The following is a 134,832-nucleotide window of genomic DNA, read 5'->3' as shown; positions in this document are numbered from 1 at the left end:
GAAAACTCCAACCTGTAAGAAAGACTCCTCTGCATGACTGTTTACATGCCGCCATAGAAACACACAGATTGCTCCCCCTTGGGCAGGGTGCCCCAGCCTGGGGGAATTATGCTATGCCCCCCCCCCCCAGTGTCTTTCACAGGGAGCAACTTTGTAGCCCATGAGGTGCTTCTGCTGTGTCTGCCGGACTGCTACCTCACAGCAGGGCTCTGCTGTCCCGGCAAGCATCCCTGACTCGACACTTGAACTCCACCGGAGCCTCTCTGAGCCGTGTCCCCGGGGCTTCGGGTCTCTGCTCATCTCTTCAGGGAGGTCCAAGGTACAGAGTTGGGGCAGGCCTCCCTCATCACCTCATTGCACAAGCATCCTCCGTGTTGGAAGCACAAATTGGATGTGATTTGAGCACAATGGTAGGTGAGCTGTGCCCACCAGGCCCAGGAGGGCCCTCCCAGGGCAGCTTTGTGTAAGGTTAGGCTGAGGAAGCCCCCAGCTCAGACCGGGGCATGGCCTTGGCTCATCCTGATTCTGGGTCATCATCATTCTTTGCCTGCTGCACCCCACCCCTCCAAGGATGTGAGGCTGGGCCGTGGCGGGCCAGGCCACATGGGAATGCCAAGGCCCAGGAATAAGCACCTTGTCTGGATCCCACACCCCACATCTCAGTGTCTGAGCCCACACCAGGTCCTTATGAGCCCAGACCCCCAGCCCCCATCTCCTGGACGGACCTCTGTGAACACTTTTGAAGCTGCTTGGCAAGCCCCCTGGCTGGACGGTATCCCCACCCCACTGCCCGTGAGCCTTCCAAGCACTGTCCAGTGCCCAACCCTGTTCTCAGTATTCACCTCTCAGTGTTTGCTTCCACGGGACTTGCCGACTCCATCGCAGCAGCACTGGAGTGCCAGTGGAGATTGCGCCGTGGCAGAGGCCGCCACTTTAAGGGCACTTGTGCATCTGGGAGTGGTCTCCCCACCCACCATCCTTACGGCATCTGCAACCTAGGAAGACCTTCTTCCTCCCCCTGGGCCGGGCGGCCTGGACTAAGGAGCAGTCAAAAGCACAAAATGCTTGCAGGAAAGACGGGGCTGGCACTTGCCCACGCGGACAAATGTGGTGGGGACGCAGGCAGCGGTTGCTGGGAAAGTCAGACTGTCCCCGCCCCCTCTGGTTCAGGCTCCGCCCCTCCAGCCTGCGCTGCCGGTACCAGTGCCTTCCTCCTGTTTGCGCTGGAACCCCCGAGATCCTTGCCATCCCAAACAGGAAGCTACCTGCAATTTGTTCTCTTAGCTTGGCACATCCTCCTGGTCCAGGTTCAGAAGCTGGGCCCGGCCCTCGCCTCCTGGCTCCCACGTTCTTCTCTGCCCTCTTCTGTACAAGGAAAGTCCTGTTTCTTCCATGGCGTCTTAGTCCGAGTCCCTACCCGCTGGCCCTCCCCAGTACTCAGAGGAGTCATAACCCCTGTCCCGAGAGCCTTGCACATTAGTGAAAACTCCTCCGTGAAGAAGAACCGAGGGTCAGAGATCTCCAGTGAATTCGGGCCTTGCCCCGCCCACCAGCTCTTTTCTAGCCACTGGGCTGCAAGATTTCACGGGCTCACGCTCCTCCTCCCCCCAGCCCTGTGGCCAGCCCAAGGTGTCCCTGTGTCTAAGCCTCTGCCCACGACTGTACATAGTGTACGGAACTTATTTAAGCCTCATACTGTACATTTCTGTCCCTAGACTGGGTGTGTGTGTGTGTGTGTGTGTGTGTGTACATGTGCGCGCGTGTGTGCCCTCAGAAGTTGTCATAAATAAAACCAAATGATGGTTGTCTACGGTGGTGTGGTCCATGAGGGCCGCCGACCTGACCAAGGGCCCTTCTTGAGTAAGGGGTTGGTGGTAAGTGGGCAAGGCAGGCAGTAGGGAGAGGGCCTGGTGAGGACTTCCTGGGCTGGGAGTGTGGGGCTGGCTTGGTTCTGGAGCAGTGTTGAGTATTGCATTTCTTCCAGACACATGTGTCGCCTCCTAGGGTGGGCATCACACCTGGAAGGGCGGGGCAAGTGTTTGTTGGGTACCTGCTCTGTGCTGGGTGCAGTGTCTCACTTGCATTGGGCTGCCCTGCCCTGTGATGGGGTGTGTGTGTGTGCTATTTTCTGAAATGAGATAACTCAGAGAGGATGTGGGTTGTCTTGGATCACAGTGGGGGAGGACAGAGGCAGGCTGGGAACCCAGACCTGCCAGGCCATGGCACCCTGTCCTTTCTTCAATGGCCAGTGCCTTCTGAGGGCCTGGAAGGCACCGTCTTTCCCTCCCTCAACACTTAGGAGGAAACGACAACCGTGAAAAGTTTGTGCGAGGAAACAGCTCCGCACTGGCCTCATTCCGTTTGTAGGTCGGGGCTATTCAGTATTTGAAAACTCATATTCTCTTCTCCCCTAAAACTCTATGCTCTGACATTCAGCCCCATTATCTTTAACATAAAATATGCTTACATCTGTGGGATGCCAAACAACCGACCGTGTCCTCTTCACCCCAAAGACACAGACTCGTGACTCCAGCACCAAGCAGCTGTCACATGGGGACTGGCTTCTGTCACCACCGTGTCTCAGGATCCCACGACCCTCAGAGAAGTTGAGGCTGGGTTTCAGAATTCACTGTGTTGCTGGTGCCTCATGGTCCCGATGGCCACGTTCACTCTGCATCACAACCTCTAGCTTGTCAGACTTACTCTCAGGAAACCGTTTTTCTAGTGGTACTTTACTTTCATTAATTTATTTGTTTGTTTTGTAGAGAGACAGGAACATTGATCTGTCCCTGTATGCATACTGACCAGGGATCGAACCAGCAACCTCTGCACTTCGGGATGACGCTCTAACCCACCAAGCCATCCAGCCAGGACTATAGCAGTTATTGGGCTTTATGGTTTCACTTGGCTTATTTCCTTATCCCCCGTCAGCGTCTTGCAGCAAGAGGAGATGTTGAACGTGTGCAAGGAAGTGAGGAAAACACAGGTGGTGGTGTGGGGTTGAGTTAGGACATGCTGCTAAGTTTCTAAGCCCGGGAGTTCCTGTCTCCCTCGATAACCACCATCCCTCCAACAGCTCCCGTGCTGCTGGCCCATCCCCTGGGCAGACTGATCCACGCATCCTCATCACCAGCCATCTCATTTTTGTGTTGTGAACACAATCCGGTCTCTCTCTCTCTCTGCTTTGTTGCCCAAATATATTGATAAAACCAAGTTGCTATGTCAGATACACAGTCGCTGCTCCCGATCTAGACCCATGGGGGGCAGGAAACAATCCGGCTAAGGGTCCAGGAGTGTGGAGGGGTGGACGGTGTGGGGCGGGAAGGACATCTGTCCCCAGACGGAAGGGCATTGGCCAATGGGAAAGAGCCTGGAGCCGCTGAGAGAACACCGTGGGTGGAGTTGCTTAACTCCCCACCCCAGTCCGGAGGGCAGGAGTGCCTCTCTGCCCCGGGAGCGGGTGGCTGCAAGGGTGCTCGTTTTGGCTGGCAGGCCGAGCCCCACCTTCACTCCCCCACAGGGCCCTGCCCTTTGGGACAGTGCCCACTGTTGATGGTGGGAGGGGACAATGGGGCGTGGCCAGCAGCAGGCAGGCCAGGTGGCTGTGTGAGTGAAACCAGTAGACAGAGGCCCAGGAGCGGCTGAACATGTCGGGAGCAGCCAGGAGCTGACTCCAGCCCACTGGTTCCCCGTGGGGCTGTGCCCTCCCCACTCTGCCGCCTCCTCCCCACTGGGGCATTCATCACAAAAGCTGGTTTTTCCAAACTCCAGTTGCCCTGTGTGTTGAAGATGCTGAGGCACTGAGGTGTGGGGGAGCAGAAATGCGGGGTTTAAGCAGGTTTTTGGTTTTTCCTTTAATGTAGAATGCTTGCCCACCCCCACCCCTCTACCCCCGGACCATAAGAGTAACATCCTCTTATTATAGAAAATCTTGCTGGGAGAGAAGCACACATGGGTGGGGAGGACGAGCATGTCGCCAGGGACTTGGGTGCAGGGACAGAGGCCAGGCACCACAAGGCACACCCAGCCCAGGCGGGTATCAGCCTCGCTGTGGCTGGAGCTCCATCCAATCCCAGAAGGTCTGGTCACAGGGGAGCCTACTCTTTTAGAACGTTGGGTCGCTGTCCCTACATCAGTGTCTCTACCTGGGACCCGGCCGACAGGAGGTCAGAGGTAACAGGTGACGCCCCAGTGAGGGGGGGGGGTTGGTGGCAGTGAGAGCAGCAAATGACCCCGTGTGGACCCTGAGAATGGTTCCAGGGACTGTCAGATGGATCTTGGTCAGACGATGCCAGCAGGGTGGCAGTGGGCACCCCCTGCTGCCCTCGGTGTGGGAGGAACAAAGTTCCGGTGCCCCAGAGGAGCAGCGGACAGGCTTCCCTTGTCGAGGGCTGGTGCTCTCACTTGGACTGTGCCAAGGGACAGCCACGCGGCTGGGGTGCTGTAGAGCAGCCCTGCCTCCGGAGAGCAGCACCCAAACTCTATGATCACACACACACACCCCCCACACCTGGCTTGTTAACGAGCTCACTAATGCCCTCTGATAAACCCTCTGGCAGCTTTGACCACCAAAGGGATTCGCCACCAGCGGGAGCTGTGCCCAGAACCGCTGGTGCTAGCCACCTCACCTCCCAGGACTCCGTTCTCCGAGCTCTGGCCTCGGACCACCCACTGAGTGGGAGAGGGCGAGGGGCAGCTGGGAGAGGCCTGGACCCACGGATGCCGCAGACCAAGTCCACCCCACATAGCAGGGAACGGACTCAGCATGAAAAGACCAGGAAACCGGCTCCACAGAAGTCCCTGCTTTTATTACGAAGGTTCTGCAGGGCGTGCCTACACCTCCTCTACAGGGCTCGAAGCCACAGCCCTCCGTCACCCGAGGCTGTGGCCTCAGAAGCAGCTCCTTCAAGACCTCCTGCTGCAGAAGCAGGAAGTCGAGGTTCTGACCAGCAGCTTCCCCTTGGCTTCAATGACGTACAGGATCTGCGCAGCAAGGCAGCTGATCATGGGGTCGGGGTCTTCCCTCATGGACCTCAGGGCTGTAACACAGCAATGGGCTTTGCAGAGATGCTGGGCAGGAGTCCAGGCCCTAGGGGGCAGGGGGGCTCACCAGGGAAGTTTTTAGGGGGGTGGCTGGCAGTAATGACATAGGAGCTTCTATTCCTTCTAGGGGGCCATGTTGCTCGGCCACAAACCAGACAACAGCCCTCCACAGGTTTAGGGGGGTTAGGCCAGCTGCTTCTGGTCCCATGCCCACGATTAACCCTTTTAGTCCTCACCCCTGGCCCCTCCCTGTGGCCCTTCTCTTTCCCAGATGACAACTGTTTGTAAAGCCCTCTGACTTAGGTGAGAGCTGTGGCCCAGAGGCAACCAGCACCCCAGGACCCGCGGTGGCAGAGCCGTGTGCATGAGGAAGGCACAACCCAAGCCATGTGGGGGCTCCAGGGAGGGGGCTGGGAGTCTCTGTGCCCCTCATGTGAGACAAGGTTGGAGGTCCCTCCTATAAAGCATTCCTGCCCTGGCTGACGAGGTCTGCAGCTCAGTGGGAACGGGGTCAGTGGGTAGACGTGGGGGCACTGATCAGCACTCCGAACCTAAGTGCCTTGCAGACGAGCCTACCTTGTCACTCCTCCCGGGTGTGACTCCCATTTGCCCATCTACCCGCCAGGCTGCCACCCACCTGTGTCTGCCTCCTCGATTTCACCGGCCTCATCCACGTCCAGGGTTTGGATAATCTGGCCTACAGGGCACGAAGCACCTCAGTGGCCCCACAGAGGATGGGGGACCCTAGCTGCACCTGCTCTGGGCCTCTTCCCAACCCAACACTCCCTCCCTTTGTCTGTCTTTCCCTCCCTACGCTGGCTGGCCGTGGACACCAGCCTCAGGTCTAGACTTTTCCCATGAGGCTGAAATTTCCCCTGCTGCTCCGAAGGGTCCTCAGCAAACTGGGCTGGGGGAGTGGGTGGGGGATCATGTGCTACAAAGATGCTTTTCCTTGGGGCGATGTGTGGCAGTCCCAACAGGCTCTGAGCTTCCCACAGAGCAGCACCCAACCCCCTGGCACCCGCCTTCTGGGCACTTTGCTGGCCCGGCCTCCCAGGATGTGCTCTGTTTTGCTGCAGGAAGGTTGCTCACCCAGCCAGGGGCTTCCTGCAGGGGAGGGAGCAGATGGAGACAGCCTCCCCCTCCCCCAAGCCCTGTGCCCTGGGTCCTCAGGCTGCCTGGTGGACCCAGGGCAAGGATACAGCAGCTCCCAGAAGAGGGAGAGCCCAACCTGCAAACCACACAGCTGCCTGGCGGATGGGGGCCTGGGGGCTCTTGAAGAGGGTCACACTCTGCTTTAGGAACCACAGGGCTTTGTCAGCCTTCCGCTCCAGCTATGAGACAAGGTGCCAGGTTAGGTCAGACGCCAGAGGGCAGGAAGACACCCCAGACTGCAGGGCACCCGGCCTCCAGGCCCGGGTGAGGAAGCCACTGCTCACCAGGGCTCCAAGGATCGTCCACATGTTCCTCTCGGCAAACACGCGTCTGAGCCTTGACCAGCGCAGGATGGTGGCCGTGTGGCAGAGGGCCAGCCGGCAGGTCTGGACAGATGGAAGATAGCGTGAACAGCAATGGCAGCAGAGAGGACAGAAGGGGACGGAACACCAGCATGTGCAGCCTGGGGGACCCAGGGATTAGGAGGAGGACAGTGTCTCTGGGCAGTGTCTTTCCCACTAGTGGGGCCTTCAAAAGTCACTCATAATGGTTTTCCCAGTTGCCGTGGGGCTGCCCGAGACCCAGAGCACGGACGCTGTCCCCTCACTTGGTCTGTCCACCCCCAAACACAGTGTCTCTGAGAACACACTCCCCCTAAAGTCTCAGTCCCTCAGTTGGGGTTGGCTCTACCAGAAATGTCACCGCTGAGGTCACTGGGAGGGACCCCGGACCCCACTCCACAAAGACAGTGTCCCAAGACAGTCCCTTGCTCAGCACGCTCCTCGGTGGGCCTGTTGGAGGTCTCCTGATGGCACAGGGTCCTGGTCTGGGGAAACCTGGGGATCCGTCCAGCCTGAGCCAGCAGGTCAGTACTGAGCCCGGGGACCATCCACTCCAGGGCACAGCCAGTCCCGTGCCTGCTCCAAACCCCAGCACACTGCCCTGGGAGCCTGCCTCCATCCAATGGCCAAGGGGGGGGGGGGTGCAGGGAGCAGCTCAGGGACAAGGCCACTGATGCTGAGGGTAGGGAACCAGGGAGAAGAAGTGGTGCCTGGTGTGGCAAGGGGTGTCCCCACGGTGCCCCAGTGACCAGCAGGAGTCAGCCAAGAGCTGGAGAAACATGGTGTGAGCCCATTTGAGCACCTCTCCAGGGTCGGGGGTGGGCGACCCCTTCCGTGTGCCCCAGCCTTGTGAAGCTCCTTCCTAAGTTCTTCCCCTCCTGGTAGCATCCACTTCCCATGAGAGCAGGACTGGAGACCAGCTGGGGCCGGGTCTCTCACCTGGACCACGCTGCCGTTCCTGTCTGCCAGGTGCAGCACCAAGAGGACCAGCAAGTTGAGGACCTGGTGCTTCAGGGGGAAGAAAAGGGACGTCCCCCGGGCCTTGGCTACGATGGTCCCGTAGATCTCAAAGGCCAGCAAGCGCAGATGCTCCGACTCCTGGACAAGAAGACACACCTCCCCCTCTGTCCATCCAGCCACCCAGGGACGAGGGGCCCCTGAGCTCGCCCCAACGGCCGCATGCTGCCCAGGCACACTCCCTTCCCGCCTCTGCAATCCTCATTCAAGAGGATGTAAGCCATCCGCCCCAGAGCCAGCAGGGCCTTCGAGATAATTGGGCCCTACAGCCTTGCCTGACAGCCGCCCGGAGATGGGAAGCGTGCTATCAGGGCCTGCACCTGTTCGAAGAAGGGCTGGAGCGTGAAGGTGAGCTGCAGCAGGAAGGGGGAGGCCTGCTGCCAGGACAGCTGCCCCACCAGGCTCTTAAGCACCAGGAATGTCTCCGTGGTGACGGTGCTGTCCAGGGAGTAGCAGCAGCTGAGCAGGTAGGGCTGGAGGAGGCGGAGCTGTCTGCCCTGGGGAGGGAAGAGCAAGCCCCAGGGACACTGTGCCCATTCAAGCCCCGCCCACCGACCAGAGCCTGTGGTCACCCATGAGACCACGCCCTTGTCCTGGAAGCAGACGGGTGACAGCCAGAGAGAGCTGCCCCGGAAGCCATCTGGGGCAGGTGTCACTGGTGAGAAATCACAGGAGGCCCCTCCTTCCCCGTCCCCATGAGCTGTTTCTCCATGGCCTTTTCACCCTGGGGATGAGGCCAAGCTCAGGAGCCCCAGTGGTCTGGACCCTGGAATCAGCTTGACCTTGTCTCTGAAATGACCCTCCTCTTTCCCGTCCCAGGAGGGAGACAGCACGGGCACTGAAGTCCCCAGCTCCCATCCTCAGCGTGAGGATTTGCTCTGTCTGATCCTGACAGCACCCGGTCTATAACCAGACAATCTGTCCCTACACAGCTCTACTCTGTCCCGAGTGAGTAACCGAGCAACCCCTGCTGAGGGCGTGCCTGGGCCCTCCCCCACCTCACCATGTTCCCATGCAGCCCGATGGTCTCCACCGCCCGCAGCAGAAGCTTTACTATGGCTGGCTCCTTGCACTGGAACCAGCTGGCCAGGACGTGGGCTGTGGCGGTGTCCACCATGGTGGCCACATCTGCGCACTGGAACAGCTGGCAAAGGAGATCCAGAGAGATGGGAGCCATGGGCATTGAGGAATGGCACGGAATCTAGGTTCCTATGCGTCAGGAGAGGGAGGCGCTTAAGGATTGGGAGGAGGGGGGAAGAGGCCAAGCTCAGTGAGGGGCAGCTTCACACTCTGTCATTGCAGAAGTCATCCATGCATTCTGCAAGTTCACCTCAGGCATCTGTGACACCCATGGGGAGTTGTGGGTGATGAAAGTAAGAAGTGGACCCAGAGATGACAGATATAGATGATAGATCGATGATAGATAGATAGGTAGATAGATATAGATAGATGATAGATAGACGGATGGATAGATAGATAGATGATAGAGATATATCAATACACATTTGTCCGTGTATGATTATTTGAACCTAGAGAAAACTACAGCAGGACACAGACTGGGTCGTGTGCCCATGAGATACCTGGGCAACGGAGAGATGGGGTCTAAGACCTATGTACTCAGAAGGAGAAGGCAAAAATGGGAAATTTTTAAAAAGGCTACCATAAGGAAGAACGCAACCTGTGTGACTTCTCGGAAGGCCTGTGTAGCACACTGTACGTGCAGATATGACTTGAAATGAAATGTACTAAGACAAGAGCCAAGCAGACTCATTCAGACCAACTGCACTTGCTCCCGGGATGCACACGTGCGTGAGTGTGTCTGGGCATGTGTACGTGTGGGTCTAGTGGCCGAGACATGTTCACGGGAAGCCCTGGCGGTTTTCTCCTGTCTTTGATTGGCAGCTGGGAGGACCCACCTCTGTCAGGAATGTGAAGGCAGTCAGGCAGTTCCTGTGACCCAGGTCCTGGAGGATCTTGATGATGAGGCTGAAGATGGGGCGGTTGTGCCAACAGTTCTTGACAACCATGGACCTGCCGTTGGGAACATGGCATTGCGATCAGGTCTGGGTCCAGGGAGAAAGGGTTCCCACCTGCAGGAGGGCCTGTGGCCGGGGGACACAGCACTGGCTTACCTGGCCAGCAGAGTGACCCCCTCATAGTGTTTGTCAGGGCTGGAGAGCAGTTCCCAGCCCCTGAGTCTTTGAACATAAGACACCTGGTCCCCATACCCAGCGCTCTGCACCAGGGTCTTCAGTGTCTTGATGGTGGAACTGAGGAAGGACAGAGAGCAGACAAGGGGTCATCCCCATACCTGTGCTCCCCTCCCTCATCTATGACCTGCCTGGCTATCCAAACTTCCCTGGGGTCTGCTGGTGGTGGGACTCTGCCCTTAGAGACACAGGCTGATTGTTGGGAAAACAGCTGTGGTAGCTTGCTTGCTTGTACTTTGCATGATCAATGTGTGAGATGTGGCAGTGTCATGTGTGTATGGTCTGTGTAAGGCTACGGATGCTTGTGCTCAGGGCAGATGGCGGATGGCCTGCCTGTCACTGTGAGGGGCCATTTTGCTGTTTGCTTGCCTGAGAAGCAGTTTCCCTGTCTGTGTGCTCGTCCGCCATTGGGAGACTCTATTAAACAGGAATGGCCCAATGCTTTCTGGGTACACAGTTCCTCTACCTTCTGCCTGAGTCCAGTGTGGACCTGCCTGGCCTTGGCCGCCAGCATTACACTAACATTTTACAATGAGGAGGGAAGCCGAGAGAGCTGTGGCGTCCCTGCAGCGACGCTGGGCCTAGGCTGGGACTCAGGGGCACTACCACTGCGCTGGCCTCACTGGGGGTCAAAGCTCTGCCCCAGCCTTGTGGGCCAGGACTAAAGAGTCATCTAGAAAGTTCACAGAGACTTGTTAACATGAGGAGTGGGGAGTTCAGTGCCCTGGCTGGGATGGTGACCATACGGGCAGATGGCAAGCAATACCTGGACGTTGGTGCTCAGGGGCCACTCTGGCCCAGAGACCAAAGGTACCTGACAGGGTCCATCCACTCAGTGACATGCTGCTGATCTTGGACAGCCTCCGCATCCCCCTCGACCACGAGGAAGGAGGTCTGGAACAGCAGGGCCATGAACAGCGGTGGGAAGAGCATCTGCACCTCCATCCGCCGACTGGGCTCCAGCAGGAGCTCGTGGATGGCCCTGGTGGCCTGGGGGGGGGACCCAGTCACCCAGGTAGAAGGTGAAATTAGTGTGAGCCAGGAAAATCAAGGGATGTTTCTAAAATGTTGTTTTAAAGTGCTCTTATCTCCATGGTTATGGCTTATGTTGTGCCACTCTCGAGAATTAAGCAGGAGCTGGGGGTGTTGGTCCTACCTAAGCCTACACAGTGAGAAACAGAAGGCACGGGTCAACGGGAAAACCCTGCCGCTGACCCCACCCCAGACTCTAGAATATTCAACCACACATGTATATGAGAAGGCAGAGGCTCAAAAACCTCAGGGCAATCTGTGACAGAGCACCAAGGAACCCCACCCAGCCCCAGCCCCAGCCCCTCAGCGGCCACCCGCCGTACGATCAATGGTGAGATCTTTGTCCTGTCACCGGGCTCTGGGACCCTGGATCTCAGGTGCAGCGTCAGCCTCTGCTGCAGATGTTCCATGATCACTTCGTAGCTTTGGGGAGACGAGGCCAGGATTTCCCAGGGTTTGCAGATCCCGCTGTGGAAGCAGAAGCCCACCAGCTCAGTGCCGTCCAAGGGCTCCACCATGCTTCCCAGGAGGGGCTCCCTGGCTCAGTGCCCGTCAAACGCAAAGCAAGCAGAACAGAGCCAGCCACCCGGAGAAGAGCAGAAATAAGAGGAATGGAGACAGAACACCTATAGAGGAACCAACCACTCAGAACTTCCCCCAATTTGTGAATCAGTAAGACTAACAGACGGCAAGCCGGACTGACTGACCGAGAGACAGAGAATATATGCATTATCGATCAATATCAGTAGCAAGAAAGGGGGAAGTCACTACAGGCTTTCAAAGGTAGATGAAGGAATCTTGGGACCTATTTCTTCAACACAAATGTGACAACGTGCAGGAAACAGACCGATTCCTTGAAGTACACAAACTATCAACACTTGCTAGAGAAGAAATAGACACAAATATGGCCCATTGACTTTATTTTAATCTCTTAAATTGATTTTTAGAGAGAGAGAAGTGGAGAGAGAAAGAAACATCAGTCTATTCTTCTCCCCATTCATGCATTCATTAGTTGATTCTCAGATGTGCCCTGACTGGGGATCGAACCCACAACCTTGGTGTATAGGGAAGATGCTCTAATTGACTGAGCTAACTAGCAGGGTGGTCAGTTGATTTTTGATGCAATGTTAAGGCCATCCAGCAGAGGAGGAGGGCTAGTCTGCTTGACAGATGATACCAGAACAATCAGATATGTCTACCTGCAACCTAAAGGAGCTGGACCTGTTCCTCAGACTTTATAAAAAACTAACTGAACACGAATCGTTCTCCTACGTGGGAAACGTGAATGTGTAAACCGTCCTAGAGGAGAACTGGGGAGAGAAGCCTGTGTCTGATGATCCGAACAGCAAGGGGACTGGCTTGTGTTAGAAACCGGGTGCCTCTCAGAACAAGCACATCAGAAGCCCCGCCCACCTCTGAGACTGGTCCTGCATCTTCAACAAGGTCAGGATAACGTCATCGGCGTAGGCCTGGGCCACCATCTGCAGGACCTTCCTCATAGTCTCCTGGGCCGTGGCCTCTGTGATGCTCTTTATGTGGTGGTAGATGAATTGCACTATTTCCGGGACCTGAGGTCGGGCCGGGAGAGAGAAGTAGAGAAGGTTCTTCCTGGATGCTCAGCCCCATGCATCAGGAGACCCGTAACCAGGCACCCATGGATACATATCTGAAATTAACATCACACTGCACGTTCAATGGGAATTGAGAAATAAATATTTTTAGAAAGCTAATCTATGCTGTCTTGATTTTCTGGGGAACCAGCCCAGCCCACTTATGATAAGGGTTCTGGGTATTCCATCTCCCATACGTGTCTGTCTCATCAGTTCAAGTACATATGAGATACGTAGACACGTATCTCAATGGTGTGTTCTCCCACGAGAGGGGGAAGGCACCCCCAGCCCGGAACATGGAGTGAAGGGTGACTGTGGTCATCCTGGTCCTGGATGACTTGTACGGCTTTGACTGAGTCTTCTTCCCTTCTTGGTGAGATGGATGCCAGGTGTCATGCCCACCAGGGAAGGGTCTTCCTCACAAAGACCAAAAAACCCTTGAACCTTTTTCTCCTCTGGGTTAAAGGATGTATGATTCCTTAAACCTCAAGCAACAGGAAATAGGACGAGCTCCAAAACAGAACAGAAAGGAAGAGCCCTAACATTGACCTTGAACCATCCAGTCCCTCATGGCTGCTACCTTCCCAATTTCTGGCATCGAGGACTTCAGTATCATCCGTAATATTTTGGACGCTGCATAGACGTCATTCTCATTGGCGTTGGCTATGGCCTCCATTAACACCATGATCACATCTGCCCTCTCCCTGGGGGTCAGGTATTTCCGGAAGAACTGAAGAAAGAAAATGAAACACCATGTCAGCCAGCCATGGCGGCCTCCTGCTCTGAAACTGCCCCACGCCTCTCTGGACTCCCAGTGACCAGTCGCTGGGGCAGGGGGCAGTGGAAACAGTCCCTGGCCAGTATCTGGGGAGTCCATGGTGTGAGGTTAAGCAGCAGAGCACCCCCAGCTCTGCAGTCCCCAGGTAGGAACAGTGGTCCAGACAACATGACACAGGGGACAAGACCAAAGGCATTTCTCTGTTGAACTTGGAAGTCAGTTCATCAGGTGATGCCCCTGGAGGTGAGTTCTGATGCTGAGTGAGTGTGCCACATTCAAAGGCAAGGATGCTCAAGGTCCACAGCCCTGTGCTTGTGTCTGAGTCTGCACACCCCTGGGACACCCCTCCACTCCAACTGCACGGAGCCCCGACTCCGCCTGGTGCTGGAGCTGGGCCTGGGGCTCAGGACCACCAACGAGATGCCCACTGCCTCTGCCTTTGAGGAACTGACCACAAGGGAAACGTGACCACAATAACTGTGAGAAATACTGGTAAAGGACAGAGAGGGCCCTGAAGCCAGACTTGAACAATCAGGGAAGACCTTCCGGGGGGAGTCCTCCACCCCAAGGCCCTTGCCTGGTGAAGATGGGGAAGGAGCTCCAGGTAGAGGAGGGAACAGACTGTGCAAAGGCACAAAGCACAAAGGAGTTCAGTCTGGCTACCATGTCCGGCAAGGGAGACCTGGCCTCGTGGGAGAGGGGACGGAGACCAGATAGGGCAGGAGAGTGGAGTGCGTTAAGCCCTTGGGGGACTACATGACATTTGGATTTTTGTTTAAGGAAAACGGGGAGCCAGCACACATCTGAAGGGGAGTAACAGGACAGCGTTTGTGTTCTGCAGAGAATCCTCCACCTGCCGTGCAGAAAATGGTGTGACCGCCAAAGTCCATCAACCATGCACAGCTCAGGGAATGAGGCCTTGACTTTGGGGGACATTCCTACGGTGGGAGTTACTCCCCTGCGTCCCCCGCCAGGCCCTCTTTCTCCCTGGCAAATGCTCCCCATTCCGGCATCCCTTATGCAGTGGACAGTAGGGGGTTACCCTTGTGAGGTCCTGTATGTAGACGAGCCACTCCCCACGGAAATGCTTTTGCAGCTCCCTCAGGATCATCTCTGTGTTCTGTTTCCTACCTTGATCCAAAAACAGTAGTTAGGGGCAGGGACCCAACGGGGGGGATGCCCTCCCCCATGGCCCCTCTAAAGAGAGACGATTTGCAGGGTTCAATGGATGGTCTAAAGTCTGACCAACCGTATGACAGTGCAGGGACACTGAATTGCTCCCACTGCCCGCCCCCACTGCTTGGCAAACCGCCTTATGGGGGTAGGGGGACGCACCCGCGTGAATCACAGAAAGCCAGGGTTTGCAGGTGGCTTAGCCAGCCCTATAAGTAGCTGTTGTGCTTTTGGTGTTCCTGGGGCAGCGGAAGCCCACACCAGGATTTCCCAGTTTGCTCCCTGGGAAGGTCACTCCCTAAGCCTCACACCCAGCAGTCATGCTGGGACAGCGGGTAAGCACCTAGGCTCCAAGGTGACTTTACAGGTGGCTGCAAGTCTAGCCCCTCCCTTTTTCTCCCCAAGAATCATCTAGAATCTCTTAAAAAAGAGCATTGTGTCAGCCATAGGTTTGGAGTTCATCTAGACACAGCACACCCGTGCCCCGCCACTGGGAGCCGACCCTTGCCGCCCGACCCAGGGGTTGCTGTTAGTTGGTTGGGCTGATCAGTGGGTCCCCGTAGCTGCAGCCACATGGCCTCCCCAGGCCCCATCACGTACTTCTATGAAGCACGAGGACTTTGAACAAGTAATGCAGCCCCTCTGAGGCCCCCATGCTGACTTCATGTTTGTGGTTCATGCAGAAGATGCCCAAGGTGCCCATCAGTCTCCCGTTGATGGAGAATTCATTCAAGTGCTGCTGGGAAGGAGACACTGTCACCTGCGCACCTTTCTTCTGGAGGGAGCTTCCTGCGCAGGGACCACCAGCCCCCCGCCCCTCACTCAGTCATCTGCCTATGGGTGGTCCCCACCTCACTGGCTTCCCCATCAGACCCCCCGGGGAATGGGCAGCCAGGCCCCTGAAACCTGCTTGCCAGTGTGAAGCTGCAGACCCAGCCCAGCTGTTGAGGCCAAGGTCCCCCACCAAGGCTGAGGTGTGTCCAACCAACTGGAGCTCCCAGGCTAGGGACAATACCCCAGAGGAGCAGAGACGTTGTGACACAGGAGGAAGAAAACGGTGCTCTAACCACCCTCTGGTGCCGCCCCGCAGAGCCACAGGCTCGGTCAGGTGCCCCTGGGCAGAGACCAAACCCCTGCACTCACCAACAGCTCAGGGAAATTGCAGATAAACCTCAGCATGTGGGAAATGGTATACGCGGCCCGGGCCTGTTCATGCTCCTTCTCTGACATCGTTAACCAAGGCAAGATGATCTGGATGGAAGGAGGGTCATCAGCCCCCTCTGTGGCCCCTTCCTGCCTCCTCAGGCGCCCATGTGTCCAACAGCCAGAAAGACAGACAGGCTGCTTGGCGCCTGTGAACTTGGCAAAGCAAGGGTGGGTTTGAGAGCCTTCGGCCCTTTACTTATGACCTTCTGAGCTCTTTCTGCAGAAATGTTTCAGGACAGTACCACATGAATTGCAAAGCAGCAGGTGAGGGGGGTGAGGGAAGGTGGAGAGAAGGGGTTCTCTGCATGGGTCTTAGCCACACACTTCTTGCCTGCTGGCTAGGCCCAGGGAGGAACTGCCCTCTGAGCAGTGAGATGCACGGCCATTACCTTCTGGAGGTTAAGATGTCTGATAGGCAGTATTCTGTGTGTGATAACTCACATCCCAACAACCCTATGAGGTCAGTATTGTTATTACTCTACAGGCTGGGATATCTTTGGGATTCGGGGGGGGGGCAGCCTGTGTCCTATGTGGGGGAAACTTTTGGGAAAGTGTGTCCACCTTCCCAACGACTGGACAGGGCCCTTGAGGGCAGCCTTCCTGCCAGAGCGTCCAAGCCTCCCCAGGCACTGAGGAATTGGTCTCCGGGCACTGGTGATGAGGTTGCAGACTTGGTCTGGAATGACACCATGACTCCCCCGGTGTCCTCCCCATTCTCCCGAGATACTGGACAAGGTCCTGGCTTCTCTAGTTTCTCACCTCTATTATTTTCTCCAGCATGATCATGTTGGGGTGCAGACCATCCATCACAAGAGCCTGTAACATCTCGTCTAAGGCCTGGACCGTCTGACAAGTCAGGACACTTGGGGTTGGAGGACGAACAGCCACGGTGTCCGTGTCAGCTCCCGGGCACTCCCCCATCCCTTCAGACCCTTCTCAGGGGTAAGGACAGTGGGGGCCACCACACTCTGATCTCCCCAAGTACTGGCTGTCCTGGACCTCACTGTAGGCTGGACCAGGGCCTGCCCAGAGGTGGGCCAAATAGTGAAAGGCAGGCTGTGTGTGTGTGTGTGTGTGTGTGTGTGTGTGTGTGTGTGTGTGTGTGTGTATGTGTGTTTGTGTGTGTGTGTGTGTTTGGAGGTTTCTCCTGGACAAACGCAGCCCCCGGAGACCGTCCCTATTGGAGTCATTCTGTTAAATCAAGGGAACTGCTATTTAAACACCTAGGAGGGATTTGGCGTTCTATTGATCTGTTATGCCTTAGCATCTGGGTTTTCTCATTGGATGATCTGCTCTTAAGGCAGAGGCTGTTAGGTATGGGGGGGGGACAGAAACCGGAGCCTGGTAGGTGGGGGAAGGAGCTGCTCCCCAGGGTCCTGGGTGGGAGGCAGGTGACCCAGGGAGGGGGCTGGTGGTCACCTGGAGGTAGAGGCTGGCACTGTCTTTCTGGTCCAGGCTGGGCGTGAGGGGAGGCAGTGAGAACACATGTGACACGCCCGCGTTCACCAGGTCCAGCTTCTGGGCTAAGTAGAAGGGTGGGTCCACCTGGCTGGAGGGAGGGGCAGGCAGGAAGGGTGAGAGGGACTTGGGAGGATGTTTCATCTTTCAGTTCGGTAAGCTGGGTCATGTGTCTAGGACCCTGCGGAATACCCTTCTCTGCCACCATCTCTTGGGCACAGGGAACAATGGGGACAGAGTGGCCTCCTGGCCAGGGAAGGTCGCCCCTGGCTCCTTGTGGGGCCTCCCTACATTTATGTCCTGACAGACTCCCCACAGTGAAACTGGAGAGTCCCCCACCACCCCGGAGGCTGGTAGCTAAGGTGGCAGTCACGGGGCCTTCCCACCCACAACCCAAGAATCAAGTCCCCAGCCCTTGTCCTTCCTCCCAACCCGAATGTTCTCAGCATCAAGACCCTGGGGGTCCAGAGAAGGGGACAGCAGGGAGGAACCTCAGGGCCACCACACAGAGCATGGCTTGCTGAAGCATGCTGCTGGTCAGGAGCTCACTGGTCTCTTCGAGGATCAAGGTCTGGAAGAAACAAGAGTCCCCATCAGAGGATGACTCAGTCACCTTCACCACAGCAGGAACCCCTTCCCAGAAGAGCCTGGGTCTTCCTCACCTGGATTTTCTCAGCCAGAATGGTTTTGGATAAGTAGTCATTCATCGTGATGCCAACCTGGGTGTGGACAGCACCACTCAGGATGTCCACGGCCCTCAAGAACTTCAGCTTGTCAAACTCAGACTAGGGCAGAGCACACAAGTGTCTGCCCCATCTCTCCTACAGGCCACACAGACGCTCACGCCCAGCCCAGACCTCAGACCAGCCAGCATGGACGCTTGCTTGACTTCCCTGGGAGTGGTGCTCACAAGGGCCCTGGTCCCTCTGGAGTCCTCTGGGGACACCCTCTCACACAGATCTGTCTGGTGGCCTGGCCTCCCAAGAGTGCCCAGGTCAGGGGACACCAACAGGCTGAATTCAGCCAGAGCTGGTATTCAAACCCCAAGGAAGCGGGAGCCGTCATTTTTATATTCGTTCTTCCTATTTTTTTCCGTTCAGAGCTCAAAATGTTCCTGAGAATTTCCTTACCATTTCTTCTTGTTCTAGAAATTCCAGGATGAACTGATAGGCATCCCGCTCTGATTGGCGCAATCCTGCAAAGAGATGCCGTTGGGGAGAGCATGGCTGCTTCCCTGAGATGGGGAGGCAGACCCCCTCTACCCCTGGCCACCGGCCAAGGAGGCTCAGCAGCCAGTGGGGACCTGGGGGTGGGGCCCCCACTCCGAGAACCAGTTTCTCCAGACCTGTGGCCCAGTGCGGACCGCAGAATCCTCGGCGGAGAGGCAATGGGCAGACACCTGGCTAAGCTGCGTTCGGCATGGGGCACGGCCGGGGATGGAAGGTTGGAAAAGAGAGACCTTGAAGTGATCCCCGTGGCCACAAGTTATTGGAGCTGTCCTGCACTGGCTTTGAAATTCTTGAATGTGAAGGGGCTTTAAACTCCGAATCGGCCTTGGGACCCTCCTTGGCAACAGGGCTGGTATAGCCCTCTGGGCTAGCCTCCCTGAGCAGGGACCCGGGTGTCCACACGAGGCTGGGGGCCGGAGAGGCTAAGAACAGAGCCGTCCATGCCAAGGAGCATTGGGAGGGATGGAGATGATGTCGGCGCTGGGACCCGAAACAACTTGGGAAACCAGGCTGTTGCCCGGCGGAGGAGCGCCCTATGTGGGTGGGTGCGGGGCTTGAAGCCCCAGCTTGGCGGTTAAATGTCAAACCGCCAAGTTCAAAGCTCAGGTCTTCCACTTTGTTAGCTCTGTGGTCTTCAGCAAAGCAAAGCCTCAACATCTCTGTCTGGGCAACGGGGCATGTGACAGACAACACCTATTGTCACAAGGATTAGTTGAAGGCACAAGGAGCAGTCCTGTGTTACACCCTCCCCCCCTGCCGTTTCCACTCCGCTGTCTTATCATGGAGATGACCCAAGTGAGTGGAGGCCAGGCGCTGCGCCACCCTGAGCCGCTACTGTGAGCTGAGACACGGCCCGGCCACCTGCTCACCCGTCCAGTTAGGCTTCCAAGACAAATGCTCTGTGGATGGAGTGAAGGTCACTTTCTGTGACTCCTGCCTTTGGAAGTATGGGTTCATTGCCGCACACAGGGCAGTGGTCTGCAGCTTCCGATGACAATGGCAGCCTCCCTAGGGACACAGCTTGTCCACTTCGGGGGCGAAGATGGAGGAAGCAGGCCCCAGTCTTGTGTGAGAAAAGGAGTCGGCTGAGCAGTGCCCGGCTGGGTCATGCCACCAGCCTCCCTGCCCCTCCCTGTGGGAAGGTAGGGACCCTCTGATGGGCCCTGATTCACCCCAACTTCCTAAGAGTCTTCCATTTAGGGCCCTCCCCGTGTGAGGACATTTCAGACTCAGAAGTGACCTCCCAAGTCATGGTGTCCATCCCTCTGTCCTGTGACTTTGTTGCTGAGGTCCTAAAACTCCCCTGGTACAGGGGCTTCTGCCCCCCCAACCCCCCCCAATTTGTAATCCCAGCCTGCCCTGTGATAGGGGGCCCCCAAAGGTCTGCCCCCAGACACTGCCAGAGAAACTGCTGCGGACCAGAAACCACTGCCCGACTGGCTGTCCTTGTCCTGCACACGGACAAGGATCCCTGGGAAGTAACTCGTGTTCCCCCTCCTGTGTCTGGGGAGCTACCCCCTCAGCGGGTTTTCCTTGGGAATCCCCAACTCTTTGGGCCTCACTCATCACAGTCATCTGAAACCCTTAACCAAGTGCCCGCTATCCCCAATTCAACAGGACTGAGACCAGCAGGCTCCAGAGAGCCCTGGTGCTGGGTCCTCTCCCATCCCCCTCCACCCAGGACAGGAACTGGGGCCTCAGTGGGCCAGGCCTCAAAGCCACAGGGGCCCATTGTCTCCCAGGGCTGAGCATGAGGGGGTGAAACTGGACCTGCCCAGCCTCCCCCCCCCATCTCCTGCACCCCACCCTGCCACTGTGCCCTGGGTGGGGACAGGCAGGGCCCTCTACCTGGAACGCTGCACCTCAGACCCAGGCACCTGCTCCTCGGGGATGGGCTCCAGGGGGCGCTGTGCTGGGTGCTGGAGCGACCCCTGCAGGGCAGCCAGGGAGGTGGTCCTGGTAGGCTCTCCCCTCCCCCTTTGTGGTTCTGGCGATGTGGGGGAGGACTTGTGGAGGGCCCCCCCCACTTCCTCAAGGAAACGTCCACTTGTCCAGCTTTGGAGATGGCCACTACTCCCCTCTGAGGAGCTGGACCACACTGGACCAATCACTGACCACAGCCTGGCCTGGCCTGGCCTGACAGGACCCAGGCCCCCACCAAGTGCCCTGTCCTTGGGAAAGGGACTCCCAGAGCCCAGTTCTCTGTTCCTACCCTGCTTGGGAAGCAGATGGCCCGAGAGGTCCCCTCCCACTCTGTCCTGCTCACCCAGTCCCCAGGACCTGGCCAGACCAGTCAGGAGGCCACAACTTGGCCACCCTTGGCGGGCATCCTGAAGGCTGGATGACACTTCTGGGCACCAAAAAATACCCTTCCCCTAGTTGGCTTGGCTGATCACAAAAAAACAGACTTTATTGAAGTATTTGGCACTAAAATCCACACAGTTGCAGCCCCACAGCCGAGGACACGGCCGGGCATCATATGGGACCAATAAGTTAACATAAAGGATGCTCAGGTGTGCAGGGCAGGGTGGGTGCTCGGCTGTCTCCTGGCTCCGCGCCTCCGAGGATGGGAGGGGAGGTGGTTGGACCCGGGTGAAGGGCTTACAGACAAACTGAACATACAGAGCATCCAAAGTGGAAGATTAGAACATGCAGGTGCTGCCCTCCCTCCCAGGACTCCTTCCTCCGACGGGTCAGCTGGGCTCTTCCCTCCACACCCTGTGCCGTCGGCAACCGCGCTCTCTGTCCAGTTTGGAGAACGGGGATTCTTGTGGGTCAGGCATCAACATCTCGGCGCCTCCAGCTGTATTTGAAGTCATTGAGCAAGTCCAGGGAACTCAAAGGAGAAGGGTCTGCTTGGGTAAAGTTGGCACCTGGTACTGCCCAGCCACTCCAAGCCCGGGCTCAGCACCGGGCTCCTGGAGGAAGGGTCCCCACCCGGGCACCACACTCAGCTGCAGAGGCCCTGGGATCAGAGCTAGAGGCCACCTGAGGGTCTTGGCCCAGCAGCTCCCGCCCGCTCAGGTCTCAGCAGGTAGGACAGGGCATTAACATCCTTCAGGGCGAGGACTCCCATCTGGGAAAATAAGGGCTTGCCCACTGTGGAGAAGCCCATTCTCAGAGCTGACGCAGAGCCGGTGGGTGGCGGAAGGAGCCATGACCCTACCCTCGACTGAGAACGTGACCAAAGGTAGCACCTCTCTAAAACATTTGTACGGTATTGGTTTTTAGGATGATAACACCCAGAGAAAGTGGCCACAGGTTGAGCTATTCTCTAGCCAGTACCATGGGTTGGCCCCCAGCCGGGCCTCTTGATGCTGTAATTGGGTGAAGCCTCCACTCAAGACCCAGAGGTCAGGAGAGGCTGGGAGCCCACGGCGCCCTGTGAGCGGATAGCGGCTGGGACTCCCTACACAGGATTTAGGGGTCAGGAAGACAGTGTTCCACCAGGACCTCCAACCGTCACTTGGTGAGTGCATCACAGAGCACATTGTAAGGGGGGAGGAGCTCTCCCCGGCCTGGCACCCCTTAAGTAACCAGAGAACTGGGAAACGGGATGGGGCTGTCCACAAGCTGCCGGGGGACAAGAGGGCCAGGCTGTTCTCCAGGGACATTCTCAGAACCAGAGGGTGGAGCATTTGGGGACCCGACGTGGCCCTTCTGCCTCTGCATGCCACCACTTGTCTGGCATAAGGAGATAGACCGTCAGTCACAGGCAAGGCTTCAGGTCCAGCGGGCCAGTCTCTGGGACTAAAGCATCCCCACGTGACAGGGATCGCTAGGACACATGACCACAGAAATCCTCAGACCAAGACTTCTGAACAAAAATTGGTTAAAAAAAAAAAAAGAAGTCTCAGCTCCAGGTCATCGACCTGCGATGTAGGGGACAGGGAGCTGGCGGAAGGCACAGGAGGTGGGGGTCTTGGCCCCAGCGGGAAACAGCATGGCAGCACAGGGCACTCCCGGCCGCAGCTACACCTGGCTGATGATCTCTCCGTTCTCAGGTACAAAGACTTGCACAGGGACTCCGTCGGGGGATCTGCGCAGCACACACACCGTGGGCACCTGCCAGGGACAGAACAAAGGTGAGGGGGTTGAGCAGACCAGGCAGAGACGAGGTACCCAAGCACACCCAGGTATGCCACTCAGCCCCTGCCTCCCAGGTGGCCATCTGTCCCCCCTCCCCCACCCTCCACTCCAGCTCTCTTTGGGGTGTGAGCAGCACCTAACCTCCTCTCTGCTCCCCCCACTCCTGGGCTCCCTGCTTCCCACCCTCCCTGTCTGACAGGTTGGAATGGGCTGCGCCTGGGCCAAGGGCAGGTCCAAGCTCGCAGGAATAAAAAGCAGGAGGGTGAGGCCCAGGACTGGGGCCAGGTTCGGCCAGAGAAGTGGCGGAAAGGGGAGGGACGTCCGGATGGGCCTGCAGGGAGCCGGGGTCTCAAAGAAGCAGCCTGTTGGTCACTTCTAAAGCACAGGCAGGGCAGAGTCCTTGGTTCCGGGGGAAACAAGAGGACGCACGTGTGCGCTATCCCCACTTCTGGAATGAAAACACCGGGTCCCTGAATCCAGGTGGCTACCCCTGCCGCATAGGTCAGGGTGTTCTAGCCTGTGAGCTGCCCAACCTGGACCGACACCAGCTGTCTAGTACCCACTCCGCATTCCTCTTCTCTTTGTACATGTAGGACCTCAGCGGAAGCCCTTCACAGCCCATGATAGAAGCACGCCCTATCAGAGGCAGTGAGAGGCTCGGAGGAGCTAACCCGCCCTCGCCCATCGTACCACCTGTAGGTAGCAGGACTGAGCTTTCAATCAGGACCGCCTAACGTAGGGTCTATTTGCTTCACCCATGTGCCATTCTGCTTTTCAGCCTCATGGGGTGCTGAGGTGCCAGGGAGGCCACTGACCAATGGGCAGTCACAGGCTCTGGCTTCTTCAAACACTTCTCCAGATACTCCCTTTGCCCTGGCCTCTTAAGTTGGGAAGTTCAGGGGTGGACGTGGATGGGACTTTTGGTGAGGTCTCGGCTCTGGGGAAGGACCCGTGCTTTTGAGCTGGGCTGGGGACCTGAGCAAAGCTAGGAGGCGCCCCTGGGAGTCATGGGTACTTTCCAAAGCCAACAGGGAATGACTTTTGCCCTGTTCTTCCCATCTGGGGATTGCCTGGCCACCAGGCTGCTGGTCTATGTGACTCGAGTCTTGCACCTGCTGGATTGACAGCCCTTCTCCAGCTGCAAGGTCCAGCGACCCTCACCTGTGCCCGGGGCCCCTGAGCCCGCCCAGGGGGCAGGCTGCGCATGTGGAAGGCCCCCTGGCGGTCCAGCGAGTGGGGGCGTGCGTTCCGTAGGCGGGCGCGCTCATGCCAGGACTGCAGCTCCTGGTTCACGGCTGCCCTGCAGAGCGAGCGCCCGACCGGGCTGTCCTTGAGGGAGGGTGCGCGTGCCGGGCGGCCCTGGGGACGCACGTACTGCTGGAGCTGCTGCAGCTGCTGCAGACGCAGGGTCATCCCCTCCTCCTCACGCACCACCAGGTCCAGCTCGCCGGATGGCAGACAACCCTCGGCCACCAGGACATAGCGCCCAGCCGAGAAGGGCCCGGGGGGCGGTGGCAGCAGCAGCGAGGGGCGGGGGACGGCCGGGCCCCAGGCCCTGTGGTGGCCGGGTGCCCTGGGTGGGGACAGAGGCTGCAGAGCACAGATATCGGGGCTGCTGCTGCCTGGGGAGGTGGCGTGGGACACGCTGGAACCGTCAGAGCCACTGTCCTCAGAGCAGGAGTGAGGGGCTTGGGGCGGCCATGGAGGTCCACTCGGGGGCCAGCAGGAGCTGGGCACAGTCACTGTGTAGTGTGTGGGACGGCGGCGGGGCCCTGCCCGGAAGGAGTCCATCCTGGGGGGGAGGAAGAAGACAGACATTCTGAGTCTGAGGGACTGGGACAGAGGCCAGGCCAACCGGGTCCTGGCTCAGACTCTCCAAGTAGGACAGACAGCATCTGGCCTGACATGGAACTCACACCCTCCTGGTCCACACACACCCTTCTGCTTTGTGTCCCCTGTGCTACACCCCTGTCACATGTTCTCAGCCTTCTGAGACATTGTGTTCAGTGGCATTTCACCCGCAGAACCTGCCCAGGTAGCCACTATCACATATGTAATATAACGTATAACAGGAATAGCCACAATCATGAAGATCCCCCCAAATCCCTGCCCTGTTGCTGTGGGAACAGGGTGAGGGGAGGAAACTTGTGCAGAAAGATGGAACTGGAGTCTCTGAAAGAAAAAGGCCTTTTGAACGACCTGGGTCTTATGCAGCCTCTACTGAGAGGGGCCCCGGAAGACAATGCCCACGCGTCACCCACAGACGCCTGACCTAGGAGCTGCCACCCTGCGATGCACGCTCTGGACGGTGGGCCCCTGCCCCTTGTGTCTCTGGCCTGTCCCTCACCTCAGAGACTGCGACTGGCCTCTCCTCCCCTGCATGTCAGGGGTGGCAGGGGCACTGGTCCGGCCCTGCCGCTGGCCAGGGACACTACGGATGGGGACCACATGGTAGGAGGCGGGTTCCAGCAGCCAAGGGCTGGAGGTGCTGGTGTCGTCCTGCGGCGTGGTGGCCGGGCTGCTGCAGGAGGGTTGGAGACGGGTCAGGGTGAGCATGCTGCCGCTCAGGCTCAGGCTGTGCAGAGGAACTGGGCACTGATTCCTGCCAGCACAAAGCTGGGGGACAGACGCGGCCCCGCCACAGGCCCTTGCTCCCCTCCCTGCAGCCCCTCCCATCCGCCCTGACCTAGACTCGCTACTGGGGTCAGAAGTTTTCCCAGGCTTCTCGTAGGGTTGGTCCAGGCTGGTCTCCTTCCAGGGGCCATTCTGTATGGGGGCCCGATCCAGGCCCCCCGGCTCGGGTCCCGCAGTCCGCAGCCCCTCTAGGCTCTGGGGCGGGGACGCCGGGGCAGGTTTTGGCACTTGGGCTTCCTCTGCAGGAGTAAAAAAACCTGTGAAGGCAGCGGCTGGGGAACCAGCCCAACAGGAACCTCTGTGCCCGTGCCCAGCCCTCCCACGGCTGCCTGTGGGGCTGTGCCAGGCCATGGCTCTGGGCCCAGATAGTCAACAATGATTTCTCCTCTGGGACTTCATCCCTCCCTCATAGCCCTATGTTATACCTGCCTCCTTTGAAAAGCCTCCCCAGATTGACTCTGCGTGGCTCACAGGACTCCACCTTCTAACCTTTGCTCCTGATGCAGTGAACTGTCGGTTTACCTGTTTCTTTCTCAGTCATGCCATGCCCACGTGCACTGTTTCCTTACTGGCCTGGGCACTGCCCTGGACAGGACCACACACCATGGTCACCATCACCCCCGGAATTCTTAGGGTTTGTAACTAGCGTCCCATATCTATGGACCTCTGGTCCCTGATGCCATCTTCTCACAGAGGGCCGTGACTGTGGCCCAATGGCTCTTTGGCTCTGACAAGTGCAGATGGGGAAGGTCTGGGGCTCGGCTGGAACTGACCCTTCCCTTTCCTGTCAAAATGATGCAGCCCCTCTCACCTTCCTCCAGGAGGAGCCCGTCAGACAGGGAACTGTCGTCGGAGGCGCTGAGCTCTAGGAAGGCAAAGAGAGAGAGGAAACAGAGGTGAGGAGACCAACAGGCACCGGGAGCAGCCCATGCCTGGCTTCATGGTGGGTCTGTTTTCATGCTCATTTTTCACAAATGTCAAGGTGAAGAAACTGTGGGACCACAACTGTCATGGCCCAGAGGGGCAGCTGGGGTTGGAGCCATGTGTTTTGCTCTGGAGAGGAAGACACCAACCCCTACTACCCAAACCAGCAGTTCCCAAAGCGGGCTCCACAGAGAGCCAGCCCCCAACCTGATGGCCCACAGTCAGAGCCTGGGGGTGTGGGAGCAGCAGACAATGAATTATCCCAACCCCAACCAGGCCTGGAATCCAGTTCTGCCCCAGGGCCCCCTTCAACAGCCCCTCCAGGCCCCTGAGCGCACTAGCAGGGAGGTCTGGGACCCAGGAGAGTCCTGGAGGAGGGGGCTGCCTGCCCTTGTAAAGGAGGCTGCGAAGCTGACCTGTCAAGCTGGGTTGGGTCAAGGGATTGGTCAGTCACACCTGAGGGTGCAGACCCACATACTGGAAGGTGACCCAGCTGGACACAGTGATACCACTGGCGGCTGGTCCTGGGCCCACACCTCCCCAGATGCCGCACACTCACTAGTCCCTGGGCCATGGGAAAGGAATGCACTGCTGGCCAGGTGGTTCTAGAAACTTAAGGGATTGCAGGCAGAGCATGGGTGGGGCTGGATTTCTACTTAAACAGCCCAAAGTAGCCCTGGGCCCTGAAATCAGCCCTGAGCAGCTATGCAGGGCCATGGCTGGCACCTGGCCAGTCTTCCTCAGTCCAAGGCCATGAGCTCAGGCTCACAGGGCCTGGAGGACATGAGGGTAGACCGGACATCCAAGGTGAGGTATCCTTGTAATTCGCGTGGGGTCAGCCTGGGGAACACCTTCTGTCCAGGAAGTCTGAGGGGCAAAGGTTTTGAGAAGGACACAAAAGGAAGGAGGGGAATGTTTTCTAAGGAGCTGGGGACAGGGTCTCGCTGAGGCTGCAGGGTGGGGTGGCAGCTCTGGGACATAAAACCACGTGGGGGGGACACACGGTCTTCACTGAGCACAAGGCCAGGAGGTGGCTACCACCCACTCTCCAGCAGGAGCTCATGGAAACACAACGCACCTCGGCCCAGGGGCAGGGCAGTGGCCGGCGGGGACCCGCGGCTGCGTCTCTGCTCGCCCAGGCTGCGCTCCAGCTCACGCAGCTTCTCCTCCTCCCGCAGCGCCGCGTGCTTGCGCTGTCGGCGAGCCTGGCGGCTCAGCTTCTCCTCTCGGCTCAGGCGCCGTGCTGCCTCAGCGATCTGCAGCTGCAGGGCCAGCTCCTGCTCCAGACCACTCAGGGGGTCCTGCAGGGTGGGTGGGCATAAGCTGGGGAGGGAGGCTCCGGGCAGGGGACGGAGCAGGGGCGGGGAGACACAGAAACCAGCCCCAAGCCGGAGCCAGACCGGACCCTGGCCATGAGTCGCCCTGGTTGTGGGGCAGAGGGTGATGTGCCCGGAGGTGCCCCGAGCAAAGCTGCGGGCCTGGAAAGCTTGCCCGGGATCCACCCACCAGCTGCTGAGTCCGGCAAGGGGAACAGCAAAGTGGGAACTTTCCCTGCTGACCCTCAAGGCTGGCAGGAGAGCCCAGGGGAAACTGTCACCACTCACGCCTCAGGGAAGGGCTCCTAGGAGGACCTGGGCCACGCCTCACCCCCACCACCCTCCATGCTGAGAAGGAGGTCAGCCCTAGGAGCCAAAGCAACCTGTTTGAACAGGCCACCGCCTCCTGCCTGGTCTTCTGCCCACTGGCGACCAAGCCCAAGTCCTCCCTGGAGTTCCCAGCTGTCCTCCTTCCTGAGGCCCCATGGGCATCTGGGCTGCACCTCAGTGGTGCCCTGTCCACGCAGAGCCAAGCACCCTTTGTGGGTCTGATCGGAGGGTTAGGGGGAGGGGCCTCCGCTTCCTTTTTCAAATGTGAGGTCCTGGCTCGGGGACCCACCTTTGAGGACCAAGGGGCAGCTGCCCGAACTTCCTCACCTCTCTGTGCAAGGCCTCCTCATCCAGTTTGTACGCTGCTCCGATCCTGCGGCGGACCTTGGGGGCTGTTTCCCCTGGTTTGAGGGGGTACTCAGCTGGCAAGACGCCAGTCAGCTCCTGAAGGGGGAGGCAAGGTCAAAGCAGGCCCCTCTCCACTTGCCCAGCCTGGGGCCGACCACACGGAGCCTGTCCCTGGCCAGCACTAGCCACCCTCCACCCCATCCTGTCTCTAGGGAGGTCTCTCTCTATGCCCCCTCTTTCCTTCAGAGCTGTCCCCAACCCTGGCCCTTGGTCTCTCTGCAGCCCTGGGCCTGGCTCCCTCCCCAAGCACAAGCACCAGCTCCAGCACCCACACGCGATGGGGCACCATGCCCCTGTATGATTTCCAGAACGCCCACTTCTCTGAGCCCCCAAAGCCCCGAGACATGGCCGCAGGGCTCTCACCGCCTCCCTCAGGCACAGCCTCCTCAGCTCCTCCAGGCAGGCCTCCAGGCGCTCCTCCAGGGCCCGCTGCTGCTTGCGCACCGCATAGGTCAGCTCTTTTACCTCCTTCAGCTCCTTCAGCGGGGACACTGGGCTGTCGGGTCCTGGGGACGGAAGGCACGCACTCAGGGAAGCCTCGGTCAGCCCCTCCTGACCACCCGTGAGGAAGCAGGGGCATGCACACACACACACGCACACATGTGTACACGTGTGCATGCACAACCACACGTGCGGGCCTCTTCTCTCTCTCTCTTTCTCTCTCTCTCTCTCTCTCTCTCTCTCTCTCTCTCTCTCTCTCAGCCTCGGAGCCCACACACTCCGGCCAGCCAGAGACACAAGCAGGAGGACCTCCACCCCAGCCCGGGACAATTTTTCAACTGAGTGGTCACTGGGACCAAAGTTGAAATACCGGTTTCCTGATAGGATCAGACAGCAGGCCATGCTCCTGTGGTGAGCAAGTCCAGCAGAGGCCTCCCTCTCCTAGCCCGGCCCTCACTCTCTCTCACACACTCACACTCACACACAGCCCCTGAGCATCTCGGCCCAGCCCTCTCCAGAGCCTGGGGACTCAGACTTCCTGAACCACTCACCCGACTGCAGGACAACACCGCTGTCAGTGTCGCTGACCTCATCCTTAGTCTCCATGGTGGATCTTGGGGAGGGGGCGCCCAGCGGGGAGGCGTGACACCGTTGCCAGCCTGGGCCAAGATGTGCAGGTGGCCTGGAGTTTCCCCAGCTTGGAAGACAGTCACAGGGAAAGCAAAGTATGAACCCTCTCCTCTTGGTTCCAAATGGAGCTTGGGAATCAGAATGGAGGGCGGAGTGTGGAGGTGAAGAGTGTTTCTGGGACAGGTTGGGGGTGCTCAGCATGGGGGGGTGCATGGAGAGAAGACTCTGGGGGTCCCATCAGTACACTCAGCTCCCCCTGCTGCCCACTTCCTTCCCAGAGAGTCCTCTCCATCCATGGGGGTGGACAGCCGCGGTGGCCACAGGAGCCACTGACCCTGGGGAAAAGCTCAGTAAGGAATGAGCAAAAGGATGGGACAAGACGAATGGGTGGGGGACAGCACAGGGAAGAGAGGGGGTGGGAAGGGGAAGATGTTGCATGGCAGTATGGCTGTTAGAAGGATAACTTCCCTCTGCCAGAGAGTACAGGAGGCATGAGGCCCATCCTGTTGGCCCTGCGGGTGAAGGCCCACTTCTTGGCTGGACATGGGGCACTCAGCCAAGGCCAAGGTCCTGGCCCCAGTGCCCAGGCTGCCCTGCTCTCTGACTCGGATATTCATCAAGGCAGGTACCAGAGACCTGTCCCAAAGCCTGAACCAACTCCTGGGCTACCAACCACACCTAAGAGACCCCTCGAGAGGGAGTCAGCCTGGGTTCCCTGTTCCCCACAGCCAGGGGAGCCCCAGGAGTGTGTTGGAACTGCGGAGAGTGGGGGGCGTGACTATAGCAGAAGTCACCCGGGACAGATAGATCTCCACCACTCGGGAGCACAGGGGTGGACCAGGTACCGTCCCAGCTGCGTTCTGGCCCAGCTGGCCCCAGTCACCAAAGCAACACCTGCTGCCTGCCCCCTGGCCTCCCCAAAGCCACACCCCCATTGGAGCCCTCTGTGTGGCCAGAGGGGAGCAGGAGTGGAGAGGGGGGGTGGGCGGGGCCGGGCGGGCAGTCTGGAAGGAGCGGCCAGCTACCTCCTCACTGAGTCAGCCCGTTGAGCAACAATAGTCCAGTTCTTCCAAGTTTCTGTCTGCAGCTTATCCTGCCTCCCCAGGGCACGGGACAGAGCGAGGGGGCGTGGGGGGCCACCCATCCATCAGCCCCCAGGGGAGAAAGCAAGACAGAGAGAGGGAACGGGGACCCTGATCCCAGAAGCACCTCTCCACCTGTGGAGACAGAAGAGTGTTCCCAGACCTGCCTGTCTGGCTGTGTCCCCGTGCACGGGGTCGAGCAACAGACAACAGTGTGGACCTGCGCCTGGACCTTCAGCTCTTCCAGATATCCAGAGGCAGGACTCAAGAAAAGCTACGTGGGGCCTCTGCAAACCTGCCCCAGACACAGACCGTCTGAATGTTCTGGGCACGCTGCAGGGGCGGCACGTCTGCCCTGTCCGTTCCTTCCAACCCCTCGTCCTCCTAGACAGGAGAGCAGGACAGAGGGCAGTCTCTGACCTGCCCAAGACCAGGGCCCAGCCAGAGCTGGGTGGTCTCCACAAGCTCGGGATAGGGAAGGGTCATGTGGAGGCAGCCATTGATTAGTCACACTTATTCATTAATTATTAACCCGGAAGGAGCTGCCTTGGGAAGTTGTGCTGCCTGGTGCAGGATGGGCAGCTCCTGGGGTGTGGCAGGGGGGCTTAGTGGGCCCCACCCCCCACGTCGGCCAGGTCCAGGGGAGACCTTGGCATTTGGTGGTCCCTTGCATCGCTGAGCCCACTTGGGGCTCCCTGTTGGGTCAGAACACAGAGTCTTCTGTCAGGGGCCCTAATTGGAGGCTGTGTTATCCGGGGAAGTCACCCAGCCTCTCTGGGCCTCCTTGCCTCACAGGCACAGCACAGAAAGACGGGGACTTGGCCCCTCCCAGCCCCGGTCTGAACCCGCACTCCTTGGACAGTGTCAGACCCAGTTCTGCCTGAGCTGCTCTGCGCTCAGATGGACCCTGCCCTGGAGCCCACCTCCACCTAGGTAAAGGCAGCTCAGGGAATACCCTGCCCCGTCCCCAACACAGGAATCTCCCTGCCCTCTGGACCTTAGGCCCCAGTCCCAGGCCCGAAGAAGCAGTCCAGCTGCCCCACTGGACAATGTCCCTAGAGAAAAGCAGAAGACAGAAGGGCGTGAAGGGCAGGAGAGAGACCTAAAGCATTCCCCAGGCCCGGCCACAAACTTGCCCATGAGCCAGCTTCCCCCTTCTCCTGTGGAAATCAAAGCCTCAGAACTACAGGGACAGGCTGCTCATCAGGGCCACCAGTGCCCCCACCACCCCTGGGCTCCCGATTACAGGAGGAAGGTACAGAAGGGGGCTGTGGTGCCCACCACTGCCAGGGCTGCTTCCTGGCCCTGAGGACCTGCTCCACCCACTCAGTCCGCCCTCACCTGCTTCTGCACGCTAGTCCAGGAGTCCGGAAACAGCCCCTGTTCCCAGGTCAAGGTGTCACATGTCGCCTGGGGTATCCCCAGCCACAGGGCGGACTCCTGCTGCTGCTCTCTCTGGGACCTGGCTTCCACTGTCCTCACACCTGTCCTGCCACAGCCTGGCCTCGGCCCCTCCCTCTCCTGAGCCCCTCCCTCCCAGGCTGCTGGGCTAGGGGAGCCAGGTTACTTGTTGTGACTTGAGTCAGAGGGCGGAGCAGGTGAGCTAGTCCCTCCCTGCAGAATCCCTCTGGTGACTGCGCCTGGGCCTCCGCACTTCCTCCGCACTTCCGGGGATTGCAAGGGAGCTGGGAGCAGGGGGCTCCCCATGGAAGAGCCCCACAGGGCGGCAACAGAGATCCCGTCTTCATCTTCTTGCCCTTGAAGTCCTAGGTGCATTGTAAGGAGCTGTGATGGGCTCAGGTGCCCTCCTGCCCCAACTCCTAAGTTGGCCACAGCTCTCCCATACTTCAGTTTCCCTTTTCAGAAATCGGGGTACACAAGGCCCCCAGAAGCAGGTTGAAGGGCCACTGTCCACAAAGAGTATCAGCAAGAAACTCACCCAGGAGCAAGGCCTGGTCACCACTCTTCCGTACCCCCAGGCTCTCTCTCTCTCTCTCTCAAAACCTCAGGAAGGCTCTGGGGTCCTGAGAAACCCAGGCTGTCCCTATGTTTTATCCCAGACAGCGCCCCCACGATCAAGGCTGTCACCTCCTCATTTATTAGTTATGCCTGTCCCTCAGGAGGAGTGCCCGGAGCACTGACCTAAACCCCCACCTTGTCCCCTCTTCCATAGGAGGGCCACTGTGACCCCAGGCTCTAAGTCCAGACCCAAATGGAACTTGTTTCCTACAGAAAAAAATAAGCCTCCAGGTCTCCACACCCCACTGACCCTCAAACAAACACTGCCTGTTTCGTTGAAGTAGGGGACACAAGGGCTTAGGCCACCTGTTGCCTGTCCCCAGCCAGCTGGACAACAGAGAAATGCTGCAGATGAAGGCTTCATCTGCCACCTGACACCAAGTATCCTTATGACATCCTGAACCTTAGCTCTGGGACTCAGGGCTCTGGCTCTACCCCTCAGATGCTCAGCCTTTCCCCAGATCATCAGCAACCCCCACCCCCCACCCCGAGGCAGCAGAAGGCAGTAGCCCAAACCTGACTAATGATCACAGGGTCCAGACATCTGCAGGCTAAAGATAACATCTTGACCCAATTCTGTGTCCGCTGCTGAGCCCCCTGACTCCCTGGCTGCTTTCCCACGAGACCAGACAGAGGGTCGCAGGGTGGGGGCAGACCCCAGAACTGTCCTCAAGACCAGAAAGAATGACTCCTCACCTAACAGCACCTCCAACAATCAGTTCCCAGCACGAGCCTGGACCCCGGACCCCTGCGTCCTGCAACTTTGCCCTGTTGGATCTGTAACCTGGTCGCTGCTGAGGAGCCCGGGCTTCTGAGTGTCAGTGTCCCGTTCTCCTGGATGGTGCCATTTGTCCATCCGCACAATGGCCAGTCTTTCTCTATCGTAGCTCTCGTGTCCCGTGTCCGGGCACCAGGTGGATGGACAAACTCTGTCCTGTAACACACCTCCCTGTTGCCCACTGTCTGACGCTCTCCACCACGCCCCACCCCCAGAATCCTGCTACCTCCACATCGCCCTAGCTGGCTTCCCACTCCACTTTGACTCTGTCCCCCGGAGCAGGGATGATGGAGAAGTCAGCCAAGCACCTCCAGAGGAGCAGGACTATGTCCCCAAGAGCTCCCCTTGCCCTTGCCCCTTGGGCACCCCTCCTAAGGCCCCTACATACAAACCCAGCTCACCCTCACATTCCTGCACACTCTCTCTCCAAACAATGCAAGCCCATGTCCTCCAGGCTGACCAGCTCCTCTCCCTAGGCTGAGGCTTAGGCTGAGGGGCCCCAACAGGGGATAGCCCCCCCCCCAGTGAGAAGCCAGCTCTGGGTCAGGAGCCCACAGCCCTTCCCTACCCCCCTCATCAAAAAACAACAACCCTCCCACCCCCTCCAGGTTTGCCACATTCTTTTCATGTCAAACAGAGAGCAGTTGACTTTGCACATAATTGACACCCTCCCCCAACCTTGCCCATCCCCCAGCTCCAGGTGGGAGAGGATGGAATCTTCTAGAATGAGCTCCCAGCACTATATTATTTTGATGCACACAATAAAATCCAGAGCATCACAAAGCGAGCCAACGATACTGAAATGTGGTGGTGCTAAGGAGTGACAAGCTTCCCCACTGACACCATCCAGCTCTACCCGTGGGGAATCTCTTTGATGTGACAAGCGCAGACAACATTTCCAGGGAGCCACAAGAGCAATGTGACACGAAACTCTGCGAATTCTATCAATGGCGAATTCTATCAATGGCGAAGTCACAGGTACACCCCCCCACACACACACACACACATGCCGTTTCCCACCTTCCAGCCCAGGGCTCAATTTCTGCTAAAGGCAGTGAAAATGTTTCCCATCTCTTAACTTCATGAGCCCTCTGAATTCTCTCCAGAGGTTTTGGTGCCCATGGACCCCGTTAAGAACCCTGCCTTCGGGTAATCCCTCATCTCTGAGTTCAGAGGCCCCTCTGCACCCTCAAATTCACAGGCAGCCTTTCCCAACACAGCAGATTCTGGGAGCTGGAGCAGGATTGGCAAACCAACCCTCCAAGAACCTCAGGCCCACTGGATCTATCTCCCTGTCTGCCATTCCTCTCAAATACCAAGGGGAGGTGAGCATCCCAGGGGCTGGCTGGGTACTAGGTGTTCAGGCACCCAGCCGGTCTCCGAGATCAGGGCACTGATGGATGCCCCGCCCCAAACCCAGACCACCATCACCATGTTGGCAATTTCCTTGAATCACACGGGAGTACTCAGAAATGGGTCTTTGAAAGGAGAAAGCCTGCTTCTCCTCAAGGCTGGCTGTCCCTTCTTAAGGCAAAGTCCTGAATCACGTCTCCCACTCCCTTTGACCATCCACGCTTTCCAATGTTAAGTTCGGACTTTAAGTTTCTTCTGACCCATGAGATGGAAGTCCTGTCCAGCCAGGGCTTGTGCCTCTCTCCACCCCCCACCCCCCAGCACCCTGCCCAGGGCCATCTCAGGCGCCCAGGATTCCACAGAATGAATTAACAATCAGTGGTCAGCGCGGAGCCCGCAGTGGAAAAGCCAAGAGGCAAAGGGCCCAGGACCCAACAGGCCGAGGAGGTGGGGGGTGGGAAATGAGGGTAGGAATTGCTTAGCCGTTTTCTTTCTTCCTTCTCCCTTTCCACTGGGAAAGGCGTTCACCCCCAGCAAGTGGTGGTGGTGGCGTGGCGTGGCTGGGACAGGGGAGCCCCACGCGAGCCCGGAACGCGCCCTGAAACCAGACCCCTGTCTTTCCTTAAAAGCCCCTTTGTCCGGTTCACCCTCTCCCCTCCCCCACCGCGCCCTCCGCGTCCCGGCGGCGGGGACTTTGCTCCTTTTGTCTGGCTGCTTTCGTGCTTCCCGAAACCTGGCCGGGAATCCAGAGCGCGGGGAGGGTCCAAGGAAAAGGTGGAGGCGCTGGAAATAGGCGGCATTTGGGGTAGGAACTCGAGATTCACACCCCCCTGGGAGAATTTCCCCATCCCCTGCAGGGCCCCTCCGCGAAAACCGAGGATGGTGGGTTCAAGTGCCGACCCCCCCCCCCCCCGTTCTCCCGGCCGCAGCCCCCATTTCTCCCTTACCTGTCCCCTGGAGCTGCGGCGCCGCGCGCCCGCGCCCGCGCGCCCGGGTCCGGCCCTGCAGCCGCAGGACCCGCGTGTCCAGGCCGCCGTCCCTCCCCCCGAGCCTCCCCCTGGCCCGCCCTCCCCGGAGGTATTCCATTTAACTTCGGCATTTGCAGCATCCCAAATGTTAAAGATCCCAAGACATCTGTCCCCCGGGGCGTACCAAGGCGCGGAGGAGGGGAGAAGGTGGACGCGAGGGCTCGGGATTCCCACCCCTGGGCCGAGAGGGGCCGCGTAGGGGGCGGGAGGGAGCCAGTGCGGGTGGGCGGCCTGCGGGGACCCTGGTTCCAGGGAGGAGGCTGTTCCTCTCCACTCGATTTTGGGCGCCCGAGTGCGGGACCCCCCCAACGCGGCCGGTTCCCGCGTTCCTGGCGGGAGGAGGCCCCTCTGCGTCCGCGCGCTCCGGCCGAGCCTTGCAGGGCAGCTCCTTTTCCAAGACCTCGGGGTGGGAGAGGACACCGAGGCGGCGGGGGCGCCGCGCCCCTCCCCGCAGGCCTGCCCCCTTCCAGCCCCCGTTCGCGCCGCGAGCCGGCATTGCCTCCCCTCCTCGGCCCCAGTCGAGCCCTCCTCCTGCCGCTGCGCACTGCGAGCCACGTGCCCGTCCACCCATCATTCATTCCTTCACTCTGCTAACCTGTTCCCGTTTGCTCTATAAACTAGCACCCGGCACGGGGGATCAGAATTCAGGCTCATTCCCCAGTGCTCCCCCCACCCCTAAACAATAATTAAGCAGCAGTAGCGCACGTGAAGGCAGGGCCAGAGAGGGGGCTGAGCATGGCGCAGGAGGCAGAGCCCCGGGGGATTGAGGAGGTTTGAGGAAGAAGCAGGCTGCACAGGACCTACACAGTCTAAAGGCAGACGAGCACCTGCAGTTTCTACGAGCTGCAGGGATATCGGGTGTGGACAAGGAGCAGGAATGGAAGGTCTGAGAGAGAGCAGGCTGCAGTGGCCAGCAGACCCCCCTGGAAGCCGGACTGCTGGAGTGGGGTTCCAGATTGTGCTCTGTACTGAGAGGAAAGGCTCACCCATACTCCACTCTCCAAACCCAGGGTCCTGGACATCTGCCTCCAGGTGCGGTGGCTTTCTTGAATGTGTACAAAAGCTCTATGTAAGGTAAGTTGGCAGAACAACCCTGTGACTAGCTAAGCGTTTAAGATTTGTATCCTCAAATGACAGAGAATGATATATATCATTGGGAAGGCTGACAAATTTAGAAGCTGCAGAGCGGACTGGCAGGCTGGTGACCCAGGGCAGAGATGCCGTTGAGTCCAAAGGTAGCCCATCGGCGCTCGCAGGGGCCCCTCTTTAGAGGAGGATGGTCAACTTTCTTTCTATTAAGGCCTTCAACTGATTGGATGAGGCCCACCAACATTATGGAAGGTAATCTGTTTCACTCAGAGTCTACCGTTCATTTAAAGGTTAACCTAATTTAAATTAAATATATATATGGTTTCACAGAAATACCTAGAGTAATGTTTAACCAGCATTAGGTATCACGGGCCTAGTCATGTTAATGTGTAAAAGTAGACATCACACTGCTGACAACTGGCCAGATCCCGAAGTTGACCTGGGCACACTCAATTTGATGCATGAGTGATGAGAATGGAGCCGAAGAGGAGTTTGGAAACAGGGTGACCATGGCTAGACAGTCATGCAGGCAGGGGTGATAAGGCCTGACTCATGTGGTAGCATGGGGGGGGGGATGAAGTAGGGGTGAGTCAAGAGCTAAATAGGAGATAGACCAGCCTCACTCTGTAAGTGATGGACTCCTGGGGAAGAGGGAGGAGGTGGGGATTCCCAGGTATCCGGCTTGAGAGTCCCATAGAGGATGTGCTCACGGCAGGACCTGCATGGTGAGGTCCAGGGATGGGTTTTCCTGGGCATGGCCAGGGGGACCTTGGGGCAAACTTCCTGAGTTCTTGCTGTAAGGAGGAAGCAGGGGATCTTCCTAGCTGGGCTTCTGAGAGCCACGTGATGTGATGCCCTGCACACACAGTGGGGGGCTCCCCCAGCTCTCCCCTGGCCCTGGTTCTGATGATGACTCACATCTTAAGCCCTGGGCCCAGCAGCTGACCAGGCTCAGCTTGCTCGCCCTCCCCTTCCTGCCCCCTTGCTTCCTGGGCTGGATGGGGAGAGAGGCTTCTCTGTGGCCCAGACAGTGCCCTGGTGATGCCCCCGCTGAGAAGCTCTCTGGAAACCCCAGAATGAGTTAGAGCCTGGGCTTCTGCTTCCTCTCCTGACCTCATCCTGTACTCACAGCTGGCGCGGGCGCAGGAGGGCACTGCCCCCCCTCCCCCGCCTCCACCTTTGTCGGCCAGAGCCTTCTATGTTGGGCAAAGGCAGGGGAATTGTCTCCGTTGGGCACATGCAGGTGAGTAGCCAGGCAAAACACTTTCAACCGACTTAGGGACTCGAGCCAGGGGGCTTCACTTGACTGCTCAGAGGAAGAGATCCCCCAAAACTGGGGCCAGGCCCCTGAGTCTGGAGAGTGGTGTGGTGAGCACCCTTGGGGCTCAGACCTTGAGTGGCAGAAGATGGAAAAGGAACCCACTTCCCCAAACACACCACTGTCCCCCCAACCAGTAGTTCTCTACTGGGCTCTAGGTGCCACAGGTCCTTTCCAGAGCTTCGAGTCCCTCCTGCCTCTTACCCTCCCGCCTTTTCTCTTCTCTTCCATTCCTCCCTTGCCTTCTCTCCTTCCTCCTCTACCTTCTCTCCAGCGCCACATCCCGATGGCCAGGGCTTCCCAGGGTGTGCCAGGACCGCAGGACCTGGTGTGAGCATCCTCCCCTTGCCCTACCCGCCAAGCCCCAGCTGTAGCTGCTCTCCCCGGCACCACCAGTAGGGGGCGGCAGTTGCCGGTAGACCATCCCTGGGGTTGGACCATTGGCCTCCCAGTACCCTAAAGGAAACCCCCAAGCATGAAGTAATGGGGGGCCCAAAGCTTAGCCTGCAGGCTGTGGTTCAGCCCTGACTCTTTCTTGCTCCCCAAGTCCTGCTTGGAGCCTTTCCTGACTGCGAGCCCCCCACCTCTGCCCACTGTTCTCCCACCACTCAGGGGTCACTCTCCTGCCATTCCCCCTTTAGTTTCTGGAGACCCAGGGACAATTGGGAACTTTAAGAGAGTGAATTGTGTTAACAATAATACAACTACAAAGACAAACGCTAAATACCAGGGGCATTTTTGAGGGGTTTTTAAATAAGGTAGAGGCCAGTATCCTGATCAGCAGGACACCAGGCTCGCGAGGGCCATTCTGCTCTGGCTCCTTCACCCCACTCCCACCCCTAGTCCCAGGACAAAGCCCCTCTCTGCATGGACTCGGGTGGCACAGAGTAAAGACTGTCAGTCTGGTCCCCACCCCATGCCCCCCATATGTGGGGGGGGCAGTGAGTGGAGATTTCCTAGACCCTTGGGCCGTTGCCCCTCAGGAAGGCTGGAGAGGCCGTGGTGTGTGTGGTGGGGGGGGATCTGGGACAGGGGTTGGTCTCTCTGACCAGGGCAGGGTTACTGTTAGAATTCTAACATCTCAAAGCAGGAGCGGTAGAGGTGTGTTTAAAATCACACCTGCAGTCTGACCAGTTGAGGAACCAGGTTTGAAACTGAGAGGTCACCGGCTTGAGTGTGGGCTCATAGGCATGATCCCATGGTTGCTGGCTTGAGCCTAAAGGTCACTGGCTTGAGCCCAAGGTTGCTGGATTGGGCAAGGGATCACTGGCTTGGCTGGAGCCATTCCCCACCCCCCATCCCCGGTCAGGGCACGTATGAGAAAGCAATCAATGAACAACTAAGGAGCTGTAACGAAGAATTGATGCTTCTCATTTCTCTCTCTTCCCGTCTGTCTCTTTCTCTCTCACTAAAAAAAAAGAAAAAACATCACACCCAGGGCCATGGGGCCCTTCTGTCACTGGGCAGCTAGGCACTGAGTAGCTCTGGTACAAAGTTGAAGAGAGAACTTTGTAGTCAGATGCCTCAGTTTCTCCCTCTATAAAATGGGGTGGCTGCACCCACTTGTGGCAATGGTAAGGGACTCACTCAAATAGCACACTTTTCAGCACTGGGCTTTCCTTTCACAAATAGTGATTTTTAAAAAAAATTTTTTTCCCACATTCCTAGTCTTAAAAGGGAAAAAAGAAAAAAGAAAAACAAACATTTTTTCTCCTTCCTGACTCCCAGGAAGAAGAAATTCTTTTTTTTTTTTTTTTTTTTTAATAAATTTTTATTAATGGTAATGGGATGACATTAATAAATCAGGGTACATATATTCAAAGAAAACATGTCTAGGTTATTTTGTCATCAAATTATGTTGCAAACCCCTCGCCCAAAGTCAGATTGTCCTCCGTCACCCTCTATCTAGTTCTCTGTGCCCCTCCCCCTCCCCCTAACTCTCTCCCTCCCTCCCTCCCATGTCCTCCCTCCCCCCCCACCCTTGGTAACCACCACACTCTTGTCCATGTCTCTTAGTCTCATTTTTATGTTCCACCAATGTATGGAATCATGTAGTTCTTGTTTTTTTCTGATTTGCTTATTTCACTCCTTATAATGTTATCAAGATCCCACCATTTTGCTGTAAATGATCTGATGTCATCATTTCTTATGGCTGAGTAGTATTCCATAGTGTATATGTGCCACATCTTCTTTATCCAGTCTTCTATTGAAGGGCTTTTTGGTTGTTTCCATGTCTTGGCCACTGTGAACAGTGCTGCAATGAACATGGGGCTACATGTGTCTTCACGTATCAATGTTTCTGAGGTTTTGGGGTATATACCCAGTAGAGGGATTGCTGGGTCATAAGGTAGTTCTATTTGCAGTTTTTTGAGGAACCACCATACTTTCCTCCATAATGGTTGTACTACTTTACAGTCCCACCAACAGTGAATGAGGGTTCCTTTTTCTCCACAGCCTCTCCAACATTTGCTATTACCCGTCTTGTTGATAATAGCTAATCTAACAGGAGTGAGGTGGTATCTCATTGTAGTTTTGATTTGCATTTCTCTAATAACTAATGAAGCTGAGCATCTTTTCATATATCTGTTGGCCATTTGTATCCAGGAAGAAGAAATTCTAAAATGTCTACATGATAATCTCCTGTCTCTGGTCCGAAGCTGTTTACCCTGTTTACGGGGACTGAGTGTCACTTCCTGTGGTTCTGCAGCCCCGGGCTTCAAAAGGCCACCCGTCCCCCACCCCCATCCCCAGCCTGGCCTGCGGTCTAGGCACCCATCACCCCGCTCTTAAAGCACTCAGAATGATGTGAAAGGGAGAGAAACGGGGTGTTCTCGAGAGAGGGGGTTTAAATCAAGGTCAAAGGCTGTTCTCATTGACTGAGGTGGCCCCTAAGCCGGCCAGCATGGGTGACCTCACACCTCACACCTCACACCTCACACCTCACACCTCACACCTCCCTCCCTGGCACTGCCCCCAGCCACTCGAGTCCCCACTCCACAAGGCTGGTTGATTTAGGTCAATTTCAGTAGATCTGCACTGACGTGGTGAGGTGTAGTGGCAGTTCCAGTGGCAAGGATGGGAAGAGCCCCCGCACCCCAGGACCTGGGAAGTTCTGAGCTGTGAGTAGGACATGGAAGCACATTTGGGGCGGTCGCCCGGGGACATTGTGGCCAAAGTTGAAGGTGGGGGGAAGGTAAGCAGCCGCTCAGCTTGTTCAAGAGACTCGCTTCTCCACTGTTGTCCTGGGCGCTGAGGAATGGTGGGTGGTTGACTTCTCTTTCGTTGGCCACTGTCAGGAACCAAGATTTCAGCAGGAAAGGTTAAGAAATTAAAAATCCCATGAAATATGCCCAAATGATCACAGCCTTTATTTCCAGAGAGGGACTGGGGTTGGCACTGGGAGACCAAGAGGGCCTCAGCTTTTTCCTTATTTCCATGTGAACGTTTTGCTGTGAAAATGTATTCTTCATCCATGGGCAATTTCTGTAATTAAATCATCCAAAACTTTTATTCTGGGAAACTTCCTAACATACATGAGAGTAGAGCAGTACAGTGAACTCCTGTTAACCCACTACCTAGACTCAGTCATTATTGTTTCTCTATATTTCCTTAGTGCATTTTTTTTTTGTTTTTTTTTTTTGTATTTTTCAGAAGCTGGAAACTGGGAGGCAGTCAGACAGACTCCCGCATGTGCCCGATCGGGATCCACCTGGCACGCCCACCAGGGGTGACGCTCTGCCCACCAGGGGGCGATGCTCTGCCCATCCTGGGCGTCGCCATGTTGCGACCAGAGCCACTCTAGCGCCTGAGGCAGAGGCCACAGAGCCATCCTCAGTGCCCGGGCAAACTCTGCTCCAATGGACCCTCAGCTGCGGGAGGGGTAGAGAGAGACAGAAAGGAAGGAGAGGGGGAGGGGTGAAGCAGATGGGCGCTTCTCCTGTGTGCCCTGGCCGGGAATCGAACCCGGGACTCCTGCACGCCAGGCTGACGCTCTACCACTGAGCCAACCGGCCAGGGCCTAGTGCATTTTTTTTTAAGTGAGATATTTTAAAGGGAATTCTGGGCCTAGGGACATGCCACTTCTAAGTGTTTCAGAAAGCCTTGCTGGAGGAAAAAAAAAAAGTCATGTGCCCATTGTCACAATAACCACCCAATACCAAGTCACATTCAGAGACCTCCAGTGGTCCCGTTGGCCTGTTTGTGTCTAGATGGAAACAAGGATTCTTGTATTTGGCTCTTTAATCCCATGCAGGTGTCCTCTCTCCAATTTTTTTTTTTATCATGTCAGTGACTGGTTACCATATCAGGTCAGTGGTCCCAGGAAATGTCCTACATTCTGTGTTGTATGTACTGGGCTCCTCATGTTTCTTTTTCTTTTATTATTTTTTTTTATTTTTTTTTCATTTTTCTGAAGCTGGAAACAGGGAGAGACAGTCAGACAGACTCCCGCATGCGCCCGACCGGGGTCCACCCGGCACGCCCACCAGGGGCGGTGCTCTGCCCCCCAGGGGGCGATGCTCTGCCCATCCTGGGCGTCGCCATATTGCGACCAGAGCCACTCTAGCGCCTGAGGCAGAGGCCACAGAGCCATGCCCAGCGCCCGGGCCATCTCTGCTCCAGTGGAGCCTTGGCTGCGGGAGGGGAAGAGAGAGACAGAGAGGAAAGCACGGCGGAGGGGTGGAGAAGCAAATGGGCGCTTCTCCTGTGTGCCCTGGCCGGGAATCGAACCCGGGTCCTCCGCACGCTAGGCCGACGCTCTACCGCTGAGCCAACCGGCCAGGGCCTCCTCATGTTTCTAACTCCCTCCTAACCCCCATCTGTCCTGTAACCTGGAGGTTAGAGGCTGAGGCTTGAAGGGTTTCTGGTGTGTCGTTTTCCGTGAGGATGCCTCACAGGTGGTGCTGGGCACTCCACCCTGTACGCTGCCCTGAAGCGCGGAACCCTCTGGCCACGCCTCTCCCGTGACGCAAAGTTGATCCATGGGTTCAGGGGATGGCAGCTGGCCCTCTGCTGTCAGCTCGTGATTCCCGGTGTCACTGGTAGTGACGTAGTGACATGTGGGCACCCCCCCACACATACACACCAAGTGGAGAAACATCCCCCAACGACTGTTGCCTGGACCAGGTATTTTATTTGAGGTTGCCAAAGGTGATTCGCTATTTCTGTTTAATTTCTTCTCTAAAAAAGCTGTAGACTGCTTATGATGTGAGCCATCCCATCTTATCCACCTGTCTTCCAAACTCAGGTTGGTGGTGATACGAGAAAACCCTCCCCCACCCCTCCCCCACCCCTCCCAGCAAAGACAGCCATGTTGATTAGTGATATTTTAGAATAACTTCCCTGTTCATAGCAGCAGCCTGGGAAGCCGTTGCCAGGCTCTGCTTGGGAGTTATTAGATAGTACCTCTGTGCTCACGGGGGCATCTGTGTGTGTGGAGCAGTCATGGCCCAGGACCACAGGGACACGGTCTCTTTAATGTCAAAGGCATTTGCAGTGGGCTGATAAATGGGGTGTACAGATGTGCTGAACAGCGTTCAGGTTCCCTTGGCCTCCTGTTGATGGCTTGTCCATGGTAACGGATGGAGTGGTTGAGTTGTTGGTTGTGTGTGTGTGTGGAGTGGATTATTTTGCCTTGATCATTGTATTTACTGATTTATTTTGAGCAAGAGGAAGGGAGAGAGAGAGAGAAGCATCCACTCATTGCACTTAGTTGTGCCATTACTGATCGTTGGATTTTTAACTGACTGATACATGCTGCTAGCCTTTTGATGGGTGCATTTTGTAATATATTTAAAGTCTTTTTTTGAAAAGCAATCAACTAGGAAGTCTCTGGAGAACGGGCTGGCCCTCCACTCACGGGGCTGTGGAATCTTTGGAGCGCTGGACCTGAGGGCCCCTCGTTCAACTCTGATGAAGACTCTCGGTCCTGCGCCTGTCAGAGGACCGCTTCGGGTTCTGCCGAACATTCTCAGCCCAGGGAGACGGTGTCCTGGTTTCACTCGCGAGCTTTCACTGAAGGGGCACTGCGATCGACAACTTCTCGGGAAATCGGGGATATCCAGACGCCACTTACCCACAGCACAGATTTCTCTCTGTGTGCTTTTTAATTTCAAGGGGGAAAAAGGAAATAAGAAAAAGGGGAAAAAATTTTACTGAAAAGTAAAGGCCCTCATGGCTTTAATGTAGGAAAGCCCCAAGGGGAGGCCAGCAGCTGACACAGAACGTGGGACATTTCATTCCCCATCTGTTTCTCTGGGAGGGTGGAAGGGGTGGTCACTCCAGGGGTCAGTGGCCACCCAGTCTCATTGTTGCCTGTGGCCTCCCGTGCTAACTGGCAGGTAGTCAGTGCAAAAGGAAACTGCTTAGAGTGGATGAATCTGAGGTGGAAATCCACGCCCCGGGGTAGAATTCAATTCTGTTCTGCAAATAGTTTTTACTGTTTGTTTACTTCCCAATATGCAGTGCTCAGTGTGGGTCCACGTGTTCTAAGCATGTTGAATATTCACACATGCAACTCCTTCACATGCCCTGAAGGTAAAGACGTCTCCTTCCCCTTTTACAGGTGAGGTGTTGACGTGGAAACGGGGTAACTTACCCAGGTCAGGAAGAAGCCAGGCTGGAACTTGACCCTGTAAAATCCTGAGTTACAGTTTTTCACGGTCGGCACATTGGGGTCGAAAATCGTAATAGTTACTGATGCGCGCGGTTTGGAACGGACATTCAGAACTCATCCCGAGCCCAATGGGGAGAGGGTTAGTGTGGCCTCGTCACTAAAGGGAAGGTTTCTTCTAAGCAGATCAAATGGGGCCCGGAGGACCGGGCACTTGTGGTCCATCCACGAGGGAAGTCTTCCAAAGGACCATCATGAAATCTATATAGTGAAGCAGAAAAATATTTATTATACATCCTGCAATTAAAAACAAAAACAGAGCATCTCATGATTCCAGTGATGGAGAATGTGGTGAAGGGTGAAAAGAGAATGTGCAGAGAGAGAGAGAGAAGGAAGGAAGGAGGAAAAGAAAAGAAATAAAGAAAAATATATTGCAATTCAGGGGGAGGGTCCTGAGTTATTTTACTCTAAATGTTACATGTTCTCTCTTTAAGGCAACACTGATTTTAGCACATGAGATTCCGGAAGACTTGGGGCAATAGGATGTGTAAAAAAATAGAACTTGGTGAAAAAGATGGAAAAAATCTGGTGAGCTTGTGAGCCATGCCATGCTGTGACTTTGTGTGCATTGTGGGGTGGGGGCAGCCCCGGGCACAGCCTGCTTATTTGAGGGTACGTAGGGGTGAAGAGAGTATCGAGTTAGAGGGAAGACAGGGAACAGGCACCTTGTGTGACAGTCATTTTCAGAGCAGGCTGAGTGAGATGAATCAGCCCCTGTCTGGCGCGTCTTAGAGGGCAAACCACAGCCTCTGCCCAGACATGGGCAACCGTCCACTGGGGCTACACTTCCGGCTCTGCTGTTGTCTGTGACCTTGACCAAGCTGCTTTACATCTGAGCCTGCTTTCATCCCCTGTTAAATGGAGCAGTAGTCCCTGTTTACCTGGGGGTCATGAGAATTGACAGTCATGTGTGAAGTGCCGCAGAGATACAGATGGGGGGCAGTGGGAGGGGGACGGGGGTATTGTGCTCTTGAGCTGGTGACTTCACATCTCTGGTCCACAGTGTCCACCTCCATGGGCTTCTAGCACTAACACCCCGTGATGAGTGGAATAGGACCCAGGCACCGCCAGCTTTCATGAAGGTGTCATCACATGCCCAAGAAGCCCTTTCTGGCTCCAAGGAGAATGAAGAGGGAGGCAAATTCACATCCTTGCTTCCTCTCTCCTCTCACTGATGAGGCGTCCCCCGGGCTCCTGCCTGTGGGTCTCCCCCCATTTCACTGAGGACAGGGTGGGGGGCACAGGGTGGTCAGGAGCCTCTGGCAAGCCCCTCAGCCGAGCTCAGAGGGGTTCAGGCCTGATGACCGCTATTGAGCGGGATGGCCTCACCAGGGTCCAGAGACCGCTCCTCCTCCCCGAGTGACAAGGGGGCTGAGTCATATCACCAAGCACAGCCCTGCCACTCTGCTGAACTCCCTGAATCACTCATCGCCCTGGGACCTGGGTTCCCACACTTTGCCCTGAGAAAGAACCCTGGGGTCGAGGGAGGTGAGAAGGAAGCCCCGAATTAGTCACCAGGATCAGATCAGAAATGCACATGCCCATGTGCCCATTGTGCCCAGGGGCTGACCTTTCAGAACATACCCAGCTCAGGCACACCCAGCTCCTCTCTTCTGGGTGCCACAGGAGGGGATGCGGGATGGGGGGGCGGAATGGGCTAACCCTGAGGACTGGGCCGTGTCTGCCTGCCCAGCCCGGCTCACCAGTACTTTCCAGAACACGATTCCTTTGATCTGTGAGACAGCCTTAGCAGATGTAATCATGTTTATCCTTCACATGAGAAACTGAGGCGGGGGGGTGGGGGAGTGCTGGGGAGACGCCCTGAAACCAGTAGCCGACTTGCTCCAGGCTTGGGCAGCTCTTCAGCTCTTTTGTTAGCTGTCCTTTAAAAATAAGACACTAATCGAACATCTCAAGACTAAAGGGACAAAGGTGGGTAAAGGGATCCACGATCTCACCCACACTGGGACACAGTCCTCATGACCTTCCCTTCACTGGGCGCCTGGTACTTGCCAGGCTCTGTTCCAAGAACGGGGGACACAGTGTGGAATAAAATAGGCCCCTCCGCTCGGGGACCTGGGGTTCTGCCCGGAGAATGAAATAGATGTATACAGTCCGTAGGCACCAAGAGAAAAGAGCTCACCCAGGATGCCTGGAGGTGGGGAACCGACAAAGATACCTTCTATCCACAGGGCTTCCTGGCAGGTATACAGCCAAAGCTAACAGGTACTTTAAAGAATTTTTTTTTAAGATTTTTATTTATTCATTTTTATTAGAAAGAGAGAGGATAGAGAGGGGAGGGGAAAAGAGACAACAGGGGAAGGAGCAGGAAGCATCAACTCCCATATGTGCCTTGACCAGGTAAGCCTGGGGTTTCGAACTGGCGACCTCAGCATTCCAGGTTGATGCTTTATCCACTGCGCCCCCACAGGTCAGGCACTAACAGGTACTTTAGATGCTTAAAGTGTGTGTGTTTAACGGGATCAAATCAGCAACCTCTGTGCTCCGAGCCAATGCTCTAACCAGCCGAGATAGCCAGCCAGGACTTACTTTTTTTTTTTTTTAACTTATCATCAACATTTTGCTATCTCTCCTTAAGCAACAGGTTAAACTGTGCCTAATGGCCCTTGATGGGTGGCACTGAGGTATGGAAGTCCTTCAAGGGCCTGAAGGGAAAGAGCCTGTTGTCTAACATTTTGGACAGGTAGAGTACTCCTCAGGCTCTGGCTGTGGGCAGACTAACTTGTTTCTTTTCTTTTCTTTTTTTTCTTTTTTTTTTTTTGGCAGAGACAGAGAGAGGGACAGACAGGAAGGGAGAGAGATGAGAAACATCAATTCTTCATTGTGGCTCCTTAGTTGTTCGCTGATTGATTTTTCATATGTACCTTGACCAGGAGGCTACAGCAGAGTGAGTAACCCCTTGCTCAAGCCAGTGACCTTGGGCTCAAGGTGATGAGCCTTGCTCAAACCAGATGAGCCAGCGCTCAAGCTGGCGACCTCAGGGTCTCAAACCTGGGTCCTCCACATCCCAGTCCAATGCTCTATCCACTGCGCCACTGCCTGGTCGGCCGGACTGACTTGTTTCTAAAGAACCCACACCTCACACTCTGGCCATCTGCCGCCAATGCCAATGTTGATATGGTTGCTCAACCAGCTCCTGGCTGAATGGGCTTCACTCCCTATTCCCATCCCCTGCTGGAGCGAAAATGGGAGCTCCTTGATCCTGTTTCCTTCTTGTCTGAGCATAAGAGGAAATTTCCAGGCACACATGGAGGACTCAGTGACTGCCACACAATGGAGGGAGGGGATGTTCTGTTCACACCAGAGGGAGATGTTGAGTTTCAGTAACTGCTGGGGTTGGGTTGAGGCAGCGGGGTGGAGGTGGTGGGGATGAAAGCCCACCTGGGTGCAGAGAAGCTTCTTGCCTGTCTGCAGGGAACGCAGTTAGTAAGCCAGAAGAAGCTCGCTGGCACAGCCTAGCACAGGGCCTGTCATGGAAACTGAGGTCCCCGTGTGGGAAACATCATTACTTGCCTCAGAGAGTAGCCATGAGGCTAGGAAGCAGCCCAACATGCCTGAACTCTCAGACACAAATGTGAAGTTTGTCCTGCTGGCCCTGGTGACCCCCCTCCCCCCTCCCCCACCCCCCACCCCAGCTGCAGGGTGGCCTCTTTTGGGCAGAATTCCTCAGTTCCTTCCCCCTGACTGACTGACATTCCTTTAAGGCAAATCCTCTTAAATCAAAGGTCCTGTGAACCTAAAACTAAAAGGCCCAAGTGAAAAGCAATAAGCATTTATTTGAAACCAAAAAGAAAAAAAAGAAAAAAAAAAGCCATTTGGGAAAAACTGATTCAGTCAGAAGGAAGCCCAAATAGTGTCCGGGTTAGGAGACAGAGGGGAGGGGTGTTTATGAGAAAGGGAAAGGGAACAATGACACCCGTACAAACATAGTGATGCTAATTCTAAACAACGTTTTAATTTTCAGTCGGGCAGTCATAATAACTGCTTTTTTTGTTATCTTTGCAAATAGCTATTTGGGACACAATGTTGCCCCAGGCCTAGTCCAGAGGTTACTTCGTCCTGTTTTAACATTCCAAAGTTTGAGGCATGAGAGGTGCCAGGCTCTAGGAAGTCAGCTCCAACTCTATTCTAAAGGAGCTCCACTTATATTATTACTATTATTATTTTTAATAGTACAAACACTGAATTTCCAGACTCTCCAGAAACCTCAAAGCCAAGTCACAGAGTCAGAAAGTGGATAATCCCCTAAACACTTGCCTCTGAGGGTGGCCTCCAAAGAGACAGGAGAAAAGTCCCAGTCATACTTGAACATCACAATGACACATTTCCTCTTTGAAATGACAGTTGGCTGGCAGATGCCCTTAAATCTTTGTTTTTCTCTCTGTAACCTTCAAAGTGTGAACAGCTCTTTAAAATAACAAGAGTCCCCGATTTGCCACCCCCTGTGGGACGATGTCACCCACACAGATGCAATTTAGCTCTCACAGATGGGGGGGGGGCATCATACCAAATCCTGACCATCCTGAGATCAATCTGAGTTACGCAGCTGAGCTTTGTCTGACCTGAGTTCAGTCGCCCCTGCCCCTCAACACTTATTTTACTCCCACTGCTTAAATGAAGAACGACACCCTATCGAGTTCCAGCTAGCAGCAGTGTATACTGAGGGAGGTGGACTCACACACAAGAGTCTGGTGTTCTTGGGCAAGGGACAAAGAATCTGGTGAGAGATTCCAGGTTTCTCTGTCCTAGGAAGGCGCCAGGTGAGTCCTGCGGCTCTGTGGGAAGTGGGGAAAGACAGCCGACCAAGGGCAGCACTTGTGGAAATTGCTGGGTGAACAAACCAAGCAGCTCACATTGTGGCTGGTTCCCAGGGCTTTGGTGAACTTGGAAAATAAAAATCTGAATGACGGTGACTAACACCGTGGCAAAATCCACAAAGATGACCTACCTACGAAAGGGTCATCCTCACAGCCTGTAGAATTTTTTGAAGAGTGAGAGGCCTCAGGTCTGACTCGGAGAAAGTGTTTCTCAAGAAAGAGTGGCAGGTGTAGGGATCCTAGAAACTGCAGCTGGAGACGGTGGCATTGGGCAGTCAGCGTTTTATCTTCTGATGCTGCTCCAAAAGGGGTCGGGAAGGAACCTGATTCTGGCGAGCCTCGGTGTCCTGGCTGCCATCCGCTCGTTTCTCTGGTCTCTATCGGACCAGAGAAGCTTAGCCCAGGCGCCCACTGGGCTGAGAGACCGCTGGTCCCGGCAGCGTGGCTGGGGTAGTTCAGGAAGCGCTGAGGTTTGGGAAAGACCGCCGAGGAAATTCCCCGCGTTGCCAGTGGAACGGCTGCTGCCAGCAGAGGAGGCGCGTCTGGAGATCCAGCCGCCTCCCTGGACCTCCGCCGGACTGGGGCTGGTACCGACCCGCTGGGCTTTGGCTCTCTGTTCGCGCTCGTCCCTGGCTTTCCGCCGGATCTCGGACCTCGGCGCCGCGGTCCCTGGAGCGCGAGGACGCCGAGCTGAGCCCGTGCGCCAGGCGCCAGGCCCGGACGCGGAACGAGCGGTCCAGTAGCAAGTAGATGAGCGGGTTGGCGCAGCTGTGGCCGAAGGCCAGACAAGTGGTGATGGTGAGACCCCAGCGCAGTGCCTGCAGGAGGCCGCAGGGGAGAGGCAGCGCCCCGAGGTGCGCCAGGTGGAGGACGGCGCGCAGGACACCGAAGGGCAGCCAGGAGCCCACGAAGGCGCCCTCGACGGCGCAGATGATGCGCAGCGGAGCAGCGCGGACACGGCCCAGGCGCGGCGGCCGGCGCAGACGGCGCGCCAGGCAGCAGTAGCAGAACAGGGTGGAGCCCAGGGGCAGCGCACAGGTCAGCAGCAGCAGCAGCAGCCCCAGAGCCTGTAAGACGTCGGAGGGCCGCTCCCCGCACTGGCTGCTCGGGCCGTCGGGCAGCGGCTGCAGGTCGCGGGAGACCAGGGCGAGCAGCCCGACCAGCAGCGCCGCGGCCCAGGCACCCCGGTACAGGGCGCGCGCGCACCGCGGGAAGTGCAGCGGCCGTGTCCCGAGCGGCCGGACCACGGCCAGGTAGCGGTTGGCGGCCATACCGGCCAGGAGCAGCGCACCTGCGCAGCGCGACGCGGCCAGCACGAAGCCGCTGAGCTTACACAGCGCGCGGCCGAAGGGCCAGCTGCCTCCCGCCGCCGCCGCCGCGGCCCACAGCGGCAGCGTCAGCACCAGGCCCAGGTCAGCGGTCGCCAGGTGCAGCACGAAGGTGTCCACCAGCCGTCGCTGGCCGCGCCGCCCGGCCAACAGCCGCAGCACGAGGCCGTTGCCCAGAAGGCCCACGGCGAAGGCTACCAGGTAGAGCGCGGGGACGAAGGCGCGGGCATGGGGTATCTCCCAGGACGCACACAGCTCCAGTTTCTCCTCCAGGTCACCGGACCCCGAGTAGTCCCAGAACACCGTCCCCGGGCTGGGGCTCAAGGACTGGGTGGGGGGCATGGCTGAGCCAGAACCTGTGTGCCCACAGACGGACAGCGCAGCACGGGGAGCAGGTGGCAGCAGCAGCTCAAAAGGCAGGTTCTCAGCACCTCCCTTCCTGCCATCCCAGCCCAGGGGATGGGTGGGCAGGAAGGTGGTGTGATGGGGAAGCTCCTGTGGTGCAGATGGTGGCCTTTGGTTGGGGGTGGCACAGGGGAAGGGGAGGCAACCTGACAAAGGAGCTTCACGGCTGGAGCCTTAGAGGAGAAGTCCTCATTGCTGGGAGTAGCCTCATGTCAGGGTGCAAGAGAGGTGGGTGCCCCAGAGCCCTCAACCCTCTCCCCAGGGTCCTTGCTGCTGTTTTTTCTGGTTTCGCAGGTGAGGATGCAGAGTTGCATGAGGGCTTCATGGTGGTGGTGGTGGAGAAATGGAGCCTCAGCCGGCACCTGTCCATCTGTCCTCTGGGAAGGGGGGCTTCTGCTGCCTACTGTACAACCCTCCGGGTTCTGTGGGTGGGGGTGCTTGTCCTTGGGGACCTGCCTTCTAATCAGGAACTGGCCACCAGAGCTCTCAAGTGGTTGTTAGCGTCTGGAGATGCTGGGTTGAATGTTTATAAATGCAGAGACTGGCTTTTCTGACCCAATCGGGTCCTCATGGAGCCTCATGAGAGAGTACCTGCTGAGGAGCGAGGGATCCAGTAAAATTATCCAGATGACAGGAGCAGATCCTGAGGTTCAGATCCCAGCTCTTCCCCATCTTCCACCACCTGGCAAAACCTACCTATTAAGCCAAACACAGGTGGGAACTCAGTACAAGTGAGGCAAGATGGGGCCCAGTTTAGCACAGGTCAGTTGTCCTGAACCAGGAGTCGAACCTACAGGAGGGTTCACGGGGGTGGGATGAAGCCCACCCTTGAAGGATGGGAAAAGGCAAGCTGTGCCCTTTCTCCAGAAGGTGGGGCACAGGAGGGGGGATTCTGGGAAATACCAGTGAGGTCTGACATCCCTCCCGAGAGATGCTTCCCATTCCTGTGCATGTGCCATCCTGGAATCTGCCCCGCCATCACCAGGAATGAGTGACGACTGTGAGCAATGCAGTGTCAAACATCAGAGGAGGACCATCAGTTGGAGTCGGACAGGGCTAGGAGCTGTTCTGGGCACTGCAAGGGAGGTCTCCTGGACCTTCGAGGTTCACGGTTCAGGCCGGGGTCACAGATCGTGAGGCAGTGCAGCGGTCACCGTGCAGTCACATGGTGCAGATGCTAGACACAAAGCGCTCTGGGCATGTAGAGGGGGGAGCAGTGACTGTCTGAGGGGAGGGGGCATCAGACCGGAGGTCTGGGGTGACCACAGCCTGGGTGGCAAGGGTGTGTCAGCAGAGGAAGCAGGTGTTTACATTTCCTCTTGTCTGTGGTGAGGAACCCATGGGCATTTTCTGAGGAGGACACAATGTCTATTTTTGGCAGAGTTGTGGGTTGGACAGGGACAAGCTCAGGGAGGCGACCCCCATCTTGGCCTGTTATTGTCATTTGTGTCAGAAATAGGGAGGTCTGGCGGTGGGAACCTAAGGGAGCAGATCTATTAAGGGATAAGTGCAACATCTCAGTCTCAGCTGAGAGGAGGCCAGGACAGGCCTGGGTGTTCTTTTAGGGACCACCCTGTCCCCTGAGGTCGGGACCACAGAGAGGCCTGTGTATGTGTACTGGGTTTGGTGTTGATTTGACAGAGGGTGATGAGGTCATTTATGATTCAAACCAGGGCTCTCCTGAGAGTCTAAGAGGCACTGTCCTCGTCCACCTGGGCCACGAACCAGGACTGTCCTGGGCACACTGGGATAGAAGATCCTGAGCTTGAGGTCCCTGTGGTCTGCGGCAGTCCCCAGGGAGCTGGAAATTCCTAAGGCGAGTTGGGCCTGCCTGTGTTCAGGCTGGTCCTCTCCTGGGCCCCATTACAAGATGGAGATAAGGCTGGCGAAAGAGGCGGCCCCAGAATAAAGGGTTTCTGTCCTTCCTTATTGGGCGTTCTGGCCCCAGGCTTGGGGTTCCCCTGAAGAAACCGGCCACGAGAGGGTGGAGGCCTGAGGGGCTGCTTAGGATTAAGAATAGTTGTTCTAATGTCTGATCACAGAGAGGTGGGGAGGGACACCCACACCCTTGTGGCCTTGGGGCTGAGCTGGCCATCACTTTTCTGGGGAACATCTCCATCTGGGCACCCAGCGCCCCAGGGATTCTGAGATTGAGAGATGGGCATCAAGGGAAGCCATCAGGTGAATGAGAAAATGGGGTGAGCAGCCAGGACAGGGACATGGGCGGGGTGGGGAGTGGAAATAGGTTGTTTGTTCAGAATGCTGAGGCTCTTGCTTCCTGGGCTGTGGTCTTATGGCGGATTCTCTCTGCTAGGCCTGGGCCCCGTTGGGCCTTTCTGAACTTGTCTGGATGGGACGGAGCAGCAGAGGCCAGAGCTGGGGACACAGCTCTAGGCCTGGGGCCTCCCTGGGGCCCAGCCCGGTATCAGTGACCTACAGCCCCCTTGCTTCCTCTTCTCAGGACAGGATGAGGAGCAAGTCAACAGAGACACATGCATCCTGATCCCGCAGACAGGTGCAAACCAAGCAAAGCAGAAGGCGCTCACCCCTATTCTCGGAGGCCTCTCTCTGTCAATCACGGTGATGGGCACAAGCTTGGGGCAGAGGAGAGACCTAAAACAATAAAGGCCTTGACCTTGTTTGCTTGCTGGGGTCGGTTAATTTTATTTCTGCCCTACCTATATACAACTCCCCTCATCCCACATTTGTGATTAGAAGGCAAATACCATGCAATGGCACATTTTTGGGGGGTCAGTTGATTGTCTAGTTCCTCCATCTTGGACATTGAGGCTCATTCAGAATGTTTAACTGGTTGTAGAAATTTGTAATAAATAACTGCACTTAGGACTATTTTTTTCTTTTTTCTTTGGCGCTGTTTTTGTGGTATAAATGCCCCCCTGTGAAGGTCAAAGCTATGAAGATTTCAGGGCTTGGTAGTCCCTGTGGCGGTGCCGGGTAATTGTGTCGCACTGTCTGAGGTTTTGGGCTCGACACGCCCTCGTCACCCATGTCCGTCAGTAGAATATATTTTCCCCCAATTTTGTAGGTAACAGATGAAAGGGGACCTCGTGTTAATCTGCATTTCTCCAAATAGAGATTGAGATGGGAAGCCTTTGCTTGTTGGCTGCCCCTGGTGTGGCCTGCTTAGTCGCATCCCTCACACATCGACCTGGGCTGGTCGTGGATATGGCTACTCATCTGTATGAGGTAGTGTAGGGCAAGTCATGGCCCCACTGGTCTCTGTTGTTTCCCAGACTTTTTTATTCTTAGCAATTCCTTCATTATCTTTGGCTTTACATTTCCATATAGCCCAGATCTGTTGCTCTTAGCAATGCCAGGGTTTAACATGTTACTTTCTCTTTGATAAGCTGGACACATTCAATTCTAAAGTTTGTTAAAAAAATAAGTTTGTCATTTTTATTAATTTTCTTCTCTCTCTCTTTTTTTTTTTTTTTTTAGATTTTATTTAGTGATTTTTGGAGGGAGAAGCAGGAAGCATCTACTCATAGTAGATGCTTCCTGTTTGTGCCTTGACCAGGCAAGCCCAGGGATTCAAACCTGTAACCTCAGCATTCCAGGTTGACACTTTATTCACTGTGCCACCACAGGTCAGGTGTTTGTTTTTTTTGTTGTTGTTTGCTTTTTAATTTTCAAAAAAAAATTTAAATTAAGTTTTAGAGGAGAGATACATCAACTTGTTGTTTCACTTATAAGGTCTACCGGAAAGTTCTGTCCGTTTTTGGAATAAAACAAAATACAAATTTTTCTTACCGTCAATAAACTTTATTAAATAATATAATTGCCATTATTATTAATGATTTCATGCCAGCATGAGGGCAATTTGTATATCCCATTTTTGAAAAATGTTTTATCTTTTGATGCGAAAAATTGAACCAGTGCTTGTTTGATATCTTCTTCATTTTTGAATTTTTTGCCCTTCAAAAAATTTTGTAAGAACAAAAACAAGTGATAGCCAGAGGGTGCTAAGTCCGGGGAATATGGTGGATGCGACAGACATGCTTCTGTAGCATTTCTTCCTTGTTGAAATTCGTAAAAAATGCCTGACCAGGCGGTGGCGCAGTGGATAGAGCATCGGACTGGGATTCAAAGGACCCGGGTTCGAGACCCCGAGGTCGCCAGCTTGAGTGCAGGCTCATCTGGTTTGAGGAAAAGTCCACCAACTTGAACCCAAGGTCGCTGGCTCTAGCAAGGGGTTGGTTACTCGGTCTGCTGAAGGCCCGTGGTCAAGGCATATATGAGAAAGCAATCAATGAACAACTAAGGTGTTGCAATGCGCAATGAAAAACTAATGATTGATGCTTCTCATCTCTCTCCGTTCCTGTCTGTCTGTTCCTGTCTATCCCCTCTCTCTGACTCTGTCTCTGTAAAAAAAAAAAAAAAAATTGTAAAAATTACAGTGGCGTAAATGAACTTTATCAGTAGCCATGGGTACACTATGGCTTCACACATAAGACTAATGTGAATCAATTTTGTTTTAGTTAATTTGCTACATCAATATGTATACATTAAGTGATAAAAATAGAGAGGCACACATGTGCCAAATAAACATGTGCTTATGTGTCGAAACTTGTGATAGAACCGGACAGAACTTTCCAGTAGACCTTATATTTACGCATTTATTGGTTCATTCTTGTATGTGCTCTGACCGGGGATCAAACAACGTTGGCACGTTGGGGTGACACTCTAACCAACTGAACTACCAGTCCAGGGTGTTTGTCATTGTTTAATCTACCTAGAGTGCAATCTTGTTTTATTTTGTTTTTAGATTTCTATCCAACTTTCCCCAAACTATTAAATTAAAAGCATCTAGGCCCTGGCTGGTGGGCTCAGTGGTAGAGTGTTGGCCCAGCCTGTGGAAGTCCTGGGTTCAATTCCTGGCCAGGGCTCACAGAAGTGCCCATCCGCTTCTCTACCCTTACTACTTCTCCTTTTCTGTCTCTCTCTTGCCCTCCCGCAGCCAAGGCTCCACTGGAGCAAAGTTGTCCCGGGTGCTGAGGATGGCTCTGTGGCCTCCGCCTCAGGTGCTAGAATGGCTCCTGTTGCAGCAAAGCAACACCCCAGATGGGTAGAGCATCGCCCCCTGGTGGGCATGCCAGGTGGATCCTTGTTGGGTGCATGCGGGAGTCTGTCTCTCTGCCTCCCTGCTTCTTCTCACTTAGGAAAAATACAAAAAAAAATGCATCTATTTTACTTGAAACTAATAGAAAATAATATTGACTATCAACTGTAATGGACAAGTAAAAATAAAAATACATTTAAAATTGTGTGCCATGATGTTGTACTATATATGTCTGCTTTGGTCGGTGAACATGCGACAGGTCAGGACCTCAGTGACGAGCCTCTGCTTCAGTAGCAGCTTCGTCACTGGAGCCCCAGTTGCCGCAGCTGCCTGGCAAGTGTTGTGAAGAAGACATCAGTGGCGCCCTGGCCGGTTAGCTCAGTGGTAGAGCGTCAGCCTGACGTGCGGGAGTCCCGGGTTCAATTCCCGGCCAGGGCACACAGGAGAAGCGCCCATCTGCTTCTCCACCCCTCCCCCTTTCCTTCCTCTCTGTCTCTCTCTTCCCCTCCTGCAGCCAAGGCTCCATTGGAGCAAAGTTGGCCCGGGCGCTGAGGATGGCTGTGTGGCCTCTGCCTCAGGCGCTAGAATGGCCCTGGTTGCAACAGAGCAACGCCCCAGATAGGCAGAGCATCACCCCCTGGGGGGCATGCCGGGTGGATCCCGGTTGGGTGCATGCGGGAGTCTGTCTGACTGCCTCCCCGTTTCCAACTTAAGAAAAATACAAAAAAAAAAAAAAAAAAAAAAAAAAAAAAAAAAGAAGACATCAGCGGCCATGGTGGAAGCCTTATCCTGGGTGGGGTCTGATCCAGGTGCGGTAGGTACTCACTCCCTGGGCTCTGCAGGGGTGCCAGGTGGCCGTGGCTGGCATCACGGAGGACAGCTAGTTGTCTATGTCCCTGCTGCTCCTGCCTCAAGGACACGTGCTGTCTCTGCACATAGTGGGTGGTCGGGAAGTGGTTTTGGCATTGCACAGTTCACTGAGTCTGGGGTCCCCGGGGGTGCAATGGCTGATGGACTGAAGGACAGACAGACAGAAGCTGACCCACTTGCAGTCGGTCGACAGCAGTTGGGTCCCGAGTGTGAGGAAGACCCTGCAAAGCCACCTCTCCTTGTGTGTTCACACTCTGGAAAAGTGGGGAGTCTCTGAAGATGGGGTTTTCCGCAGACCACACACTGCTGAGCTGCGGGTGGGTGTGTGGATCGGTGTGTGTCGGCATAAGTGGCAGACACACGGGGGAGGGCCCTGCCCGGAATGCCCAAGGTCTTGTGGGATGTATCAGATACTCAATTATTTCACAAAATGTCAGGTGCCAAACATGGGGCAGCGGGGAAAGGACGCCATCTCAGATGCAAGCCCCAGGGGGATGACTCAGTGTGAAAACCTGTGGCTTGCAGCTGTGTGAGGCCCCAATCTACCCCAACTCCCTTGTGGGTCCTGGGGTGCAGGGATGGCACAGGGTAAGAGGAAGACAGGCTTTCAAGGAAAATAGGACTCCCATCTTTCCCCCACAGGTCCAAGACTTTTTTAAAAAAGATTTTAGTTATTGCTTTCTAGAGAGAGGAGGGGGGGGGGAGCAGGAAGCATCAACTCCCATATCTGCCCTGACGGGGAAAGGCCAGAGTTTTGAACCGACCATCTCAGCATCCCACATGGACACCCTACCCCTGCGCCATCACAGGTCAGGCTCTGAAGATTCTATAGGTGAGAACAAACCCATCTGAAAGAGGCATCAGGGACGAGTGATAGGGACGTCCCCTAACGTCACAATGGCCCCAGAACTTGTTTGGAAAGGCCACCCCTTTTTTTTCTCTGCAGTGACTCTTCTGCCCACAAAGCATCTCAACCAGGACTCGCTGAGAGTTTTCAATGATTTTGCCAAAACTCAGCACACATTTCTAGTCATCTGAAGCAAATATTGGGCAAGGTTCCCTCTGCCCAGGTGGGGCTTCCCCAGGCAGGGTGGTGACTCTGCCGTCCCCAATCAGTGGATCTACTTCCTCGGGTGACCTCTGACTCCTATGGGCTCCATAGGCAGCCCTTTTCTGCAGCGGGCCAAACCTGCATCAGGTCTTGTGACACAGGGCTGAAGGAGATAGGTGTTTCCTCTCAAGCAGCCCTTACCGCGCTGAGAAAATGAGCTTCCACGGCCACATTGCCTTGGTGCAGGGCAGCCTGGGACGTCCTGCCTCTGCTCCAGGTTGAAGCAGGTTGACCTCTCTGAGGACGAGGCCTCTGGGAATGACCTGAAGCCCAGGATGAAGACCTCTCGTGGTCCCTTGCACTGGAAAGGTCACCTCGACGTGCCAGCCTACCATCGGCAACTCACAGGAAAACGAACTGTACAAGACGAAAAGCGGGGCCACCATTGGGTCCTTTCTCACGGCTCCTCAGATGAGTTATCTTGAAACGTTAGAGTGTTGTCTGAGCTCAGGTGCATTTTGGGTCTTTCTTTCTCGATCAGATGTTTGATGTTGCTGAACTGAGGCTTCGGTGCTGACCTCAGGAGTTGGGGTTTCATCCTGTGGTCAGAAAGTGCCCCACAGTTCTTAACTTGTGCGCGGGACAGGATGACATCAGGGTTTTAGGACAGCTGAGGGACAGGTGGCAGGACAGTGACCTGGAATTTGGGAGAGACCACATGGGGGCTCCCACATAGTTTAGGCCTGAGCTATCGGTGCCTGGGCATGAGGCTGGTGGTGGCGAAGGTGAGGGACAGTTCTAGAGGGAGTCTTCCATAGGATGCAGTGGCTGTCTGTGCATGAGGAGCCCTCCATGTTGGACTGAGGACGTAGAAAAGACAAAGGTGTCAGCGTGGGAGGTGGGACATGTGCCAGGCGGGAGTTGGTTTCACTGGGAAGCTGAGGTGTGGTTTTTACCCAGGCTGTGGTTGAGTAGGGTGGGGGGCCTTGCAGGTGAAGAGGGCATGTGGGCAGATGTGTGGGTGGGGCCAAGAAGAACTGAGCCTGGAGACGGGGTAGGTGCTCAGAACATCGCTGTGGTGATGGTTTGGGATCTGACACTGCACCGAAGTCCCCGGAAGGTGTGACCAGAGGGAGTCAGACCAGGAAAGCCACCTTGGTTGAGGTTTATATATTGAGGGAAAACACATCCGTGGTAGGCAATTAGGGGTGGCCCCCACCAGAAATTAGTCTTGGTTTGGCATCTGACTTTGAGTTTTGGACCAGGACTTGTATGTCTGACACTATTTATTAAGCACCTTCTTCAGTGATGAGGCTGACTGTGCAGCTGGAGCCCAGCACGGCTGCCTGATGTGGACGCAGGGTCCGTGGGGGCCAGGCGTCCGTCAGTCTCTGGTTGGAAGGACAGCAGACCAGGTTTTGGCTGCTAGCAGGCATGCACACGGCTTTGTCGGAAAGTGAAGATCGTGGCTGTGGATGGAGGCACGGAGCTACTTTCCGAGCAACTGTCCATGTGGGAGAGCTGCAGAACCTCCCACTCCTGGCCAGATGTTTTTTTTGTTTCTTTTCCGAAGTCAGAAGCAGGGAGGCAGTCAGACAGACTCCGCATGCACCCGACCAGGATCCACCCGGCATGCCCACCAGGGAGCCATGCTTGGCCTCTCTGGGGCGTTGCTCCATTGTGGCCGGAGCCATTCTACCACCTGAGGCAGAGGTCATGGAGCTATCCTCAGTGCCTGGGCCAACGTTGCTCCAATGGAGCCTTGGCTGCAGGGGGGGGGGGGGGAGAAAGGACAGGGGAAAGGGTGGAGAAGCAGATGGGCGTTTCTCCCATGTGCCCTGACCTGGAATCGAACCCAGGACTTCCACATGCCGGGCCAACGCTCCATCGCTGAGCCAACTGGCCAGGACTGAGATTTTTTTTTTTTTTTTTTTTTTTTTTTATTTTTCTGAAGCCGGAAACGGGGAGAGACAGTCAGACAGACTCCCGCATGCGCCCGACCGGATCCACCCGGCACGCCCACCAGGGGCGACGCTCTGTCCACCAGGGGACGATGCTCTGCCCCTCTGGGGCGTCACTCTGCCGCGACCAGAGCCACTCTAGCGCCTGGGGCAGAGGCCAAGGAGCCATCCCCAGCGCCCGGGCCATCTTTGCTCCAATGGAGCCTTGGCTGCGGGAGGGGAAGAGAGAGAGAGAGGAAGGGGGGGAGTGGAGAAGCAAATGGGCGCCTCTCCTATGTGCCCTGGCCGGGAATCGAACCTGGGTCCCCCGCACACCAGGCTGACACTCTACCGCTGAGCCAACCGGCCAGGGCCAGGACTGAGATGTTTTTGATGGACGGGATTCCCCATCATCTCTGTGTAGACAGGTGACGAAATCACATCAGTTCCCACTTGGCAGAGGAACTCCTCTGCCCGGTTAATTAGCCACTAGCCAAGTCTAGGGGACACTTCCCTAAAGCAGCCTGAGCCTTATGGACAAGTGTTTGTATTTGTGAAAATGAAAGTATTTATTACTAAATATGGGGCGGGATGGACGGGCGGTGGTGAGTGTAGCTCTGCTCTGGGGCATGAGCACCTGGTACAGGACTAAGGACAGGAGCCACACTGCAGCGCCAGGTGTTTCTTCAGGTGTGATTGTGTGTGAAGACATTTTGTTTTTTGGTTGTATTGTTCTTAAGATCATTTTTAAATCGCTTGAGTGGTCTTAATGAGTAGAACTGGCAAAAGCCAGGTAAAACTCAAGAGAATCACAATCAAGAATGGACGTCACACGGCTACGTTGGTTAGCCATTCAATTTCAAGGCAGAAAGTGTTAATTCTAGCAAACTGAATTACTGATTCTCCCGCAGTGATGGGGTAATACGGAGAAGATTAACGTAACCCGGGCACAAACACAATTTATCCTCCACGAGGAAGACCGAGCTACACAGACAGTTACAGATTTCTCAATGCCGTCATGTCAGGGTTCAAACAATGTCTGACATTATCAACCCTTGCCTCTTACGCATATTCAAGTTGTTAAATTTAAATAGAGGTTCAGACGTAGAAAAAAGGTATGCGTTCACCTAAGTTCAAAGAATTGGACAGGAAAGCCACATTCTACTCAAGAAAACGGGAGCCATCGGGTGCCATGCGTTTATTCAATGAGGGGAACCACACGGGAGCAGGAAACAGCCAATGGGACACGCTTTACAGCCTCTTGGGACACCTGTCAGCAACGCTCTGAAGGGACAGGTGAGCTCACCTCACACTGGACACTGCCTGATAGCGTCCAGGAAACCATCATAAAGACTGGACTTGGCTTTAAACGGCCAAATACAAATGGTAACAGTCATTCTGACACGGAGCTGAGAGGAGCAGAGAGCTTCCCCCAAACGCATCAGGCCAGACGCTGACGCACCACACAGGAACCATAACCGTGACAAGGGTTTGGTAAACGTTAACTGAATAATCATCATAAAGATTCGACCTCCAGGGATGAAAGCGCCAGTGCGTTTCTGTGAGGTTGCTGAAAATCTCTGGGCTTCATCAAATGGCATAATTTTCACTTGTATAATTTTTTTGGTATAATTTTTAAAACATGATTTTTAAAAACAGCTGCACCATAAAAAAAAGATCTGCAGACTTAAAGAACCATCTTCATGTCCTTTCTGCAGCAATGAGGTTGGCGTGGACATCTGCAGTAACACCCATTTCCTGCCCTTAGACGCAGACAGTCGATATTGGACATGCACAGATATAGGAATAAAGGGTGGTCCTTGTTCGTTTTAACTGCTTCCTCTACTGGATTGCATCCAATTGTTAAAACAAAAAAAAAATCTCATGTCCGAGTAACATGAAGAAGACTGCTCGGATAAGGGAAATTTGATTTCAAAGAACAAATTTAGTAATGTAAAATGCTTACTAATTCTCTTTTTGAGTACTGTTTACAACATTTCAATTAGAGTCATTTACCTTTAAAAAAAAAAATCTTAACCTCAACATTATTTGACAATGATGTCCTTCCAATGGGACAGAACTGAAAGGGACGATATACAATTCCCTGTGTTTAATGTTCATGTATTATATACAGTTAGGATATAAGGGTTACACATTCTGGTCTTGCACATGCAAACAGTAGGTCACAAATGGTTTTGAGCTACACACACATATATCTTGCACAGATATTGGAAAAAAATATCTGTGAAAAAATTTTTACAGTTTTAACAAATATACATAAATATAAGAACATAAATTACAGTAAAATATCGACAGTGTTTGAGAAAATGCGGGTAACTCAGATGGACTGATGCCTAAAGTCCCTACAATAATAGAAAAGTACAGTCCAGAGACACCTCTTTCCTATTATCTTTTTAAAATAAGTAAGTACATCATAGGAGATATTAGTGATTTCTCTAACAACTCAGAGAAACGTGTATATATTTAGCCTCTACTTCCCACGAAAGTAAACAAACTGGGCATCTCATGTGCAACACGACACCGTTGCCCCCAAATCACAACACTGAGACATGACAGGTCACGTGGTCATTCAAGTCTTTTCCTGAGAATGAAGTTTCCCCCACCAACCTCCGTCACACACCGCTAAAGGGACAAGTCACACGGGCATGCCCGTGTGGACGTGATCTACGCTGTTCCTCCTGAATGGAACAGTAAAGAAGAAAAATTCAATAGACATAAAGTAATGGGGAGCTATATTAAAATTAAAATGTAGCCCTTTGTACATGTTGAAAAATCCTAAATATAATTTTGATGTCAGTTATAAATATAAGGTGAAGACGCTGGGACTGTGGGCAGGGTATCTTCCACCTTGAGGGTGGCAGACTGCTCTCTGGGTCCCGCACTTCCGCCAGTGTGGAAGGCGGCTGACTTCAGAGACAGAAAGCCTCACTTGATAACAGAACTCTACATTATTCTGAGTTGGCCAGAGTAGTGTGAAAAGAAAACAAAACACTGATTCAATCAGCAACTTCTAAGTAACATATTCTTGGCTAAGCGCATGTGGTTTAAAGCAAACCTCCTAGCAGCTCTTGCAGCACCTCTCCTAGTTAATCGAGAAATGTTAATACTTGAGTGAATAATAAATACAAAGTTGTAAATACTTACAGATACTTCTTCAAATGCTCTAACACCATGGAAATGTGAGGGCCACGCTCAGACTCAACACTAGTGTTCCTCTGGGCACCATGAGGGAGGAGTGTATCCCCTGGGAAGGTGCACTTCCCCCCCACGTGCTCGCATGTGAAACAAAGTGTCCGAGAATAAACCCCCATGGGAAGATATCAAAATAAACTATTTGAAGACAAGCACATAGATGAAAAGTTAAAAAAAAGAAAAAGCAATGAAGAAACACATCATTTGTAATCTAACCATATTTCCACCGTAAGTCCAGCTAGTGTGAGGGCCAGTGCTCCGGCACCTGGCGTCTTGCGGGTGACCCGGGGCCGCCCTCTGCGTGCGTGAGCTGAAGCGTCCCCCTTGCGCTCACTGTCAAGATTCTGGGTTTGTGTTCCAGCCGCTCTGACGACAGACCGCATTGAGTTTCAGCGAAAGCGAGTCCAGTTGGCGATTTGACGCTCTGTGGGCAAGAAGAGGAAGGGACGCCCCCGATGCCTATGCCTTCGTGGGCAAGAGCTTCTTGGGCGTCACGGGTCTCTTGGTCTGCCACAGGTGACTGTGAATAGTGATGGCATCCACACTGGCCGAGAGAGTTTTAGCAGGAATGTGGCTGAACTGCTTTCTGTCAGAATTGTACTTGTAGAGTCCCTCAATCATCTTTTTTGTGATGGACTTGGGGCCAATCCCGGTCAGCTTACTGATTTCTTCTGTCTCCGGACAGTAGGTGTACAGAGACCGGAACTGGCAGCCCGAGTCCCGGAACAGGATCAGGAAGTTGTTGGCGTCTGACTTCTCCATTTCCTTCACAACGGAAAACAAAAACAAAACAACCAGAGAAACCCTTAGCCATTTTGCCGAATAATTGTGTTTCTCGGTCAAATTTGATGACATTTAATTTAAATTCTTAGGTCTACGGCCATACCACCCTGAACGCACCTGATCTTGTCTAATTTAAATTCTTAGTAGCCAAAAACATGAATATTATAAAAGCAAGGCATGCTTTGATAAAAATATATGCAGACACCTCGTGCTGAGGTTCTGTGAGCGCTGTGGGCACTGTCACCCTGAAGGGGACCTGCAGGTGCTGAGTGTCCCATAGGTCCTGATCTGGGTGTGGCTGTGTCACTGGCTCACCCTCCTTACAACACAGCTTCTTTTTGTAGAAGGAAAACCATGTTATCTGCGTTCATAAGACGTGAATGCACGAATGTGGGCAGGAAAATGTCTGATTTTCTATCAGCACCGGGGCCCAGAACCCTATAGGTAGGTGACTCAGTCTAACAATGACAATGTAGTTCCCGGTATCGTCAGTGCTGAAGGCAGGGGCCTGTGAGGGGTCCCTGTTCCGCACTGACAGAGGGGATGCCTGCAGGTTCACTAGGAAGTGGAAGGAACGCTCACAGGATGCGCTCACCTCCAGGATTCTCTTCTTCTGCCCCTCGTTCACCTTCCCTGCCAGGCAGCAGTGGGCCAGCGCATTCTGGATGATGTGCTTGTTGGACTTGGCGCTGGGCTCTTTGTAGAGCTTTGGTCCTGTGGGAAGGCATCAGGGTGAGGACACATTCCTGAGTCAGAGGTACCGCTGTGTCCACAAGACACCAGAGCCCGCCACTGTGAGTACCATATGGAAAACCGCCCTCTGCCTGCAGGCCTGGCTGCAGACACCCCCACCTGGCTTCCGCACACAGGCACTGTGATGCCCTTGGAGCGGCGGGGACCCACGCCTGCCTCCCCACCCCCAAGTCTGCAAGGGCTGCTGGTGAGCATAAAGGAGACAGTCCACAGCCCTTAGGCTTTCCGAGGACAAGCTCCACCTCCTCCTTCCTTGCCTCTGGGTCTGAGCGTTCTCCATCATCTGTGGAGCCCAGAGGCACTTCGCCCTTTCCCTGGACTGCTCCTACTAGGAGGGGCAGCAGAAGCACACTGTCCCTGTTCTCACTCACTAACTCTGCCCTGGGGGTGGGTGTGCCTCCCTCAGCAGTGCTGAGAGATTGGTTCTTTGGGGGGAGGAAGAATTAGCCCTGACTTGTAGCGTTGACCTGTTTCTGCCACCTTGGTCACTCCTACCATGGCTGACCTCATGTTACAATGGGGTTCTAGTTTGCACACTTCCTGCCAGCTGTCCCGAGTGCGGCAGCAACCCTGCAGCTCCAGGTCACAACAGTGCATGGCAACCATGAGGGGGAGTGACTCGGAGAAGCAGAGGGGACAGCAGGGAAACGTCCCCCAGTAGTCGAGTGGCTGTGAGCAGCTGTGCTAAGAGCCGGAAGGAAGCTCGGTGGGCAGTTGGCAGTTTCCACCTCGCAGGCCGCCCCCGGCTCCCACAGCAGGTCCCCGTGGACTGAGGCGCTTTGCTGCCCACCCTGGGGCCTTCCCACCCATACTGGTCAGGGGCTGCACATCCGCCCGCTCCTCTCTCCTGTGTTGTTTCTTTAGACGTGGCCTTCCTACAACCTGCTCTTCGACCTGCTTCTATCTCAGTAATGCTTGCCCACCTGCCACAGGGATAGGACTCACTGGAACAGGACCCGACGGGCCACGTGCGGCTGGGTGCCCCCAGGACCTAGTGCATCTCATCTTTCAGAGCCACACAACCTGAATACTGAGAACGTCTCAGACCTAAACTGCAACATAGAGATGGCCAGAGAAGCAGAGCACAGGCGGAGTTTCATTCAGAGTTCACTTGCCTCCCTGTGTCACTGAACCCGAGCCCCCCCGAGAGTGACCACCTGCGTCCATGGGCTGTGACCAGCTTCTCCTGTATTTAGACCAGAGGCAAGCCAGTAAGGCTCTCTTCAGTAGAATCTATATCTATTCTCCTTAAATTAACACATCTCCTTAAAAATGTAGAGACGCCAACCTGTGTATTCTGTGCCCGATGCCACTGACGATGTGGTGGACGCGTTTTCCCAGTCCTTCTCTCCATTCCGGCTGCCGCAGCGGTTCGGAGATAAGAAGCCCTCCACAGACTCAGATCTAAACAGATAAAACACTCGTTACGACTCAGAGAAAGGAGCCAGGGATCAGAAGGGTCTGTGTGAGAGAACCAGCTGAAATCAACCTAGAGGCTTCAAGTCACACACGGTGATAATGTGTCTCACTAGCGGCTGCATACCCCCCGGGGCCCTGAGGTGGCAGGCCCTCCATGGGCCTCCCTAACCAAGGGTATGAATGTGTCCCCGTGTGGGGATGGGCCTGGATTGAAGCACAAGGAGAGGCATCGCTAGAGGTGTCCTGTGGGCACATGGGGTTTGGAAAATAAGGTGACGAGGCCTGACTTCTACAGGGAGGGGTGCAGAAGGGAGCCTTCCTGAGTTAGCAGCCTGCTCCGGGTCACTCTCACGGGGAAGAAACTTTGTACCTGGTGGGACTGGAGCATGGGAGGCTCCTGTTTCCACAAACTATGCCTTGACCCGCAATATATTAGCAACTATTATTCATGTTTCATAACTTATAAAAAGTATCTAAAAATGTCAGGAATATTAAAACTCTAAAAGATAAACAGTGAAAGGTAAGCAGACCTCTCATAAATAAATTTCTTTTAACCATACTAAGTCAACAAAACTTATACAAATTTGGAGCCATGATTGACTCATTCTTCCTCAAAGAGAGAGGAACTGTGGGGCTGACCCTTCCCTCTGACAGGTGTCGCCGTGACGGTTACCTGGGGGTCCTCTTGCCCGAATGCACGCTCTCATTGTCGCCCGTGGTCAGCGATGCCAAAGAAAGGCTAGAGACTGAAAAGAAAACGATAAAGTTGTGATCCTGAATAACAGAACCAGACATTTAACAGGGCAATAAGGAAAGAGTGTGTCCACTGGAGAGCATCAGCCTGTGAAAAGGTTCTGTCCTCTTCCTTCCTGTTACTCATAATCCAAACATGCACTGAGTCTGCATGCATAGATGCAGAGTTTATTTAAAATGAGCGGTGAACCTACTTTTCAGAAAAAAATGATAAAAACTAATGGCTATCAGGAGTTAGTCCAAAAGGGACATCTAATATAAGACATGATATGGTAATTCTAAGGGAAAAAAGTGAAGAAAAAGAAAAATTTAATTAACAAAAGAAATAAAACATATTTAGGAATAGCTAATTCCTAGGTGAAAAATTAACTTACTGATTGTAGCCAATGCTGAGTATCAAAAAGTTTCATTGGCTAGGAAAGACAGTGATGCTATTTTTTCCTTAATTTAAGAATACTGATAGGAATTCTCGAATTTTCAATGATTTTTAGTTTCAGTATAATACTGTTTAAAAAGATTAGTGTGCACGTTGAATTTTTTAAAAAAAAGACACATCCTCTCAACTCCAAAAAGTATAAACTGGGGTTCTGACCATGTCCAGAAGAAGAGCTCGTGAACTCACCCACCCCACATATGGTGCTGGGCCTTAAACTCACAGCAGGGAAAGAAGCTTAGTAACCAGGGCGGCGCAATGGGCAGAGCCCCTGATGGGCTTTCCAGTGTCTGCATGTGTGCATGAGCATGTGTACACACGCCCAGATCCCCACAGGCCACCAGAAAGCAAGTGCGTGACCTCAGGTGGGTCCAGCCTAGCAGAGGGCCAGTCCCTTCAGGATCCCCCCCACACCACTGGTGTTTTTGTGAACAAGACTCCTGGTCACAAGGGGAGCTACCTGGGGGCCCCTGGGTGGGTGTTTTGGGGGACTCAACGTGGTCCCTGTGGATGGACTTGGGGCGCTGCTTCTTCTGCTTGGCCGGCTGCGGCCGGGATTTGAGCACCGTGTCCATGTCCTCCATGAGCTTCAGCTGCTTGCGCCGTAGGTACTCCTGCCGGATGAACTCGCGGCGCGCACGCTCGTCCTCCTTCTTCTGGCGCTCCTCCTCCGTCTTCCGCCTGGGGGGCGGGGTCAAGGTCTCAGTCCACAGGGCAGAGGACGGGGCGGGGTGCGTACTGACAGGGGTCATCCCCCCGACCCTGTACTGATGGGAGAGGGGGGCAGGGTCATTGTATTTCCCCACGTTGCAGAAAGACGGTTCATTTAAAATACACCTGAGATAACATAGGTCATTAAGATATGTCTAAACCTACCATTAACAAGATGTGTGTGTGTGTGTGTGTGTGTGTGTGTGTGTGTATAAAACCCAGTGGAGCTATTTTAAGTTAATATGGTTTCTGGAGAACTTTACTTTGAAATGCCTCAAACTTAGGATAAAAGTACACAATCAAGTAATACTTTAGGAAAACAAATTAACTTCTAAAAAAGCACCAAAAATCAACATTAATTCAGTTGTCTACAACATGACAGACATCTGACAAATCTGATAGTAAAACCTAATGAGTGGCGCAGTGGATAAAGCATCGACCTGGAAATGCTGAGGTCGCTGGTTCAAAACCCTGGGCTTGCCTGGTCAAGGTACATATGGGAGTTGATGCCTCCAGCTCCTCCCCCTTTCTCTCTCTCTATCTCTTCTCTCTCTGTCTCTCCCTCTCCTCTAAAAATAAATAAATAAATAAATAAAAATTAAAAAAAAAAAAAAAAAAACCTAATGAGATGATGCCCTCGCCCGCCGCCCCCTGCAGTCAGGGGCCCTCGCCAGTCCCCCTCCCTGCCCCCCCCACCCTCGCCCGTCCCCCCACAGCCAGCCCCCCCGCATAGCCCTCGCCTGGTTGCCTCCTTCCTGTGCTCCAGCTCCGCCTCCAGCTGCTGCCTGCGGAGCTGTGTCTCCTTCTCCCTCCGCAGCCGCTTCTCCAGCAAGGCCGCCCGCTTCAGCGCCATGTCATTTTCTGCTTTCTGGTCATCCTGACAACAAATGTCATTAAAAAAAGGTGAAATGCTTTAGGTACTAATAGTCTCTTAAAACTGAAAAGCTAAACTATTTATGCCACTTCGTTCCAACTCCACCCCACATGTGGCCATGTCCCAGAAATGCTGAAGCAAGAAATGGGTTAAAGTTCTGTCAGGAAACAAAGGATGCATGCTTCTTTTATTATGTTTCTAAACCTAGAAAGTTATCAAAGAAAAACCAACCATAAAGAGGAAAAAAAGGACAGTTTTTGTTTTTTTGGACCCTAACCAAATAACTTGAATGGGGAACTCCCATAATTTTAAAAACTGTATTTAAAATATGTGCTCAGAAAAAACTCTGATATCAAAGCACTAAAAAACCCCAGCGACCCAGTTACATCCCATACGTGAAACTACCTCTGCATTTTTTTTTTAGGATTTAATTTTTTTTAATTAATTAATTTATTTATTCATTTTAGACGGAGAGGGAGAGACAGAGAGAGAGAAGGGGGGGAGGAGCTGGAAGCATCAACTCCCATATGTGCCTTGACCAGGCAAGCCCAGAGTTTCGAACCGGCGACCTCAGCATTCCAGGTCGACGCTTTATCCACTGCGCCACCACAGGTCAGGCTACCTCTGCATTTTTTAAAGTTGAGGTCTGAGTCCACTCGATGGGCTTGACCCACACACACTTTCCTTTTGCAGAGAAGGTGGGTCTAACACTTCTCTTACAGAGATCTTCTAACCTGACTGCGAGTCCATGGTCTGCTGGCCTCCCGGGCCTGCCTCAGTTTCTACCTGGATTGTTCAGGATGGTTCCGGGTCTACACAGCTTCCAAAATGCTTCAGAATTCAGGAGAGTCACAAGCTGCAGAAGCAGTCTGTTGTCTAAACGACTCTTTGTAATGCTTTAACTCAACATGCATTGCCTGGGTGTCTCCCACGGTCACAGCACCATGAACAGGGCACCAGGTGCACAGACATTACAACATGGAAAAGATATGATGCCTTAGGTCAAGGAGCTTAAAGATCCTGCAGGGAAGACGCACAAACAAGGAGTCTGCATGGGGACCCAGTCAGAGATCCCAAAAGGAAGTTGGAGACACAAGCAGTCCGACACTTGCATGTGTCCCCAACACACCACACACTGCGATGCACCAGGCTTTCCAGAACTCTGGGGACAAGTTGGCGCAGTGGCTGCAGGAGCTCAGAGTTCTACAGGGACACCGGGACACGCAGCTCATAGCAGGGGCCGCACACTGCCACAGGTGCCACTGCAAGTGTGTTTAGGACACAACAGGGATACAGAGGAGGAAACAGCTCACACCTATGGGAGGAGTGACAAAGGCTTCAGCAGACAGATGCGGCTCAGAGTTAGTCTTAAAGGACCATCCAAGGCCCTGGCCGGTTGGCTCAACGGTAGAGCATCGGCCTGGCATGTGGGGAACCCAGGTTCGATTCCCAGACAGGGCACATAGGAGATGCGCCCATTTGCTTCTCCACCCCCACCCCTTCCTCTTTGTCTCTCTCTTCCCCTCCCGCAGCCAAGGCTCCATTGGAGCAAAGATGGCCCGGGTGCTGGGGATAGCTCCTTGGCATCTGCCCCAGGCGCTAGAGTGGCTCTGGTCGCAAAAGAGCGACGACCCGGAGGGGCAGAGCATCGCCCCCTGGTGGGCAGAGCGTCACCCCTGGTGGGCATGCCGGTGGATCCCAGTCGGGCGCATGCGGGAGTCTGTCTGACTGTCTCTCCCTGTTTCCAGCTTCAGAAAAAAAAAAAAAAGGACCATCCAAAAGAGAAGTTAAAGGGAAGAGGGGGCCCAAACACGCAGGTCCAGTCTGCACAAAGCCCTGAACAGGATGCTCAGGGACTTGAACTTTATTCAGCAGGCAATCCTAAGCTCTCTGATTAGAAGGACATTCAACTGGAGTGAGGCTCACTGAACACTGTCTCCAGTAGCATCTGAGGACTGGAAAGGTTCCTCTGAGGCCGCGAACCCAGCAAAGAGGCTACAACCACCCCACCATCCAGGAGAAGATATTGAAATAACATGTAAATGACATGTAGATGAACAGGCATGGGGGGCATTCTTTAAGAGAATGGTTGTTTTACATGGTTAAAAAAAGAAAAGCATGACTAAGTACAGTGCCAAGTTATAAGCTTTTTACACACTGACCTCTGAATAAATTTCCGAAGAGATCTGAACAACTTCAATTGTAAAAAGACTTTTGTGCAAGTGAGAAAGTGGTAGAGGAGCCAAAGCAGTGTGTCCCGTGACTGTGACGAGACGGTTCTAGAAGCTAGTGGGCTAGAAGTCCCACAGTCCACCATGGGGAGGACAGGACCCAACCTACGCCAGGACTCATGGCAGCTGGAACCAAGGGGCTGCTGCTCAAAGGAGCATGTCCGCTAAGACACTGTCCCCTCCCATGGGAGGCCCAAAACCCTGTGCCTGGGCCACGTACCTTGAAGAAGAACCCGCAGCACACTTTCTGGTCCTCGTCGAATTGCTCTTTGTCACTTTCTCCGTCGTCTTTCTCAACAGATACATCGGCCTTCTCCGGGGGTTTCAAGTCCGAGAGGGAAACTTCGATCAGATTAACGTTTTTGGGAGCAGCAGGCGGAAAGGCAGGCCGGGGAGGAGGTGCCGCGGGTTGACTCAATGGGTCCTCATTCGGCGTCAGACATACGGTCTCTGTGACTGGCTGGGACAGAACCTCAGAAACGGTCGACTCCAGAGGTCTTGCCTCCTTTTCTTCTGGGGAATGGGCGTGCAGCTGGAAGGCCCCCTTGGGGTCCGAGTCCTCCTTCCTGACTTCCTCCTTGGGTTTGGGCTCCCTGGACTGCGGTTCTCCGTCATCCCCAAAACACACAAACGAGCGTGTCTGAATGGGCACCTGGCTTGGGGAAAACCTCCGCAGCCGAGGGAGACTGTCCACTGACCGCGGGGCCGTCAGCGTTCGGTTCAAAGGTGTTATTTTCAGCTCGTTTGGCCGAGGAGTCCTTTGATTCTTAACAGAGAAAGATGTGCCTTTCCTGTGCACAGTCTGTGGGGATGGCTGTGGGGGACGCGGGGACTCGGAGGAGAAGGGGGCGCTGGCCGGACTGGGGCCAGCCTGGCGGGGCGGGCGGGGGTCCCGGACTTGCTTGTGGGGGGAGGGTTGGGGTGGGGAGATGACCCAGGACTGCCGCTCCCGCATCTGCATCAGCACCTCCTGCTGCAGCGACAGGCGCTGCATCTCCTGCTGCAGGAAGTGCAGGGATGAGTTCAGCTTCTCGATGGACCTGGTGTACTCCAACATCTCGCCCTCATTCCCGGTGTCCTCTGCAGGGCTGGCCAGCACCCACTGCTTCTCGGGGCCCACGGGTGCTGTGGGAGACTTGGGCCACCGGGCAGGGGGGCTCTCGGTGCTCTCCTTGATGTCCGCCAAGGACTTGCTCCTCTGCCCACTGGCCCTCTGTGGCTCCCGGTCCCGTGCTGGGTCACCATACACCTTCTCATCCTCCGCCCCAGCCGCCTCCTCCCGCAGCGGGGCCACGCCGTCCCCCCTCTTCTTCACCACAGTGAGGAAGGCTGTGCGCCCCATCTTCTGCCTCTGCCGGGTGACAGCAGCCTCCACCTTCCGCTTCTGGGCCTCGATGGCACGGCGCTTCTCCTCCAACCGCATCCGCAGCTGCAGCACGTCAGCGGCCAGGAGCTGGGGGCTGTCCCGTCCCTGTGGGAGGCCAGCATCCTCGGGGGCCTGGGCCCACGCCACCATGTGCGGGATGTTCAGCTCCGAGCCCTCTGGGGTTGTTTTCTGGGAGCTGCTCCCACTGCTTTTGCCGTCTGTGTGGTTCAGCTTTCGGAACTTCTGCTCGGCGAAGCTGGTCATCTTGACCCCAGAGCTCGAGGACGCACTGCTCCCAGGCTGAGACCTAGTGCTCACGGTACTGGGACAGGGGCTCAGCGCCTCGCGGGCACCGCCGCTGCGCAGATCGTAGTCCTGAAGGAACTTGGACGCGTCGTCCATGTCTGAGTCCAGGCTCACAGTATAGTCTCGCAGCGAGGACTCCTCGTCCACCGTCTCGGGAATGTCTTCAGAGGGAACATGGATCCCAGTGTCCACCTCCGTGTCATCGGTCGCGGGACTCAAGGCACCTCGGGTGTCAGTTATGTGGTCAGGACTAGATGGGTGCAGCTGGAGGTTTGCATTGAGGGGGCTCAACTCCTGGTTGTGGAGAAAGAAGCCATTCGCGATCTGGTCCGGCCCCGGTGTGAGGGGTGCTTGGTCTGTGTCGTGAATGATCTGCAAAGCCTCCTCGATGCTCGGGGTCTCCAGCTGGTTGCCAAACTCGTCCAGCAGGGCTCTGTTCTGTAAGGCGCCGTTCGGAAGTGTGTAACGAGTGTTGGAATTCAGTTCATCTGCAGGGAGGGGCACGTAGGGTGGCAGGTCCCGGTGGGAGTCCACGTTCAGCTCCTCCTCGATGCTTTCAGCCGCCTCCTCACCATTCACGGGCTTGAAGGACAGACTTTTCCGGATGTTTTTAGACGCACGGTTGTTGTTCAGGGAAAGCCCTTCATTACTAACAGAACGGGTGATTCCTCGGTGTGGAGTCGATCTCTGTGCAGTACTTTCCTTATCAAAAGAAATATCAAATGAAACTCCATGCAGTGATGACCTAAAAAGAAAAAAAAAAAAGGAATCAAAGAGAAAAATCCTTAAATAATCCAGAAAAGAAATTATTTTCTTTTAAATCATTGAACAATAATTATTTAAAATGACTGTCGTCACTCAGCATTGGTGGAGGACTGGTTCTGGGATGCCCCTGTGGGTACCAAAACCCAAGGATGCTCAAGTCCCTCATATCAATGGCGTAGTATTTAAAAGTAACCTATGCACACCCTCCCGTGTACTTTAAATCATCTCTAGATATTTAGAATACCTGATACAATCTAAATGCCGTGTAAATATAGACCTACCTACATAGTACATGTCAGCAACAGTGTAACAACACCACCCTCCCCCCCGGAATATTTTCAATCCCAGGTTGGTTGAATCCACAGATGTGGAACCCCCAGGCACAGAAGGTGACTCCTCAATCACACTGTTCTCAAAATCAGGGGTATGAGGCGACCTTCTATAGGGAGCCCCTCTTTTCTATCACCTGCCTATGTTGCCCTTTTCAAATCCAGGGACTAAGGAAAAGTCTATTACAAAGTGGCTAACAACAGAAAAGAGACCCACGGAGGGAATTATCATTTCTGGACGATGTGATTATACTAAATAATTCTCTCTTCACCTTTTCTCTTTGGGCCACGTCCCTATGAAGCCATCAACGTAAGACATAGATGAAGACCTTCTAATTCCTCCTTCAGGTGCAAAAAAAAAAAAAAAAAATCATTGAAGTTATGTAAAAAAATTTAACTTAGAGCAATTTAACAGATTTCACACATTTGAGGATTCATAGGTGAACATGGTAAACAGAGATCATTTTATTAAGAAAAGCAAGCAGAGACAAATCAACTACTGGGTATATATATAACATTTTTTATAAAAATGACTGCATATTTTTAATTTACATTTAATCTCAATCATTTCTGAGGGAACCTACTTAAATGGCATTTCCTTGTTTTTTTCAAATATGTTACCTGAGGCTGACGAGTGAACTTGGGGGCGTGAATGTCTAGACGGCAAATGATGCAAGTGTGGACACGGAGCTCCTTCCCTGCTGCAACGCAGAAGCAAGGACAGGTGGTCAGGGGCTTCGCCGCTTCATTGCAAACTTCACACAGAAGGGCCAAAGTACCCCTGACTCTGTTCTAAAGCGTGACTGTGACTGTGTACAGTGTTGCTGCATATTTTATGTCTTGTAGCCAAGGAGCATGAAATATCTGCATCTACATCTCAATGTCCTTGAGAGAGAAGATACGAACATTATCTTCTTTCTACAAATAGAAAAACTCAGAAACGAGAAAGTTAAATGAAAGTCATCAGGTTGAAATATTTGAGTCGAATCTAACTTTGTAAAAACAACAGGAGCTCTAAGCCCCATGGATGGTGGAGGCCCTGCTGCGGGGACCTCTCTACCAGTCAGGTCAGGATGAACCTACGGAGCCATCACAGAAAGCCCTCGATGCCTATGATGGAATGGAGCCTTCCTGGGTTTTTTTGGTTATTTATTCTACCTGATTCTAATCAATACAGGAGATCAGACCATCTATTTCTCAAGTTACAATGACATTCGGCCAGAATTCACTTTCTCTAAGTTTTAAGTCTGACATGGCCTGTGGTGTAGTCAGGTGAAGAAGTTAAGCACCCCACCCCGATCTATTGAGGATGGATTGGGGGACAGGATATAGAGACTTCTCTAGCTCTCTTAAGTCATGTTATCTTCCACTAGATGAAGAAGTCAACCAGTATGTGGAACAACTCAGGCAGAGAAAGACAAACACCATATGGTTTCACTCATATGTGGAATCTGAAAACAAAACAAATGAGTAAACAAAATGAAGACAGACTCATAGGAACAAGAGACCTGAAGAACTTGACGACCTAGAAATCGTAACCTTGGAATAATCTAGTCTACCAGCAGAAAGTGTCAAAGTTCCACAGATTTAACAGCACAAGATTTACAACCTAGACCACTGAGTGCTCTCTAACTTTTCAAGGAAGGAAATATCACCATGGAACCATGAAGTAATCATGGAGGAGGTAACATGTAGGGAAACAGTTCCTATGGGGAAATAGAGATGTTTCTGGGTCACAATATTCTCACTTGACCCCTTCGTGCTAAATCTCGGGAACAGCCATGGAATAGAGACCTTCAAGGACGCAGTAAGTAAGGCCGAGGGTGAGGGAAGAAGAATGCTTCCCTAACTTGCAGGAAATGCTTTATAGGCATCGAGAAGCCTGGACGTGAGGAGTGGTACAAAGGCAGCGAGCACTGTGTGAGGGCCAATCCTAGCTCTGGCGACACTCACGGGCATGCACTTGAGCGAGACCTCTTATACATGAAGAGGGGCAACCCCCTTCTGTACAAGTTCCTATTTCCATGTTGAGGCAATAACTTGTACAACAAGTATGTTTAGCTTTTTACTCATAATTTTTAAAATGTATTTTTAATGGATCTGCTGGAATGTCTAACAACAAAAAAAAACCCTCAAAATATATCAAGTTTAAACTAAAAAAGATGAATCAGGAAGTCCAAAGTCAATATCAACTTTAGGCCCTAATGCACATGAAAAGCTTCTTGGGAAGGAGATGACGTCAGAGTAATGGCGGGGTAGGAAGTGATACCGATAAATCTCCCCCTAAACTCAACAAGATCTTCAACCAGAAACAGAAAAACCTATCCTTGGAGCCTCCAGATGTTTCGCAATACACCCGAAGGTATGATCGAGCGAAAAATTGGCTAAATATATAACCAAACCCCGAAGGAAATAGGGAGTAAGAAATGCTCCGCCTTCCTCAATAACTTAAACAGGGCGGCTTTCACTGGAAACTGAGAATATAGAAACTAAGGCGGGCAAAGGGGGTGAATAGATCCAGGCCATGGCACAAACGGCTGAACCAGGCTGTGGCACGGAGATCCAAGCTGAAGAAAAACTGTTCCTGTGACAATCCGGGCAATACAGCTAACACTTGCACCAAACCCAGACAAAGAAAGACAAGCGGGGCAGCCATTTTACCCGATCTCCTGGTCGGCGCGCGCAGATAGTGGGCTAGAGATTCCTTCCAAACCCCGGGAATGTGCGCCCGTGTTGTCCCACAGAGAGGCAAAGTCAGAGGCATTTGTGTTGGCTGAAAGTGGAATCTCTGGGCCGCCCCAGCGCCCTGGGGGAGCCGCGCACGGGAAGAGAGCGAGAACTAATTCCAACACTGGAACTTTTCCGTGCGGGAGGGGGTTTCACTCAGAGGGTGAAGCCACTGGTCTGATATCCTGGTCTGCGCGCGCAGATAGTGAGCGAGAGATTCCTCCGAGTGCCTCGGCAGTGCCCGCCCGTGTTATCCCACAGAGGGGCAGAGTCAGGGGCCTTTGTGTGGGCCAAAAGCGGAATCACGGGCCGCCCCAGTGCCCTGAGGGAGCCGCGTACGGGAAGGGAGCGAGAACTAATTCCGACGCTGGAACTTGTCCATGCAGGAGGGGTTTCACTCAGAGAGTGAGGCGGCTGGCCTGATATCCTGGTCGGCGCGCACGGAGAGTGGGCAAGAGACTCCTCCCAGCACCTCAGAGTGGGAGCCCGTGTTATCCCACAGAGGGGCAGAGTCAGGGGCCTTTGAGTGGGCCAAAAGCAGAATCTCAGGCCGCCCCAGCACCTTGAAAACACCGCACACGGGGGTGGAGCGAGAGCCAATTCCAACGCTGGAACTTTTCAGTGCGGGCGGGGGGGGGTTTCACTCAGAGGGCGAGACTTCCGGCCTGACATCCTGGTCTGCACGCGCAGATAGTGAGTGAGAGTTTCCTCCAAGCGCCCCGGGAGTGGGTGCCTGCCCGTGTTACTGGACAGAGTGGCAGAGCCAGAGGTCTTTGAGTGGGCGGAAGCCCCGCCTGATTATGCTAGCAGCTCTGACTGACTGAGCCTTACCCAGAGCCCTGTGCTGAGCGGGAATAGAGTGGGGAGTGGCCAGCTCTTTGAGCCTCTTACTATCGAGGCAGAGGCAGCAGCAACCCCATAGCTGGATTATCAGGCTATTAATTGAGGAAGGAAAGACTAGGAGAGAGGCTTCAGGAACACGGACTCTCACTGTCAGAGCCTATAAATGCTAATGAGCCTCGACTGCCAACGAGACTGAAGCACAATACACGGCATCGCCATAGAGACTTATCAACTGCAAACCTCTACCTGAGCGTGCCAAACTGGCAGAACCCGGGGGACAGAGTCACCGACCAGGAAGAGGGAGAGAAAAGAAAAAGCAAGAAGATAACCTCTCAAAATCAAGAATAATCCGCAGACTTTATAATCTATCCCATTTTATTATATTTGTTCGATTGTTTCTCTTATCTTCATCCTTGATTTTTTTTTTTTTCCTCCTCCAATTTGGTCGTTTAACTCTCTACTGGTCTTACTTTCTCCTCTCCTTGAACTACACTACCCATAAGTGTTACATCTCCCATTATCTTTTCTTTCCTCTTCCTTTCTCTCTATGAGGGTTGCACTCCAAAACCCTTAACTCTCTCTCTCTCTCTCTCTCTTTTTTCTTTTTTCTTCTTTTAGTGGTTCCTTCTTTTTTTTTCTCTCTCTCTCTCTTTCTTTTCTCCCTCTATATTAGTTTCTTCCTTTCTCCTTTACATCTCCTCTCATTCAAACCTCAATAACGAACAAATTATCTTATCTGGGACACAAACTTATGTTTGTGGCATTTTGGGGGTTTTTTACTTCACCTTTTTAATTCACTAGCAGTGCTCCCATCCCTGGCTCTCTATTTTATCAAGCTCTTGTTCCACTAAATACAATAGTAATTTTTTAATTTGTCCCCCCATTTTCCTGTTTCCCTCTTATTCCTCTCATCATAACTCTTAGTCAACCAACACCTAAACGCAAATCATTTTATTCTTGATCCAAATTTTTTCCTTATTTGCTTTTTGTGGGTCCATACCCCCCCTTTTTTATTTTTATTTATTTTTTGCCCCTTTATTACTTTTCCCCAATTCAGGCCCTCCATTACAGGCATTGTTTGTTCTATTTAATACAATATAATTCACAGTTCACCACAAGATTTTCTCAAGAAAGAGGGGAGAGGAGAGGAGAGGAAAAAAGGAGGGGGGGAATAATTTCCTTTTTTTTAAATTTTTATTTTATTTTTCTTTATTTCATTATTAATTTTTTTAAAAAACACCTTTTTTGATTTTTTATTTTTTTAACTTTTTATTCTTTATTAAATCTCATTAATACTATCAACAAAACCACCCTCAGATGCCATTAAGGAAGAGAATATCAAATATCATGGATACAAAAGAAAGAGAGGTAACACAGATAGATGAGGAAAAATCTATGGAGAAAAAATTTAATATATTGGAAACCTTGGAGCTAAATGACAAAGAATTCAAGATAGAAATCCTAAAAATCCTCCGAGATATACAAGAAAACACAGAAAGGCAATTTAGGGAGCTCAGAAAACAACTCGACGAACACAAAGAATATATTTCCAAGGAAACTGAAACTATAAAAACAAATCAAACAGAGATGAAAAACTCAATTCACGAGCTGAAAAACGAGGTAACAAGCTTAGCTAATAGAACAGGCCAGATAGAAGAGAGGATTAGTGAAATAGAAGACAAACAACTTGAGGCACAACAGAGAGAAGAAGAAAGAGACTCAAAAATTAAAAAAAATGAGATAGCCCTACAAGAATTATCTGACTCCATCAGAAAGAATAACATAAGAATAATAGGTATATCAGAGGGAGAAGAGAGAGAAAATGGAATGGAGAACATACTCAAACAAATAATAGATGAGAACTTCCCAAGCCTGTGGAAAGAACTAAAGCCTCAAATTCAAGAAGCAAACAGAACTCCGAGTTTTCTTAACCCCAACAAACCTACTCCAAGGCACATCATAATGAAATTGGCACAAACCAACGGCAAAGAAAAAATTCTCAAGGCAGCCAGGGAAAAGAAGAATACAACATATAAAGGAAGGCCCATTAGATTATCATCAGATTTCTCAGCAGAAACTCTACAAGCTAGAAGAGAGTGAACCCCAATATTTAAAGTCCTGAAAGAGAGGAACTTTCAGCCACGAATACTATACCCATCAAAGCTATCCTTCAAATATGAAGGAGAAATAAAAACATTCACAGATACAGAAAAGATGAGGGAATTTATCATCAGAAAACCCCCACTCCAGGAATCACTAAAGGGGGTTCTCCAATCAGATACAAAGAAGAAAAAAAAAAAACAAAGCCACAAGTAAAAGCTCCAAGAAGAACAAAATAAAACCAAATTTAAACTGTGACAACAATAAAAAGAAAGGGGGGGAGAGGATGGAGATTAACAGTAGCAAAGGACGATGGAGTGCAAAAGTACTCACAAAATAGTGCACTACAATGAACAGGGTAGGAACCGTTTTCATTACTTAAAGGTAACCACCATTGAAAAAACCACCACAGAAGCAAATGAGATAAAAAAGATAGCAACAGAGGAAAGATGTATGGAATACAATCAAATAAAAACAAAAGACAGAAAAACGAAAGAGAAGGATCAAACAAGACACAAAACTAACAGAAAGCAATCTATAAAATGGCAATAGGGAACTCACAAGTGTCAATAATTACACTAAATGTAAATGGATTAAACTCACCAATAAAAAGACAAAGAGTAGCAGAATGGATTAAAAAAGAAAATCCAACTGTATGCTGCCTACAGGAAACTCATCTAAATAACAAGGATAAAAACAAATTCAAAGTGAAAGGCTGGAAAACAATACTCCAAGCAAATAACATCCAAAAAAAAGCAGGCGTAGAAATACTCATATCTGATAATGCTGACTACAAGACAGGAAAAGTACTCAGAGACAAAAATGGCCATTTCATAATGACTAAGGGGACACTGAATCAAGAAGACATAACAATTCTTAATATATATGCACCAAACCAAGGAGCACCAAAATATATAAGACAGCTACTTATTGACCTTAAAACAAAAACTGACAAAAATACAATCATACTTGGAGACCTCAATACACCGCTGACGGCTCTAGATCGGTCATCCAAACAGAGAATCAACAAAGATATAGTGGCCTTAAACAAAACACTAGAGCACCTGGATATGATAGACATCTACAGGACATTTCATCCCAAAGTGACTGAGTATACATTTTTCTCCAGTGTACATGGATCATTCTCAAGAATCGACCATATGTTGGGCCACAAAAACAACATCAGCAAATTCAGAAAAATCGAAGTTGTACCAAGCATATTTTCTGATCATAAAGCCTTGAAACTAGAATTCAACTGCAAAAAAGAGGAAAAAAATCCCACAAAAATGTGGAAACTAAACAACATACTTTTAAAAAATGAATGGATCAAAGAGAAATAAGTGCAGAGATCAAAAGATATATACAGACTAATGAAAATGACAATACGACATATCAGAATCTATGGGATGCAGCAAAAGCAGTGATAAGAGGGAAGTTCCTACCACTTCAGGCATATATGAACAAACAAGAGAGAGCCCAAGTGAACCACTTAACTTCACACCTTAAGGAACTAGAAAAAGAAGAACAAAGACAACCCAAAACCAGCCGAAGAAAGGAGATAATAAAAATCAGGGCAGAAATAAATGAAATAGAGAACAGTAAAACTATAGAAAAAATTAATAGAACAAAGAGCTGGTTCTTTGAAAAGATCAACAAAATTGACAAACCCTTGGCAAGACTTACCAAGGAAAAAAGAGAAAGAACTCATATAAACAAAATCCAAAATGAAGGAGGAGAAATCACCACGGACACCGTAGATATACAAAGAATTATTGTAGAATACTATGAAAAACTTTATGCCACTAAATTCAACAATCTAGAAGAAATGGATAAATTCCTAGAACAATACAACCTTCCTAGACTGAGTCAAGAAGAAGCAAAAAGCCTAAACAGACCTATTAGTAGAGAAGAAATAGAAAAAAAACATTAAAAACCTACCCAAAAATAAAAGTCCAGGCCCTGACGGCTATACCAGCGAATTTTATCAAACATTCAAAGAAGACTTGGTTCCTATTCTACTGAAAGTCTTCCAAAAAATTGAAGAAAAAGCAATACTTCCAAACACATTTTATGAGGCCAACATAACCCTCATACCAAAACCAGGCAAGGATGGCACAAAAAAAAGAAAACTACAGACCAATATCTCTAATGAATACAGATGCTAAAATACTAAACAAAATACTAGCAAATCGAATACAACAACATATTAAAAAAATAATACATCATGATCAAGTGGGATTCATCCCAGAAGCTCAAGGATGGTTCAACATACGTAAAACAGTTAACGTAATACACCATATCAACAAAACAAAGAACAAAAACCACATGATCTTATCAATAGACGCAGAAAAGGCTTTCGATAAAATACAACACAATTTTATGTTTAAGACTCTCAACAAAATGGGTATAGAAGGAAAATATCTCAACATGATAAAGGCCATATATGATAAACCATCAGCTAACATCATATTAAATGGCACTAAACTGAAGGCTTTCCCCCTTAAGTCAGGAACAAGACAGGGTTGTCCACTCTCTCCACTCTTATTTAATGTGGTACTAGAGGTTGTAGCCAGAGCAATCAGACAAGACAAAGAAATAAAAGGCATCCATATCGGAAAAGAAGAAGTAAAGGTATCATTTTTTGCAGATGATATGATCCTATACATCGAAAACCCCAAAGAATCCACAAAAAGACTACTAGAAACAATAAGCCAATACAGTAAGGTCGCAGGATACAATATTAACATACTGAAGTCAATAGCCTTTCTATATGCCAACAATAAAATAACTGAGAACGAATTCAAAAGAATAATCCCTTTCACAATTGCAACAAAAAAAATAAAATACTTAGGAATAAACATAACAAAGAATGTAAAGGACTTATATAATGAAAACTATAAACCACTGTTAAGAGAAATCGAAAAAGATATAATGAGATGGAAGAATATTCCTTGTTCTTGGTTAGGAAGAATAAATATAATCAAGATGGCTATATTACCCAAAGCAATATACAAATTTAATGCAATTCCCATCAAAATTCCAATGACATTTTTTAAAGAAATAGAGCAAAAAATCATCAGATTTATATGGAACTATAAAAAACCCCGAACAGCCAAAGCAACCCTAAAGAAAAAGAATGAAGCTGGGGGCATTACAATACCTGACTTCAAACTATATTATAGGGCCATGACAATCAAAACAGCATGGTATTGGCAGAAAAGTAGGCACTCTGACCAATGGAACAGAATAGAAAGTCCAGAAATAAAACCACATATATAGAGTCAAATAATTTTTGATAAAGGGGCCAACAACACACAATGGAGATAAGAAAGCCTCTTCAATAAATGGTGCTGGGAAAACTGGAAAGCCACATGCAAAAGAATGAAACTGGACTACAGTTTGTCCCCCTGTACTAAAATTAACTCAAAATGGATCAAAGATCTAAACATAAGACCTGAAACAATAAAGTACATAGAAGAAGACATAGGTACTAAACTCATGGACCTGGGTTTCAAAGAGCATTTTATGAATTTGACTCCAATGGCAAGAGAAGTGAAGGCAAAAATTAATGAATGGGACTACATCAGACTAAGAAGTTTTTGCTCAGCAAGAGAAACTGATAAAATAAACAGAAAGCCAACTAAATGGGAAACGATATTTTCAAACAACAGCTCAGATAAGGGCCTAATATCCCAAATATACAAAGAACTCATAAAACTCAACAAACAAACAAGCAAACAATCCAATAAAAAAATGGGAAGAGGACATGAACAGATACTTCTCCCAGGAAGAAGTACAAATGGCCAACAGATATATGAAAAGGTGCTCATCTTCTTTAGTTATTAGAGAAATGCAAATCAAAACTGCAATGAGATACCACCTCACACCTGTTAGATTAGCTATTATTAACAAGACAGGTAATAGCAAATGTTGGAGAGGCTGTGGAGAAAAAGGAACCCTCATACACTGTTGGTGGGAATGTAAAGTAGTACAACCATTATGGAAGAAAGTATGGTGGTTCCTCAAAAAACTGAAAATAGAACTACCTTATGACTCAGCAATCCCTCTACTGGGTATATACCCCAAAAACTCAGAAACATTGATACGTAAAGACACATGCAGCCCATGTTCATTGCAGCATTGTTCACAGTGACCAGGACATGGAAACAACCAAAAAGCCCGTCAATAGATGACTGGATAAAGAAGATGTGGCACATATACACTATGGAATACTACTCAGCCATAAGAAATGATGACATCGGATCATTTACAGCAAAATGGTGGGATCTTGATAACATTATACGAAGTGAAATAAGTAAATCAGAAAAAACCAGGAACTGCACTATTCCATACGTAGGTGGGACATAAAAGTGAAACTAAGAGACATTGATAAGAGTGTGGTGGTTATGGGGGGAGGAGGAAAAGGGAGAGGGAAAGGGGGAGGGGCACAAAGAAAACTAGATAGAAGATGACAGAGGACAATCTGACTTTGGGTGATGGGTATGTAACATAATTGAAAGACAAGATAACCTGGACTTGTTATCTTTGAATATATGTACCCTGATTTATTGATGTTGCCCCATTAAAAAAATAAAATTATTAAAAATAAATAAATAAATAAATAAAAGACAAAAAAAAAAAGAAAAGCTTCTTGGAGGATCTGCTGAAAAACATTTTTAAACAAATTAATGTTCTCTATCAAGTACTTGAGTCAGAGGTCAGGATTATCCTGATGTTAAATTTTTACTTTGCTCCAATTTAGTTCCCAACAGAACTAAAGCATTAGTAAAGATTCAAAATAACAACAAACATTCCGTCCTGATCTTCGACAGCTGCAATAAACAGCAAACAAAATAGTAGGGGAAACTGCCTCAAAAGTTAAAAATTAATGAGAATTTAAAAATCTTCCCTTCAGGCCTAAGGGTTACCTATTGTTGAAGCAATTCTCAAGTATATACAAGTTACGCAGCAAAAGTTTGGTCTTAGGCTGCTTATTTGGACCTTAGAATATATTCTCCCACTTTTCGGCATGATTCATAAAAGCCTATTAATGAAAGATTTGTTTCAGTGTAAATTTCAATTACATTGAAAGGCTGTAATAGGATAAGCTAACTAAACGTAGGTAGGTCAACGTCCCACTGAAAATTTAAAACTCTCATGTGACAGAATGTACTGTGATGCTGATGGTGAGCAGAACGGGACAAGGCAGTGAGGGCCCGGAGTCTACCTGGCAGTGAAGTCAGAGCAGCAGGAGCTGTCCAAGGTGTTCCCCGCAGCAGAGTTCAGAACAGGCCCGGAAGGCAGGTCATGCACGGGGTTGGCTACAGCAAAAGATCAAAAACCCTCAAAATTACACATGCAGCATGTTTCCAACATTACTTCAACAGTTCTAGACCATCCATAAAAGTTTAAACTTAATCTCAGTTTCCCTTATGACTTATGGAGACACCATAGTTGTACATTTAAAGCTATCTTCTTAAGTGATTTTCATAAGGTAAAATTTTCTTTAAATTCTTCCTGTATGTTCTGGCTTAAAAAATTCGCTTGATTAAGGCTAGTTGGGGGGAAAAAAGGCCTCATATAAAATAACTACAGATTTAAAATAAAAATAAATCTGAGCATCTAATTTTGCTCAAGTTTTCATAGAACTTTAGTTATAGAAGCCCACTTTTGCTTCTTTAGGAAATGTTTGGCATTCTAGTAATCAGTTAAAGAGACAGAAGGAGTTTCACTTGATAAACCCCTGGCACAGCTTACATTTCTGTAAATAACTTGGGGGGAGAGATGCAATCTACTGTTTGCCTTTGAGACCCTGACATGACAGCTGTTGATGATTTTGAACAGTGGGCTTCACAAATGAGACCCAGAAAGCATGCATGCGAAAACGCTGTTAACTGTAAGAAGCTGTGTAGATATTGTTGTGCTAATTATACAGTCACCTTCATACCGAATCCACTTAGGGAAGAGCCTCAACTTTTTTTTTTCCTTCACATTTCTTAAAATATTTTATTTCTTCATTTTTAGAGAGGAGAGAAAGAGAGAGAAGGGGGGAGGAGCAGGAAGCATCAACTCCCATATGTGCCTTGACCAGGCAAGCCCAGGGTTTCGAACCGGTAACCTCAGTGTTCCAGATTAATGTTTTACCCACTGCGCCACCACAGGTCAGAGCCTCAACTTCTTTATAGGTATTCTTTGTTGTAAATTCAAATGACAAATTAGAGCCAGGCCATACTTTGCGTGGATTCTGGGTAACAATGTTAAAAACTCAGAATCTTAAAGGGAAGAAAAGCTCAGTATGAGGGGAGGTGAGCAATGCAGATAAAGGAGAGGGGACCTGCTAAAGCTAAAGGCGCCACAGCATAAGCCTTCAAAGTCACAGCTGGTTTCCCCAGTTTTTTCTCTCTCCTACGTCCTCTGTCTTTCACAGAGAAGTAAGTGGCTTTAAACAGCTGAATATGGAGAACTGATTAAGGTTAACAGCTTCCCCTCTAAAGAATAACTGGGTGAGGCTACACACACTTCCCACTCTGTGGGCTCCCAGGAGCACTTTTAAAAGCTGGGTACCTCCTTGTGGATGGATGACACGGGGCTGTACAAACGGCGGCTTCACGACTTCAAACCACCAGAAGAGCTCTGCCATGAACACCAAGTAATTGCTCTGTGCGAGGGAAGGAAAGTAATAGGAAATATAGGTAAACCGGACCAAAAAGTAATGACAGTACCTATTAAAATATAAGACTCAAAATCTCATTCATTGGTTAAAACAATGCAAATGTAAATGAGGAGGCCACCGTGGAAAACAGTATGGAGGTTTTAAAAAAAATTAAAAATGGAACTGCTGAATAATCCAGCAATCCTATTTCTGGGTGTACTGGATATTCAGAGAAAACAGAAACAGGATCTTGAAGAGATTCCTGCATTCCGATGTTCACCGAAGCAGTATTCAAAAGAGCCAAGACAGGGGAACAACCTAAGTGTCCATCAGCAGATACAGATCAATAAATAAAGATGTGGTGTGTACACACCATGGAATATTACTCAGCCACAAGAAAGAAGGAAATCCCGTCGTCAGACAAATTCCGTATGCTCTCGCGTACAGTGGAATCTAAAAAAGCCAAACTCACAAAACAGAATAGAATGGAGGGAATGGGAGATGTTGGTAAACGGGTAAAAACTTCCAGTTATAAGATGAATCTTTTGGGGGGCTCTAATGATATAATCAGTGATAACTGTATTATATACTTGAAAGTTGCAAGAGAGATCTTACATAGTCTCACCACAAAAAATGAAATGGCAATTATGCAGTGTGATAAAGGTGTTAATGTATAGTGGTAATCATTTTGTACACCTCAAACTTACACAATGTTACATGTAAACTGTATCTTCTTAAAGCTGGAGGAAATACCGCAAGCAGCCTGGTACCATAACTGTCCTGATATAACTGTGCTGTGTTTTATCGCTTCTCGGCCTTTTGGCTAAGATCAAGTGTAGTAACTGTGCTGTGTTTGGCCACAAGAGGTCAGTAAAGGAAGAAATAATTTTCCCAGTAAATACAGCTTAGGAAGACATTGTTCTCTGAATTTATGAAGGTTAAGCAGGACTAGTTCTGTCATCTTATTCCAGGGATGATACCAGATGAATTTTATGAAAAGCTCTCCTTTCTGTCTTTTAGTTAAGACAGTAAGCAGCTATACGAACACACTTAGAAAATGTACACAAAACAGAAGAGTACAGATATACAGATGAAACAGTAAAGTATACTTTAACTCCTTCCCCAAATACCACACTCTCATGAGAAACCTCAATTAAAAGTTTTGTGTTTGTGTTTCTATGGCCCTTTTCCTAAGCACCTGTATATGTATATAGATTTGCATGCAAAAGAAAAAGGACTTCTAAAAAATATATAAATTACATTGTATTATATATAATGGTTGCTACCTGTTATTTTTGTTTGTTTGTTTGTTTGTTTTGCTTAATAATGTCTTGGAGAGCTTTCTGTATCAGTAAAAATGCCTCTACCTCCTTCCTTAAAACAGCTCAACTACATTACAAAACATTTCAATTGTATCCCTAGTTAGATAATTTGTTTCCAACTCTTCACAACTGTGAATAATTCTTATACACGCTTTTGTGCATTTTAAATGTAGTTAGACGATGTCACCATGCCCTGTAAGGAGAGCCCCACTGGTTTCTGCTTCCACTAGGAGGGCAAGGGAGCTCATTCCATGCACCCTCGTAAACACTGGTGATTAAGTCAAAGTGATGAGGAGGAGCCAGCCTCATCCACGCTGCTACGATGGCAGTTTGTGAGCCTTGGGCAGCCGGGCCAGCCACACATGCAGTCACATGTGGCATTCACGGGAGGCGAAGGGGACAACACACCTTGATGGCGGATGCAGCGTAGAGCATGTCCTCCAGGGTGAAGTGGCAGCACTGGGCCAGATACTCATGGCAGAAGTCCTGCACCAGCTGCAGGTTATACAGGCTGTCAGCCAAAGACATGGTTTCTTTCAGACAAACATCTTCAAACAGGAAAAGAGCAAGGTGATGACTTGGGGTCGGTCACAGATATACACATTTCAGATCCTACTTAGCGACTCAGCATAGGCACGCGGCTACATGGGGTCTGACACACACACACACACACACACACACACACACACACACACGCAAGCACTCAGGATCTGCGGTCACGGTGCAGAGATGGAGCGGCCGAGCACCCCCTCACTCCATCACCTCCCTCAGGATCACACACGAACCTTCTAAGACAGCCTATGTCACTTATTAAATGCTGTTGTGAGCACCAGCCGCACCTGTGTGCCACTCAGGAGCGCTGCGGTGTGCAGGGACACTCACCCTCCAGCCTGATGACGCCAGGGCAGTAGAAGTGGATGAGGGCGGCCAGCGCACAGCCATCTGTGCTGTCCTTCAGCAGGTTCTCCACCAGCGGGATGCACGGCAGCTGCTTCAGCAATGTCTGCTCTTTCCTGTAACGAGCCTGCGATATATATATATAAAAAAGATGGAAATAATAAGTACTAAACAACATACAGGGAAAAACAACCAGTATCGCAGTCTAATGTAGTACTAATGCGATAGGACACGGGCAATGGGAATGACTCACAGACATCCTCTCCCCTAATGATACCAGACATTCCGTTTCCGAGGTCCCATACACAGCAGCACCCCAGGAGTGAAGCTGGTGCCTGATGACATCACATCCCTAATTCATGGGAAGCGACATCTAACCTGAATGCTTCAATTAAAAAGCATCACAGAATGGACCAGAAGATGTGGTACGCTGACTGCCAGTCCGCTCTTCCGTGGAGCGCACGGCTCGTTGCTTTCATGTGAGCCTCACTCTGGAGGCCACATCCATCCATGGGAGAGCCAGAACGCTAGTCCAGCAGAAAGAACTGACAGGCGGTCAGCATCCGGCAGGGAGGATGGCGTGCTACTCCCAAAGTTAATCTGCAATTAGAAATATCGCTCTGAGGATGTGGAACAGTTCCACATGCTGGCTTGTCACCCAAATGTCAGGTAGCACAGACACAGTGTGACAACTTTGAAACAGAAAAAGCTGTACCAGCTGAGGTTTCATGAACCAGTAACAGCAAGAACAAGGTTTCTGCTCTCCTCAGAAAATCAGAACAAACCTTGGTGTGTTACTGAAGAATGCGTAGTGGGACCGGACACAAACTATGGCAATTCTCTGAAAATGAGACACGCTGTCAAGCATAGCGGTTAAGCGACAAGCTCTTGAGTCAGATGACTCGGGTTCAAATCCTGGTTCTGCCACTCATGAGTGCTCATGTCTCAGTTTTCCCCTCTGAAAGAGGGGGTAATAATGGCACCTGCCTTCACAGGACCATGGGAGCACGGAACAAGAGGATGACATAAAGTGCTTTGCACGCTGCTGGGCACACGGCTAGCCGTTACTGACTATGAGCTCTCCTGAAGCCAGGAAAAAGGATGCTCCAGATGTCATGAAGATGCACACTAGAGTATTTAATCAGAAAAATTGATGCTGAAATGCTTACTGTTATTCAGGAGTTTTTTTAAAAAAACAATCAAAACTAAATATTTGTCTAACTCTCATCTAAACTGGCCATCTATTTTATAATTAAAGTATAATTATGCAATAAAATACTTGAGAATAAAAATGGAAAAGTCATGCAGTGAAAAGAGAACACTTAAGTATTTGGTGAGGCTGGATTTCCCTCAGAAAAGCACACACATGCATGAGGAAGGAGGCAGCGTCCCTGTTTCTCCCCCACTGGCTTCCCAAGAGCAAGGTTCATAGGATGGCTTTTCCTCTTGAAGAGTTTTAGACACGCTCGTTCCTGTTAACCAGTGCAGGGCAGACATCTACATTTAATGGTATGTTCCAAACTCACAGAGTACCTATAATCAGAAAAATGTCCTGTACATGCAACTATATACATTTTTTAACTGATTACTGATCTTACAGAGTCCTTAGAAAACTGCTTATAGCAGACACAGTTTAAAAATCAATCCTGAAAAAAGGGCAGGGGCAGGAGCAGGCAGGAGAGAGAGAGAAATCAACCAGTAGCATCAGTGTTGGGCTCTCTCCTGCACACCTGGTAGCACGGCTCCAGCCCTCACCCTCCCTCCTCACACAGCAAGACACAAAGTAGCCTGCTTCTTGGAAACCCTCCGAACTGGCCAGCCTGCTGATTCCCCTGGTCTCCAGGTCCAGCAGGTTTGGGGCCTTCACCCTGCACTGGACTGAGCCCACCACCCAGGATTGCGAATAAGGAACAGGACATGTGCCTTGTTTTCCCGCCTCTGCACAGGGCACACAAACACAGACATATTCATGCACAGACATGGGTACATATGGATGCACGCACACGTTTTAAGCAGTCTAACCCCCTATCCTCATTTACTTCTGTAAGATCAACCCTTCAGGCCACCTCAGAACTAAATATAGTCATGGCCAGTACTGGTCAAGACATACAAAACCTGTCATGTTTTTTATCACACAGAGTGTCCCCCACAATTCAGGTTGAAAAGGATTCTTTCAAAAGCATGATCTTAAAACACAAATAATTTACACATGCATTTCATATTCACTTTTACCAACGTTATTAAAACTAAGGAGAATCTATATTCATGCTTTTTATTTAAACTGAGTTATAGAGGGTATGTGATGACTGACAAGATCAGCAAGAGATGCTTCTGCATTGCATGGTTTTTACCACTTCTAACCCAAACCGCGACTAAATCTTGTCCGTCTCACAATACCTTAAAATCCAGCCCATGCAGTGACTAATGGATTGACATGACAGGGCTGTACCAGCAAGACACGAGCAATGCCATGCTATGGTTACAGTTCTGCAGAGCAACAGAGTCAAGTCGCGGGGCACACTTACAGGAACCAGTTTCCAAAACCATTTGGAGGGAGACTTCAGAGGAAGCAGCAGAAACAAAGGGAGAGGGAAAAGTCATCAGAATTCTTTCCAGTTACGTCACAGTCAAATTTCCGACGGTGGAGCTCCACATCTACAGCCCACACAACATTTCTAAGTGTCAATCGATACTTTAGTTATAAATACACAGGCTTACTTAAAGAAACAGGTATATATGGACAGAAATAGATTACAACCCATCAGATAAGAACCCATCCACTCGTACAGATAAAGAGACGACAGAAGAAATGGTGGAAGTAGGAAAGTTCCCTTTGTAAATCAGGCAGGCATCACCAATGGATGCTCAACCAGGGTGAGGGAGGCGCGGGCAGGGGGCAGGATACGCGCAGCTCTCGGAGGTGGCCGTCGCGGCAGCGGGACATCTAACGCACGTCTTTTCAGGTCCAACCATGCTCATTTAATATTGCTTGGGCAAAAAAAATCACAGTACCATTTCTGAATTTTTGAAATATTTAAAATGGCAAGTTCCTCACCAAACTATAGCACATGAGTTGATAACAGATTAGGAACATTCTAGACTGGGGTGCTGTGTTGCTGGCAAAAGGTATGTTGGGAATAGGTATCAGAGAAGGAGATTAATGAGCACTGATCACAAAAGTCCACACAGGACAAACTGTCATTACAGAACAGAATCTTGGGGGCAGAATTCTGAACAGAAGTGACTTAATTTAGGCAGAGAGGTCAAGTGCCTTGTGAAAGGTGAAGTCATCACAATCATTTAATTGAAATAACAGTATGAAAAGGGAGCCCAAGGTAAGTCTGAGAGTCAAACCAAACGATGTATCCGAGAGTGAGTCACTGTATCAGAACTTAAGTGTTTATTTATAAATAAATGAAACAGACAACTGAATCAATTATAATGTTACAGGTAAGAAACCAATTGTTTCCCAACCAATGTTTCCCAAAGGAGGCTCCAAAGAACCCTATTTCTATGAAACCTTAGTATATGTCATTCATAAATAAGTTCTCAGATCAAACATGTTTGGGAAGCAGATGGACAGGCTTGTCAACTGGGCCTTTGCTGTCCTAACTGGGCCATGTGACATTCTGAAAGGGTCCCAGGCCTAGCAACATGCCCTACATGGGTCAGGCTTCAGAAACCTCTTCTCAATGGTATCTTAGAAATGGAGTTACACAAAAAATGGGTTATAGTTTTTTGGGGGTTTTTTTTTGCATTTTTCCGAAGCTGGAAACGGGGAGGCAGTCAGACAGACTCCCGCATGCGCCTGACAGGGATCCACCCGGCATGCCCACCAGGGGGTGATGCTCTGCCCCTCTGGGGCGTTGCTCTGTTGCATCCAGAGCCATTCTAGCGCCTGAGGCAGAGGCCACAGAGCCATCCTCAGCGCCCTGGCCATCTCTGCTCCAATGGAGCCTTGGCGGGAGGGGAAGAGAAAGACAGAGAGGAAGGAGAGGGGGAGGGGTGGAGAAGCAGATGGGCGCTTCTCCTGTGTGCCCTGGCTGGGAATCGAACCCGGGACCCCTGCACGCCAGGCCGATGCTCTACCACTGAGCCAACCGGCCAGGGCCGGGTTATAGTTTTAATTGCTAAGAAATTCTGGTCAGGGTGGAGGTCTGTGGGCTGAGGTCACTGGGTACAGCAAGCACCTGCTGCTTTCTTACTGGGAAGTATGGGCTCTAGTCTGAGACCGTGCCTTCAAATGGAACACAGTTAGAGTGAGGGGGACATTGTTTCTCCAAAAGTAATCCCTTGGCCCTGGCCGGTTGGCTCAGTGGTAGAGCGTCGGCCTGGCATGCAGAAGTCCCGGGTTCGATTCCCGGCCAGGGCACACAGGAGAGGCGCCCATCTGCTTCTCCACCCCTCCCCCTCTCCTTCTTCTCTGTCTCTCTCTTCCCCTCCCACAGTGAGGCTCTATTGGAGCGAAGATGGCCCGGGCGCTGAGGATGGCTCCTTGGCCTCTGCCCCAGGCGCTAGAGTGGCTCTGGTCACAACAGAGCGATGCCCCGGAGGGGCAGAGCATCGCCCCCTGGTGGGCAGAGCGTCGCAGGGCGTGCTGGGTGGATCCCAGTTGGACGCATGCAGGAGTCTGTCTGACTGTCTCTTCCCGTGTCCAGCTTCGGAAAAATACAGAAAGAAAAAAAGGAAAAAAAAAAAAAGTAATCCCTTCATCCAAGTCCCAACCCCCTATAGAATAATAATACCTCACCAATATTTCTCTCTTTAAAAATGTTACACTGAGGCCCTGGCTGGTTGGCTCAGCGGTAGAGCGTCGGCCTAGTGTGCGGGGGACCCGGGTTCGATTCCCGGCCAGGGCACATAGGAGAAGCGCCCATTTGCTTCTCCACCCCTCCCCTCCTTCCTCTCTGTCTCTCTCTACCCCTCCCGCAGCTGAGGCTCCATTGGAGCAAAGATGGCCCGGGCGCTGGGGATGGCTCCTTGGCCTCTGCCCCAGGCGCTAGAGTGGCTCTGGTCGCGGCAGAGCAACCCCCACCCCCGAGGGGCAGAGCATTGCCCCCTGGTGGGCGTGCCAGGTGGATCCAGGTCGGGCGCATGCGGGAGTCTGTCTGACTGTCTCTCCCCGTTTCCAGCTTCAGAAAAATACCAAAAAAAAAAAAAAAAAAAAGTTACACTGAGTAGACATATCTCTAACATTGTGAGAAATAAACTCCCAAGTACTGTAGTTAGTATTGTAAATTTAATACACATCCACAAATACACAGCTGTTTCAAAAACCATCCAAATGGTCTACTAGCTAATTCCCAAATATGCTTCTTGCTTCCAACAGAATGTCTGCAATCACACGTCCCTGTGACCTACTGTCCTACTTTGCAAATACCGACATGAGACCTACCAGGACCACGTTCAAGCCCACATCCTCTTAGAAGGCCTTCATAGATGTTTACACTCACAGGTCTTTATAACCCGACCAGGTATGTAGACTACATATATAGTTGATGATAACCAACTTACTACTTTTGTGAACCTTTCATCTGTAATGCCCAATGTTTATTAATACAATGAGAAGGGAAAATTTAAGAATCACTTTAGTCATAGAATTTAGAAGCCATTTAATCCAACCTTTAACTCTTCCCAAATAAAAAGAGGCCCTGAGAGGTCAGGATACTTGTGAGGTCATGAGTGGCTGAACGAGTCTGACCACGAGTACAGCACTTTGTAGACCTCTAAGAGTGTAGACGTGGAACCTAATGTCACTGGTTATAAGCTTTAGAGATCTTTTAAGCAAGGTTGCCAAATTTAGAAAATAAAAATACAAGACACTCAAGCAACTTATACCAAAAAGGTATTTGTTGTTTATCTGAAATCCAGATTCCACTGGGCCTCCTACTTTAGAATCAAAAGGCATATTAGGAGGAAAAAGAGTGACTGGGGGAAAAAAATAGAGAAAAGCACATCTGTAAACTGTTTCTTTTCCTCGGACATGGCAATTCCTTATGACGCCCGCCTCCTCCAAGGACACCGCCTAACCCCACAATCAGAAGTACATCACCAGAGGACCTCACAATCTCAAGAAACACCTTTGCAATTCTAATGTTTCTCCAACACTGATAACACAGTGCAGTCTCCCTCAACATTTGCATGTTTTACCAGGAAGATGGCCATAAAGGGCACTGCATGAAATGAGGGTGTCTGGACAAGGATGAGAGGTAAGCTGTCATCACCCAGAGCCTGGGCTCTGTCCACAGCTGCGTGGGTCACGGGCCACAGGACAGGTACCGGGCATGTCCCACCAGGTGAGCTCGCTGATGCAGAAGGAAGGTGTGTCGACTTCTTACCAACAGCACAGTAACACTGTGACTCTGTCTGTTCCTAATAACAACACCTGTGCTTGGCAGTAAGACTGTGAAATCAACACTTATATTCACAAAAATTCTAACGATGAGAAACAGGATCAAATTCACTTGAGAAGGAATAAAAGTTCTCTTTTTGCTAAAATAAAAATGTGTGCAAATCCAAATATTTAAAGGTGAATCAGACTCCTGTCTTCACACACTTGACAAACAGTGGCTATGAGGGGAATAGGCACAATGACAACTCTTAATGTTTCCCGAAGTAAGAAGTGGCATGTGGAAGCATGGGGTCTGGCAGAGGCATGGCTTTTTCTTTGGAATATATACCTTCTGACCTCCGGGAGCCTCTACCATGTGATGGTCTTTCAATTTCTGTTCTTGTTCAATGATGTCCTTCAAGTGTTCATTTACCTTAAGACATAAGAACATTACATTGAATTTACATTCAACTATCACAATAAAATGACATGCATCTTAAAATGCCTGTGGTCAGATTTCTGATGTCAAGTTTCAGTCCCACTTAGATGAAGAACATTTCATTTTCCCAACAGGAAAAAAAATTATTTTACAGGGTCAAGAATGAGAGGCTTGCAATGGGATGTGCAGGTCACACAGTTTCTGATGGCAGACAGGTCTAGCGTGTGACCGTGGTTCACAGCGAAGGCAGAGTGGACAGAAAGGTCACCGTGAATGCAGGGAAAGAGACCCCAGGGGCTACACTGACACTGAGGCTGCAGAAGTTTTAGCTTCTTGTTACAAGCTTCAGGCAAGCATTTAAGGACAGGTAGATGAAGATAAAACTTCTTTTAAATCTGCACAGGTCTTGCTCAGAGATGAAGTTTAAGTTTCTCTGGGGTGACAGTTGTAAATGGAGGACAAACAATGGGAGTGAACTACTTAAGTCGACCACAGGAGGGATAAAGGGACAACTTAAGCATCTTTGGGGCACAAATAACTCATCACAGTTCCACAGACATTTCCAAGAAGACAGATCTACAATCAACAGAATCTTGTGCAACTCAGTCAGGCAAACCTCATCTGATTGGAAAAATGAGAAAATTATTTCATTCTTGGATTCAAAAAATATTTACTGAACACCCACAGTGTACAGTTCCCTACTTTGAGTGTAATTTACAGAATATATAGAAATCTTTTAATAATTTTAACAGCTTTTTTTTTTTAAGTTAAAAGGGAATGGGAAATTGTGACAAGATTACACAATGTCAGCTGTCACTTGGATCTGAAACAGGAAGAGTAATGAAGTGTGTCTCAGTCTGCTCAGGCCACTATGACAGAAATACAGGCTAGTGGCATACGAACAGTAGACGCTTGTTTCTTGTAGATCTGGGGGCTAGAGTTTGAGGTCCAAGCGCCGGCAGATACAGTGTCCAGTGAGGACCTACTTCCTGGCCCTCTTTTCTCTGTGACCTCACACAGTGAGGGAGCTCTCTAGGGTCACTTTTAGAGGGCCACTGATCCCATTCAAGATCTATCACCTCCCGCACGTCTCACCTCCTATCACCACAGGTTTTTTTTTATTCAGTAAGAGGAGGGGATCCACCAGCAAGCCCACTAGGGGGCGATGCTCTGCCCATCTGGGGTGTTGCTCCGTTGCACAGCAACTGAGCTCTTCTTAGCACCTGAGGTGAGGCCATGGTTCCATCCTCAGAGCCCGAGGCCAACTCACTCTAACAGAGTCATGGCTGCAGGCGGTGAAAAGAGAGAAGGGGGTGGGGAAGGAGTGGAGAAGCAGATGGGTGCTTCTCCTCTGTGCCTTGACTGAGAATTGAACCCAGGACATTCACACGCTGGGCCAATGCTCTATCACTGAGCCAACCGGCCAGAGCCAAGTATTTCACCATACAAATTTGGGGACACAACCGTTCACAGCAGGTGGGGTGCATAGTTGAGGACTTCATTTTTTCAGGGTGACGGGACCCATTTCCACTCCGGGGGGCGCCCTCCTACCTTATTAATCCAGTACATGACAGCGTCCTCGATGTCGTAGGGCAGGTCCGTGGCCTGGAAGAAAGCTGAGTACTGCTGAGCGCAGCCAATGACCTTCTCGATGCTGATCATCTCCACAGTGTATGCCATCATCAGCGTGTCCATCATTGCCAGGTGGGCGCTCTGGAACACAAAGAGCAAAGGGTGAGGAACCAAATTCTGAAATGTGCTTGTGCATTCTGAAACATCAATAACTTCCCTGATACACGGCTGTGGACGTAGAGATGACAGAAGATGAGACTCTGTAAGAGCGCGTGAATAGTCCGCGCTGGGGACAAGCGAGCTGAACCCCAACAGCCTGGCACTCAGCTCGCCCCAGGGACCCATGTCCAGGACACTCATCCTCCACTCACAGGACCCTCCTTTCCCTGATTTCCCCATTTCTGATAAGACTGCAATTGTTAGTAATACAACTCACAAACGTCAGTGTCATCTGCAACTGCTCTTTGCTGCCGCGTCTCATCCACTTAGAACGGTGCAGTCTTCTTCTAAACTCCGTGCCCCCTCCCTCCTCTGACGGCTATGGTCCAGTGCAGACTGTCAGCACTCCACATGTCTGAAGGCAAAAGTCCTCCAACTGATTTTCCCGCTGGCTGCCGACTCCCTCCTCCTCCTCCTCTCATCCATGTAAGACTTCTAGTCTTTCCTTTGACCTTTCGTTTTGTTTTATTTTAAGTTTTTAAATACATAAGTGGTCTGTAGTAGTTCGTTCTTAAATGACCAGACATTATAGAGTCTATGAAGAAGGAAGTGCTTCTCCCAGCCTCCTCCACTAGGGGTGTCTACAGGTCAGCTATGTATTCTCTTACAGAGTTTAACATACATCAGGCGGGTAGACAGTACAGTGTTTCCACCTTTGGTGTTACAAATGATGCTACAACATTGTATCGCTCCAGGAGGGTTCTTTTTGGTGGTGCTGCCCGCCCCATGTTAACTTTGGCTGGATAATCAGCAACATGCTTGCTGAAGCAACATTTATCTCCTGCTAACAATGTTACCACTGTACTTGTTTCCCCACATTTTTTTCCCAACATTAGACATTTGCTTCTAATCATCGGTATCAGTCTAAAAGATTTTTTAAAAACCCCACTCTTGTTCAACTCTGCGATTCTCTGATTAATGTGGATGAGCATCTTTTCATGGGTTTAGCGACCATTTGTATTTTTTCTTGGAAAACTGCACTCACATCTGTTGCCTGTTTTTCCCTTTGGGATGTTCATCTTTCTTCATTTCTTGATTTCTAAGAGCTCATTATATATCAGGTACACCAGCTCTGGGTGGTTTGGGTGGCAAATCTTTTTTCCAAGTTTGCCTTTCGATTTCCACTTCATAGTGCAGTTCACTAGTTGTAGTACAGTTTGCTACAGAAGTTTTAAATGTTTACTCAATTCTGACTTGATCACCAGAAAGAGAACATGGTGGTGTTTTTAGAAAGCTCCCAGGTGACACTCTGAGCAGCCGTGTTGAGAATCACTGACTTCTCTGTCCAGTGCAGTCACCTGCACACATGCTCTTGTTCTACTTGGACGGGACCTCAGTCACCTGCACATTCCCTGCCCCCTAACACGGGACCTGGAAATGGTCCAGGGCTGAAGAAAAGAAGAGGTCCTCTGATGGACGGCTCTGCCCTCACGTCTTTGGGTGTCTGTTCCTATTTTCTTCTGGTCCCCACCAAACAGTCTCCTCAGAGAGGGCCGCCAAGAGACCGTGCTACTCCCCACCCATTGATTCCTGATCACATCACTCCGGTTCTTCTCCCCAGCTGTCAACAGCACCGGACGAGACCCAGCCTGTTCGTCTGCCACACTGCCCCCCCTGCACCCACCCCTGCACAGACTCTTCGTGAGAGAAGCTGCCTGTGTGAGTGACCGACCAGCCTACCACAGAGAACTAAGTCACATCAGCTACCCGGGCAGTGCAGACTGAAGCCACAAGGAGACACAACAGCATAAGCATTGGCAGGGAACTCACATGCGTTGCTGGGAGCAAAGTCAAGGCACAACGAAGATGTTCAACACACACTCACAAAGAGGATGCATCAGGTCAGCTCCTAGGTGTTCATCCAAGAGATGAAAGTGTACATCCCCAAAGAAGTGTACTCAGTGTTCACAACTGCTGTGCTTATAACAGGCCAAACCTAGAAACAGTGGTGTCCGCTGGCAGGTAAATGAAGGAACAAAGAGTATCCACGCTGTAGGATGCCACTGAGAACAGAAAGGAGCAACCCACGCAGGACAACGTGGATGAATCCAGATGTGAGCAAAAGACCCCACGTGAAAGGAGTCCACAGCACGCTTCATCCATGACACTCCAGAACACACAACACGGGCCCAGAGAGGAGACTGATGGGTGTCTAGAGCAGGCTAACAGCAGAAGCACAAGGAGTCTGTGGGGGAGGGGGCAGGAGGGTGAAAATGTTTTCTATCTTTGCTGGAGTAGTATTTACATGTGTGTGTGTGCATATGTCAAAACTCAAACTATTTGCTCTAAACAGGCATGTTTTACTTTACCTAAGTTATGCCTCACCAAAGTTGATTTATGAAAGAAAAGCTCTGACCCTGGGAAGTTGCTCCAACTTCACCAAGCTTCACCTTCCTGGTCAGTTAAATGTGGGTGACACTGAACCTCTCACCTCACAAGGCATCCAATGAGATGGACATTGAAGTGCTCCACACAGTTCTGAGTGACAGGAAGATTGGCAGTGTCTCCATGACCTCGCACATTACATCGTCAGTGGATGACCATGGGGCTGGCCTGCAGGACAGTTCATCATCTAAAGAGCATCCTCAGGCTGCACTGTCAACATTTATTCGTTTCCCCAAGTAAGTGTCCTCTCATCAATTCTCGAAGGAATTAGACCGGGGATTTCCACGCTGCCTTCGTGCGCCGGGCCCACCGAGAAGGGAGGTGCCCGGAGTCAGCAGAGACGCATGAGCAGAGAAACCACCACCAAAGTAACAAGACGTGGGCTGCTTTACCAAAAGCCCACTGACACAGGCGACGCTGTCCCACCATGAGATTCAAGCACAGAACACATGTGTATTCCAAACATCCCGGCGGTGGTAACGCGGGCAAGGTGGACTTCTGCAGTGTTTATCCCTGGCTGCTCGGGCCCAGCCCCCACCACTCAGTGGAACCATGGCTGCTTTATGCCAACAGTGCACCCTGACAGCTACGTCCTGTTACTTGCTGACTGCTCTGCATTCCTAGCGTGGTCTTACCAGGCGCATGCGGTGCCCTTCAAAGTGTGTAGCATTTTATGGCTTGTCAGCTCTGAAAGGCTTCCCAGCGTCCGTGGGGCTCAGCCAGAAAGCTTCAACTCTCAGAAGCTACAAGTTACACCAACTACACGGAACTATGACGTCTCATTTAAAAATAGCTATCAGTAAAGCTCCGCTTAACACTCAAAAAAAAAAAAAGGCAGGTTGTCAGCAAATTTCTTACAGCTGGGTGTGTATGGAAACTGAGCCAGACAGGACAGACTTCACCAGAAAAGGAACTGACCATATGAGGCTAGCTGTTCCTGCATCTGCCCCGCCACCCAGACAGGACCCACTTCCTAGCACTGTCCTGAGAGAGAGAAGGGAAGGAGGGTCAGGATGTGTCATTTGGCAACATGCGAGGTCCCTGGAAACCACGGAGACAACGGAACGTTGAGGAACAGCAGGGACAGTGTCACAAGAGACTCAAATGGCCCAGTTCAAAGGACCATTACCTCCCCCAACCTACCCAGTAATGAGAAGTTGCCCACATCCTTCTGGACAAAAGCCTGGGGACAAGTACAGCCACGCCAATCGGCCGGAGGAACTGGGAGACCAGCCCTGACCTCAGCCGGCCTTGTGGCCTCCACGGAGTTGCTGGCCCAAGCCCGGACAGCACGGCCACCAGGACAGAGCTGCAGGCCTGGGAGGCAACTTGCCTGCTAGCTGGCAGGACAACGCATGCTCCCTTGAGAGACCCCAACTCTGGGAGCCGGGGTTCGAGATGGAAACGGGCCAGCCACGGAGCGCTGTGTCCTTGTCCCCAAATCAACCTGGTGAAACAGTTCTCCAGAAGGCCTCTGACCCACAACAAAACTGTTCAACTTTTACTCTATTTATTCCAACCAAGGTGAAGACATACTGGGAACTCAATATGTACTTTAGGAATGATTACAGCTTGCTCTGTTCAAACCTGTATAGAAAAAAACCCCAAAACGCATCTCCACCACTCTCTCAGGAGTAACTCCAAATGACTTCTCTTTCAAAACAGGTTTAATGCTTGAACGGAAAGCTCCTCAAGGACCCGTCTCCGGCTCCGACTCAGCATCTCCCATTGCCCCACTGGTAGACGCTTCCAGGTCCTGCAAAGCCTGGCTCAGGGAGCACAAGTGTGGTCTCTGTGCTCCAAGGCCTGTGTGTGATCACAGGTCACTGCTCTGTGACCCTGCGGAGAGTGAGGCACTAGGGACAGAATGCCCCAGCCCCAGTGGCCGATGCCCAGCACGCAGTGGAAGCTCTATAAGTACAGTGAGTAAGCAGAATGACCTCACTGATTTCAGTTTTGTTATAAGTTTTGTTATAAATATGAATATAAAAGGTTTTGCGAGATCACAAAATCATTATATATGAGAAAATAAACTTAGGAATTCTACACAAATTATTACAAATAAACAGACTAGAAGGTAAGACCTTTAAAGATGATGGGAGTTGTCCGCACCTTTTCCGCCCCTTCTCTGTCCCCCCAGGTGTGTAACCTTTGCCTCTTCCTCTCCTGAGCCCCAAGGCCTTCTTCTGCCTCTGTGACTGGTTTCTGGAGCCCACACAGCCCGGCTGGCTCACTTCTACCCACTCTGTGACTTTCTAAATAAACTCTGTGACTTTCTAAATAACCTTTTCTTATAACTTGAGGGAAAAAAAGATAAGGTGAATTTGTAACTGAGGTGCATATAATATGTTACCTAGAAACAATGGAATCAAAATTAGATGTGTGATTAATGGGTTACATCCTTGATCATAAAACAACCAGGATACGTGTTTTAAAAGGCTTGTCCGCAACCCCTCTTTTTAAACGTTCTAACGGAGCAGCCCTGTAGAGGGCCAGGATCTGTATTCCAAGTTCCCCAGGTCCCTTATGATCGGGAAATGTTACCCATACTGGTTTCTGATTCCTGAGGTCCTTTCTGGCTGTGTAAGTCTATGAATTTAAGATTTTATGACAATGATCAAATCCCCAGCCCAACCTGATGATACTGAATACAAGACACATGCAACTTCGTTTCGCTATTTCTCTTTACTCATAAACTATTTCATTTTATTTATTTATTTATTTTTATCATTTGGCTTCATTTGCCAGAGTCCCTCAATTTTCACATCACGCTAGACACCAGTGCTCACTTAGACAAACAGCAACGCCTGGGCCAGCACATGCTCCTGGCAGAATGGCATTCCCGTGGTCGCAGTGCACACGGTCCTTCCCCTGGCAGCCGCTCGGCAGCACCTGCCATGTTGATTCAGACGGATGTGAATGCCAGCTCCCGGGACAGTGTGCATTCTAACATCGAAACTGGGCATTGCTTCCATTTATCCTTTACTCACACATTTCTGATAGTGATCGGGCAGATTACAGGTATACAGATAATGCTTCTGTGCTGAACACATTTTAACATGAAAATTATTCACTGGGTTTAAAAGCACAGTGCCTGAAAATACTTCCCCGTTGATATACAGAAGGAAACAATGCACAGGTTCTCCTTACAGCAATCTGTCTTTAAAAGCACCGTGTTACTAAGCACATGTTATCTAACATATTCTAATTTTTAAATTTAATTAAAATTTTTTTTTATTCATTGAGAAGAGGGCAGGCAGAGAGACAGACTCCTGCATGCGCCCCACCCGGGATCCAGCTCGCAAGCCTACTAGGGGGTGATGCTCTTCCCATCTGGAGCAGTGCTCCATTGCTCAGCAACTGAGCTCTTCTTAGCGCCTGAGGCAAAGGCTCCATGGAGCCATCCTCAGTGCCCCAGGCCAACTTACTCCAATTGAGCCTTGGCTGTGGGGGCGGGGGAAGGGGTAGGAGAGAGAAAAAAAAGAAAGAAGGGAGAGAGGGAAGGGTGGCAAAGCAGATGGTCGCTTCTCGAGTGCCCTGACCAGGAATCAAATGCCAGGCCGACGCTCTACCACTAAGCCAACCAGCCAGGTCCATATTCTCATTTTTTCAAACAGCATTACTCTCAGTCTCCACCCTAAGATTAATAAGACATACTGGTCAAACTTGCCTTATTCTTACAATTATAATTTTGCTGCCACCACATAATTTTTTCCCCAAAGAAGCTGAAAAGCAGCATATAGAATTAAAAGGTCCCAGAAGTTAAGATAATTTAGAGGTGGAAGGCTGGCTCAATATCCTTAGTACAAATAAACATGCTGTTTTCCAATATACTTCCCAAAAAGCAGGACAAAGAAGAAAACTGATACTTCCTGCTCTCATTACTCTAAACACACCAAATATTTTCTTAAGGAACAAAGTTTTCACTTGTACTCTGAGGAATTTTCTTACGACATGTTAGAAAAATAGTAATATAATCAATCAAAATGGCACAGCAGTTGGAAAACTTGAACTCAAGGTATGACAAAACCCGAGAGCATGCAGGGAAAACGTAGGTCAACCAGTGCCAGACTGCAAAGGGTTAAGGTGCTTGGGTCCACCCACAGGCAGCACCAGACCAGTTAAACAGGGATCCCAGATCACTTAAATTACGTTCCTCACATATCAGATCCTGCAATCAGATTTAAATGCACTCACAGCTATCAGCAGGATCAACCGTGTGCACGAGGAACCCAACAGGAATGCAATCCGCAGTCAACAGGCATCTTCACACACACACAGCCATGCCAGAAAAACAACGCAGGGGTGTGCTAGGTGTGTGTTGCTCCCGGCGCAGGATAACTAGGTTATGTGTCTCTCTGAGGTGCTGGAGCAGCTACTCAACAAACACAGTCTGTGGGACTCCCAGTCATCGTGAGCATCAGAACCAAGACCGGGCTGGGAACACCAGAGGGGCAGGCACTGTGGCAGGAGATGCCCCAGGGGAACTTGTACCACTGCCAGGATGTCCCGGGAGAACCCTGCTCACCCTGCTGCTGCCGGCGAGCTGCTTGCCTATGTGATAACGCCCATAACCATGTGCGCAGGTGAATCTGAAGTCATCGATGAGAGCTGAAAAATCTCACATCTGTTCATAAGCACTCTTTGAGATCCTCAATAATTCCATTCTAAATCTATAACTAAATTCAGCAACTAAATTTTTCTTGAAAAATTATTCTCCATTCCTTGAAAGGAATAAAATGAGTTTTCAAGGAGAAGAAAAATAGGCAGGAAGCAAAGTAGGTCATTACCTCATTCGGTGCCAGGTGGGCTGAACTGACTTTGTCCACCCTTCTTCAATGTCATAATTTCATACATTCTTAACACACTTACACATAGACATCCCCCGTCCTCCAAGTAAGATAGTCTCATAGTAGTGTGACTTCATCAAGTGTGCAGACCATTTCCTTTTTCCTTCCTTCCTTCCTTCCTTCCTTCCTTCCTTCCTTCCTTCCTTCCTTCCTTCCTTCCTTTCTATTTCCTTCCTTCTATTCTTTCTTTTGGTGGTGGTGGGGGAGATAGTGAGCCAGACTCCCAGACTCCCAGATGTACCCCAACTGGGATCTACCTGGTAACCCCATCAGGGCTGATGCTCGTACCGAGCTATTTTTAGTGCCTGAGGCTGATGTACTCCAACAGAGCTGACCTCAGCACCTGAGGCCATGCTCGAACCAATCAAGCCATGGCTGCGGGAGGAAAAGAGAGAAAGGGAGAGAAGGGGTGGAGGCAAGAAGCAGATGGTGCCTGACCTGTGGTGGCGCAGTGGATAAAGCGTTGACCTGGAAATGCTGAGGTCGCCAGTTTGAAACCCTGGGCTTGCCTGGTCAAGGCACATATGGGAGTTGATGCTAACAGCTCCTCCCCCCCTTCTCTCTCTCTGTCTCTCCTCTCTCTCTCTCTCTCTCTCTCTCTCTCTCTCTGTTTCTCCCTCTCCTCTCTAAAATGAATAAAAATAAAAAAATAAAAAAATAAAAAAAAAAGCAGATGGTCACTTCTTCTCTGTGCCCTGACAAGGGATTAAACCTGGGACATCCATAGGCCAGGCTGACACTCTATCCACTGAGCCACCAGCCAGGGCCACCATTTTCTTCCTAATACAATTTTGAGGATGCCCAGCATTCTACAAACTGAAGCCCAAGCAAGACCACAGACTGAAGCAGCAGACACTGATCTTGAACATGGGCTTTGTCTCCAGAGATGCTGCCTGATGTCCCAGGCCAGCTCAGAGTCCTTCGCTGAGTGTTTTCCATGAGAGCTTATCATGCTCATTAAACACACGAACATACCTGCCAGGATGTCCCGGGAGAACCCTGCTCACCCTGCTGCTGCCGGCGAGCTGCTTGCCTATGTGATAACGCCCATAACCATGTGCGCAGGTGAATCTGAAGTCATCGATGAGAGTCATCGATGCAGAAGTTTACTGAGAGGTCTTCCGAGCATGTGAATGAGCGTGTGACACAATTCACACTCTGACGCATGCCCACCAAACAAAGTCACCTTGAGGTTAAATGACTCACCATCTGGATGGGCTTCTTTTGGAGGTCGCGTTCCATCACCAGCTTTTCTTGGTCAGTGACGTAGAGACCCTTCTGCGCTAAGGCCTGGATCACGGCGTCGTGGCCCAGGAGGGGCTTCACCGCATCACTCTTAAGGATAAGACTCCCTGCGCGGCAGTACAGTTCGGCGGACAGGAGCAGGTTGACGACAGGAGGTTTGATGTGTTCCTGGTCATACTGGTCTGTGTAAAATGGCTCTCGGAGTTCTTCTGGCACATTTTCTATAAAAAATAAGGGGGAAAATTCTTACAGGATTTTTTTTACAGAAGAAACACAATGCTATTATTTCTGGCATAGAAGTTAAGATTCCTCCTAAAAATAACAGTAACCATTTCACTGAAAAAGATGATTTAATAGACCTTGGCAGGTCATCTGAAATGAGGGACAGAAACTGCCTTCACAGAAGACACCATTCTGAGTGTATTCTAGAGGAAGACCACAAGGCAAATGCGGAGAAAGGCTCTGGTCCAGTGGCTGTGGGGAAGTATTCTCTCGTGCCTCCTCACACACACAGAGTGAGCCAGGAGATTCTGAGGGCGAATCTCAGGAACTTCCCTCCCACTGAAGCAGTCAACAGGAGACACACCGTAACAGCTACTTCAGTAGAGTTCTGGCCTCGCCCCGCAGAGTACAGAAATAGTTTGTCTAAGAACTCCTCCTAAGATCCCTTACTATGTGAACCACACTGCCTCCACCTTCCCACGGGCCACACCCCGTCCTGTCCCAAGCAACCTGCTCAGTGGAGGCACAGAACAAGCAGTTTACACACGGGACCAGACAGGAAGATCCAATTGTCCTTCCCGGAGCTCCCATCTGCTGGCATTGCCCTTGACGAAGGCCAGCCCCTGGCTCCCAAGGTCTACTTCCAAATCCACCTGTGGAGCTGCCTTTCCTCTGATGGCAGCAAGACTACTACACAAAATACCTGTCACAGTTTTCCCGCCTTTTCTACGCTATTATGCTGTGTGGCTTCCTCTCCTCTCAGGCCTCCTGCGCAGCATGCTTTTTCATCAAAGCTGGGACACGGAAAGACAGCATCCAAGTTTGAGGTTCCTATGGAGCCACCATCAGCAGTCCCTCGCCTGCCTTTCTCCTGCATAGTCAGGTCCAGGCAGCCCCCCGGGTCCCTGATTCTAGGAGTCTCCCAAATATGCAGCTTTAGCATAAGATCAATAATACACAACACTAGTCAAGTCAGCATTTCCAAAAAAAAATTTTTATTCACAAAAAATGTCTTTAGCAATTTTCACCTTAAAGTTTTATAAAAGATATCACTTAGAAAAAATTTTTTTTATTAAGGAATCTTATGGTAAGTGCTGCATGCTCATTCTTTATACTAGCATGGTTCTGGGGAATTCAAGGAATGAGAAGTCAGCCCCATCCTCAGGGAGCCAATAAGTCCAGAAAGATGGGCAAAGTTCAACAATTCAGAAATCAGAGGCAAATACTAAGCAAGAAATGATCAGGCACTGAATGAAAGGCATGAACAGTTAAGTGCTTAAAGTTCAGAGGAAGAAGCAACAGCAGTGGGCTGACCTGACCCATCTTAAAGAAGGAAGACAGAAGAAGAGGGAGGATTCGTTTCATCAGAACAGGTTTTCCAAACAGAAGGGCAGTGGAAGACAGCACACTGAACAGTCTAGCTGAGAAGGGGTTCACATGGAAGAGAAAGTTTGGCTGGCATGGGAGGCTGAAACTGACACCTCTTTAAACCCGAGCCCTTCCTATGACAACTAACAAGAAATGGCCGACGGTCTCAGAGGACAGCGTGACACATTCAGAGTGACGTATGGGAGAAATGAATCTGGCATTCAGTATTGACAGCAGAAAGGTCAGAGCTGGGAGACCACACAGATAGGGACACGAAGGGAGAAGACAGTGAAGTCAGTGAACACATCCAAGTGGAAAGATCCAAAAAGCATCTGGGGACCATACGGGATTCTGGAAAGAGGTCAAGAATAGATGGAGCAATTTGGGATTTGGGCGACATCTAAAAATACCATCCTCATTCAATAATTGAAACCACTTTCCTTCCTTCACGTCTGTATTAACCAGTGGTGAGCCAGACTTTACCCGACGGTGGCCTTGGCTGGGATGTCAGCTCCGCCGAAACCACAGACCATGGAACAAGGACTCCTCTCAATGTGGGCATTGCAGGATGACGCAGAAGCTGTTTAGGAAAACGATGGTAAAGGGGAAACTGTCTGATTTTAAGAGAGTTACTATGAAATATCTACCTGTGGGTTTTTATCTCCTGGTGTCTGAACATTAGCTGTGCAAAGAAGAGGCTCATTATCAGGATACAAACCTCTCTGTGGTCCCTGTGAACCCGCCAGACACTCAGTTACACATCCCCGCACGTGATCTTTATAACAACTCTTGGAAACTGTCAACACAGGTAAAATATAAGGGCTGCAGTGACGCTAAAGCTCTCCTGTATGTCAGACATGTCCCTACGCTTGCATTCTGTCCTCCACCCTGGCGATCACACTCCCATTCCACAGACAGGAGCCCAAACGCAGAGCCTGAGCTCTACCCCACATGGCTGACCACATACGAAAAAGACAGTGGTTTAGGGAGAGCACACAGGTGGCCGACAGACAACGCAGGGCCACCTCCACCCCATATGACATACAAACCAGTTACAAGAGCATGAGCTTTAGAAAGGCCCCACCCTTGCAAAGGGAAAGAGTGTTTTGAGAATAAAATAAAACAAGCCTTTGATCTAAATAAGGATTAAGAGAAAACTTCAAAAATGTCTATCATTTCTACCAATAGCATGGACAATCACTTTTTTAAAGAAATGGTTTGGACTTTCTATCCCATTTTAAAATGAATGAACCTGGAACAGCACCTTAGAAAGTAAATGGGCAAAATCAAAGATAAGAGGTTTCGCCCTCTCCCTAATCTCCAGAGCACGACAGATAAAAAATTACTCAAGGTGCGGATGTGTGAACCACCACTCCTAAGATTGTGAAGGGGAAGAGACAAGTTTTTCTTGTGCACCAGGCGGTGAGCAGAAGGCCCCGGATCATGCCGGTATCAGTCCTGACCGGATGGATCTAAGTTCTGACATCTGCAATCAGCTGAAAACTTGAGGTGCAGGCAGAGGGTGTGGACATGGTATTGCTCAAGGCCTTTTCTATAATTTTCTATAAAGCTGGGTTGGCTACTAGCCGCATCCAGGTACCAGTAAATGTTACCATTTTCTCTGAAACCGGGAAGGGTTTCCCCAGGCCCTCGTTCCTTCTGCAGTGGTATTCTCTCCCACAGCCAGGCTTGTGATCCGTGTACCCACACTTGCTGCCAGGGAAGGCAGTGTGGTGGAGGGGTACTGTGGAGTTGAGCAGATGAGTCTGAGGCTGCCCGCTTACTTGATACAGGATCCTGAGCATGATGACTGGCTTCTCTGAGTTCAAATTTCCCCAGTTCCACAGAATTGCCTCTGACGGCTCCTCTCGACTTCAGTGCCCTCCACCATCCCCTGGCTGCCCATGCCTTCCTGCCACTGCCCTACACAGAGCCCACGGCTTCTGCATGGCACAATGGATGTTCCCTCTGCCTCTAACGGCCCTCCTGGACCCTACACACCATCGGCTCTTTCTCTTCAGACCGAGTTACATGTCTTCTCCTCAGATGTAGCTTCCCAGAGCACCCAGTCAGCCATCCTGTGTCACCGTCCATGGAACAGTTGCTCCTCATCTGTACTACTTAGGTGGGTTTATTTCTGTCTCCTCCTGTGTCACAGAACCTCTGTCCGGCCACAGCACCTAGAACAGCTCCTACGCCACAGCAGGCCCGCCAACATTTAATGAAAAAGTGCCAAGTTCCAAAACAGAGCTTCATCATCGAAGCAGATGTCAGTCAAGTGTTAGCTCCCTCCTTCCCCCACTGACCAAACAATGTGTGACATGCTGCACAGCACTCTTGAGCCCAACTTACTCCTCCACCCTCCTGCCGCCCTGCAAGCCTGTAGCACTGTGAGCTCCCATCCCGTCAGCCCCCAGCCCACATGCCCCTCCCCCTGGACTGCCACAAAGAAGCCTCAGCTTCAGCTTGGGAGCCAGGTTTCTCAGTGACAAGGAAGTCACGAATAGGGGAAGGGAAAGACTTGAAGAAACTTTGTGTTGGGAAGGAAGTGGGAAGTGAACAGGTGGTGTTTTACATCCAGATGTAGGCAGAGAAATGGAGGGAGCTCTGTGTTACATACACATATGTGCGTTTTCAGCACGTATCCAATCCCAGCACAAGTCAGTGCGCCTGTAACGTGGTGCCCAACACCCTTCCCACGAAGAAGAGCCAGGGTTCCTGAAGAAATGGTGTTTCCAGGGCTGCAGCAGGGAGAGTACAGCATGGGCTAAGAATACATGTGTGCACATACCCTTATGCAGAAAAGTAAGGCATGTGCACAAGCGATGGGCCATGTTCTAAGGTGACAGGGCCCAGCTGGAAGGAGATCGCATTGGCCAAATCTGGGACAACTTAAGCATCAAAATAAGCAAGGACAACTAAGGATGATAGCCCATTGAATAAAACAAGAATTGGTGAGTCCATTCTGATAAACGAATACATAAGCAAAAGAGAAAGAAGGAAACACCCTCCCTTGTAGAATACTAACCAATAAATGGGGGCGGGGGAAATTATAGCAATCACCAACAGTAATTGATTCAAGCAAGAATCATCATTGGGTCCCAAATGCTGGGTACAAGCTGAAGAACAGAATATTTCAAACTATCTCCCCACAAATTACTTAATTGAAAATACAAAAATTGAAAACAATACTTTTATAGTGGAGAAATGGCAGACACCACTTGAACATCCCCACCCCTGGCACGTGTCACGTGCCTGTTGCTACGATTCCCTGAGGACCCAGCTGCTCCTCTAATCATGGACTAATCATGGACACATCAGACAAATCCAAACCGAGGAACATTCTATAAAATTACTTGCCTATTGTTTTACAAGATAAAAATACATATCTATAAGGAAACAATCAACACTGCAGACTCAGACATGATGGGGTAGTGAGAATGGGATTTCTTCTTTATTTTTCTTTTTCCCTGCACCTGTGCCCTGCCCACCTCCCTGCCCAGTGTATGATAAGTCCTGACTAAGAAGAAGTCCTTCTGACAGGGTCAGGAAAGCTTCCTCTGTCTGAATGTCTCTCCTCCAGGGCTGCCTGGCTGACATCTTGCTTGTGTCTGGATGCCTCCCGGGCACCTCTGCCCCAGTGCCCTGTGCATTCTAGGGGAGGCAAGAGGGGACATGTGCTGGTGAAGAGATGGGCGCTGGTGGTGCAGAGGCAGGCGCTAGGGAGGGGCGGCCAGAGTGGGGGGGGGGCAGAAAGGAAAGGAAGGAGGGAGAAAGAAAAAGAGAAAAGCTAGGATGGGTTTGGCCAGAGGGCAGGAGGTACGGCTTGGGAAGTGGTCTCCAGCTCCTGGGTCTCCATATTTGTCTGGGGGCAGGTCTCTGAGCACCTGGATTTTCTTTCTACTCCAGGCACTCTCGTTGGGACAGTGCCGGCAGTTGTGCCAGGATCTCATCACCCCGGTCCTTCCAACCTGGTGGAAGGGACCTCTGCTGACTGAGAGCCCAGCATGGCAGAGCAGGGCAGAGGGATGGGGAGGAGGCGCCGATGCCAGCAGCAGATGGGCTGCTGGTGCAGGTGCACAGAGCAAAAAGGGTGTGGCCAGAGCTACGACAGAGCCCAGGAGGGTGTGATCCAGCTCTGCATGGGGTACAGTGCCCGTCTCCAAAAGTATCAGTGTCATGACAGACAGGACAAACTGAGGCTTTTCCAGGTTAAAGGAAACTAAACAGATACATCAACCACTGCAAAGCACAGTCCTGGACTGGATCTTGGAATGAAGGGTAAAAAGGAATAATGGACATGGAGACAGCTGGCAAATTTGAAACTAGACTGTGGATTAGATAACGATGTTGCATTGACCTTAAATTTCCTGGGTTTTATAATTTTCTGCAATTCTGTAAGAGAGCTACCCTTCCTTGTAGGAGACAGATGGAAATATTTAGATTAGGGGGCACAATGTCTTGAATGCATCCTGAAACAGTTCAGAAAATCCTGTATACACACACACACACACACACACACACACGCGCGCGCGCGCGCGCACGCACATGCACACTTTTATGTGGGAGGAAGGGGAAGTGAGAGAGAATAAAACAAAAAAGACAGAATGTTAACCAGGCAGTCTGGGTAGAGGGCATTCAGGAGTCTCTGTACTATCGTATACATGTTAAATTACACTGAAAAAAAAAAAAGGATTATAAAACCTTGAGATGTCCCAAATCAAGCCTTCTCCCCAAACTTGATTATCTTCTAGTGTCTCCTACACCAACAGACCACACTACCACCGACCTGCACAGTCAGAAACCTGGAGTCAGCAACCCTGTCCCCCTTAACCCCCAAACCAAACCCATCAGCAGGTCTTGCCCCAATCCACCCCCTCCTCACATCTCAGCTCACACTCCCCCAGTCCAGGCGGGCAGCGCCTCCCCTCAGGATCGCTGCACTTACCCCTACCTGTGTCTTCTTCCCACATCCATGGTGTCCTCGCTCCAAACCAACCAATCTCTGCTACAGCCAGATGCACTCACTTCTCAGAAGCAAACTGGCTCATGTCACACACCAGTAACAGACCCTAGGGTTTTCAAAGTCTGCCAGCTCCTCTGAGGGCCAAACCCTTCCTCTGACATACACGAAAGGCCCGCCTGGCCCCTGCCCACATCCTTACAGCCACACTGAGCTCTGGGAAACTGTGCTCCCTGCTGCTCCCAAGCTCCGCCTTCACACTTCGCACAGTCAGGTCGCCGGCTGCGGAGAGCTCCTTCCCCTGATTCTTCTCACTCTTGCACAAAAGACATGATCAGTCATTGTAGGTTTGTTTGTTTTTTAAATCCAGTGAGCTTTGGACAATTTATTTATCTGCTAAATAAACACAAGTCCCTTAAGCTCGCCTTTCAAACAACTCTGTCCCAGTCGGCCTTTGGTACTGCGTTGCCCACTACTCCATTCCACAACCTCCTCCAACCTACTGGTCTGTGTTGTGAAACCAGCCCCATTCGGCTGGCCTTCCTTCAGGGTCCCGTCTAACCACCATCTCCACTTCAGGGTTCTCCCTGCACAGATAGTGGAGGCTAATGTGCACTCCTTACCCGCTCTACTGTGCCAGTTCCCGGCTCTTAACGCATTTCCTGACTTCTACTACAGTTACACACCTATCATCTGTCCCCCACTACAGAGCACAGACTCTTAGAAGAAAGGCATGGTGAGAGAGAGAGCGCAGAATACTAACCACTAGACCACCAGGGAACTGGAAAGGCAAGGTTAAAGACCTGTGTGTGTAACACCAGATGCTGGTAAGACTAGCCCCTCCCAGGGCCTCAGAATTATTACCCTCTGCAATTCTCTTCCTAACTCGGACTGCTCTAACTCCGCCTCCTTTTCCTCAGCCCCCCCCCCCAAAGCATTCTAAGTGTTCACTACCCTAGATTCCACCTACAATGTCTTCTCTCCTTCTGTGATCCCATCCATTTCCAATGTCAATTAGACTTCATCACAATAGATTCCAAATTGATATTTCCAGCTTCTGCTTCTCAATTATACCCCACACCTACAATCACAGCTAACCACTTCATTGGATTCTTCAGGTATTCGGTCAACACTTCAAGTTCAAGGTTTCTAAAAGCAAAGGTGACTCGCTGTTCCAGCATGCTGCTTTCTTTCTCTGCCAATGGCATCGCGACTCATCCTCCCTGTCACGAAAGCTCAAAAGCTCAGGTAACTTCATCTTCCCTAAAACCTCAGGTGACCCCACAGACGACCTTTTCATTCAAACTACTCCTCACACACCCCAAACTCAGCTATTTAAAAATACCAGGATTATCGCTCTGGTATCTAATGCCTCTTTTCTGTTAACATGACTTCTACCCATGTAGGGTGGTGGTCAAGAACACGAAGTCAGATTCCCCAGGTCCAGACCTTGGCCCTGGAAGCTGGGTGGCTTTGGACGAGTTCCTAAACCTTTGGCCCTCAGGCTCCCCATCAGTAAAACTGGAATGATTAATCGTTCCCAGTTCTTAAGCTGTCACGAGGATTAAAGTGGACTAAGATGTGTAAATGCTTGACGCTCGCAACTGTAAGCACTCGATAACTGTAAGCAGCTTTTGTCTCCTTTCCTTCCCACCCCACTTCAAGCTCTCGCGAGCGGCTCGCTGATTCCCGCAGTACCTTCCCAGACTGAGCTCTGCTGGGAGTCCCTCCTAGTGATGGTGTACCCCAGCACCACCAACTCAACCATCACACGTGCACAAGAGTCAGCCCTCATGAAGGCTGTGGACGACAGCGAGTGTGGGGATATACACAGATACATACCGAGGTGTTTTTATAGTAGCCAGTGATTTTATGTCATACTAAACCAGGGTTAGGGAACCTATGGCTTGCGAGCCAAATGTGGCTCTTTTGATGCCTGCATCTGGCTCGCAGACAAATCTTTAATAAAAAAAATAATGTTAAAAATATAAAACATTCTCGCCTGACCAGGCAGTGGCGCAGTGGATAGAGCATTGGACTGAAATGCAGAGGACCCAGATTCAAGACCCTGAGGTCGTCAGCTTGAGCACGAGCTCATCTGGTTTGAGCAAAAGCTCACCAGCTTCAACCCAAGGTCGCTGGCTCGAGCAAGGGGTTACTCGGTCTGCTGAAGGCCCACAGTCAAGGCACATATGAGAAAGCAATCAATGAACAACTAAGGTGTTGCAATGCGCAAGGAAAAACTAATGCTTGATGCTTCTTATCTCTCCATTTCTGTCTGTCTGTCCCTGTCTATCCCTCTCTCTGACTCTCTGTCTCTGTAAACAAACAAAAAACATATATATATTAACATATATATATAAACAAAAAATATATATATAAAAAACATATGTTAAACATATATATATATAAACATTCTCATGTATTACATTCCATTCATTTCCTACCGCTTATGTTCATGATTGCTGGTGGCTGGAGCCAATCACAGCTGTCCTCCAGGACAACACCAAATATTTATTGGATAGTGCTTAACGTACACGGTTCGTTGTATGGCTCTCACGGAATTACATTTTAAAATATGTGTCGTTCATGGCTCTCTCAGCCAAAAAGGTTCCCGACTCCTGCACTAAACGGTAGGACAGGGAGAAAGAATACTACTTGACCAAGTTGAAATGATAAATTGACATGAGGAAATGGGCTAAGATCGCCAAATTCAAGAACTGAGTAAGGAAGAGAGTATCCTGAGGGGCTCTGGACCCACTTTTTCTCCAAAGGAATTAGGGAGATGAACATTTAAAGCAAACTTAGTAATGTCATTGCTTAAATGGGTTAAGCTGCTCAGTAGAGAAGGCAAGTGTAATTTCCTCCTCTTCTGCAATTTGCTTCAAGTAATTAGAATATCTGTTTATTAGCTAGAATGCATCTAAACAAACTTATTCTTTATTTGAGTAAAGCTGTATCTGCATTATTCCACACAATATACTATTAGGGTTCAGGCGATCTAGAATATTTTTAGTGTAAAGGGAAGAATATGACTCAAAACTTCTGACATTAGACTTCAGATTAAGTGTATACTCCGTCTGCTTTTGAAGCATTACAACATTTCAGCTTGCTTTATTTTTTATGGCTGAATAACCTTATTCTATGCCCACAATTGATTTCTAGTTATCATTTTAAATGATTTTTTTCAGGAATGGCTCTAAAATTGACTACTTTTTGACATGTCAAAAGTTAGAGGCCTGACCTGTGGTGGCGCAGTGGATAAAGCGTCGACCTGGAAATGCTGAGGTTGCCGGTTCGAAACCCTGGGCTTGCCTGGTCAAGGCACATATGGGAGTTGATGCTTCCAGCTCCTCCCCCCTTCTCTTTCTCTGTCTCTCCTCTCTCTCTCTCCCTCTGTCTCTCCCTCTCCTCTCTAAAATGAATAATAAAAAAAATTTTTTTAAAAAAAGAAAGTTTATCATGGAAAAAAGACTAAATCTATGCCTGAAAACCCTGTATCTCATCATTAAGGAAATTATTTTAGTAAATCAGAACAAAGTTGAGCTAATTTTTAAAATATTAATTGCATATTATGTTGCTTATTAGCATTTGTTACATTTAGTGTTTGCAGCAAATGAAGAATAGGGACATCAAAAGAAATAAGATGTTACTTTTTTTCTATTCATACCTGAATAAATGTATACTTTGGAAAACTGTGGACTAAAGAATAGAGAAAAAGCACAAACATGACATTGTCACCAATGTGTTTATTCCTTTTTACTAAGTCACTTTAAGGCCTTTAGCTTGTTTTTCATGATTTTTAAAACCATTTCAACTGTTGCCAAGGCAACTGTTATTAAGCACCAATAATATCCACTTAACCCATCTGACAGTTTAAGATCTGTCCACTCTTTAAAAAAAAAACTTTTTTTCTTAAAAAAGAAAATATTTTATTGATTTTTAGAGAGAGAGGAAGGAAGAGAGAGAGAGAGAGACAGGAACATCAATCTGTTCCTGTATGTGCCCTAACCGGGGAACAAACTGGTAACTGGCAACCTCTGTGTGCTTTGAGATGATGCTCTAACCAACCAAGCTATCGGCCAGGGGAGGGGGGGAGGGAGGGAGGAAAGGAAGGAAGGAAGGAAGGAAGGAAGGAAGGAAGGAAGGAAGGAAGGAAGGGGAAAGGAAGGGAAGGAAGGAAGAAAGAGAAAAGAGAAAAGAGAAAAAAGAAAGAAAGAAAGAAAGAAAGAAAGAAAGAAAGAAAGAAAGAAAGAAAGAAGAGAAAGACTTTTAACATGTCCTATGTGCATATTACACTAGCAGCTAAAAATATTACTTTGCAGAGAGGTAAAGAGCAAAGCTTTCAGACTCAGAAAGACCTGAGCTGGCATGCAGAACCGACCACTGGCCAGATGTTTCAGCGTGAGCAAATTAATCTTCGAGCCGGCTCCCTCATCTACAAAATGAGAACCGTATCAGGAGGGCTGCTGCAGGAAGAAAGGAAGCAATGTACTTAAAGGACTGGGGACCTACCAGCATGTCTATCTGTAGCAATGCCAAATCCTAGCTCACCATCTCTGCCCTTGTGGAAAGTGTGGTGGAAGTGGGGAGGCTGTTGAACCTCTCTGCACTGGCGTGTTTTTCCTAGAATGGGAAACACAGCACTTAGATCACAGAGTTGCTGCGAATCCCAAATGGACAACTCGATGCACAGCATGGAGCACAGTGTCTGACACCCCAGAGATGCTTTTTTTTCCCCATTGGTTCATTTTAGAGAGACGGGATGTGGGAGGGTGCATTCATTTGTTCTGCTTAGCAGTGTATTCATTGGTTGCTTCCCATTTGTGCCCTGACTGGGGATTGAACCAGCAACCTTGGCATTTCGGGATGATGCTCCAGCTGACTGAGCTAATGGGCCAGGGCTTTTGCCATTAGAATCCTTTCCTGTCCTTTCTTCTAAAAGTGTGTTCAATATGTGTCCCTCCTGTGCCCCAGAATCTAGTAAAGGTGCCTGACAGATGCAGTCAGAAAGGAGGCATGTTCCGGTTGGGAGCCTTTGTGAACCCAGGGCCACATGTTGACATCTGTGTGCTAGGTGTCCTGTTTCAGAAGAGAAGAGATTGTGGATAAGTATTCCCCTCTGCTTTCGCTCAGCGTGCTCTGCCTTTCCACACAGGTCAGTGTATACATTTCCCTCTGTCCCTCTTTCCTGAATACTTAAATAGAGCTCATTTTTCCACCAAATGAACTTGAGCTTCAGCATGCTGCTCAAGCTAAAATAAAAAATACAGTCTCTTATTCTCACTGCAGATATCAGTGTAGCCAGAACATAAAAACGCACTAACGCTCTGTGCTTCCTCCTAGGTCTTGCTGTGCACAGCTAGTTCCAAAGATATCTTTACAATATAAACCTTTGCAATGACTTTTTTATTTTTACTACATTTACTTCCGATGTCCGTTTTAAAACATTTAACATCTTTTTCTACTTCTATATCAAAGCATGAGAGAAGTCACGTAAAATGATGGTTGTCAAAACAAAATCATGCCAGTGTGAAGTTCCCCTCAAAACTAAATTTTCCAAACCCTGAGATTCATTCGCTGGTTCAGTGAAAAGTGCAGCCTGAAAAATATCCTGGAATGTATGTTTAAGGAGTAAGAATGAATTAAATCCTTACCCACATCTTTTCACAGTTCTAAGAGTGGAAATAAGCCATTTCCTACCCCTGCACCTCCACTCTGACCTCCCCCAAACTGTATTTAACATCTGGAGAAAAGTCTGTTAAATGCTAAGAAACTTTTCAGTGAATATTTTACATACTACAGAACTGATTCAGTGGGCAAGCGATATCTTACAACATGACTCCTTAAGAGTTATCAGACAAAATTACTTTACCAAAGCGTAAATGCAAATGGAAAGCTGTAATTTTTTCAGCTTTCCATAACAAGGGCTCCCGGAGCGGAGGCTGAGGAATTACAACAGGAGGCCTTTTCCTGTTATTTTGCAAAGACTGGGTACTGGCCGAATGGGCTTAACTGCGAATCTGTGTCAACAGACCCATGCCCTGAAAAACACCCTCCTATTTAAAAAAAAAAAAAAAAAAAGGAAAAAGGAAAAAAAAAATCCCACGACAGGCAGTTTTTATTTCCCTGCATTGATGAAGCCAAAATCCGTTTGATAAAAAGGAATCTGTCCCCTGGTAAACACGAAATGGAAACAGCACCCTATCGTTGGCAAGCTATAAATACCGGTTTTAAATCACTGCCTGCCCAGCGCCAGGAACGCGATGGAAGAACGATCAGGATTCGCACGGGACAGAAAAAAATCAGTTCGTTTCCACCTGGGCCACCTGACATTCCGGAGCCTGAGCAGCGGCCATCATTCCAAGTGTCAAGATCAATGTAGGGTACTACGGGTCCCCCCTGCCTCGGAATAATGAAGACAGCAAGTCGGATTTGCGGGTGTGGTGTGTGGGGGGGGCATGCATCCCAGGAAGAAAGAACCCGCACGCAGGAAAATCAACCTCGGTCGGACCCGGACAAAACGGTTGTCTGAAAGCCAAGCCCTCTGCGATCCAATCAGAGCAGCCTGGCCAGAACCCGCCTGACCCTTCCGGGGCTCTGGTTCCGATCGAGACCTGCGGAGTCTACGCTTTCTGCCCCTCGGGATCGCCCAGCAGCTCCCGGAACCCGGGGCGCCCCGCGGCGGGGAACCGGCACGCGGGCCGGGACGCGCGCCCCCCACGGGCTGGGCGGGGGCGCCGCCGCCTACCTGTCCCGAAGGCTTTGGCCACCAGCCAGGCCAGATTGCAGGCGATCTTGGCCCGAGAGAAGTCGTAGTGGTCGAAGGGCTTGATGGCGGGGACAATGAACGTCCTCCGCAGCTCCCGAGGGTCCGCGGCGTCCCCCATGGTCCCGGGTCCTGGGTGAGCCGCGCGGGCGCTCACATGGTGCGCGGCCGGCAGCGCAGGCGCGGGGCGGCGGGGCGGCGCGGGGTCCGCGCGCGGGATCCCCTGCCTCCGGCCGCCGCCCCCGCCGCCCGCGAGCGCGCGTGAGCGAGGCCGCTCCCCTTTGTCTGCGCTCGGCCGCGCGGCGGGGGCGGCGGCAGCCGCGGGCGCCGGGGTGCAGGGCGCTCAGCCCTGGCGGCGAGGCCCTAGGCCAGCCATCATAAGGCCGCGCTCAGTCCGTCAGGCCGCGGGCGCGGGGGCGCGGGCGGGGCGGCCGCCGGCACGACGCTCCGCAAACGTCAAAATCACTGCGGCGGCCCTCGCTCCCTCCGCCGCGCCCGCCGCCCCGCGACACGCCGCGGACTGGGCGCTCAGCTCCCGCCTTATCAGGGATGACCTCAGTGCTTTGCCCCTTCTCGCCCCTATCGTCGCACCCCCTTGGCCGCCGCCGCCACAGCTGCGGTTTTCCGGCTGCGGCACTGGACCGAGGGAGCAGCTGCGGGCACTGAGCATGCGCCCGAGCACGGCCCCGCCCCGGGTAGGTTCCGCCCTCGGGCCCCGCCCTCAGGCCCGCCCCCGTCCGGCTTCCCTTCAGCCGCGGGGATCCCAGCCCCGCCGGCGGGACTCACTGAGCATGCCCAGCCTCTGTCTCAGGCCACGCCCTCAGCCACGCCCCTGCCGGCATTCCTCTGGCCGCGGACTTCAAGGCCCCAAGGCGCGGCGCACTGAGCATGCGCCTCCCTCTCCCGCCGGGGTCCTGGATTTGGAACGCCGGCTTGGAACGCCTACTTGCTCGCCTGGGTGGACATCCTCCGTGTCCCTGGCGCTTGGCTGCTGCTGCTTACGCTGCCGGGAGAGGAAAGGGAAGGAAGGGAGGAGAGCTGCCTGGCAGCTCTCCTGTGTTAGCTACACGGCGGGTAAGCAGAGAGAACTGGTGTTTAGGAAAACGCTTACTGTGTGACACACACTCTGCTGCGCACCTGACGCGCCCAGCTCCAGGTAGTCCTTCAGCTGACCCTCAGGGATGGGTGTCATCGCTGGGGGGCCACGGAACGGCGGCGGTGAAGCTCGTGCGTCTGCTCACTGGTGGCTTCAAGAGGCTGGTGCAGCTCCAGTCTGTTTCCGTGACATCCAGATGCTCTTCTTAACGCGCTGCCCACCACTCAGACAGCCTCCAGGTGAGGGGCTGGCCCGTCAGTGCCTCCCCGATTCTGCCAGGGAGGTGTACACGTTCTTTCACAAAGCCAACCGACGCCCACCGCGGTCTGGCACCCGCACACCTTGATGGCTTCATGTTGTCAGAGCTGCTCTCCATCTTCCTAAAGAGACATGCTTTCTCAGAGCTGTCCCCCTGGCTTACTCCTGCCCGACTGTTGAGCCTCTTCACGGTAATCACCTCCTCTAGGAAGCCCTCCTTGATAGCTCCTGACACCTTTCCCAGCCAGGGTTGTCATGTAGGTGCCTCCTTTGCTGCTTCCAGGGCACCCTGTCCTTATTCCTGTCACAGCATTGACCACATCATGTGCTGTCATCAAGTACCCTTCTGTCTACCCCACCGATGACAGGGTCTGTCCCCACCATCTGTGTTGTGCATAGACCACAGTAGCTGCTCTATGAAAGTTTAGGGACTAAGGATGGATAGTATTGTAGTTAATACTTCTTCAGTTTATTTCAAATTCTTCACAATATCTTATTTGAATACATTATCTGATTTTAATTATCAAGTCCTGTGTTATCTTCATATCACAGATAATAAAACTAAAACTCAGGAAAAAAAATTTAATTACCCTGTAGCACACAATTAGGAAACTGGCAGACCCTGGATTTGAACCCAGGTCTGTCTTACTCCACAGCCTCCATGGGATTACCTGCCCTTGAGGTAGAAGCCAGATATAGGAAGCATGAAGGGAGGGGCTTTTGGACCCCACTATCTAAATGGGTAGGTATCTCCAGCAAACTTTGTTCCTATTTAACCCTTACAAATTCCCCATTCTGAACCTACGAGGCACTACAGGGAAGCCTTGTTCACAAGGTGGGCCAAAAATGAATGTGAGTGAGAACAATCATACACCCCAGGGTGGTTAATGTCATTCTTCCATAATTCAATGATTAGTGATAGAGTATATCTCATAGGCCAGGCACTTCGCTACGGCACATAAGGAATAAGATTAACACAGCGATAATAGTTTACAAAGTGAGTTCATACAGTAACAGCATAAATTCTCACATTCGTTCTATGAAACCGGCACTGTTGTTACCTTTCAATTCCAGACGCAGGACTAAGGTTCACAGGTTGAGTTGCATGGCCAAGAGTTCATGGTTGATTCATCTCTGAGTCTGGCTTCCAAAACAGCCCACGTCTGCTGGCTCCACTCCTTGGGCACCAATCCCTGTGTCGGTTCGCTTCCCGGATTGTGGAGGCTGACGTGTCCATAAATAATGCAACAAGCAGAGGTAAGTCCCATGAGAGACAGAGTACAGACAAACATGCAGGTGGAGGGGTCAGGAAGGTTTCTCAGAGACGTCTGTTCAATCTAGTGTATCCAAATTCACCTGCAACTGAATTCTAGAGCAACAAGCCAAATTCAGAGAAAGCTATAGCCTGGAAAGGTTAAAGGGAGACGCTGAAACATTTTACCGGTTATTATAATTATCTGCAAGCTAACACAATTCTGAGGCCAGGAACCAGATCCAGTAACTTCGTGTTGTTGTGTATGTGACCTGGCACAGTACTCTACTCACAATGGGTGGTGGGTAAATTCTCGCTGAATTTTACTGAAAACTACTGTACTTCAACCTAAATAAACATAATGAAGAAGAGGAGGAAACAAAGACAGTTGCTGTGACTTGTCCTTTGATTCAGCAGTGATGCATTTAGTAGCAATGGCATGACTGTGACTCCAATTGGAGAGGAGTGTGTTTAGGAATGGAAAAAAAATGAAGCACAAAGAGCAGCTTTCACTTTCAGGCAGGCCGTGAAACCTGGGGTCATAGTAGGAGGCTCTTATTAACAGAGAAACACCCATGAAAGGAGGATTCATTTCCAGGGAGACAGACACTCTAATAGGGTGTTCTTTGTGACACCTTTCAGAATGATCCCTTTTAAAAACTGGAGATCTCTGCAAAAACACCAGTCAAAAAGAAATGCCCTCCATTACCTTCTTAAGATATCTGACTTCGTCAAAAATCAAAACCCAAACCCTATGGTTCTTTGGGCCAGCTTGTCCAGCTACACAGCTCTCCCTGTCTTTTCTGTCTCCCGGCTGAGAATCTCTATTCTTCAGACAACAAAGACACGGATTACTACACATACGGCCCTCCTTCTCACTATTTTAAAGTATTTCTCTCATTTCTCCTGGAGAAGCCACAGTATCAGCCAGGCTTCCTTTCTTGGGGCCACCCTCCATCTCTCTGTCTTTGGATAGAGTTGTAAATGTGTTTGTTTAGCCATTAACCAATGTGGATGGAGCAAATTCCTCCTGCTGAGGAAGCAAATTTTTAATGAGAAAACTTGGAGATCCTAGGGCCAGAGTGGCCAGCTAATATAGATGTATATATGTGTGTTTGTATGTGTGTGTATAATATACATGTTGGAAAACTTGATATTTCCATAGAAATCTCAGAAATGAAACACTTAACCATGCACACCCCCCTGAGACATCATGGTATTTTTTTTTATTGAAAGCATGTATCCATACTTTCTAACACTTATTAGGTGTTGACACATTTTGTGTATCAGATCTTGCACTACATATATTATTTACTCCTCATTTACTTTTATTTTTTTTATTCGGGGAGGGGAGGCAGCGATAGACTCCCACTTGACCGGGATCCACCTAGCAAGCCCTCTAGAGGGCGATTCTCTGCCCATCTGGGGCCCTTGCTCCGTTGCAACCAGAGCCATTTTTTTAGTGCCTGAGGCGGAGGCCATAGAGCAATCCTCAGCACCCAGGGCCAACTTGCTCCAATTGAGCCATGGCTGTAGGAGGGGAGGAGAAGAGAGAGATAAAGAGAGAGAAGCAAGAGAGGGAGGGGTAGAGAAGCAGATGGATGCTTCTGTGTGCCCTGACTGGGAATTGAACCCTGGACATCCACACACCAGCTGATGCTCTACCACTGAGCCAACCAGCCAGGGCTCCTCATTTTTATCCTCATTTGGCAAATAGCTCTCTATTATAACTTAAGTGGTGGAGACCTTGAGCTAGAGTAATGAAACTTTGACTCAACCAGGTGAAGAATGACGGGGGAAAGGGGGGGTGTAGCAGGTAAAGGATACCTAGCTAACTGAAGACAAAGTATAGAAACATCTGGCAAACTGACATGGGCCAGTAGGGTCTGTGCTGTGTACCTGCCACTCTGTCACTTGCAGACACAGTTGTGGCTTTCATCTGAATAGCTAGCAGAATTTTATGAGGATTACCTCATCTGCCTGCACAATTCCAGCAAGGCCTGTGTGGTGCGGGGCCAAGTGTGGGGCTGGAGCAGCTAAACAACACAGAGATCTCTGCAGAAACACCAGTCAAAAAGAAGTGCCCTCCACTGCCTTTTTAAGATATCTGATTTCATAAAACAAAACAAAACTCCTCTTGGGAGCCACATAGCTCCCATAGGTGCACTGGGTCCATGTCTAAGCCAAAATGCAGAACCTGGCCCTCAGGGTCCCAGGGGCAGCTCTGTGTTTCCCCAGATCCCAGGAAGGTGGGTCACCTTCCTAAACTTGAATGTTGATTATTGAACAAATGTCTGCAGACAGCGCACTTGAGTAATTTCAGACCGCCTGTCTGATATGGTACAAGGCTTTTTCCATACTGCATCTTATGTGATTTAATCACTCAGTAGCACATGACACGAGCATTTGCACATGGAGAAGAGAGGCTCAAAGAGATTTAAGAGAACTCCTCAAGGTTTCCTGGAAAGAAGGAGCCAACACCCAAACTCAGGGCTTCTGATTTCGAGGTCAGGAGTCTCTCCATCACCACTCACCTGTTTGCTTGGCTGTGCCTTGTTGCTAGAGGTCATCTAAACGTTCACATTGATGTCAAAGATCCTCTCCAGATGGCCTATCTTGACATTGATATTTCCCCAGTACAGTACTCTCTTATATTTATCAAGCCAAATTATTCTCACAATCCTGAACATATTTAATCCTTTCCAAGGCGTCTTGGCTTGGATAACTTTATTAACCTCCCTCCCTCCTGAGGGCTCTCCACCAGACCAATATGAGCTACTGCAACCTTCTCGTCTTTCAGTATCTACATCGAATACCTCCTCTTCCATAAGCTTTCCTGACCTGTTGGTGTCCTCTTATGTTTTGTCTTGAATTAGGACTCTTTCTGTGTACCATATGGGAGCAGACAATCTTATTCCATGTCCTAATCTCCCTCAGTGCCTAATAGCCAATAGACCCTAGGAAGTGTTTGTTGAATAAATGGAAAATCGGTGAATGAACAGGGAACAAAAGACATTCATTAACACATTCTAGAGCCGTGAGACAGATCAGTATACTTTAACCACCTTCCACGGGAATTAAAAATGGTAAGTTGGTTTCCGTAATACTATGTACTAAGTGGTTCTCATTGGTTCCTAAATATTGCTATGTTTTATTAGAATTTATACTGAGAAACTGTAGTGACTTTTTTTTATATAAAACTCTTTTCTTTCCTCTAAAGAACCATGTTCTGTTATGAAATTATTCCCTTCCTGCTTTTTTTCTGTTAAAATGTCCTTTCTCATAAAATGATGGCGATTCTTGATGCTGGTGGAGCATTTATGTCTCCTCATCTGGTAAAATGAAAAGTTAATATGTTCACTCCTCTCCAATTCATTCATTCATTCAGTCAATCAGCCAGTCATTCATTTGAGAGACTTGGCTGCTTTACATAGTCCCCAAGTCTGGAGGCCACTGTTCCGATCAGCTGAACTGAGTGGCTTAGTCCTGATGAGCTTGTTAGACAAAATTGGCTTCAGAAAAATGAAGCAAAAAATTATATCTGTGATTTTTGTGTATCCTATTTGCTATAGAAATAGTTATTGTTGCAGTTTCAAGTATGCTGCTATTTTCAAACGTGTTGGTATTTGAATAAGTCACGGCATACGGGCTAATTTCCTCCTTGGCTGGTCACTAAAAATAGAAGTCAGATCTTTCTTTAAAGCTCTGGTTGGGAGCTAAGCTGAACTTTGTGGACCTCTTTCTAACTAGATGTGGGTATGGGTCATGAGCATCCCTGTCATCAAGGGCCTGGGGACAGCCGGGAAGATGGTGCGTCTTCCTGATGAGAGGAGGTTTTCTGAGTCAGAACATGAGGAAGAATTTGAATGCATAATTTTGACAAACAGAAACAAAACATGGTGGCTTCTTTCTCCTGACTTTTTCTTGTCTGCGCCCTGTCTTCCTCCTCATTTGCCAGATCAGAGAAATGCAACTTCCTGTTTATTTTCTCCTGTTGTACATTTTAAAGTCTCTGGATAAAACCAGAAGAGGAAAATTACAGCTTGATGTTGAGCATTTGAAAAGGCCAGGACCCATGGCATCTACACTGACATTATTTGTGGAACTTTGCTAATTCAATGTTATCTTTGTCCTGTGGAGAACATTTTACTTTTAGGTTATTCAGAAAGAAAACTGGGGTTGGAAAGGAAAGAAAAACAATAAATACTTTTTCCAACAGACACATTCAATTAGACATTGAAATGCACAGTATATCATTTTTATGGAATCACTGTATGTGATCAAGCAGTAAAACCTCAAAATATTATGTTATAGTAGGACATCATTATAGCATGGTTCTACCCAGAACTGTCTCTTTGAAAACGTGGTAATTACAGTGAACATTTGAATTAACTCAGTCTATGAGTTGCATAGCAGGCTAAGACCCTTCCCCAAACAGAGTCATATCCTTAGAAACAGTGAAGCTGCCTTCATTTTAAATTTCCTAATAGGCCCGACCTGGAATGCTGAGGTCACCGGTTCAAAACCCTGGGCTTGACTGGTCAAGGCACATATGGGAGTCAATGCTTCCTGCTCTTTTCCCTCTCCTCTCTCTATGTCTCTCTTCTCTAAAATGAATAAATAAAAATAATTTAAAAAAAATTCCTAATGAGCCCTGGCCGGTTGGCTCAGCGGTAGAGCGTCGGCCTGGCGTGAGGGGCACCCAGGTTCGGTTCCCGGCCAGGGCACATAGAAGAAGCGCCCATTTGCTTCTCCACCCCCCCCTCCTTCCTCTCTGTCTCTCTCTTCCCCTCCCGCAGCCAGGGCTCCATTGGAGCAAAGATGGCCCGGGCGCTGGGGATGGCTCCTTGGCCTCTGCCCCAGGCAGTAGAGTGGCTCTGGTCGCGGCAGAGCGACGCCCCAGAGGGGCAGAGCATCGCCCCCTGGTGGGCAGAGCGTTGCCCCTGGTGGGCGTGCTGGGTGGATCCCAGTCGGGCGCATGCGGGAGTCTGTCTGACTGTCTCTCCCCTTTTCCAGCTTCAGAAAAATACAAAAAAAAAAAAAAAATTCCTAATGAGCCGTGGCCGGTTTGCTCAGTGGTAGAGTGTCAGTCTGGTATGTGGATGTCCTGGACTCAATTCCCGGTCAGGGCACACAGGAGAAGCAACCATCTGCTTCTCTACCACTTCCCCTCCCTTTTCTCTCTCTCTTTCTCTCTCTCTCTTTTTTCCCCTCCTGCAGCTATGGCTTGATTGGTTCAAGCACATCAGCCTGGGTGCTGAGGATGGCTCCATGGAGCCTCTACCTCAGGCACTAAAAATAGCTCAGTTGTGAGCATCAGCCCCTGTTGGAGGTTGCCAGGTGGATCCCAGTCAGGGCGCATGTGAAAGTCTGTCTCTCTGTCTCCCCTATTCTCACTTGGAAAAGAAGAAAAGGAAAAAAATCTCCTAATGAAGATTAGAAGCAGCATTATATTCAGAAAATTGTCTCCACTCAGCGTTGCTCCCATGGATAAAATGCTGGGGTAGCAATCATCATTCAAAAGACTCCATTGTGTTGCTGCAGACAGTCCAAGGGGCTGGAGAAAATTTGGACTAAAACAATGAAGGGGACAGTCCCACCTGGAGTCAAGATGGGCCCCGAGCCTGACCTCTGGTGGTGCAGTGGATAAAGCATCGACCTGGGAGCACTGAGGTCGCCGGTTCAAAACCCTGCACTTGTCTGGTCAAGGCATATATGGGAGTTGATGCTTCCTGTTCCTCCCTTTCTCTCTCTCTCTCTCTCTCTCTCTCTCTCTCTCTCTCTCCCTCCCTCCTTCCCTCCCTCCCTCCTCTCTAAAATGAATAAATAAAAATTAAAAAAAAAAAAAAAAAAAAAGATGGGCCCCGTGACCTCAGAGGCCTTGTTCAAGCCTTGAGCTCTGTGACATTTCCATGGTCACTCACAGCTCCATAGAACTTTTACCATTTTGTCTTATCTTATTTTTTTTTTAAAATATTGATTACTGTAGTTTAGAACAGTGTTATTTGGGTTTTACTCCAAGGTATCTTTTAACAGATTCAGTAAGATCCCGGGTGCTTTTTCTTAGAGGACATTCTTCAAAAGAAAACAAATTGCCAAATGTTTCCCCCCCCCCTAAGCCCATGTGTTAGTTTTTCCTAGATTCCAAATAGAACTAAAGCTCCGTGATGTCACTAATTTTTGCCAACTGATATTGCTTATTGAAACAACACCCCCCTCCTCCTAATTGCATCGTTTCCCAAAAATGTCTTAAAATAAAAAGCGAGAACACAACTTAAAAAGGCAGGAAAAATCAGGCTGTCTGTAGAATGCTGGCTTGGTTTAATGGGGTATGTATGTTTTCAGAATATGAAAGAAAAACCAAACCCTAGACCTAAAGTTGTGTGATGAATAAGGTGTTCTAGCCAAGTTACAAGTCTCAGCTGAGGGAGGCGGGGCTGGCCAGTTTTGGGAGGGACGGTGCCCTCACAGCCACACCACAGAATAAAAGATGCATTCACTTCATGCTCCCGTCTGTCACTAGCTAAACATAAGGTTGCTGGCACAGTTGGTGAAATGTGTCTGTAAAACTGAAAGGCACTGAATAAAAGCACATGAAACATGTACCTGGCATCCCCTGTCGGACTCCTGGTAGACAGACATTATTCTGGCATTCATGAGGGCATCCTGTGCTTTTCGAAGTCAACAACAAGACACTCCAAGCTCCATGGGTGACACAACCAGTTGGGTTCTTGTGTGCTCTTTAATTTCGTATTCCGTCTTAAAGCACGGAACCAATGCCCAGCTCAAAACCACCACCATCTATCAAAAACCATGGCTCACTGCTTCCATTTGATGTGATTCACATAAAAAAAAAGTAAGTAAATAAAAAGGCGATCGCATTTTAAAGGCAGAGGTGTTCTCATGGGGCTGCGTACGGACCTGCTTCTTCTCGGTGGGTTCTCAGCTCATCTTTGAGCCAGATTCGAGAAGCTCCCTCTGTGACACTTCCTCTCCCACATTTTCAGGAATGTGTTACGGAGACGTTTCTGCTGGAACTGCAGAAATAAAAATAGATGGAGGATGGATTGGGACAACAGCCCTCCACAGTTTTCATCCTCAATTCCCCGTATCCTCTGTCTATAAAAATACCTAAAACTGAAGACGTGGGCCCCGTGAACCTTTTACAAAGAGGCTTAAAAACACAAGAGGAAGACCCTCCAGAGGCGGAGAAGGTGAAGTCACCCTGTTCATGTCACTGTTTCCCGGAGTGTTGCTGCCCTGTGCTCCCTGTCACTCCCCACCCCACCCAGCACCTGCTGGCAGGAACCCACCTGCTCATCATGACACCATTTGGGGGTGGGGGGTGGGGGGGCCAACTATGAGGGACTTCCATTTTCAAGTCATCATGGCAACACAGTCCCACACTGCCCCATCTCCTGTCCTGCCCACTGTGAAAACAGCATCACATCAGGCCTCTGAGTGTCACTCTGCAGGTCCCTCCTGCCTATGGAGGGGCCCCAGGAGATGGACCTCAAAGTAGAGGGGCTATGAAAGACATTAATCTGCCATCTTCCCCTGGCACGCAGTTGAGTGGCATCATTTCTTATTTCCTCCAGAGTGCATTTCATGCTCAGTGGAGATGTGTGCCAAGAAAGTCTTTGGGAGCCATTTTTACAGACAAACCTACTTGGACCTAAAATTTCAAGGAGCACGTTATATCCATCCCATGCAGGACGCCCACCTGCTCACCACCGTTGTGTGCCAACCCTGCAATGTAAATGTTTGGAAGTCAACACTGAGCTCAAGAAAAGGCAAACCCGCCATGAAAACTCCACAGACGGCAGAATCTATAGTTTTAGAATGAGACAGTTATGTGATCACTGTGCAAACCTCAGCTTGTTCCTTCATTCCTTCTCCCTCCTCTTTCTTTCTTTTTTTTAAACCCTCTGGAAAGCTATAATTTGAATGCAAGAGCAGTAGTTAGGAGAAAATGCTGATCAGAATCAGAAAACCGTGCATTAACCCCCCCATGTGATTGGACACGATGGAAGACAGGACTCAGCTTTTGTTGTCTGGGCTGGAAGCGCCCTCCATGTGTCCCTGATTTCTCCCTGCACATCTCTAGGACGTTCCCAGATGACTGCCCTAACCCATTTCTCTTCCCCACCCCAAGAGTAGCCTCAAAGGGTTCTGCCCACCACTATTTTTTGATGCAAACACACAAGCCTTCACATTCTTAGGGTTTTCCTCTGCTTTACATTCTTGAGAAACAGGGTTAAAATAAACATTGGAAAAGCTACAGATATTTAAGAATTCACCCAAGGTTACCTTAAGTGCATGTCCATAGGTGCAGGAAAATGCACTGGAGGCTAGGAGGTTCCTTTCTTTCGGAATGGCAAGAGCAAGCCTTGGCGAACCTATTGTGCATTTTTTCATCGCTCTTTTGTTCCCCTGGCTCTAGCCCAGGGAGACCATCCTGTCCCTGTCCCACCCCCTCCATCTCCTCCTCTGTTCATCAGCTTCAGATAGTGATGGTCTCACTTGAGTAGATCTTTGGGTATATCCCTAGTACTTCATCCAAATACCTGTAGACATTCAATGTGGGTCATTTCTTTCCCCGGGGAAGTTCTGGGTCTGCAATCTTCACTCAGAACATGTCCTTTAGGTCAGTGGTCCCCAACCTTTTTTGGGCCACGGACCGGTTTAAATGTCAGAAAATATTTTCACAGACCGGCCTTTAGGGTGGAACGGATAAATGTATCACGTGACCGAGACAAGCGTCAAGAGTGAGTCTTAGACAGATGTAACAGAGGGAATCTGGTCATTTTTTAAAAATAAAACATCGTTCATATTTAAATATAAATAAAATGGAAGTAATGTAAGTTATTCTTTCTCTGCGGACTGGTACCAGATGGCCCACGGACTGCTACCGGTCCACGGCCCAGGGGTTGGGGACCACTGCTTTAGGTGATCCCTCGACCAGTGTCCTGAAGGAATTATGAAGTCATTTGTCCTCTCTCTCCCCCCAGCCCCCTCCCCAGTAATGATCAGGCCCATGTGTCATTTATAGCTCTAATCTGAGGGGGATAAATGTAAGTTTGGGACGAGATTCAAAGAAAATTTAATCATTAAAGATCTGAAAAATATGGTCTGGGTGAGAAAAAGGAGCAAATGTACTGGCCTTGATAATGTTAACTTTGGGGTTTGGCGGTAATTCTTTGGTGCATGTGCACCAGTCCTGGGCACTGTAAGGTAGTGTTTTCAACCATCAGTCCAGGGATCAGTGCTGGTCTGCCAGAAATTTTGTGCCGGTCAGTGAAAGAGTCAATCACCCTAATGTTGTATGAAGATTATAGACCCAATGATCTTAGTCAAATTTGCTTATGCTCAGGGTGATTTCTGCCTGCGCTGTCCTCGAAGTCATTCTCCTTTTTTCAATAGTCTACAAGTGAAAACCATTTGTGTAGGGTGTTGAGCAGCATGATTGGCCTCTCCCCACTACAATCCCCACCTCCAGTGTGACAATCAACAAAGTCTGCAGACATTGTCCCCTGGGGGTAAACTCTCCCCCAGCTGGGAGCTGCGGGTTAAAGGAGTTAAGTGTTCAGCCTGATGCAAAGCTTTTAATTACAGCATCCATCCGCGCAGATGTAGGGCGTTCACACAGACAACCAGGTCAGCAGCTTTGTGTTTTGAGACAGAAACCAAACGAATTTCTGCCCAAAGGATTTGGATAAAACCTAGCTGATTCAATTCTCCTGAGGCTTGTGATAGCCCTGACATGGGTCCCTGGAAAGGAATGGATTCCTACCCCTGCCCATCTTTGAGATGAAATGCACCCCTTGTTTCTAGGATCATTCTGGAGCAGTCATTCCCTCAAGGATGTGAACTGAGAAGACCCTCAGCCCTCCTCCTTCTCAGGCATATTGTGGGTAAGGGCTTCGGACTTCAGGTGTAACAGTGAACCCCGGCACGACCCGCTGATCCAGGGGGAGTTTTCCAAACAGACAGCAGAAAATATGACTTCCAGCTTGGACATTATTAGAAACAACACAGGAATCCACAAAATTGTTGGTAATTTCTTTGGGAGATACTTCTTGAGGTACTGGGAAGACCTGTGCTTTGTTCTCTGTTTCATTTGGTATTCTCTTACTCTGAATTACTGATTTGCTCTAAGTGGTAAGAAGCAGTATTGGTGCTTTTTAAGAACTGCAGGATGAGAGAGGGGTCTGTATGGAAGGGGAGTTTGTCTTCCTAAAAAAGGAGCTATTAGAGAAAAAAAAATTATGTGATACCTTTGGAACTTATTATATGCCTACCTCATTCCGGGAAGATTTAAGGCTGAGTTCTGATAATGCCCAACCTCCTAAGCTCTTAAATCTACAGTAACACTAGTTACTTAACAATGCCGGTGAGAAAGAATTCCTGAGGTTCATAATCAGACAGGAGTGTCAAGTTCTGGAAGCACAATGCACAACAAAGATACTATGTGCACAACAAAGATACTATGTGTCTTTGTCATAGGACAATAGCTCATTCGTTTAAGTGTATGAACTAGTCAGGTATCTCCCTTGGTTTTTTTAAAAAAATTGTATTCATGCTTTAGCTAAACCAGGGGTAGTCAACCTTTTTATACCAACCGCCCACTTTTGTATCTCTGTTAGTAGTAAAGTTTTCTAACAGCCCACCGGTTCCACAGTAATGGTGATTTATAAAGTAAGGAAGTAACTTTATAAAATTTATAAAGCAGAGTTACAGCAAGTTAAAGCATATAACAATAATTACTTACCAAGTACTTTATGTCAGATTTTCACTAAGTTTGGCAAAATAAATCTTTATAAAACAACTTACTATAGTTAAATCTATCTTTTTATTTATACTTTGGTTGCTCCACTACCACCTACCATGAAAGCTGGAACGCCCACTAGTGGGTGGTAGGGACCAGGTTGACCAGCACTGAGCTAAACCTTACTGTCTTGAGTGGACACTGCCCAATTGAGCCACTTGCAGTAATTAATACACATATTAACATATGCTACAATAAGGAGGAGGAACTCCCTAATTCTTTAAACTATGTTTATATCGTCCTTTAGACTCTATAATCTATTTTAACACAATCATTTTAATTCCCAAAGTATATTGTTATACTATTAAGCCGATATTTAAGAATTTTTTTTTTTTTTTTACCACATACATTCATTGTTGCTTAACCTTTTCACTGTTATGAGATTACAAGCAAATGATTACCAGTCACAGGGTAAGGAAAGGAGCAAGAATGCAATCTTCTACAGCAGATGAGTTTTCAGCTCAATGTGTGAAGCCACACTCAACTTATGACCACCCAAATTGAGATTTCTTTTTTTAAGGGCAGGTGGTTCTGGTGAAGCAACGAAGAATGAAATGTCAAACATGGAAAAGCCTTCAGCCTGAAATGAATCAACACACAAAATAAAAAAAATAAAAAAAGAAACACCCACAGATTTTGTTATTGGAAGGAAAAAATAAAACTTCCTGTATTTTACAGTAGAGAGCAGGAGGAGACTCAGGAAATGGCAGGAAGTTCTCTTCTAGGGACAATGGCTGAAGTTTGAAATGGTCTTCAGCCCATGGACCTCTACGCTTGATTCTAAGGAGTTACCTTGTCGAGACAAACCATTTATACCAAAGGCATTGTTTCTTTTTTCTTATAGCTAGAAACACTTGTTTACTGTGGAAAATATTGATGAGCACAAGATAAAAAAATCCACCTGAGCCCCTCATCCAGAAATACTTCCTCTACACGCTTTATTTAAAAGCATTATTGAGAGCCACATACCATACAATTCACCTATTTTCAATGTACATCTATTTTTTAGTATATTCAGTTATTCACTGGGTTGTAAAGAAATCACCACAATATAATTTTAGAATGTTTCATCACCTCCAAAAGAAAGCCATTGGCAGTCGCTCCCCATTTTTTCTACCGCACATTCCCCAGCTTCTTAGCCTTAAACACCTACTAATATGTCTCTAGTTTTTTTTGTTTTTTGTTTTTACAGAGACAGAGAGTCAGAGGGAGGGATAGATAGGGACAGACAGGAATGGAGAGAGATGAGAAGCATCAATTCTTTGTTGCAGCACCTTAGTTGTTTGTTGATCGCTTTCTCATATGCGCCTTGACCTGGGGGGGGGGGCTATAGTAGACTGAGTGACCTCTTGCTCGAGCCAGCAACCTTGGGCTCAAGCTGGTGAGCCCCGGGGTCTCGAACCTGGGTCCTCCGCATCCCAGTCCTACGCTCTATCCACTGCACCACTGCCCAGTCAGGCCATACCACATTATGAATGCGCAGGTTTTCACTTCTCTCGGCATCCAGGAGTGGACTCTCTGGGTCACGTGGAAATTCTGTGTCTAATGTTTTCAGGGACCTGCCAGGTTCTTTTCGAGTGGCTTCTCCATTTTATATGCCCATCCGCAATCTATGAAGGTTCCCATTTCTCTGTGTTATTGCCTGCCTTTTTCTTTAAATAGCTATATTCTACTTAGTGTGGTTTTGACTTGTACTTCCCTAATAACTGATACTGTTGAGCATCTTTGTGTGTGTTTATTGGCTATTTGTATATTGTCTGTGGAGAAATGCCTATTCAAATCCCTTTGCCCTTTTTTTTTTTTTTTTTTTGTATTTTTCTGAAGCTGGAAATGGGGAGAGACAGTCAGATAGACTCCCGCATGCGCCCGACCGGGATCCACCCGGCATGCCCACCAGGGGGCGACGCTCTGCCCACCAGGGGGCGATGCTCTGCCCATCCGGGGCATAGCTCTGTTGCGACCAGAGCCACTCCAGCGCCTGGGGCAGAGGCCAAGGAGCCATCCCCAGCGCCCGGGCCATCTTTGCTCCAATGGAGCCCTGGCTGCGGGAGGGGAAGAGAGAGACAGAGAGGAAGGAGAGGGGGAGGGGTGGAGAAGCAGATGGGCGCTTCTCCTGTGTGCCCTGGCCGGGAATCAAACCCGGGACTTCTGCACGCTAGGCCGATGCTCTACCACTGAGCTAACTGGCCAGGGCTTCCCTTTGCCCTGCCCTTTTAAAAATTAGGTTATTTTTCTCTTTATTATTGTGTTGTAGGCTTCTATAGATATTCTGGATACTAGACCCTTGTTAGATAGTTGTATGAGATACAAACTGTTTCTCCCATTTGGGGGGGGGCTGTGTTTTCATTTTCTTGATATTGTCATAAGTAGCACAAAAGTTTTAAATTTATCTTTTTTTTCTTTTGCCTCTTGTGTTTTGGGTGTTGCATCTAACCTAAAGCTGTGAAGATTACTCCTATATTTTCTTCTAAGAGTTCTTAAGTGTTAGCTCTTCCATGTGAGTCCACCCATTTTGAGTTAGTTTTTGTGTATGGAGTGAGGTAGGAAGCCAATGTCATTTTCCTCTAGAAAATGAGTGCATATTGATGTCAGGTTTCCAAAAATTTGCATAGTCATAGCTCTTATATTGTGTCTTCAGAGTGACAGCCTTGTAATGTTGAATCTGGTGGAACCTGTATGTACCAG

The 134,832-nt window shown here is 50.6% G+C and overlaps 3 protein-coding genes and 1 pseudogene across 8 annotated transcripts; 1 reads left to right on the top strand and 3 right to left on the bottom strand.

Moving 5' to 3' along the window:
• Window positions 1-20,641: 20,641 nt before the first annotated feature.
• On the bottom strand, window positions 20,642-31,599 carry INAVA (innate immunity activator). 3 transcript variants are annotated; one of them, XM_066238863.1, is made up of 10 exons: window positions 31,448-31,599; window positions 28,946-29,091; window positions 28,317-28,459; window positions 27,873-27,989; window positions 26,978-27,200; window positions 25,787-25,840; window positions 25,028-25,214; window positions 24,689-24,916; window positions 23,503-24,133; window positions 20,642-22,317 (listed from the first exon to the last, which is right to left on the bottom strand). In XM_066238863.1, exons 2-10 carry the CDS (start codon window positions 28,998-29,000, stop codon window positions 22,225-22,227), a joined length of 1,731 nt encoding a protein of 576 aa, XP_066094960.1. In that variant the 5' UTR covers window positions 29,001-29,091; window positions 31,448-31,599; the 3' UTR covers window positions 20,642-22,224. The 3 variants fall into 3 exon arrangements, with proteins under 3 accessions (XP_066094960.1, XP_066094968.1, XP_066094975.1); XM_066238871.1 differs by having other exon boundaries at window positions 24,689-24,862; XM_066238878.1 differs by having other exon boundaries at window positions 24,689-24,859.
• Window positions 31,600-49,207: 17,608 nt separating this feature from the next.
• Window positions 49,208-50,869, bottom strand: GPR25 (G protein-coupled receptor 25). The gene has a single exon (XM_066253531.1). It carries the CDS (start codon window positions 50,867-50,869, stop codon window positions 49,655-49,657), a length of 1,215 nt encoding a protein of 404 aa, XP_066109628.1. The 3' UTR covers window positions 49,208-49,654.
• A 10,187-nt stretch (window positions 50,870-61,056) lies between these two features.
• On the bottom strand, window positions 61,057-119,376 carry CAMSAP2 (calmodulin regulated spectrin associated protein family member 2). 4 transcript variants are annotated; one of them, XM_066238819.1, is made up of 18 exons: window positions 118,696-119,376; window positions 105,353-105,612; window positions 96,672-96,833; window positions 95,031-95,114; window positions 90,876-90,908; window positions 88,336-88,477; window positions 87,862-88,001; window positions 86,044-86,137; window positions 84,707-84,800; window positions 74,431-74,510; window positions 74,082-74,151; window positions 71,264-73,460; window positions 68,679-68,815; window positions 67,688-67,908; window positions 66,715-66,787; window positions 65,911-66,026; window positions 64,465-64,583; window positions 61,057-63,851 (listed from the first exon to the last, which is right to left on the bottom strand). In XM_066238819.1, exons 1-18 carry the CDS (start codon window positions 118,832-118,834, stop codon window positions 63,546-63,548), a joined length of 4,467 nt encoding a protein of 1,488 aa, XP_066094916.1. In that variant the 5' UTR covers window positions 118,835-119,376; the 3' UTR covers window positions 61,057-63,545. The 4 variants fall into 4 exon arrangements, with proteins under 4 accessions (XP_066094916.1, XP_066094927.1, XP_066094936.1 ...); XM_066238830.1 differs by having other exon boundaries at window positions 74,431-74,507; XM_066238839.1 differs by lacking the exon at window positions 90,876-90,908.
• On the top strand, window positions 86,935-87,097 carry LOC136321465 (U2 spliceosomal RNA; annotated as a pseudogene).
• Window positions 119,377-134,832: the final 15,456 nt, after the last annotated feature.

The sequence above is a fragment of the Saccopteryx bilineata genome, chromosome 1 (assembly GCF_036850765.1).
Source record: "Saccopteryx bilineata isolate mSacBil1 chromosome 1, mSacBil1_pri_phased_curated, whole genome shotgun sequence".
Classification (NCBI taxonomy): domain Eukaryota; kingdom Metazoa; phylum Chordata; class Mammalia; order Chiroptera; family Emballonuridae; genus Saccopteryx; species Saccopteryx bilineata.
This window is presented reverse-complemented; position numbering and strand designations above follow the sequence as displayed.

Bases quoted from the DNA above. Each gene is read 5' to 3' on its own strand.
- INAVA (XM_066238863.1), bottom strand. From the start codon at position 29,000: ATGGAGACTAAGGATGAGGTCAGCGACACTGACAGCGGTGTTGTCCTG. The intron at 24,917-25,027 runs GTCAGGGCGGAT...TCCTCTGCACAG, and splicing joins GACCCCAGTAGCGAGTCTAG to CCTGAGCCTGAGCGGCAGCA. The intron at 24,134-24,688 runs GTGAGGGACAGG...CCTCCCCCCCAG, and splicing joins GGCCAGTCGCAGTCTCTGAG to GATGGACTCCTTCCGGGCAG.
- CAMSAP2 (XM_066238819.1), bottom strand. From the start codon at position 118,834: ATGGGGGACGCCGCGGACCCTCGGGAGCTGCGGAGGACGTTCATTGTC. The intron at 67,909-68,678 runs GCGAGGGCTATG...CCCGCCCCCCAG, and splicing joins CACAGGAAGGAGGCAACCAG to GCGGAAGACGGAGGAGGAGC. The intron at 66,027-66,714 runs GTAACCGTCACG...TTATCTGTTTAG, and splicing joins TCGGGCAAGAGGACCCCCAG to ATCTGAGTCTGTGGAGGGCT.
- GPR25 (XM_066253531.1), bottom strand. From the start codon at position 50,869: ATGCCCCCCACCCAGTCCTTGAGCCCCAGCCCGGGGACGGTGTTCTGG.